Here is a 127360-nt window from a genome sequence, read left to right on the forward strand (position 1 = left end):
TGCTATCTACTGCTGATGACAGTATTGATGACATACCTGTATGTTATCTACTGCTGATGACAGTGTTGCTGACATACATGTATGTTATTTACTGCTGATGACAGTGTTGATGACATACCTGTATGCTATCTACTGCTGATGACAGTATTGATGACATACCTGTATGTTATCTACTGGCACTGCTGATGACAGTATTGATGACATACATGTATGTTTTTTACTGCTGATGACAGTATTGATGACAAACCTGTATGTTATCTACTGCTGATGACAGTATTGATGACATACCTGTATGTTATCTACTGCTGATGACAGTATTGATGACATACCTTTATGTTATCTACTGCTGATGACAGTATTGATGACATACCTGTATGTTATCTACTGCTGATGACAGTGTTGATGACATACCTGTATGTTATCTACTGCTGATGACAGTATTGGTGACATACCTGTTTGTTATCTACTGCTGTTGACAGTGTTGATGACATACCTGTATGTTATCTACTGGTGATGACAGTATTGATGACATACCTGTATGTTATCTACTGCTGATGACAGTGTTGATGACATACATGTATGCTATCTACTGCTGATGACAGTATTGATGACATACCTGTATGTTATCTACTGCTGATGACAGTGTTGCTGACATACATGTATGTTACTTACTGCTGATGACAGTGTTGATGACATACCTGTATGCTATCTACTGCTGATGACAGTATTGATGACATACCCGTATGTTATCTACTGCTGATGACAGTATTGATGACATACATGTATGTTATCTACTGCTGATGACAGTATTGGTGGCATACCTGTATGCTATCTACTGTTAATGACAGTATTGATGACATACCTGTATGTTATGTACTGCTGATGACAGTGTTGCTGACATACATGTATGTTATTTACTGCTGATGACAGTGTTGATGACATACCTGTATGCTATCTACTGATGATGACAGTATTGATGACATACCTGTATGTTATCTACTGGCACTGCTGATGACAGTATTGATGACATACATGTATGTTATCTACTGCTGATGACAGTATTGGTGGCATACCTGTATGCTATCTACTCCTGATGACAGTATTGATGACATACATGTATGTTATCTACTGCTGATGACAGTATTGATAACATACCTGTATGCTATCTACTCCTGATGACAGTATTGATGACATAGCTGTGTGTTATCTACTGCTGATGACAGTATTGATGACATACCTGTATGTTACCTACTGCTGATGACAGTATTGATGACATACATGTATGTTATCTACTGCTGATGACAGTATTGGTGGCATACCTGTATGCTATCTACTGTTAATGACAGTATTGATGACATATCTATATGTTATCTACTACTGATGACAGTATTGATAACATACCTGTATGCTATCTACTGCTGATGACAGTATTGATGACATAGCTGTGTGTTATCTACTGCTGATGACAGTGTTGATGACATACCTGTATGTTATCTACTGCTGATGACAGTATTGATGACATACCTGTATGTTATCTGCTGCTGATGATCGACAGTGTTGCTGACATACCTGTATGGTATCTACTGCTGATGACAGAATTGATGACATACCTAACCTGTATGTTTTTACTGCTGATGACAGTATTGATGACATACCTGTATGTTATCTACTGCTGATGACAGTGTTGATGACATACCTGTATGTTATCTACTGCTGATGACAGTATTGATGACATACCTGTATGTTATCTACTGCTGATGACAGTGTTGATGACATGCCTGTATGCTATCTACTGCTGATGACAGAATTGATGACATACCTAACCTGTATGTTTTTTACTGCTGATGACAGTATTGATGACATACCTGTATGTTATCTACTGCTGATGACAGTATTGATGACATACCTGTATGTTATCTACTGCTGATGACAGTGTTGATGACATACCTGTATGTTATCTACTGCTGATGACAGTATTAATGACATACCTGTATGTTATCTACTGCTGATGACAGTGTTGATGACATACATGTATGTTATTTACTGCTGATGACAGTGTTGATGACATACCTGTATGCTATCTACTGCTGATGACAGTATTGATGACATACCTGTATGTTATCTACTGCTGATGACAGTGTTGCTGACATACATGTATGTTATTTACTGCTGATGACAGTGTTGATGACATACCTGTATGCTATCTACTGCTGATGACAGTATTGATGACATACATGTATGTTATCTACTGGCACTGCTGATGACAGTATTGATGACATACATGTATGTTTTTACTGCTGATGACAGTATTGATGACATACCTGTATGTTATCTACTGCTGATGACAGTATTGATGACATACCTGTATGTTATCTACTGCTAATGACAGAATTGATGACATACCTGTATGCTATCTACTGTTAATGACAGTATTGATGACATACCTGTATGCTATCTACTGTTGATGACAGTATTGATGACATACCTGTATGTTATCTACTGCTGATGACAGTGTTGATGACATACCTGTATGTTATCTACTGCTGATGACAGAATTGATGACATACTTGTATGTTATCTACTGCTGATGACAGAATTGATGACATACCTGTATGCTATCTACTTTTAATGACAGTATTGATGACATACCTGTATGTTATCTACTGCTGATGACAGTGTTGATGACATACCTGTATGCTATCTACTGCTGATGACAGTATTGATGACATACCTGTATGTTATCTACTGCTGATGACAGAATTGATGACATACTTGTATGTTATCTACTGCTGATGACAGTATTGATGACATACCTGTATGTTATCTACTGCTGATGACAGAATTGATGACATACCTGTATGTTATCTACTGCTGATGACAGTATTGATGACATACCTGTATGTTATCTACTGCTGATGACAGTATTGATGACATACCTATATGCTATCTACTGCTGATGACAGTGTTGCTGACATACCTGTATGTTATCTACTGCTGATGACAGTGTTGATGACATACCTGTATGTTATCTACTGCTGATGACAGCGTTGATGACACCTGGGTTTTTTTTATCTACTGCTGATGATAGTGTTGGTGACATACCAGTATGTTATCTACTGGTGATGACAGTATTGATGACATACCTGTATGTTATCTACTGGTGATGACAGTATTGATGACATACCTGTATGTTATCTACTGCTGATGACAGTGTTGATGACATACCTGTATGTTATCTACTGCTGATGACAGTATTGATGACATACCTGTATGTTATCTATTGCTGATGACAGTATTGATGACATACCTGTATGTTATCTACTGCTGATGACAGTATTGATGACATACCTGTATGTTATCTACTGCTGATGACAGTATTGATGACATACCTGTATGTTATCTACTGCTGATGACAGTATTGATAGCATACCTGTATGCTATCTACTGCTGATGATAGTATTGATGACATAGCTGTGTGTTATCTACTGCTGATGACAGTGTTGCTGACATACATGTATGTTACTTACTGCTGATGACAGTGTTGATGACATACCTGTATGCTATCTACTGCTGATGACAGTATTGATGACATACCTGTATGTTATCTACTGCTGATGACAGTATTGATGACATACATGTATGTTATCTACTGCTGATGACAGTATTGGTGGCATACCTGTATGCTATCTACTGTTAATGACAGTATTGATGACATACCTGTATGTTATGTACTGCTGATGACAGTGTTGCTGACATACATGTATGTTATTTACTGCTGATGACAGTGTTGATGACATACCTGTATGCTATCTACTGATGATGACAGTATTGATGACATACCTGTATGTTATCTACTGGCACTGCTGATGACAGTATTGATGACATACCTGTATGTTATCTACTGCTGATGACAGTGTTGATGACATGCCTGTATGCTATCTACTGCTGATGACAGAATTGATGACATACCTAACCTGTATGTTTTTACTGCTGATGACAGTATTGATGACATACCTGTATGTTATCTACTGCTGATGACAGTATTGATGACATACCTGTATGTTATCTACTGCTGATGACAGTGTTAATGACATACCTGTATGTTATCTACTGCTGATGACAGTATTAATGACATACCTGTATGTTATCTACTGCTGATGACAGTGTTGATGACATACATGTATGTTATTTACTGCTGATGACAGTGTTGATGACATACCTGTATGCTATCTACTGCTGATGACAGTATTGATGACATACCTGTATGTTATCTACTGCTGATGACAGTGTTGCTGACATACATGTATGTTATTTACTGCTGATGACAGTGTTGATGACATACCTGTATGCTATCTACTGCTGATGACAGTATTGATGACATACATGTATGTTATCTACTGGCACTGCTGATGACAGTATTGATGACATACATGTATGTTTTTTACTGCTGATGACAGTATTGATGACATACCTGTATGTTATCTACTGCTGATGACAGTATTAATGACATACCTGTATGTTATCTACTGCTGATGACAGTATTGATGACATACCTTTATGTTATCTACTGCTGATGACAGTATTGATGACATACCTGTATGTTATCTACTGCTGATGACAGTGTTGATGACATACCTGTATGTTATCTACTGCTGATGACAGTATTGGTGACATACCTGTATGTTATCTACTGCTGTTGACAGTGTTGATGACATACCTGTATGTTATCTACTGGTGATGACAGTATTGATGACATACCTGTATGTTATCTACTGCTGATGACAGTGTTGATGACATACATGTATGTTATCTACTGCTGATGACAGTGTTGCTGACATACATGTATGTTATTTACTGCTGATGACAGTGTTGATGACATACCTGTATGCTATCTACTGCTGATGACAGTATTGATGACATACCTGTATGTTATCTACTGGCACTGCTGATGACAGTATTGATGACATACATGTATGTTATTTACTGCTGATGACAGTGTTGATGACATACATGTATGCTATCTACTGCTGATGACAGTGTTGCTGACATACCTGTATGCTATCTACTGCTGATGACAGTGTTGCTGACATACCTGTATGCTATCTACTGCTGATGACAGTATTGATGACATACCTGTATGTTATCTACTGGCACTGCTGATGACAGTATTGATGACATACATGTATGTTATCTACTGCTGATGACAGTATTGGTGGCATACCTGTATGCTATCTACTGCTGATGACAGTATTGGTGGCATACCTGTATGCTATCTACTGTTAATGACAGTATTGATGACATACCTGTATGTTATCTACTGCTGATGACAGTATTGATGACATACCTGTATGTTATCTACTGCTGATGACAGTGTTGATGACATGCCTGTATGCTATCTACTGCTGATGACAGAATTGATGACATACCTAACCTGTATGTTTTTACTGCTGATGACAGTATTGATGACATACCTGTATGTTATCTACTGCTGATGACAGTATTGATGACATACCTGTATGTTATCTACTGCTGATGACAGTGTTGATGACATACCTGTATGTTATCTACTGCTGATGACAGTATTAATGACATACCTGTATGTTATCTACTGCTGATGACAGTGTTGATGACATACATGTATGTTATTTACTGCTGATGACAGTGTTGATGACATACCTGTATGCTATCTACTGCTGATGACAGTATTGATGACATACCTGTATGTTATCTACTGCTGATGACAGTGTTGCTGACATACATGTATGTTATTTACTGCTGATGACAGTGTTGATGACATACCTGTATGCTATCTACTGCTGATGACAGTATTGATGACATACCTGTATGTTATCTACTGGCACTGCTGATGACAGTATTGATGACATACATGTATGTTTTTTACTGCTGATGACAGTATTGATGACATACCTGTATGTTATCTACTGCTGATGACAGTATTGATGACATACCTGTATGTTATCTACTGCTGATGACAGTATTGATGACATACCTTTATGTTATCTACTGCTGATGACAGTATTGATGACATACATGTATGTTATCTACTGGCACTGCTGATGACAGTATTGATGACATACATGTATGTTTTTTACTGCTGATGACAGTATTGATGACATACCTGTATGTTATCTACTGCTGATGACAGTATTAATGACATACCTGTATGTTATCTACTGCTGATGACAGTATTGATGACATACCTTTATGTTATCTACTGCTGATGACAGTATTGATGACATACCTGTATGTTATCTACTGCTGATGACAGTGTTGATGACATACCTGTATGTTATCTACTGCTGATGACAGTATTGGTGACATACCTGTATGTTATCTACTGCTGTTGACAGTGTTGATGACATACCTGTATGTTATCTACTGGTGATGACAGTATTGATGACATACCTGTATGTTATCTACTGCTGATGACAGTGTTGATGACATACATGTATGTTATCTACTGCTGATGACAGTGTTGCTGACATACATGTATGTTATTTACTGCTGATGACAGTGTTGATGACATACCTGTATGCTATCTACTGCTGATGACAGTATTGATGACATACCTGTATGTTATCTACTGGCACTGCTGATGACAGTATTGATGACATACATGTATGTTATTTACTGCTGATGACAGTGTTGATGACATACATGTATGCTATCTACTGCTGATGACAGTGTTGCTGACATACCTGTATGCTATCTACTGCTGATGACAGTGTTGCTGACATACCTGTATGCTATCTACTGCTGATGACAGTATTGATGACATACCTGTATGTTATCTACTGGCACTGCTGATGACAGTATTGATGACATACATGTATGTTATCTACTGCTGATGACAGTATTGGTGGCATACCTGTATGCTATCTACTGCTGATGACAGTATTGGTGGCATACCTGTATGCTATCTACTGTTAATGACAGTATTGATGACATACCTGTATGTTATCTACTGCTGATGACAGTATTGATGACATACCTGTATGTTATCTACTGCTGATGACAGTGTTGATGACATGCCTGTATGCTATCTACTGCTGATGACAGAATTGATGACATACCTAACCTGTATGTTTTTACTGCTGATGACAGTATTGATGACATACCTGTATGTTATCTACTGCTGATGACAGTATTGATGACATACCTGTATGTTATCTACTGCTGATGACAGTGTTGATGACATACCTGTATGTTATCTACTGCTGATGACAGTATTAATGACATACCTGTATGTTATCTACTGCTGATGACAGTGTTGATGACATACATGTATGTTATTTACTGCTGATGACAGTGTTGATGACATACCTGTATGCTATCTACTGCTGATGACAGTATTGATGACATACCTGTATGTTATCTACTGCTGATGACAGTGTTGCTGACATACATGTATGTTATTTACTGCTGATGACAGTGTTGATGACATACCTGTATGCTATCTACTGCTGATGACAGTATTGATGACATACCTGTATGTTATCTACTGGCACTGCTGATGACAGTATTGATGACATACATGTATGTTTTTACTGCTGATGACAGTATTGATGACATACCTGTATGTTATCTACTGCTGATGACAGTATTGATGACATACCTGTATGTTATCTACTGCTGATGACAGTATTGATGACATACCTTTATGTTATCTACTGCTGATGACAGTATTGATGACATACCTGTATGTTATCTACTGCTGATGACAGTGTTGATGACATACCTGTATGTTATCTACTGCTGATGACAGTATTGGTGACATACCTGTTTGTTATCTACTGCTGTTGACAGTGTTGATGACATACCTGTATGTTATCTACTGGTGATGACAGTATTGATGACATACCTGTATGTTATCTACTGCTGATGACAGTGTTGATGACATACATGTATGCTATCTACTGCTGATGACAGTATTGATGACATACCTGTATGTTATCTACTGCTGATGACAGTGTTGCTGACATACATGTATGTTACTTACTGCTGATGACAGTGTTGATGACATACCTGTATGCTATCTACTGCTGATGACAGTATTGATGACATACCCGTATGTTATCTACTGCTGATAACAGTATTGATGACATACATGTATGTTATCTACTGCTGATGACAGTATTGGTGGCATACCTGTATGCTATCTACTGTTAATGACAGTATTGATGACATACCTGTATGTTATGTACTGCTGATGACAGTGTTGCTGACATACATGTATGTTATTTACTGCTGATGACAGTGTTGATGACATACCTGTATGCTATCTACTGATGATGACAGTATTGATGACATACCTGTATGTTATCTACTGGCACTGCTGATGACAGTATTGATGACATACATGTATGTTATCTACTGCTGATGACAGTATTGGTGGCATACCTGTATGCTATCTACTCCTGATGACAGTATTGATGACATACATGTATGTTATCTACTGCTGATGACAGTATTGATAACATACCTGTATGCTATCTACTCCTGATGACAGTATTGATGACATAGCTGTGTGTTATCTACTGCTGATGACAGTATTGATGACATACCTGTATGTTACCTACTGCTGATGACAGTATTGATGACATACATGTATGTTATCTACTGCTGATGACAGTATTGGTGGCATACCTGTATGCTATCTACTGTTAATGACAGTATTGATGACATATCTATATGTTATCTACTACTGATGACAGTATTGATAACATACCTGTATGCTATCTACTGCTGATGACAGTATTGATGACATAGCTGTGTGTTATCTACTGCTGATGACAGTGTTGATGACATACCTGTATGTTATCTACTGCTGATGACAGTATTGATGACATACCTGTATGTTATCTGCTGCTGATGATCGACAGTGTTGCTGACATACCTGTATGGTATCTACTGCTGATGACAGAATTGATGACATACCTAACCTGTATGTTTTTACTGCTGATGACAGTATTGATGACATACCTGTATGTTATCTACTGCTGATGACAGTGTTGATGACATACCTGTATGTTATCTACTGCTGATGACAGTATTGATGACATACCTGTATGTTATCTACTGCTGATGACAGTGTTGATGACATGCCTGTATGCTATCTACTGCTGATGACAGAATTGATGACATACCTAACCTGTATGTTTTTACTGCTGATGACAGTATTGATGACATACCTGTATGTTATCTACTGCTGATGACAGTATTGATGACATACCTGTATGTTATCTACTGCTGATGACAGTGTTGATGACATACCTGTATGTTATCTACTGCTGATGACAGTATTAATGACATACCTGTATGTTATCTACTGCTGATGACAGTGTTGATGACATACATGTATGTTATTTACTGCTGATGACAGTGTTGATGACATACCTGTATGCTATCTACTGCTGATGACAGTATTGATGACATACCTGTATGTTATCTACTGCTGATGACAGTGTTGCTGACATACATGTATGTTATTTACTGCTGATGACAGTGTTGATGACATACCTGTATGCTATCTACTGCTGATGACAGTATTGATGACATACATGTATGTTATCTACTGGCACTGCTGATGACAGTATTGATGACATACATGAATGATTTTTACTGCTGATGACAGTATTGATGACATACCTGTATGTTATCTACTGCTGATGACAGTATTGATGACATACCTGTATGTTATCTACTGCTAATGACAGAATTGATGACATACCTGTATGCTATCTACTGTTAATGACAGTATTGATGACATACCTGTATGCTATCTACTGTTGATGACAGTATTGATGACATACCTGTATGTTATCTACTGCTGATGACAGTGTTGATGACATACCTGTATGTTATCTACTGCTGATGACAGAATTGATGACATACTTGTATGTTATCTACTGCTGATGACAGAATTGATGACATACCTGTATGCTATCTACTGGTCTAATGACAGTATTGATGACATACCTGTATGTTATCTACTGCTGATGACAGTGTTGATGACATACCTGTATGCTATCTACTGCTGATGACAGTATTGATGACATACCTGTATGTTATCTACTGCTGATGACAGAATTGATGACATACTTGTATGTTATCTACTGCTGATGACAGTATTGATGACATACCTGTATGTTATCTACTGCTGATGACAGAATTGATGACATACCTGTATGTTATCTACTGCTGATGACAGTATTGATGACATACCTGTATGTTATCTACTGCTGATGACAGTATTGATGACATACCTATATGCTATCTACTGCTGATGACAGTGTTGCTGACATACCTGTATGTTATCTACTGCTGATGACAGTGTTGATGACATACCTGTATGTTATCTACTGCTGATGACAGCGTTGATGACACCTGGGTTTTTTTTTATCTACTGCTGATGATAGTGTTGGTGACATACCAGTATGTTATCTACTGGTGATGACAGTATTGATGACATACCTGTATGTTATCTACTGGTGATGACAGTATTGATGACATACCTGTATGTTATCTACTGCTGATGACAGTGTTGATGACATACCTGTATGTTATCTACTGCTGATGACAGTATTGATGACATACCTGTATGTTATCTATTGCTGATGACAGTATTGATGACATACCTGTATGTTATCTACTGCTGATGACAGTATTGATGACATACCTGTATGTTATCTACTGCTGATGACAGTATTGATGACATACCTGTATGTTATCTACTGCTGATGACAGTATTGATAGCATACCTGTATGCTATCTACTGCTGATGATAGTATTGATGACATAGCTGTGTGTTATCTACTGCTGATGACAGTGTTGCTGACATACATGTATGTTATTTACTGCTGATGACAGTGTTGATGACATACATGTATGTTATCTACTGCTGATGACAGTGTTGCTGACATACCTGTATGCTATCTACTGCTGATGACAGTGTTGCTGACATACATGTCTGCTATCTACTGCTGATGACAGTATTGATGACATACCTATATGTTATCTACTGCTGATGACAGTGTTGCTGACATACATGTATGTTATTTACTGCTGATGACAGTGTTGATGACATACCTGTATGCTATCTACTGATGATGACAGTATTGATGACATACCTGTATGTTATCTACTGGCACTGCTGATGACAGTATTGATGACATACATGTATGTTATCTACTGCTGATGACAGTATTGGTGGCATACCTGTATGCTATCTAATGTTAATGACAGTATTGATGACATACCTGTATGTTATCTACTGCTGATGACAGTATTGATGACATACCTGTATGTTATCTACTGCTGATGACAGTGTTGATGACATGCCTGTATGCTATCTACTGCTGATGACAGAATTGATGACATACCTAACCTGTATGTTTTTACTGCTGATGACAGTATTGATGACATACCTGTATGTTATCTACTGCTGATGACAGTATTGATGACATACCTGTATGTTATCTACTGCTGATGACAGAATTGATGACATACCTGTATGCTATCTACTGTTAATGACAGTATTGATGATATACCTGTATGCTATCTACTGTTAATGACAGTGTTGATGACATACCTGTATGTTATCTACTGCTGATGACAGTATTGATGACATACCTGTATGTTATCTACTGGTGATGACAGTGTTGATGACATACCTGTATGTTATCTACTGTTAATGACAGTGTTGATGACATACCTGTATGTTATCTACTGCTGATGACAGTATTGATGACATACCTGTATGTTATCTACTGCTGATGACAGTATTGATGACATACCTGTATGTTATCTACTGCTGATGACAGTATTGATGACATACCTTTATGTTATCTACTGCTGATGACAGTATTGATGACATACCTGTATGTTATCTACTGCTGATGACAGTGTTGATGACATACCTGTATGTTATCTACTGCTGATGACAGTATTGGTGACATACCTGTATGTTATCTACTGCTGTTGACAGTGTTGATGACATACCTGTATGTTATGTACTGGTGATGACAGTATTGATGACATACCTGTATGTTATCTACTGCTGATGACAGTGTTGCTGACATACATGTATGTTATTTACTGCTGATGACAGTGTTGATGACATACCTGTATGCTATCTACTGCTGATGACAGTATTGATGACATACCTGTATGTTATCTACTGCTGATGACAGTATTGATGACATACATGTATGTTATTTACTGCTGATGACAGTGTTGATGACATACCTGTATGCTATCTACTGCTGATGACAGTATTGATGACATACCTGTATGTTATCTACTGCTGATGACAGTATTGATGACATACATGTATGTTATCTACTGCTGATGACAGTATTGGTGGCATACCTGTATGCTATCTACTGTTAATGACAGTATTGATGACATACCTGTATGTTATGTACTGCTGATGACAGTGTTGCTGACATACATGTATGTTATTTACTGCTGATGACAGTGTTGATGACATACCTGTATGCTATCTACTGATGATGACAGTATTGATGACATACCTGTATGTTATCTACTGGCACTGCTGATGACAGTATTGATGACATACCTGTATGTTATCTACTGCTGATGACAGTGTTGATGACATGCCTGTATGCTATCTACTGCTGATGACAGAATTGATGACATACCTAACCTGTATGTTTTTACTGCTGATGACAGTATTGATGACATACCTGTATGTTATCTACTGCTGATGACAGTATTGATGACATACCTGTATGTTATCTACTGCTGATGACAGTGTTAATGACATACCTGTATGTTATCTACTGCTGATGACAGTATTAATGACATACCTGTATGTTATTTACTGCTGATGACAGTGTTGATGACATACCTGTATGCTATCTACTGCTGATGACAGTATTGATGACATACATGTATGTTATCTACTGGCACTGCTGATGACAGTATTGATGACATACATGTATGTTTTTACTGCTGATGACAGTATTGATGACATACCTGTATGTTATCTACTGCTGATGACAGTATTGATGACATACCTGTATGTTATCTACTGCTGATGACAGTATTGATGACATACCTTTATGTTATCTACTGCTGATGACAGTATTGATGACATACCTGTATGTTATCTACTGCTGATGACAGTGTTGATGACATACCTGTATGTTATCTACTGCTGATGACAGTATTGGTGACATACCTGTATGTTATCTACTGCTGTTGACAGTGTTGATGACATACCTGTATGTTATCTACTGGTGATGACAGTATTGATGACATACCTGTATGTTATCTACTGCTGATGACAGTGTTGATGACATACATGTATGTTATCTACTGCTGATGACAGTGTTGCTGACATACATGTATGTTATTTACTGCTGATGACAGTGTTGATGACATACCTGTATGCTATTTACTGCTGATGACAGTATTGATGACATACCTGTATGTTATCTACTGGCACTGCTGATGACAGTATTGATGACATACATGTATGTTATTTACTGCTGATGACAGTGTTGATGACATACATGTATGTTATCTACTGCTGATGACAGTATTGATGACATACCTGTATGTTATCTACTGCTGATGACAGTGTTGATGACATGCCTGTATGCTATCTACTGCTGATGACAGAATTGATGACATACCTAACCTGTATGTTTTTTACTGCTGATGACAGTATTGATGACATACCTGTATGTTATCTACTGCTGATGACAGTATTGATGACATACCTGTATGTTATCTACTGCTGATGACAGTGTTGATGACATACCTGTATGTTATCTACTGCTGATGACAGTATTAATGACATACCTGTATGTTATCTACTGCTGATGACAGTGTTGATGACATACATGTATGTTATTTACTGCTGATGACAGTGTTGATGACATACCTGTATGCTATCTACTGCTGATGACAGTATTGATGACATACCTGTATGTTATCTACTGCTGATGACAGTGTTGCTGACATACATGTATGTTATTTACTGCTGATGACAGTGTTGATGACGTACCTGTATGCTATCTACTGCTGATGACAGTATTGATGACATACCTGTATGTTATCTACTGGCACTGCTGATGACAGTATTGATGACATACATGTATGTTTTTTACTGCTGATGACAGTATTGATGTCATACCTGTATGTTATCTACTGCTGATGACAGTATTGATGACATACCTGTATGTTATCTACTGCTGATGACAGTATTGATGACATACCTTTATGTTATCTACTGCTGATGACAGTATTGATGACATACCTGTATGTTATCTACTGCTGATGACAGTGTTGATGACATACCTGTATGTTATCTACTGCTGATGACAGTATTGGTGACATACCTGTATGTTATCTACTGCTGTTGACAGTGTTGATGACATACCTGTATGTTATCTACTGCTGATGACAGTGTTGATGACATACATGTATGCTATCTACTGCTGATGACAGTATTGATGACATACCTGTATGTTATCTACTGCTGATGACAGTGTTGCTGACATACATGTATGTTACTTACTGCTGATGACAGTATTGATGACATACCTGTATGTTATCTACTGCTGATGACAGTATTGATGACATACCTGTATGTTATCTACTGCTGATGACAGTATTGATGACATACCTTTATGTTATCTACTGCTGATGACAGTATTGATGACATACCTGTATGTTATCTACTGCTGATGACAGTGTTGATGACATACCTGTATGTTATCTACTGCTGATGACAGTATTGGTGACATACCTGTATGTTATCTACTGCTGTTGACAGTGTTGATGACATACCTGTATGTTATCTACTGGTGATGACAGTATTGATGACATACCTGTATGTTATCTACTGCTGATGACAGTGTTGCTGACATACATGTATGTTATTTACTGCTGATGACAGTGTTGATGACATACCTGTATGCTATCTACTGCTGATGACAGTATTGATGACATACCTGTATGTTATCTACTGCTGATGACAGTATTGATGACATACATGTATGTTATTTACTGCTGATGACAGTGTTGATGACATACCTGTATGCTATCTACTGCTGATGACAGTATTGATGACATACCTGTATGTTATCTACTGCTGATGACAGTATTGATGACATACATGTATGTTATCTACTGCTGATGACAGTATTGGTGGCATACCTGTATGCTATCTACTGTTAATGACAGTATTGATGACATACCTGTATGTTATCTACTGCTGATGACAGTATTGATGACATACCTGTATGTTATCTACTGCTGATGACAGTGTTGATGACATGCCTGTATGCTATCTACTGCTGATGACAGAATTGATGACATACCTAACCTGTATGTTTTTACTGCTGATGACAGTATTGATGACATACCTGTATGTTATCTACTGCTGATGACAGTATTGATGACATACCTGTATGTTATCTACTGCTGATGACAGAATTGATGACATACCTGTATGCTATCTACTGTTAATGACAGTATTGATGACATACCTGTATGCTATCTACTGTTAATGACAGTGTTGATGACATACCTGTATGTTATCTACTGCTGATGACAGTATTGATGACATACCTGTATGTTATCTACTGGTGATGACAGTGTTGATGACATACCTGTATGTTATCTACTGGTGATGACAGTGTTGATGACATACCTGTATGTTATCTACTGCTGATGACAGTGTTGATGACATACATGTATGTTATCTACTGCTGATAACAGTGTTGATGACATACATGTATGTTATCTACTGCTGATAACAGTGTTGATGACATGCCTGTATGCTATCTACTGCTGATGACAGAATTGATGACATACCTAACCTGTATGTTTTTACTGCTGATGACAGTATTGATGACATACCTGTATGTTATCTACTGCTGATGACAGTATTGATGACATACCTGTATGTTATCTACTGCTGATGACAGAATTGATGACATACCTGTATGCTATCTACTGTTAATGACAGTATTGATGACATACCTGTATGCTATCTACTGTTGATGACAGTATTGATGACATACCTGTATGTTATCTACTGCTGATGACAGTATTGATGACATACCTGTATGTTATCTACTGCTGATGACAGAATTGATGACATACTTGTATGTTATCTACTGCTGATGACAGAATTGATGACATACCTGTATGCTATCTACTGTTAATGACAGTATTGATGACATACCTGTATGTTATCTACTGCTGATGACAGTGTTGATGACATACCTGTATGCTATCTACTGCTGATGACAGTATTGATGACATACCTGTATGTTATCTACTGCTGATGACAGAATTGATGACATACTTGTATGTTATCTACTGCTGATGACAGTATTGATGACATACCTGTATGTTATCTACTGCTGATGACAGCATTGATGACATACCTGTATGTTATCTACTGCTGATGACAGTATTGATGACATACCTGTATGTTATCTACTGCTGATGACAGTATTGATGACATACCTGTATGTTATCTACTGCTGATGACAGTATTGATGACATACCTGTATGTTATCTACTGCTGATGACTGTATTGATGACATACCTGTATGTTATCTACTGCTGATGACAGAATTGATGACATACTTGTATGTTATCTACTGCTGATGACAGTATTGATGACATACCTGTATGTTATCTACTGCTGATGACATAATTGATGTTGATGACATACCTGTATGTTATCTACTGCTGATGACAGTATTGATGACATACCTGTATGTTATCTACTGCTGATGACAGTATTGATGACATACCTATATGTTATCTACTGCTGATGACAGTGTTGCTGACATACATGTATGTTATTTACTGCTGATGACAGTGTTGATGACATACCTGTATGCTATCTACTGATGATGACAGTATTGATGACATACCTGTATGTTATCTACTGGCACTGCTGATGACAGTATTGATGACATACATGTATGTTATCTACTGCTGATGACAGTATTGGTGGCATACCTGTATGCTATCTACTGTTAATGACAGTATTGATGACATACCTGTATGTTATCTACTGCTGATGACAGTATTGATGACATACCTGTATGTTATCTACTGCTGATGACAGTGTTGATGACATGCCTGTATGCTATCTACTGCTGATGACAGAATTGATGACATACCTAACCTGTATGTTTTTTACTGCTGATGACAGTATTGATGACATACCTGTATGTTATCTACTGCTGATGACAGTATTGATGACATACCTGTATGTTATCTACTGCTGATGACAGAATTGATGACATACCTGTATGCTATCTACTGTTAATGACAGTATTGATGACATACCTGTATGCTATCTACTGTTAATGACAGTGTTGATGACATACCTGTATGTTATCTACTGCTGATGACAGTATTGATGACATACCTGTATGTTATCTACTGGTGATGACAGTGTTGATGACATACCTGTATGTTATCTACTGTTAATGACAGTGTTGATGACATACCTGTATGTTATCTACTGCTGATGACAGTATTGATGACATACCTGTATGTTATCTACTGCTGATGACAGTATTGATGACATACCTTTATGTTATCTACTGCTGATGACAGTATTGATGACATACCTGTATGTTATCTACTGCTGATGACAGTGTTGATGACATACCTGTATGTTATCTACTGCTGATGACAGTATTGGTGACATACCTGTATGTTATCTACTGCTGTTGACAGTGTTGATGACATACCTGTATGTTATCTACTGGTGATGACAGTATTGATGACATACCTGTATGTTATCTACTGCTGATGACAGTGTTGATGACATACATGTATGCTATCTACTGCTGATGACAGTATTGATGACATACCTGTATGTTATCTACTGCTGATGACAGTGTTGCTGACATACATGTATGTTACTTACTGCTGATGACAGTATTGATGACATACCTGTATGTTATCTACTGCTGATGACAGTATTGATGACATACCTGTATGTTATCTACTGCTGATGACAGTATTGATGACATACCTTTATGTTATCTACTGCTGATGACAGTATTGATGACATACCTGTATGTTATCTACTGCTGATGACAGTGTTGATGACATACCTGTATGTTATCTACTGCTGATGACAGTATTGGTGACATACCTGTATGTTATCTACTGCTGTTGACAGTGTTGATGACATACCTGTATGTTATCTACTGGTGATGACAGTATTGATGACATACCTGTATGTTATCTACTGCTGATGACAGTGTTGCTGACATACATGTATGTTATTTACTGCTGATGACAGTGTTGATGACATACCTGTATGCTATCTACTGCTGATGACAGTATTGATGACATACCTGTATGTTATCTACTGCTGATGACAGTATTGATGACATACATGTATGTTATTTACTGCTGATGACAGTGTTGATGACATACCTGTATGCTATCTACTGCTGATGACAGTATTGATGACATACCTGTATGTTATCTACTGCTGATGACAGTATTGATGACATACATGTATGTTATCTACTGCTGATGACAGTATTGGTGGCATACCTGTATGCTATCTACTGTTAATGACAGTATTGATGACATACCTGTATGTTATCTACTGCTGATGACAGTATTGATGACATACCTGTATGTTATCTACTGCTGATGACAGTGTTGATGACATGCCTGTATGCTATCTACTGCTGATGACAGAATTGATGACATACCTAACCTGTATGTTTTTACTGCTGATGACAGTATTGATGACATACCTGTATGTTATCTACTGCTGATGACAGTATTGATGACATACCTGTATGTTATCTACTGCTGATGACAGAATTGATGACATACCTGTATGCTATCTACTGTTAATGACAGTATTGATGACATACCTGTATGCTATCTACTGTTAATGACAGTGTTGATGACATACCTGTATGTTATCTACTGCTGATGACAGTATTGATGACATACCTGTATGTTATCTACTGGTGATGACAGTGTTGATGACATACCTGTATGTTATCTACTGGTGATGACAGTGTTGATGACATACCTGTATGTTATCTACTGCTGATGACAGTGTTGATGACATACATGTATGTTATCTACTGCTGATAACAGTGTTGATGACATGCCTGTATGCTATCTACTGCTGATGACAGAATTGATGACATACCTAACCTGTATGTTTTTTACTGCTGATGACAGTATTGATGACATACCTGTATGTTATCTACTGCTGATGACAGTATTGATGACATACCTGTATGTTATCTACTGCTGATGACAGAATTGATGACATACCTGTATGCTATCTACTGTTAATGACAGTATTGATGACATACCTGTATGCTATCTACTGTTGATGACAGTATTGATGACATACCTGTATGTTATCTACTGCTGATGACAGTATTGATGACATACCTGTATGTTATCTACTGCTGATGACAGAATTGATGACATACTTGTATGTTATCTACTGCTGATGACAGAATTGATGACATACCTGTATGCTATCTACTGTTAATGACAGTATTGATGACATACCTGTATGTTATCTACTGCTGATGACAGTGTTGATGACATACCTGTATGCTATCTACTGCGGATGACAGTATTGATGACATACCTGTATGTTATCTACTGCTGATGACAGAATTGATGACATACTTGTATGTTATCTACTGTTGATGACAGTATTGATGACATACCTGTATGTTATCTACTGCTGATGACAGCATTGATGACATACCTGTATGTTATCTACTGCTGATGACAGTATTGATGACATACCTGTATGTTATCTGCTGCTGATGACAGTATTGATGACATACCTGTATGTTATCTGCTGCTGATGACAGTATTGATGACATACCTGTATGTTATCTACTGCTGATGACTGTATTGATGACATACCTGTATGTTATCTACTGCTGATGACAGAATTGATGACATACTTGTATGTTATCTACTGCTGATGACAGTATTGATGACATACCTGTATGTTATCTACTGCTGATGACATAATTGATGACATACCTGTATGTTATCTACTGCTGATGACAGTATTGATGACATACCTGTATGTTATCTACTGCTGATGACAGTATTGATGACATACCTATATGTTATCTACTGCTGATGACAGTGTTGCTGACATACATGTATGTTATTTACTGCTGATGACAGTGTTGATGACATACCTGTATGCTATCTACTGATGATGACAGTATTGATGACATACCTGTATGTTATCTACTGGCACTGCTGATGACAGTATTGATGACATACATGTATGTTATCTACTGCTGATGACAGTATTGGTGGCATACCTGTATGCTATCTACTGTTAATGACAGTATTGATGACATACCTGTATGTTATCTACTGCTGATGACAGTATTGATGACATACCTGTATGTTATCTACTGCTGATGACAGTGTTGATGACATGCCTGTATGCTATCTACTGCTGATGACAGAATTGATGACATACCTAACCTGTATGTTTTTACTGCTGATGACAGTATTGATGACATACCTGTATGTTATCTACTGCTGATGACAGTATTGATGACATACCTGTATGTTATCTACTGCTGATGACAGAATTGATGACATACCTGTATGCTATCTACTGTTAATGAGAGTATTGATGACATACCTGTATGCTATCTACTGTTAATGACAGTGTTGATGACATACCTGTATGTTATCTACTGCTGATGACAGTATTGATGACATACCTGTATGTTATCTACTGGTGATGACAGTGTTGATGACATACCTGTATGTTATCTACTGTTAATGACAGTGTTGATGACATACCTGTATGTTATCTACTGCTGATGACAGTATTGATGACATACCTGTATGTTATCTACTGCTGATGACAGTATTGATGACATACCTGTATGTTATCTACTGCTGATGACAGTATTGATGACATACCTGTATGTTATCTACTGCTGATGACAGTGTTGATGACATACCTGTATGTTATCTACTGCTGATGACAGTATTGGTGACATACCTGTATGTTATCTACTGCTGTTGACAGTGTTGATGACATACCTGTATGTTATCTACTGGTGATGACAGTATTGATGACATACCTGTATGTTATCTACTGCTGATGACAGTGTTGCTGACATACATGTATGTTATTTACTGCTGATGACAGTGTTGATGACATACCTGTATGCTATCTACTGCTGATGACAGTATTGATGACATACCTGTATGTTATCTACTGCTGATGACAGTATTGATGACATACATGTATGTTATTTACTGCTGATGACAGTGTTGATGACATACCTGTATGCTATTTACTGCTGATGACAGTATTGATGACATACCTGTATGTTATCTACTGCTGATGACAGTATTGATGACATACATGTATGTTATCTACTGCTGATGACAGTATTGGTGGCATACCTGTATGCTATCTACTGTTAATGACAGTATTGATGACATACCTGTATGTTATGTACTGCTGATGACAGTGTTGCTGACATACATGTATGTTATTTACTGCTGATGACAGTGTTGATGACATACCTGTATGCTATCTACTGATGATGACAGTATTGATGACATACCTGTATGTTATCTACTGGCACTGCTGATGACAGTATTGATGACATACCTGTATGTTATCTACTGCTGATGACAGTGTTGATGACATGCCTGTATGCTATCTACTGCTGATGACAGAATTGATGACATACCTAACCTGTATGTAGTCTTCTGCTGATGACAGTATTGATGACATACCTGTATGTTATCTACTGCTGATGACAGTATTGATGACATACCTGTATGTTATCTACTGCTGATGACAGTGTTAATGACATACCTGTATGTTATCTACTGCTGATGACAGTATTAATGACATACCTGTATGTTATCTACTGCTGATGACAGTGTTGATGACATACATGTATGTTATTTACTGCTGATGACAGTGTTGATGACATACCTGTATGCTATCTACTGCTGATGACAGTATTGATGACATACCTGTATGTTATCTACTGCTGATGACAGTGTTGCTGACATACATGTATGTTATTTACTGCTGATGACAGTGTTGATGACATACCTGTATGCTATCTACTGCTGATGACAGTATTGATGACATACATGTATGTTATCTACTGGCACTGGTGATGACAGTATTGATGACATACATGTATGTTTTTTACTGCTGATGACAGTATTGATGACATACCTGTATGTTATCTACTGCTGATGACAGTATTGATGACATACCTGTATGTTATCTACTGCTGATGACAGTATTGATGACATACCTTTATGTTATCTACTGCTGATGACAGTATTGATGACATACCTGTATGTTATCTACTGCTGATGACAGTGTTGATGACATACCTGTATGTTATCTACTGCTGATGACAGTATTGGTGACATACCTGTATGTTATCTACTGCTGTTGACAGTGTTGATGACATACCTGTATGTTATCTACTGGTGATGACAGTATTGATGACATACCTGTATGTTATCTACTGCTGATGACAGTGTTGATGACATACATGTATGTTATCTACTGCTGATGACAGTGTTACTGACATACATGTATGTTATTTACTGCTGATGACAGTGTTGATGACATACCTGTATGCTATTTACTGCTGATGACAGTATTGATTACATACCTGTATGTTATCTACTGGCACTGCTGATGACAGTATTGATGACATACATGTATGTTATTTACTGCTGATGACAGTGTTGATGACATACATGTATGTTATCTACTGCTGATGACAGTGTTGCTGACATACCTGTATGCTATCTACTGCTGATGACAGTATTGATGACATACCTGTATGTTATCTACTGGCACTGCTGATGACAGTATTGATGACATACATGTATGTTTTTACTGCTGATGACAGTATTGATGACATACCTGTATGTTATCTACTGCTGATGACAGTATTGATGACATACCTGTATGTTATCTACTGCTGATGACAGTATTGATGACATACCTTTATGTTATCTACTGCTGATGACAGTATTGATGACATACCTGTATGTTATCTACTGCTGATGACAGTGTTGATGACATACCTGTATGTTATCTACTGCTGATGACAGTATTGGTGACATACCTGTATGTTATCTACTGCTGTTGACAGTGTTGATGACATACCTGTATGTTATCTACTGGTGATGACAGTATTGATGACATACCTGTATGTTATCTACTGCTGATGACAGTGTTGATGACATACATGTATGCTATCTACTGCTGATGACAGTATTGATGACATACCTGTATGTTATCTACTGCTGATGACAGTGTTGCTGACATACATGTATGTTACTTACTGCTGATGACAGTATTGATGACATACCTGTATGTTATCTACTGCTGATGACAGTATTGATGACATACCTGTATGTTATCTACTGCTGATGACAGTATTGATGACATACCTTTATGTTATCTACTGCTGATGACAGTATTGATGACATACCTGTATGTTATCTACTGCTGATGACAGTGTTGATGACATACCTGTATGTTATCTACTGCTGATGACAGTATTGGTGACATACCTGTATGTTATCTACTGCTGTTGACAGTGTTGATGACATACCTGTATGTTATCTACTGGTGATGACAGTATTGATGACATACCTGTATGTTATCTACTGCTGATGACAGTGTTGCTGACATACATGTATGTTATTTACTGCTGATGACAGTGTTGATGACATACCTGTATGCTATCTACTGCTGATGACAGTATTGATGACATACCTGTATGTTATCTACTGCTGATGACAGTATTGATGACATACATGTATGTTATTTACTGCTGATGACAGTGTTGATGACATACCTGTATGCTATCTACTGCTGATGACAGTATTGATGACATACCTGTATGTTATCTACTGCTGATGACAGTATTGATGACATACATGTATGTTATCTACTGCTGATGACAGTATTGGTGGCATACCTGTATGCTATCTACTGTTAATGACAGTATTGATGACATACCTGTATGTTATCTACTGCTGATGACAGTATTGATGACATACCTGTATGTTATCTACTGCTGATGACAGTGTTGATGACATGCCTGTATGCTATCTACTGCTGATGACAGAATTGATGATATACCTAACCTGTATGTTTTTTTACTGCTGATGACAGTATTGATGACATACCTGTATGTTATCTACTGCTGATGACAGTATTGATGACATACCTGTATGTTATCTACTGCTGATGACAGAATTGATGACATACCTGTATGCTATCTACTGTTAATGACAGTATTGATGACATACCTGTATGCTATCTACTGTTAATGACAGTGTTGATGACATACCTGTATGTTATCTACTGCTGATGACAGTATTGATGACATACCTGTATGTTATCTACTGGTGATGACAGTGTTGATGACATACCTGTATGTTATCTACTGGTGATGACAGTGTTGATGACATACCTGTATGTTATCTACTGGTGATGACAGTGTTGATGACATACCTGTATGTTATCTACTGCTGATGACAGTGTTGATGACATACATGTATGTTATCTACTGCTGATAACAGTGTTGATGACATACATGTATGTTATCTACTGCTGATAACAGTGTTGATGACATGCCTGTATGCTATCTACTGCTGATGACAGAATTGATGACATACCTAACCTGTATGTTTTTACTGCTGATGACAGTATTGATGACATACCTGTATGTTATCTACTGCTGATGACAGTATTGATGACATACCTGTATGTTATCTACTGCTGATGACAGAATTGATGACATACCTGTATGCTATCTACTGTTAATGACAGTATTGATGACATACCTGTATGCTATCTACTGTTGATGACAGTATTGATGACATACCTGTATGTTATCTACTGCTGATGACAGTATTGATGACATACCTGTATGTTATCTACTGCTGATGACAGAATTGATGACATACCTGTATGTTATCTACTGCTGATGACAGAATTGATGACATACCTGTATGCTATCTACTGTTAATGACAGTATTGATGACATACCTGTATGTTATCTACTGCTGATGACAGTGTTGATGACATACCTGTATGCTATCTACTGCTGATGACAGTATTGATGACATACCTGTATGTTATCTACTGCTGATGACAGAATTGATGACATACCTGTATGTTATCTACTGCTGATGACAGTATTGATGACATACCTGTATGTTATCTACTGCTGATGACAGAATTGATGACATACCTGTATGTTATCTACTGCTGATGACAGTATTGATGACATACCTGTATGTTATCTACTGCTGATGACAGTATTGATGACATACCTGTATGTTATCTACTGCTGATGACTGTATTGATGACATACCTGTATGTTATCTACTGCTGATGACAGTATTGATGACATACCTGTATGTTATCTACTGCTGATGACAGTATTGATGACATACCTGTATGTTATCTACTGCTGATGACAGTATTGATGACATACCTGTATGTTATCTATGCTGATGACAGTTATTGATGCTGTATGTTATCTACTGATGACAGTATTGATGACATACCTGTATGTTATCTACTGCTGATGACAGTATTGATGACATACCTGTATGTTATCTACTGCTGATGACAGTATTGATGACATACCTGTATGTTATCTACTGCTGATGACAGTGTTGATGACATACATGTATGTTATTTACTGCTGATGACAGTGTTGATGACATACCTGTATGTTATCTACTGCTGATGACAGTATTGATGACATACCTGTATGTTATCTACTGCTGATGACAGTATTGATGACATACCTGTATGTTATCTACTGTTGATGACAGTATTGATGACATACATGTATGTTATCTACTGCTGATGACAGTATTGATGACATACCTGTATGCTATCTACTGCTGATGACAGTATTGATGACATACCTGTATGTTATCTACTGCTGATGACAGTATTGATGACAACCTAACCTGTATGTTATCTACTGCTGATGACAGTATTGATGACATACCTGTATGTTATCTACTGCTGATGACAGTATTGATGACATACCTGTATGTTATCTACTGCTGATGACAGAATTGATGACATACCTGTATGTTATCTACTGCTGATGACAGTATTGATGACATACCTGTATGTTATCTACTGCTGATGACAGTATTGATGACATACCTGTATGTTATCTACTGCTGATGACAGTATTGATGACATACCTGTATGTTATCTACTGGTGATGACAGTGTTGATGACATACCTGTATGTTATCTACTGTTGATGACAGTGTTGATGACATACCTGTATGTTATCTACTGCTGATGACAGTATTGATGACATACCTGTATGTTATCTACTGCTGATGACAGTATTGATGACATACCTGTATGTTATCTACTGCTGATGACAGTATTGATGACATACCTGTATGTTATCTACTGCTGATGATCGTATTGATGACATACCTGTATGTTATCTACTGCTGATGACAGTATTGATGACATATACCTGTATGTTATCTGTACTGCTGATGACAGTATTGATGACATACCTGTATGTTATCTACTGCTGATGACAGTGTTGATGACATACCTGTATGTTATCTACTGCTGATGACAGTATTGATGACATACCTGTATGTTATCAACTGCTGATGACAGTATTGATGACATACCTGTATGTTATCTACTGCTGATGACAGTGTTGATGACATACCTGTATGTTATCTACTGCTGATGACAGTATTGATGACATACCTGTATGTTATCTACTGCTGATGACAGTATTGATGACATACATGTATGTTATCTACTGCTGATGACAGTATTGGTGGCATACCTGTATGCTATCTACTGTTGATGACAGTATTGATGACATACCTGTATGTTATGTACTGCTGATGACAGTGTTGATGACATACATGTATGTTATTTACTGCTGATGACAGTATTGATGACATACCTGTATGCTATCTACTGATGATGACAGTATTGATGACATACCTGTATGTTATCTACTGCTGATGACAGTGTTACCTGTATGTTATCTACTGCTGATGACAGTGTTGATGCTATCTACTGCTGATACCTGTATGCTGTATTTACTGCTGATGACAGTATTGATGACATACCTGTATGTTATCTACTGCTGATGACAGTATTGATGACATACCTGTATGTTATCTACTGCTGATGACAGTATTGATGACATACCTGTATGTTATCTACTGCTGATGACAGTATTAATGACATACCTGTATGTTATCTACTGCTGATGACAGTGTTGATGACATACCTGTATGTTATTTACTGCTGATGACAGTGTTGATGACATACCTGTATGTTATCTACTGCTGATGACAGTATTGATGACATACCTGTATGTTATCTACTGCTGATGACAGTATTGATGACATACCTGTATGTTATCTACTGCTGATGACAGTGTTGATGACATACCTGTATGCTATCTACTGCTGATGACAGTATTGATGACATACCTGTATGTTATCTACTGCTGATGACAGTATTGATGACATACATGTATGTTTTTACTGCTGATGACAGTATTGATGACATACCTGTATGTTATCTACTGCTGATGACAGTATTGATGACATACCTGTATGTTATCTACTGCTGATGACAGTATTGATGACATACCTGTATGTTATCTACTGCTGATGACAGTATTGATGACATACCTGTATGTTATCTACTGCTGATGACAGTATTGATGACATACCTGTATGTTATCTACTGCTGATGACAGTATTGATGACATACCTGTATGTTATCTACTGCTGATGACAGTGTTGATGACATACCTGTATGTTATCTACTGCTGATGACAGTATTGATGACATACCTGTATGTTATCTACTGCTGATGACAGTGTTGATGACATACCTGTATGTTATCTACTGCTGATGACAGTGTTGATGACATACATGTATGTTATCTACTGCTGATGACAGTGTTGATGACATACATGTATGCTATCTACTGCTGATGACAGTATTGATGACATACCTGTATGTTATCTACTGCTGATGACAGTATTGATGACATACATGTATGTTATTTACTGCTGATGACAGTGTTGATGACATACATGTATGTTATCTACTGCTGATGACAGTGTTGCTGACATACCTGTATGCTATCTACTGCTGATGACAGTATTGATGACATACCTGTATGTTATCTACTACTGTTGATGACAGTATTGATGACATACATGTATGTTTCTACTGCTGATGACAGTATTGATGACATACCTGTATGTTATCTACTGCTGATGATGTATTGATGACATACCTGTATGTTATCTACTGCTGATGACAGTATTGATGACATACCTTTATGTTATCTACTGCTGATGACAGTATTGATGACATACCTGTATGTTATCTACTGCTGATGACAGTGTTGATGACATACCTGTATGTTATCTACTGCTGATGACAGTATTGATGACATACCTGTATGTTATCTACTGCTGTTGACAGTGTTGATGACATACCTGTATGTTATCTACTGGTGATGACAGTATTGATGACATACCTGTATGTTATCTACTGCTGATGACAGTGTTGATGACATACATGTATGCTATCTACTGCTGATGACAGTATTGATGACATACCTGTATGTTATCTACTGCTGATGACAGTGTTGATGACATACATGTATGTTACTACTGCTGATGACAGTATTGATGACATACCTGTATGTTATCTACTGCTGATGACAGTATTGATGACATACCTGTATGTTATCTACTGCTGATGACAGTATTGATGACATACCTCTATGTTATCTACTGCTGATGACAGTATTGATGACATACCTGTATGTTATCTACTGCTGATGACAGTGTTGATGACATACCTGTATGTTATCTACTGCTGATGACAGTATTGGTGACATACCTGTATGTTATCTACTGCTGATGACAGTGTTGATGACATACCTGTATGTTATCTACTGGTGATGACAGTATTGATGACATACCTGTATGTTATCTACTGCTGATGACAGTATTGATGACATACATGTATGTTATTTACTGCTGATGACAGTGTTGATGACATACCTGTATGTTATCTACTGCTGATGACAGTATTGATGACATACCTGTATGATTGATGACGTACATACTGTATGTTATTTACTGCTGATGACAGTGTTGATGACATACCTGTATGCTATCTACTGCTGATGACAGTATTGATGACATACCTGTATGTTATCTACTGCTGATGACAGTATTGATGACATACATGTATGTTATCTACTGCTGATGACAGTATTGATGGCATACCTGTATGCTATCTACTGTTAATGACAGTATTGATGACATACCTGTATGTTATCTACTGCTGATGACAGTATTGATGACATACCTGTATGTTATCTACTGCTGATGACAGTGTTGATGACATGCCTGTATGCTATCTACTGCTGATGACAGAATTGATGATATACCTAACCTGTATGTTATTTACTGCTGATGACAGTATTGATGACATACCTGTATGTTATCTACTGCTGATGACAGTATTGATGACATACCTGTATGTTATCTACTGCTGATGACAGAATTGATGACATACCTGTATGCTATCTACTGTTAATGACAGTATTGATGACATACCTGTATGCTATCTACTGTTAATGACAGTGTTGATGACATACCTGTATGTTATCTACTGCTGATGACAGTATTGATGACATACCTGTATGTTATCTACTGGTGATGACAGTGTTGATGACATACCTGTATGTTATCTACTGGTGATGACAGTGTTGATGACATACCTGTATGTTATCTACTGCTGATGACAGTGTTGATGACATACCTGTATGTTATCTACTGCTGATGACAGTGTTGATGACATACATGTATGTTATCTACTGCTGATAACAGTGTTGATGACATACATGTATGTTATCTACTGCTGATAACAGTGTTGATGACATGCCTGTATGCTATCTACTGCTGATGACAGAATTGATGACATACCTGTATGTTTTCTACTGCTGATGACAGTATTGATGACATACCTGTATGTTATCTACTGCTGATGACAGTATTGATGACATACCTGTATGTTATCTACTGCTGATGACAGAATTGATGACATACCTGTATGCTATCTACTGTTAATGACAGTATTGATGACATACCTGTATGTTATCTACTGTTGATGACAGTATTGATGACATACCTGTATGTTATCTACTGCTGATGACAGTATTGATGACATACCTGTATGTTATCTACTGCTGATGACAGAATTGATGACATACTTGTATGTTATCTACTGCTGACATACCTGTATGCTATCTACTGTTGATGACAGTATTGATGACATACCTGTATGTTATCTACTGCTGATGACAGTGTTGATGACATACCTGTATGCTATCTACTGCTGATGACAGTATTGATGACATACCTGTATGTTATCTACTGCTGATGATATTGATGACATACTTGTATGTTATCTACTGCTGATGACAGTATTGATGACATACCTGTATGTTATCTACTGCTGATGACAGAATTGATGACATACCTGTATGTTATCTACTGCTGATGACAGTATTGATGACATACCTGTATGTTATCTACTGCTGATGACAGTATTGATGACATACCTGTATGTTATCTACTGCTGATGACAGTATTGATGACATACCTGTATGTTATCTACTGCTGATGACAGAATTGATGACATACCTGTATGTTATCTACTGCTGATGACAGTATTGATGACATACCTGTATGTTATCTACTGCTGATGACAGTGTTGATGACATACCTGTATGTTATCTACTGCTGATGACAGTATTGATGACATACCTGTATGTTATCTACTGCTGATGACAGTATTGATGACATACCTATATGTTATCTACTGCTGATGACAGTGTTGCTGACATACATGTATGTTATTTACTGCTGATGACAGTGTTGATGACATACCTGTATGCTATCTACTGTTGATGACAGTATTGATGACATACCTGTATGTTATCTACTACTGCTGATGACAGTATTGATGACATACATGTATGTTATCTACTGCTGATGACAGTATTGATGACATACCTGTATGCTATCTACTGTTGATGACAGTATTGATGACATACCCTGTATGTTATCTACTGCTGATGACAGACATATTGATGACATATTGATGACATACCTAACCTGTATGTTATCTACTGTTGATGACAGTATTGATGACATACCTGTATGTTACCTACTGCTGATGACAGTATTGATGACATACCTGTATGTTATCTACTGCTGATGACAGTATTGATGACATACCTGTATGCTATCTACTGTTGATGACAGTATTGATGACATACCTGTATGCTATCTACTGTTAATGACAGTATTGATGACATACCTGTATGTTATCTACTGCTGATGACAGTATTGATGACATACCTGTATGTTATCTACTGCTGATGACAGTATTGATGACATACCTGTATGACATGACAGTGTTGATGACATACCTGTATGTTATCTACTGCTGATGACAGTATTGATGACATACCTGTATGTTATCTACTGCTGATGACAGTATTGATGACATACCTGTATGTTATCTACTGCTGATGACAGTATTGATGACATACCTTTATGTTATCTACTGCTGATGACAGTGTTGATGACATACCTGTATGTTATCTACTGCTGATGACAGTATTGGTGACATACCTGTATGTTATCTACTGCTGTTGACAGTGTTGATGACATACCTGTATGTTATCTACTGGTGATGACAGTATTGATGACATACCTGTATGTTATCTACTGCTGATGACAGTGTTGCTGACATACATGTATGTTATTTACTGCTGATGACAGTGTTGATGACATACCTGTATGCTATCTACTGCTGATGACAGTATTGATGACATACCTGTATGTTATCTACTGCTGATGACAGTATTGATGACATACATGTATGTTATTTACTGCTGATGACAGTGTTGATGACATGCCTGTATGCTATCTACTGCTGATGACAGTATTGATGACATACCTGTATGTTATCTACTGCTGATGACAGTATTGATGACATACATGTATGTTATCTACTGCTGATGACAGTATTGGTGCATACCTGTATGCTATCTACTGTTAATGACAGTATTGATGACATACCTGTATGTTATGTACTGCTGATGACAGTGTTGCTGACATACATGTATGTTATTTACTGCTGATGACAGTGTTGATGACATACCTGTATGCTATCTACTGATGATGACAGTATTGATGACATACCTGTATGTTATCTACTGGCATTGATGACAGTATTGATGACATACCTGTATGTTATCTACTGCTGATGACAGTGTTGATGACATGCCTGTATGCTATCTACTGCTGATGACAGAATTGATGACATACCTAACCTGTATGTTTTTACTGCTGATGACAGTATTGATGACATACCTGTATGTTATCTACTGCTGATGACAGTATTGATGACATACCTGTATGTTATCTACTGCTGATGACAGTGTTAATGACATACCTGTATGTTATCTACTGCTGATGACAGTATTAATGACATACCTGTATGTTATCTACTGCTGATGACAGTGTTGATGACATACATGTATGTTATTTACTGCTGATGACAGTGTTGATGACATACCTGTATGCTATCTACTGCTGATGACAGTATTGATGACATACCTGTATGTTATCTACTGCTGATGACAGTGTTGCTGACATACATGTATGTTATTTACTGCTGATGACAGTGTTGATGACATACCTGTATGCTATCTACTGCTGATGACAGTATTGATGACATACATGTATGTTATCTACTGGCACTGCTGATGACAGTATTGATGACATACATGTATGTTTTTACTGCTGATGACAGTATTGATGACATACCTGTATGTTATCTACTGCTGATGACAGTATTGATGACATACCTGTATGTTATCTACTGCTGATGACAGTATTGATGACATACCTTTATGTTATCTACTGCTGATGACAGTATTGATGACATACCTGTATGTTATCTACTGCTGATGACAGTGTTGATGACATACCTGTATGTTATCTACTGCTGATGACAGTATTGGTGACATACCTGTATGTTATCTACTGCTGTTGACAGTGTTGATGACATACCTGTATGTTATCTACTGGTGATGACAGTATTGATGACATACCTGTATGTTATCTACTGCTGATGACAGTGTTGATGACATACATGTATGTTATCTACTGCTGATGACAGTGTTGCTGACATACATGTATGTTATTTACTGCTGATGACAGTGTTGATGACATACCTGTATGCTATTTACTGCTGATGACAGTATTGATGACATACCTGTATGTTATCTACTGGCACTGCTGATGACAGTATTGATGACATACATGTATGTTATTTACTGCTGATGACAGTGTTGATGACATACATGTATGTTATCTACTGCTGATGACAGTGTTGCTGACATACCTGTATGCTATCTACTGCTGATGACAGTGTTGCTGACATACCTGTATGCTATCTACTGTTGATGACAGTATTGATGACATACCTGTATGTTATCTACTGGCACTGCTGATGACAGTATTGATGACATACATGTATGTTATCTACTGCTGATGACAGTATTGGTGGCATACCTGTATGCTATCTACTGCTGATGACAGTATTGGTGGCATACCTGTATGCTATCTACTGTTAATGACAGTATTGATGACATACCTGTATGTTATCTACTGCTGATGACAGTATTGATGACATACCTGTATGTTATCTACTGCTGATGACAGTGTTGATGACATGCCTGTATGCTATCTACTGCTGATGACAGAATTGATGACATACCTAACCTGTATGTTTTTACTGCTGATGACAGTATTGATGACATACCTGTATGTTATCTACTGCTGATGACAGTATTGATGACATACCTGTATGTTATCTACTGCTGATGACAGTGTTGATGACATACCTGTATGTTATCTACTGCTGATGACAGTATTAATGACATACCTGTATGTTATCTACTGCTGATGACAGTGTTGATGACATACATGTATGTTATTTACTGCTGATGACAGTGTTGATGACATACCTGTATGCTATCTACTGCTGATGACAGTATTGATGACATACCTGTATGTTATCTACTGCTGATGACAGTGTTGCTGACATACATGTATGTTATTTACTGCTGATGACAGTGTTGATGACGTACCTGTATGCTATCTACTGCTGATGACAGTATTGATGACATACCTGTATGTTATCTACTGGCACTGCTGATGACAGTATTGATGACATACATGTATGGTACTGCTGATGACAGTATTGATGACATACCTGTATGTTATCTACTGCTGATGACAGTATTGATGACATACCTGTATGTTATCTACTGCTGATGACAGTATTGATGACATACCTTTATGTTATCTACTGCTGATGACAGTATTGATGACATACCTGTATGTTATCTACTGCTGATGACAGTGTTGATGACATACCTGTATGTTATCTACTGCTGATGACAGTATTGGTGACATACCTGTATGTTATCTACTGCTGTTGACAGTGTTGATGACATACCTGTATGTTATCTACTGGTGATGACAGTATTGATGACATACCTGTATGTTATCTACTGCTGATGACAGTGTTGATGACATACATGTATGCTATCTACTGCTGATGACAGTATTGATGACATACCTGTATGTTATCTACTGCTGATGACAGTGTTGCTGACATACATGTATGTTACTTACTGCTGATGACAGTGTTGATGACATACCTGTATGCTATCTACTGCTGATGACTGTCATCAGCTATCTACTGGCACTGCTGATGACAGTATTGATGACATACATGTATGTTATCTACTGCTGATGACAGTATTGGTGGCATACCTGTATGCTATCTACTGTTAATGACAGTATTGATGACATACCTGTATGTTATGTACTGCTGATGACAGTGTTGCTGACATACATGTATGTTATTTACTGCTGATGACAGTGTTGATGACATACCTGTATGCTATCTACTGATGATGACAGTATTGATGACATACCTGTATGTTATCTACTGGCACTGCTGATGACAGTATTGATGACCTGTATGATCTACTGCTGATGATGTTGACATATGTGTTATCTGCTGATGACAGTATTGATGACATACCTGTATGTTATCTACTGCTGATGACAGTATTGATGACATACCTGTATACCTGATGACAGTATTGATGACATGTATATTATCTACTGCTGATGACAGTATTGATGACATACCTGTATGTTATCTACTGCTGATGACAGTATTGATGACATACCTGTATGTTATCTACTGCTGATGACAGTATTGATGACATACCTATATGTTATCTACTGCTGATGACAGTATTGATGACATACCTGTATGTTATCTACTGCTGATGACAGTATTGATGACATACCTGTATGTTATCTACTGCTGATGACAGTGTTGATGACATACCTGTATGTTATCTACTGCTGATGACGGTGTTGATGACATACCTGTATGTTATCTACTGCTGATGCCAGTGTTTGATGACATACCTGTATGTTATCTACTGCTGATGACAGTATTGATGACATACCTGTATGTTATCTACTGCTGATGACAGTATTGATGACATACCTGTATGTTACCTACTGCTGATGACAGTATTGATGACATACCCTGTATGTTATCTACTGCTGATGACAGTATTGATGACATACCTGTATGTTATCTACTGCTGATGACAGTATTGATGACATACCTGTATGTTATCTACTGCTGATGACAGTGTTGATGACATACCTGTATGTTATCTACTGCTGATGACAGTATTGATGACATACCTGTATGTTATCTACTGCTGATGACAGTATTGATGACATACCTGTATGCTATCTACTGCTGATGACAGTATTGATGACATACCTGTATGTTATCTACTGGCACTGCTGATGACAGTATTGATGACATACCTGTATGTTATCTACTGCTGATGACAGTGTTGATGACATACCTGTATGTTATCTACTGCTGATGACAGTATTGATGACATTATGTATGTTATCTACTGCTGCTGACAGGCTTGGTGTCATGCATGTATGTTATCTACTGTTGATGACAGTATTGATGACATACCTGTATGTTATCTACTGTGACATACCTGTATGTTATCTACTGCTAATGACAGTATTGATGACATACCTGTATGTTATCTACTGCTGATGACAGTATTGATGACATACCTGTATGTTATCTACTGCTGATGACAGTATTGATGACATACCTGTATGTTATCTACTGCTGATGACAGAATTGATGACATACCTGTATGTTATCTACTGCTGATGACAGTATTGATGACATACCTGTATGTTATCTACTGCTGATGACAGTATTGATGACATACCTGTATGTTATCTACTGCTGATGACAGTATTGATGACATACCTGTATGCTACATCTACCTGTATGACATACCTATCTACTGTTGATGACAGAATTGATGACATACCTGTATGTTATCTACTGCTGATGACAGTATTGATGACATACCTGTATGTTATCTACTGCTGATGACAGAATTGATGACATACCTGTATGTTATCTACTGCTGATGACAGTATTGATGACATACCTGTATGTTATCTACTGCTGATGACAGTATTGATGACATACCTGTATGTTATCTACTGCTGATGACAGTGTTGATGACATACCTGTCTTCTATCTACTGGTGCTGACAGTGTTGATGTCATACCTGTATGTTATCTACTGCTGATGACAGTGTTGATGACATACCTGTATGTTATCTACTGCTGATGACAGTATTGATGACATACCTGTATGTTATCTACTGGTGATGACAGTTGATTGATGACATACCTGTATGTTTATCTACTGTATGTTATCTGATGACAGTATTGATGACATACCTGTATGTTATCTACTGCTGATGACAGTATTGATGACATACCTGTATGTTATCTACTGCTGATGACAGTATTGATGACATACCTGTATGTTATCTACTGATGATGACAGTATTGATGACATACCTGTATGTTATCTACTGCTGATGACAGTATTGATGACATACCTGTATGTTATCTACTGCTGATGACAGTATTGATGACATACCTGTATGTTATCTACTGCTGATGACAGTATTGATGACATACCTGTATGTTATCTACTGCTGATGACAGTGTTGATGACATACCTGTATGTTATCTACTGCTGATGACAGTGTTGCTGACATACATGTATGTTATCTACTGCTGATGACAGTGTTGATGACATACCGATATGTTATCTACTGCTGATGACAGTGTTGATGACATACCTGTATGTTATCTGTTATCTACTGCTGATGACAGTGTTGATGACATACATGTATGTTATTTACTGCTGATGACAGTGTTGATGACATACCTGTATGCTATCTACTGATGATGACAGTATTGATGACATACCTGTATGTATCTATCTACTGCTGATGACAGTATTGATGACATACCTGTATGTTATCTATTGATGATGACAGTATTGATGGCATACCTGTATGTTATCTACTGACAGTATTGATGACATACCTGTATGTTATCTACTGCTGATGACAGTATTGATGACATACCTGTATGTTATCTACTGCTGATGACAGTGTTGATGACATGCCTGTATGCTACTGCTGATCTACTGCTGATGACAGAATTGATGACATACCTAACCTGTATGTTTTTTACTGCTGATGACAGTATTGATGACATACCTGTATGTTATCTACTGCTGATGACAGTATTGATGACATACCTGTATGTTATCTACTGCTGATGACAGAATTGATGACATACCTGTATGCTATCTACTGTTAATGACAGTATTGATGACATACCTGTATGCTATCTACTGTTAATGACAGTGTTGATGACATACCTGTATGTTATCTACTGCTGATGACAGTATTGATGACATACCTGTATGTTATCTACTGGTGATGACAGTGTTGATGACATACCTGTATGTTATCTACTGGTGATGACAGTGTTGATGACATACCTGTATGTTATCTACTGGTGATGACAGTGTTGATGACATACCTGTATGTTATCTACTGCTGATGACAGTGTTGATGACATACATGTATGTTATCTACTGCTGATAACAGTGTTGATGACATACATGTATGTTATCTACTGCTGATAACAGTGTTGATGACATGCCTGTATGCTATCTACTGCTGATGACAGAATTGATGACATACCTAACCTGTATGTTTTTACTGCTGATGACAGTATTGATGACATACCTGTATGTTATCTACTGCTGATGACAGTATTGATGACATACCTGTATGTTATCTACTGCTGATGACAGAATTGATGACATACCTGTATGCTATCTACTGTTAATGACAGTATTGATGACATACCTGTATGCTATCTACTGTTGATGACAGTATTGATGACATACCTGTATGTTATCTACTGCTGATGACAGTATTGATGACATACCTGTATGTTATCTACTGCTGATGACAGAATTGATGACATACTTGTATGTTATCTACTGCTGATGACAGAATTGATGACATACCTGTATGCTATCTACTGTTAATGACAGTATTGATGACATACCTGTATGTTATCTACTGCTGATGACAGTGTTGATGACATACCTGTATGCTATCTACTGCTGATGACAGTATTGATGACATACCTGTATGTTATCTACTGCTGATGACAGAATTGATGACATACTTGTATGTTATCTACTGCTGATGACAGTATTGATGACATACCTGTATGTTATCTACTGCTGATGACAGAATTGATGACATACCTGTATGTTATCTACTGCTGATGACAGTATTGATGACATACCTGTATGTTATCTACTGCTGATGACAGTATTGATGACATACCTGTATGTTATCTACTGCTGATGACAGTATTGATGACATACCTGTATGTTATCTACTGCTGATGACTGTATTGATGACATACCTGTATGTTATCTACTGCTGATGACAGAATTGATGACATACTTGTATGTTATCTACTGCTGATGACAGTATTGATGACATACCTGTATGTTATCTACTGCTGATGACATAATTGATGACATACCTGTATGTTATCTACTGCTGATGACAGTATTGATGACATACCTGTATGTTATCTACTGCTGATGACAGTATTGATGACATACCTATATGCTATCTACTGCTGATGACAGTGTTGCTGACATACCTGTATCTTATCTACTGCTGATGACAGTGTTGATGACATACCTGTATGTTATCTACTGCTGATGACAGCGTTGATGACACCTGGGTTTTTTTTATCTACTGCTGATGATAGTGTTGGTGACATACCAGCTAATGACAGTAATTATAGCATACCCATATGTGACCATCCTCCACAACTGAGCCCGGATGTCGCCAGTGCCACTATTTAGCTATGCTCCATTGAACGATAAACAATAGGAAACAAAGGATTTATTGACTGTTTTATTGACTTTTCACTACTTAAATGTCAAGTACTATAGACATGATATACATCATTTTAAAGCTAATTTCAAGCAGAATATTTTGGTTGAATATCTCAAAAATGATGATTGGCGACTTCAGGGCTCAGTTGTGCTGGATGGTCACATATGCTATCTACCCCACCACAAAACGTTTTAGACATCATTCGCAAAAGGTTAGAAAAGGTTGCCAGAACTAGAAAACGTTTAAATGTCGGGTTATTATGAAGGACATATAAAGGGTATAAAACGTTTTCATAACTTTCAAAAACATTTATTGATAACCTACTGCAAATATTCTAACATAATGTTATTTAAGTGTTGACAAAATATTCGGCAAAAATGTTTGCAAAAAATATTTTACAATAACATTTTGAAAAAATTAAGAACATATTGTTGTAGTGTGTTTTCATATAAAACGTTTTAAAACGTTTCCATGACCTATATAACCCGACATATAATGTTATTAAAACGTTTTTATGTAAACCAAAACCCAATATATAACATGTTTAAAACGTTTTAAAAACATTTTTGTGTTTGCTGGGTATTGCTGATGACGGTACGATCCCGGAGTCTCCATTATTTAATCAAGCGAAATCATGCATTCATTTCAAACGACAATTTTGGTTTTCTACATGGCTTGCTTTCAATAGCAGGTAGCCTTACCCAGCAAACACAAACACGGGTTATATAAAGGTCATGAAAACGTTATTAATTTTTTTTTGTATGAAACTCACTACAACAACTCTTAAAATGTTGTCAACATGTTATTTTATAATATTTGTTGCAAACAGTTTTTGCCAAATATTTCGTCAACACTTAAATAACATTATGTTAATGTAGAATATTTTGCATTAAGTTTTCAAAATTTGTTTTTGAATGTTATGAAAACGTTTTTAAAACCCCTTACATATAACCCGAAATTTAAACGCCAATGTTCTGGCAACCTATCCTTTTGCGAATAATGTCAAAAACTTTTTGTGTTTGCGTAACCTCATTCTCAAAGGCAACGGACCATATCATTGTTAACAAAAAGGCAAACTATTTCTAATGACAATAATATAATAATAGGTCACCTGTCTCCTCGGAATCGTGAGGGCATAGAGGTCTTTTATCTATAGGGCCATGTACAATCTGAAATCACCATAATTCGGTGCGTGTGGGCAGATGACAACAATAATAGTAATTATTATACACGCATCATATGCCATACTGTCTGTATTGAGTGTAACGGTATTCCAGTTCAGGCAACTATAATTATATATAAAAAGGTAAGACAGAATTCGGTACGATGAGAATCGAATTATTTCAATGTAGGCCTATATATTAAAGGAGTATTTCGTGATCCTATAGCATCCTCTTTTTATGACATTTTTCAGTAGATATCCACGAAAAAAGCTTATTTCCAAAATTTCAGTTGATTTCGATTTTGCGTTTGCGAGTTATGCATTATATGTGTATTACACTGCTCCATAGACACTGTGTTGTAATTTCGTTCTGGTATACCAGAACGAAATTCAAATTTCACGATATCTTTGCTGAACGAAAAATTCTGCAAGAAATATTTTGTACATTATACATTATGTAGCCAGAGGTTTCCAGTGATATAAAAATCTCAACTTTTTTGGAGAAAAGTGGGGGGGGGGATGATGCTGTGGATCACGAAATGCCCTTTTAACACAGAATGGCTTTAATATGTCTATCATGCTTGCGTCCAAATAGGCCTACATCGGACAGAGACATAATTTGACCGGAATCGTTGGGAAGGCTGAACTAACTAAAATGTCTTAATCATAGTATCGGCTTAGTTGTAGCCAGCTATGGGAGATACTTTGAGGTCTGCACTAATTTATAACAGTGAAGTTGAAATATCTTTCTGCTTGAATGATAAGAATATAAAACAAATCAAAAACAATAGGTTTGTTGTGGTGCACTGCATGGTGTACGTGCATTTATTAAAACCAGTGAAGTTTTACCAAGCTCAGCAGTGCCACGAATGATACTGATAGGCCTATAGGCCTACAGTTGCTATTTATTTGGTGTTTTTATTATGGGTGTGTGTAGGGTTCCGGTAGTTTAGGGGTATTTTAGTGGGATGGGGTTGGGTAGGAGTGTTTAGGCCGGGGTGTGTGGTACGGGGTGGGGTGTTTAAAATGTGCTTAATTAAAATCAATTTGTTTAGATTTGCTTTACTCGAGACCTCTAGCTTCTCGAGCAAAGATTTGCTACAAGATTTGTCAACAATTTATGACTGATTTTTTTTGCAGGTTATAGGTAAGAAGGCAAAAATGGAAACGACTATAATGAAGACATTTATTGTAACGCTACTGGTTGCTATTTGTGGTCAGCTTTATCTCCTCCGTGGTTTAATTGAAATTGATAAGTTATCTTGTCAAGATAAAAGATGGCAATTTGCTCCTTGCAAGATCTCTAGAACACCTCTACTTCTTATACCTTCCCGTGAAGAAGATGTAAGTAAAAGCAACAATAGTGGTCATTTGAATTGTTAAATCTATCAGTTTACTGCTTAAACATCTTAGGTGCAGTGGCGTACCACGGGCGTAGCTCAGTGTCCCCTGCCTCTGCGGAACAGTGGCGTAGCCAGTACTTTTTCAGAGGGTGGGCAAAGTTGGGAGCAAGGCAACTTTCAAGGGGAATACTTTGACGAAAATGGTCAAAAATGGGCTAAAAAGTACAAAAAAAAGCCCAAAAATCTTAAATATCAGGTGGCCAGCATTCCATAGGGGCCGCAAGACTTCTCACAAGGGGGGGGAGCATGTACCCCTTTACACCCCTTATACGCCACTGCTGCGGAATCTTGCACCCCCTCTCGCCGTGATATTCTAGATTTTTCGGCCTCTTTTGACCTTCCCATCTGAAAGTCACAATGCTCCCCTCCCTCCTAAACGTGCATTTAATTACAGATCTAGCGACGCACCCCTCCCCCAAATTTGGAAAAGTATACAAAAATCCCAAAATGTCAAAAATCAGGTTTTTTTGGACAAAAAAGGTCCAAATTTTGTCCACTTTCACAAAATTGCCCACCCCCCTGGAAAAAAGTCCACTTTTTCAAAATCAGCACCCCCTCCCCCAAATGAAATCCTGCGTACGGGCCTGGCGTTTGCACAGTATTTTTTGTGGGACATGAGAGCACATCAGACATATCGAATTACATCCTGAAAACGAGGAATGTTCTTCTGATATCAGATAATTTTGATTTTTTGAAACCTTAGAGGAAAACCCGTCCATCATTTGAAAATTTTGACCTTTCGTATTGAAGATACACATTTTCCCCCTAAACCTAAATATTTTAGGTCTTTCGTGACCTCTAATGGTCACCATGGGTCAAGTCCAAATGGTTCCATATCTTTAAATAAACTTGGGACAGGACTACTTCGTCACAAAGTGCTTCTGCAGATTAGCAGCTGCATTACCTAATTCTATTAACGATCTTATCAATCGGAAATCTTTCTTCACATCTTTAGGGGAACAAGAGTTTCAACGCACCTCTGATAAAACGCGTTTTCGACAGATTTGGTTATGATGCAACAGCAGAGGTCATCGATGAACATACTTCAGTAGATATTGTTTGGTCGTATTATTATCCATTTAGTAATACCACAATAAGTTGGGAATTTAGCAAGACTTTGACAAAACTTGTCGACAACAATCCTAATCTTAAGGTGAGTTCCTAATTGAATACCTGAGTGGAAGAAGGGCCCAACTCCATCAAAACTGTTTTTGAGATATTAAGAAAAAACTTAATGGAAAAGTTTTATAGACAGAACGTTTTCATCTTCAGGGGACCTTTAATACATGAACATACAATAGTACATACATTCGAAATTATATATGATGTTTCCATGGCAACGGTACAGGTCTTAATACGAGATGGAGTTGGGCCCTTCCACTAATATACTGCAAATGCCAATTCTGTGTTATAAATAGCTACGGAAATTAGGAAATCACCATTAATTGCACAAGTAGAACTCGTGAAATATGTTAGCAAGAAAATTTATTGTAGTGAAAAGCAGATTTCATGGATGAACAAAATTCCTCTTTAACCCTATATTTGTGGAAGATGGGCCTTTCTGCCATGAAAACCATGATTAAGTGTAGACTATTTAGAGAGTGGATTTTGGCTCATCTTTCACACACAAGGAAGATCAGTCTGCTGGCAATAAAATGCTGGGTCTAACTCATTTTTGTAAAAAAATTGGAGTTGGGCCCTTCTTCCACTCAGGTATTCAATTGTAATGCATCAACCAATAACTCTGCAAATTATACAGTGTAGCAAACAAGAACTTTTGCATTTCTCTGACGGGTTTTTTTTACCCAAATTCTTTTGGGCAACATGACAAAAACAAATATTTTATCAATTTTCAAAAGCTAGATATAAATATAATTTTGACCAACTTTGACAAAATGTTCAAAATTGCCCAAAACGTCAAAAAATACAAAAATTGCACATGCAAAGTTTCACAATGTTGCGTAAAGTTGCAAAACTATGTTTAAAATGTCGCAAAGCTGTACAAAATATATGAGAGATTGCACAAATTTAGTTGTATACATTTAGCATCGTTGACCAAGTTTGACCAAGGTTGGACATTTCCTAAGTGACAAGTGGCTTCAAATATCCTGATTTTATTGTTTAATGACTCTCCAATTATCTTCAATCACAAATCATCGTATGTTGCATTTTGATGCACAACACAATCTTGTCCCTAAAAGTACGACTGCTACAACCTGCACAATCTATGAAGTAAAAGTTATTTTTCGACTGATCTGACAGACATTATTTCTACTATGTAGATAAACCATTTTCCCGGAATCGCCAGTCTTGCATCCAAGTCGTATTTCAATACTCACGGTGGGAGCCGTTATTTACCAAAGACGTTTGAACTGCCACAACAAAAGCAACAATTCCTTCAACACGTAAGTTATGATCTTATGATAAAGGCAAAATACAAACTACCTAGTAACCTTGTCTCTATTGTATGGGTCTTTAAATTATAATGAACATTCACAAATCATTATGCGTTTATACTGACATATTCAAAATCCAGCCACATGAAATTAAACATTGGATTCTGTGCTTCATTCGATGTTTTAGAGACATGCGGCAAGAATATCCTTTCTGATACAAAGAGAAAAAACAAAGCAGTGGCGATGGCGTAGCGTGGGTCATCCGATTGGGGGGGGCACTGACCATGATGGGGGGGGCATCGGGTCTGATTGGGGCCACAAGCCGTTTTTTGCCAATTTTCCTATGGGATTTTCTAAGCTTTGCAACCGTGCCCCTATGATGCTACGTCACTGAAACAAAGGGCACCGGATATGGTCTTGAGGGACTCCCTGTATAGGCACGGTCTATAGTAAACTTGCAAATTGCTGTTTGGTAAGGTAAAGATGGCTACATTTGTAGCTTACATGCCTGCAATATTCAAACGTTTTCTCTTTTGCAATGCTTCGTAATACTTAAGATAAATAAGCCGCGTAATGTTATGAAATTCAAGTTGAATTGGCCTATATAATGTTTGTATTCACAAAGCCCATTAAAATATCAATGTTACACACAATCGAAGTCGATATTTTATAATTTTTTTATGTTGTTCTCAATCAGATTCAGAAAAAGAAGAATAAACAAATTATATGGATACAGAAAAATAAAGGCCACAGAGGCAACCAGGTAAAAGAAACTAAAGGTATGTTTTATTTTCTTTTTGTTTGTTTGTTTCCAAACATTTGAATAAATTTACGCATATCAACATCATAAAGTGAAATTATATCATAAAACATTCGGAATTAAGAATAAGAATAAGGAAAAGGAATGTGCGTTTTTCCCGTGTACTTTCAAGAAAAAACGGCCTTGCGATATTGCAGCTGATGGTGATATTAAAATGATGATGATGATGATGATGATGATGATGATGATGATGACGACGACGACGACGACGACGACGACGACGACGATGATGACGACGATCATGATGATGATAGATGATGATGTTGTTGTTGTTGTTGCTGCTGTTTATAATATGATGATGATGATGGTAATGATGATGATGATGATGACAGTGATGACGTTGACGATGACGATAATGGTAACGATGACAATATTAATGATGACGACGATGACGATGGAAATAATAATGATGACGATGAAAATGATAACAATTAGCAAGTATTCTAATTTATATTGTTTTTGATGATGATTTACACAGATCTGGATCTAAATAAACCTGTTCTGATTCAGCAGTTTGTACACAATCAATTCCTTCTTCACGGCCACGTAATTAACATAGGCATTCACGTCATCATTACGTCAGCTGTTCCATTAAGGGCCTATATATTAGATAGTGCGTGGTTAATGAGAATATGTAGTGAACCTTACGACCCAAATGATTTTAGTGATATAAAAACCTACGTGACAGACGGAGAACACATGGATAGTAGTGTATTTAAAGTAAGTTGTCAATAACAATTACCGTAAAGCTTCGCCTAATGGCGCATGGGCTCCTTTGCATGGGGTCAATTTCATGTGCAAATAGTGAGCTGACTGAGCTCCCTCCTTTGGCATCCCAACCAGAATTAAGGTTTCGTGTCCTTATTTGCTGGTGGGAATTTTACGGAAGGGTACTTTTAGGTTGTGCCTAAAATTCCGCTTATGTCAAGGGAACCCATAGCGCCACTAGGCGAATCTTTACGGTAGAATAACCCAACTTATTCGATTGTTTAATTATGATAATGCAGAAAATACACAAGATCATCAAAGCTCATCAAGAAAGTTAGCTTCAACTAGGAAAGGGTCAAACAATTGCAACAGAATTTACTGCTTTATTGTTTCATGAATGTACCATAGAATTCCGCGTACGAATTAATGCCACGCATATGTTGCCACAGTGTTGCTATCAAAACATAAACAAACACAATTGGGTGTTTCAAAACCATCAAGTCTTCAGTACGAAGGGGTACCTGAAACGGATCTTTTCAAAGCTAGAGGACACACCGATTGGACGGCTCTTTTCAACGGCTCTTTTCATAGCCACTGAATATCCATGGAGAGGAACATCTATCTCTCTAAATGGAAAAGAGTGAAAAACTCACTCCCCAAAAGAGTGATTCACTTATAAAATCACTCAAAAAAGAGTGAAATGTGTTTTTTTTAAAACTTAAAACCACTCACAAAAGAGTGAAAACCACTCTAAAAGAGCAAATTTCAACTCTTTCAAAGAGTTAAATGAAGGACAACTCTAAAAGACGTGTGGTTTTAAAGTTAAAAAACACATTTCACTCTTTTTTTGAGTGGTTTTATAAGTGAATCACTCTTTTGGGGAGTGAGTTTTTCACTCTTACATTTAGAGAGTGCTATAAACGCCTCTTTTCAGAGCCACCATATATTAGAAGTTCCTTCAATACAAAGATAAGGGGTAATCTAACTCATATGACAAGATGAAACACATAATGGTATTCAATAGGGATAGTTTAATGTAGAACTCGTCCAACGATGGAGTACTATATCATCGGCTTGTTTGTTTACTTATGCTGGTCCGTAAATGAAACATGCGATTAGCTCCATGGAAAAGTCATGGTTCAGATCTATGCAAAATGCATAAGTCGGGCTTGCTTAGCCTATAAAAAGCATGCTGGCCCATATATATATTAAAAGGAAAAAATAACACTTGAACATGTTGAAGAAAGAAGTTTGATTCAAATAATTATGATATATGATTTTACCAGTTTCCTCCAATGAAGCGATACTTTGACGACTGGAATTACTCGAGAAAGCAATCATTGCAAGCTCACGTAACGACTGGATTAGGTGAGTCTTTCTCTTTGGCGGTAAGATTGGTTAAATTGCAGTAAAACAATAATTTTAGAGACACTTTTGGTTCCCTAAATGATTAAGCATGAATCATTATTCCATTTTCTCTCTAAATGTACACCGAGTGGAAAAATAAAATGGAGAACAACTCCTTAAAACGGATTGAAAACAGTAGTCCTAGTCTGTATACTATCAAAAGAGTGATATTGTCTAAAGAAAATGGACTTTCTTTCATTTTAGAGTGTTTTCCACTCAAAAACGGGTTTTGTATTTTACACTATTTTGGCCTATGATCGGGTGAATTTTGGTGGAAAAGGGGCTCCTTTTGGCCCTTATCTTTTCCTTTGCCCTCCAGATTTTCTCTTTAATTTTTTGTCAGAGGGCACTTTTATCTTTCATTTTTTGTCAAGGGGGCACTCTGCCCCCCTGCTGGCTACGCTACTGTAGCATGCGATAGAGGTGTTTGCACTCAGATACTGAGATAAATAAAGCTGACATCACGCAAGAGGAAATATAGTAATTATGAATTACTAAGTATACACTGCATAATTGTAGCGAAATGGCTAAAACTGGACAAATATGACTCCCATCGAGCCGAGGCTGTACTGAAGGTAATATGCAACGCTACATCGCGTTACAAAGGAGACCAAAATGGACACACTTTACATATTTCGTTTTGCTAATTAAGCTCATTAATATTATTTTCCTCGTGCTCCCACAATTAACTACGTAAACAACTATATCACTGCGTTTTTATTTGATTTTATTACAATGAACATGTTGGAGGACTCAATGCAGATAAAATTGACAAGCAGTTAAAAGACGCCATTCAAGATTCACTAATCAGCAATCAGAAAAAGCTGTTGCTGTTTCTTCACGACAAGAAAAGAACTATAAAGGGCAAAGGGTAAGGCACACACCACCCAAACCCTTACACACATCCCACACACCCGTCCATACTGTAAATCTAAGTGTTTAGGGTTTCTGTAACACTTTTTAAACACTGCTAGGCGTTTAATTTTCCATTTACATAGTAAAGGTATAGGACACCTAAACACCAAAGTAAACACATAAAGACAAAGAGTAAACACATAGTATTTTGATTCTAATATTCAAAGTGTTTACTTTCATCGGAAAGTAAATGCTTTTTGTAAACATTTGGTGTGTTTACTTTCTAAACGATTTTGAAAGTAAACAAGTTGAATGTTTAGAATCTAAATACTCTCATGTGTTTACTCTTTGTCTTGATGTGTTTACTTTGGTATTTAGGTGTCCTATTATACCTACGCACATATTATATTACGCATAATTTGGTTACAAAAAGTTACAAAATTGCTGTTTTGTTTTGTTTTCACCTTTTTAAATAAAAACACCTGGTCCACTGTGCTTGCCTGATAATGTATTACCGACTATGCCATGGTCTAGAATCTAGATTCTCTCTAGTCCTTCTTGTGTATAATTATGTGTATAAGTAAAGAGCGATAACTTGAACGGATGTTCTTTAACTATCTTTTTCTCGCCAGAGGTTATTTTGAAGTTATGAGATGGGACTTTCTACTGGACGAAGAATTGAATATTCATTTAGTTGAGGTGAGACGCTGAAACATTCGACAAAAAATTGATACGCTAAAACATTCGTTAACAATGTTAAAGGTAGACCTACTCATCACCGATCCAGGTGGTGGCCGCATTGCATTATCTAAATTCAGTAAATTTTCATCGTCAACCGTGTAATTGAATGGGGTTATTTTGAAATTTTAAAACGCTTTAAAATTTTAAAACAAATAGGCCTATGTTAATAAATAATATAAATACAAGCTAAAACCGTTGGGGTTCGATAATGAACCCCACAAAACTAACCAAGTATATTAAAAATGCCATACGGCCGGGCGGTTTCACAAGTTGCCGGCTCGATCATGTCATCCACCACCTGCACCGATCGGCGATCCCAGAGAGAACGTAAAAATATGCAGGAATAGCTTACATAAGAGTGAAAAACTCGCTCTCCAAAAGACTGAGTGAAAATGTGTTACTCCAAAAAGGGTGAAACCCACTCTTTTAAGGAAACATAATCATGATAATATGAGGGACATTACTCATTTTCATGTAATGTCTCTTATATGGCTCATTGAAAGAGTGCACTTTCTTTTGGAGTGATTTTCACTCTTCTTACTCTTTTGGAGTTTTTCACTCTTTAACATTGGTATTTGGTCGGCCTACAATTTGTTTCATGTGAAAAATTAGCAAAGGACCAAAAATATAGTGCACGAATTCGGTTTTTTTTTATTGCAAACAAATTTGTTAATTTAATTTTTGCATGATGACAGTAATGAATTTCAAACGCGGACGTGAATTTTAAATGCGGTACCGGGTGGGTAACGTAACACTTTGAATATCAAGTGTGAAGGGCTCACTTCAGTGGTCTAGTGTGAGTCATCCAACGGGGGCTGATTGAGGGGGGGTTCACGTGTTTGTTGTTGTTGGTTTTTAATTTTACCATTCTGTTAGTTTTAAATATGGTTCTGTATGAAGGCCTACGGTACCTATCGACTAAAGTTTCGAATTGAAAGAAATTAGAATATGTTTTTACTTGTTATGTTTTAAGGCAAATATGTCTCCAGATCTGATGCAAGAAGGGGTGAGACAGATACGAACCAAAAATGAACATTTAATATTCAGTGCAATGAATACGATGGGATACAACCTCGGCGGGGGACACAAACACGGGTAAGACAGTGGTACAGGCTGAGTCAAAAGAAGTAAACTCATGTTTGAGGGGCTGTAACTCGAGATCTGTAAGGAATCTGCTAGAAATGAAAATACCACTGGAAAGAGCAAATGCTACACGTCTAAATACAAAAAAGAATTGTTGTAATTGCTCACAGCAAACTCAGGTTATACTCATTTGAATATAACCACCCATTTTTGTAGCTGCACACGGTTTCACTTCCCAAGTAGGGCCTACCTATTATATGTATTGGTAAGGGGCGATATTCAAATGCAAATAAAGTTCTGTGGCAGGTGTGGTTTCGATCAATAATTCCTACATGTTAAAGGGCTCTTTTCAATATGAATTTTACCTCATTGCACTACCTTATAATAAAACGGGCCAAATGACAACATGGCACCACAATTTACGGCACGGGAGCGCACGTTTCTGTCGACGAAGTATCATGAAACTAAGAGTCCCACTGAAGTTCAGCGTCTTTTTCGTGTCCAATTTCCTATAGCTAACCGGGTTTCATGTAAGGCAGTATATAAGAATGTGAACAAGCTCAATGTGCATGGGACACTAAGGAACAGACTGCCGGAAGCTTCAGACAGACCACGAACTGCTAGATCACAAGTGAACATTGCTAGAGTTATAGACATGCGTTACAGCAAGACCAAAGATCAGCTCAATCCTTTACCCAACATTCCGAATCAAGCTTCTGCCGGATCGTTCGTAAAGACTTGAATTGGTATCCCTACAAACTATATAGTACCGTCATGGACTTTGTTGAATATTAATTAAAAGCAAGAGTTGTCTTTTCAACAATAAATCCTGTTAGCACTTTGCTGATTCGTCGAAATTGAAATGAATGAAAATCAATCAGCCTTGTGCAGCTACAAAAATGGGTGGTTGTATTCAAATGAGTATAACTTTAGTTTGCTGTGAGCAATTGCAACAATTCTTTTATTTATTTAGACGTGTAAAATTCACTCTTTCCAGTGGTATTTTCAATTTTAGCAGATTCATTGTAGATCTTGAGTTACAGCCCCTCAAACATGAGTTTACTTCTTTTTGACTCAGCCTGTATGGCATAATAAATCAATAAAGGTGAAAATATTGAACTAAATATCTAAATAAATAAGATTCCTGTATGGGACATAAAACTGCATAATTAGGATGATAATAATTAGATGTATATTATTGGAAGTTAATTCATAAAAAACAAAAACAAATATAGAAACATTTGTTTCTGATTAATTTGTTTCAAGTGAAAGAAGTCTGAACAAAACTATGCATAAAAAGCCCATGTTGGAAAGTGCAACTTTTTTTTTTAAGATGGTAAAACGTAGCAACAAAAACCCGCTCACTTGATGCATAACTAACCAGTCTATGTTTCAAACTTTGAAACAAGAGAATTGATCAAGTCGTTTTGGGGACTTACTTCTTTGGAACCGTTTATTATTATAGTCCTTGCTGACTGAAAATGTCAAGGTCATTTTTTCATCCGTTTTGGTCTTTGGTTGGAAAAGTAGCGTATGGTGTGATTAATTTGTTTGTTTTTAATGTAGGATCAGAGATTCTGACATCTTTCTCGACATCCATATCTGTCATACAGACACATGCCAGGACTGCAGCAAACAGGTAACAATAATTGTTTTATACTTGAAGGCAGCAATGAAAAGAGGTCAAAAAAATCAAATGTATGACGAAAAGAAAACCCAGCGTTGTGTCCATTTTCCTAGGCTAAGTTTTAACAGAGAAGATCTTATCTTATCTGGTTTAAACAATCGCGCTATATCACTGGATAATATACTTCCATGTCCAATGTCTCAATTTGTCGTTCACTAGCATTATTTATATTGACAGAAACATTAACCTCAAGCTAACGATTTATGAAATCTATTTTTCTGCAGCAATGCCGACTATGTTCAAAATGTTTGTCTGAAGATGATACAAAAATGCTGAAGGTGTCATTTGCTGAAAATATAAATCGCCAAGGACTCCGTCGAGTATATCCTCCACAGATGGTATGAATTCAGTCTGTTCCTCAGTCTCTTTGGAGCTCATTGGCAGCACCACAGGGAAGGGATGGGGGGGGGGGGGGAGTTCTTCCCCAAAAGGCTTTCCAGCCCGGTGGACACTGCCCCCAGTCAGAACTTAAAGACCACCAAAAATCTCACTGTTATTGTGCAAAAATGCCTAAATTTAGGCAAGTTTTCCGATTGCACCACCCAGATCCATGCTGCCTCTTTTCCCCCAGCAAAAAATCTTCCTGGTGCCGCCACTGGTTCCTATGTGTGTGTCTCTCCTGTGTGTATATCACTATCTTCCTAGATTACTTCATCCCTCATCGTGTCTCTCCTTCCCCTATCGTTTCTTTTTTTCTCTCTCTCCCTCTCTCGATCGCTCTCTGCGTCTTTCTCTCAGACTGATTTTTTTTAAACAGTTGTATATATCTTTTTATACCTCATGCAGACGCAAAAGGATGCTAGATCATACGATGAGACCAAAGACCGTCAGCTTTCAGTATCTGACCAAATCAACATGGCGTGGTTTAGACAAAAATGTATTGAGGATTCAGCCTGGTGTACTTGACAAATGCTTTCACGATGTCATCGCATTTTCCATCTTCATGATCTTGGATTATTAACGATGTTCGACCTTCACAGTAAGAAGTATCGAATCTCTCAGCTAGACTCCAGTATTCAATCTCAGTGCCATTTCGCTGAAGTTGATTGTTCAAGACGGCATGTATCAAATGTAAAGTATAAGAACCCAGTGACCCTCAAGTGAAGAGTTATTAGATAAGGATGAAAGCTGCCTCATATCTTGTCCTGAAAATGGAAGCCTCCACTTGCATCCAATCAAGTACCATCCCCTCTTCTCCTTGCGGAGTACCTGTACCTTCAGTACCATCCCTGTAAATACCACCCACTCTGGCCTGTCCTTCAGTATACATATCCTCCCATCAAGTACCATACTCTTAAGAACCTTGTATCACCTCTCCAAGGATATTTTCTTTATCTATATACCATTCAAGTAAGCACCCTAATCTTATAGTACCCTTTCCTTTAGTACCCTCCGGGCCTCCCCATCAAGTATCTAATCAGAAGTACTGTTCCCTTCTGTTGTACAATCTCCCTTCTGCACCATCCCTATAAGCACCCCCTCTGAGTACACTCTCCTTACACCAGCATCACTGTCTTGATAGCGTCTTCACCTCCGAAAATGGTTTCTGTCGGGTGAAGTTTATGAGAGGTATCATGAACAAGTCTACACTTCCTACCTCAGTCTTACTAACACACACACACACCGGTAGACATATAGCTTAATCAAGAAGACAAAAAAATACAATGTAATTTCATTCAATGTTACCGAGATGTCTTGGTAAAGTTTTATTGGGAAAATAATACTGAGATTATACAGAATACTGAAATATTTTCAGTCTGATACTGCCTGTGTTTTTGTGTTCATTTCAACAAATAAAATAAACAACCATGTGTATAAAAGTAGTAAAATGTAGTGAAGGACTAGAATGTGAAGTAGGTTACAGGGACGGGGTGGGATTGGGGTATGACACATGGATCCGGATAGTCAGGGGGTCTAAATTTTAACCTGGCCCAGGGTCATGAAACGGTAAATCCAGCCCTGATCATAAACCCTTGCAAAAATGAATACTGTGATAATCTACAACCTATAGTGGAACCTTTGTATGGTCTTGATTACCAGTTTCACTGTTTAAAATGACATTGTCCTGGGTCCAGATCAGGTTTGAGCATATCAAACACCAGACCTATTTAGTCAGGAATACTACAAATATTGCTTTAGTTCAGATACATTTTGCAAAGTTATATATCAAATATGAATACAATATTAAAAATTAACATACTGGATAATTATAGACTTCTGGATACAAAAGCATGTCCATTGCCAGGATTTTTTTTTCTTTCTGGGGGTGCAGGACTTCCAAAAGGTGCCCCCTTTTCAAAACAGCTCAGTTTGCCTGACAGATGTGGACTTTTATCCCTCAAGAGTGGACTTCATTCAGGATCTGGTGTGAGCATTCTCACATAAGAAAGTGGATACTGTGATATTTTCTCAAAAAATTTTTTGGGCATATATTAGCACATGTCAACAACAAGAGTGGACCCTTTGGGGCAACCCACACCCTCTAGCTTATGAGCCTGTACACAAAAGTAACATTATTGAATGACATTTGAAACATATTAATAGAAAAATCATATAAGTGCTCATCCCATTGTTAACTGAGTGGTTCAAATTAATCTCACAATGGTAAGTCAATCTGGTTAACAAGTACTTTGTTTGCAATGTAATAAACAAAACATGTAATAACATCAAAATATCCTTGACTATTGTTAAATTTGTTTTAACTAATTAATAATTTTAAACTATATACTGAATAACATGAAAATATGCATTTATTCATTCTTTAATTTAAGTTTGAACAGTCTGAAGTTATTTACGACCTATCAAATAACCATTACACCTGTTTCAGTCCAAGTTTCTCTATTACGAAATATAACAAGAAAATACTTTTTCTATCATATTAAAAATCTTACTCAAATAGCAATAAATAAGTTGGAAAATATTACTTTAGTTTCTTTTTATATAATTTTAAACAGTAACAAATGTTTTGTATTTTTGATTTAAAACTTTTGATCCAAACACAAAGAAATAATTCCTACCTCGCAAATACTGTTCAATTATGAATAGCTTTTCTGCAAATCTTAAAATTACTGATTATTTCAATGACTGATGTAGATTACTTCAAGTTTTTTAAACTTTCAAAATTGTCCTGGTCAACTTGGTTCATGCCTTTTTGCTGTTCAGCATCAAAGCAATTATTTTCTTGAAGCTATCTCAGGTACACTTTTGACTATTTATAGGAGAACGGAAGTGGTATCAAGCTTAATCCAAGATATACAAGTTTATGTCGGTTAGGACTGTTGCGGTTAGGGAACAACAAAAAATCATTAAAGCTATTTTAAGCATAATTTTGACTCATTTCGGAGACTTGACATGTATCGACTCAAAGTTTTCATTTCATGTACTGGAAACATGGTAAACATAACTATTACTACGAAAAATATTATTAGAACATAAAATATGATACTTGTACGATATAAATGATCAAGTTATGTATAAAATAAGATGACAAAATCTACTCTACTACAACAATCAAAATACAAACTATACTAATCATCAAACTATACCATGGCAGGCTACAATGTGTTTGCTAGTACAATCATCAAGAGAACTTTAATCGCATTGTTTTTGGTTTATGCTGTCAACGTCAAAGACAGAATAATGGATAAAGAACTGAAGTTGGTATAAAAAGGTGAGTTGTATTAGGAAGAGTGATGCATTCTGAAAGCTCTCAGGTGAGCACAAATAAGCTTTGAGTAATTACTGAACTTTCTTCATCAAGGTGAGTTGTAATTAAAATATCAGCCTAGACTTTTGCCTACTTTCATTTGGCAGTAGACACACATACTGTAATTTCAATAAAAAGGATTAGTACCCAAACTACCCATCAGTTACCTATTTATTGAAAAGCCTGCTTTTTCAAAATGCAAAAGTGAATGAATCGTAATTTATAGTTTTTATGACAATTGATAACATTACGGTAATCTATAAATTAGGCAGGTGTTATAGTGCATTTAATGCTGCTGCAATCTTGTCCAAGTTGATACTGATGGGAGCCAATAACCAATGTTTTAATACAGACTATTGATTTTGGTAGTTCAGGTTATTGTGAAAATTATATCTTGTGATGCATATACATATTTGTGGAGGAGACTATCAAACACCCTGGTCTTTTTATTTTTAAACTTGACAGAATGACATCTGTTATACACTGTGTTCACCTTGCCTTTGGTCACAAATCATTTCTTGTGACAAATGCCTGTAGTTTCACTACTTTGCTAGTTAGATATATAACTACTGTAATTAACAAGATAATATACAACTTAAAATATAACCATTATATCGGTAAAATAACATAGACTTACAGCAAGCAGCCTTCGAATCTTGTAATACTGAGATACAAAGAAAACAGAACAAAAGTACAATCTTACCGTTTTTCTTATAAAATGATTCAAATCAAGCAATGTGGAAATCAGCTGCACAATATCACATCAAGACTCTAAACAGTACACTACACTAGTTCTACATAAAACAATAGATTACATGCAGGGGTTTTGCCAGGTTCCAAACAATTCGGTTCCCATCCTCAGACCCAATAGCCATTTCGACCTGGTATTTAGATGCCAGTGAGTGCACCACCACATAGCAAAATTACAAAATAAAAATGGTGACAGTTCATCACGATGCGACCGTAATAACAAAAATTTAAACTTAAAACAAAAACCTACAAACATCTCGTCTGGAATTTTTATCAGATAGTTTATGGATGGCATAGACATTTTTCATAATGTCCAAATGTGTGATTGCCTGTCCAAAGTACAGGTAGACTGGGCACTGGCTAAGCCCTTGCTAACATGCTACAACAGAGAGGTAAGGGCTGATATTGACAAATCAACAGCAAATATAATCTTTCATAGGATTTTTTTCAATATATTTAAACTTCTTTGCATAGAATCTTTCTTTACAATCTTTGCATTATTTATGATAACTTGTATTTACACACTAATTATATCACAAACAAGTTTTAGACTTTTCTATTAGTCCCTAAGCAAAAATCATTACTTCCACAGTTTTACAGAGTGTAATAATATGTTATATCAAGTGTGGACAACCAATGGGCAGTGAGTGACCACCTGCTGGCGAATTTTTCTCTATCCCACAATTATAACTCCCTGCAGATAGATGCTTATGTCTGCACATCGTCATCATCCCTATATCTTTGTGTTAAAAATTGCTGTGATAGTACTGCGAATCCTCTCGTTTTTTAACAGCTACGCATCGCGATTTTGTTCGAGATAGGCCGAGCGACTCAGGCTAAGCATACCATGACTATCATATGAGATACCACAGCGTTTCTATATTCTACACATTATTACGATTTGTGCATGCTCTAGTACCCCATATGATGTTTCTATTACAAGAAAAAATTTGTTTTCAGGTAAAACCAGGGTTTTGTTTCCAGTACACTCACTCGAAAAGCAGTACACTAATTAGCGGGGCCTTGCAGCTTGCTGTGGATATCTTTTACTGCATTTTTAATGTAAAAAATTTGAAATCCAATGTAAAAATTGAGATATATTTAATTGTGAGAATGACAATTATACTTTATAGGTATAAAGGAACGCGTTTAGCCCATTTAGTTAAGTTCCAGGTGCACGTCCTATAACACAATGCATATGGAAACTTTCTTTATCTGTGTCAATAATAGAATATTGATTTCAACAGAGTATTGAGCTGTATGGAAAAAAATATTTATAATACAGGGTGTTGACACTGAGGTCTGTACTTATAGCATGCACAGTCTGTGCAATTTCATAAATATTTGTTCTAGTTGTGGTGAAAGGGTTGCACACCTCTGTTCTACATTTATGTTCTACATACATGTAAGTGATTTATCTACCAGCCTCAATTGCTAATCACAAGCAACCTATTTTTGAACTACTATATAGGCTAGTCTAAATAATAGCTTGTAGTTATGTTAGTAATTTTAAGACAACTTAATAAACAAAACATAATTTTTTGTAACATAAGATTAATACCGAGTACAAAATAAATATTAGTCATAACATTTTCTAAATCTATCACAGTACATATACTTTATATGGTTAAGATGTTATCTTTTCCTGTAAACTTTTGACAAGAGTGTATTTTAAGCATACATCACATTTACTGTGTTGAAACACACTTGTCTGATTGGCTGCTGAAGCGATATGCTGCTGCAAAGTGGAAATTTATAAATGATCTCTGCGCTGTATGCGTTGTTAGCTCCAACTGTGCAACATCATGTTAATACACGCTTATCAAAGGTTAACAGTAACTTGGTATAATGATACCAAAATGTTTGGTTGGTGTACAGTCAAAAACAATTGTCAATTTTTCTATTGATTTTCACAACACATAAAATGTGCCACGATGCAGCAAATTGAGCTTTTATCTGTTACACAAGATGTATTTGATCATATTCTACTAAGGTTCAAATTCTTGATACTGAGAACTACTGCCTTCCTTATGGCATTTCTGATTGGTCAATTATGTGATATATCATCTGAATAACCAATTAAGATAAAGCTTAATCTCCATCAGTCCTACTGGATATCTTACCATATCTCTGATTGGTTCAATACATGACACAGCCCTCTTTGTAACCAATCAAAATAGTCCTTAGAGGCTCATAATTCGGCCAGTAGCTCCCACCATGAGGTTAATATTTTCAATCATGTTGCACACATCAGTAAAATACAGTTCTAAATTTATTTTTTTGCAACAAATTCATTTTGTTGGATCACATCGCATGAACAATATTATGTGCATACTTTATAGTATAGTATGAAGTGTATAGAGTAAATTATCTCAAATTTGGTCGTATTCAATGCTGCATTAAGCTTGTTTTTAAGTTTAAAAGATATTTAAAATGTACCTTTATCATAAAAGTTACAACAACAACAGGATAAGGTAAGGTAAGTAAAGGAGACGATTCTGTATAAACAGTGATCGGAGTGCCCATCTCTCTTTCATTGGCGATTGGGCCAGACTCTTCCATGTAATGTTGCTATAGGGGAATCGCTACACCTCCTCTACAGCGAATCTGTTACCCTCCCAGCATTTAAGAATGCCGGTACCCATTTAAACACCTGGGTGGAGAGGAGTAATCGAGATAAAGTGCCTTTAATCCAAGGCACAACACGATGGCGTCGCCGGGGCTCGAACCCACAACCTTCCGATTATGAGTCAATGCCCGTTCCGCTAGGCCACCGTGCTCCCAAACAAAAGTACATGAAATACTTGTGATAGTTGATTCAACTGACACTGACCAAACAATTTTGGTCTCAGCTATTCTACAATAAATCTTTGGTATATAATATAAAAATAAAAAAGAAGATTATTTACATTTGTACAGAGGACGGAAAAATCACGTCACACACACTCACAGATGTACAGACACCTGTCTTGTTCACCATATCATCGTTTATAACATAAAATAAGCTGCTGCATGCAACAACTTAAGTTCTTTCTCAAAACAAACCAGCTAAAAAAGTGTTCTCTATCTGAGAGTTATATGAAAAGCAAACACGCCTGATCTGCTTTGCTTTATTTTCTGACATAAATATCTGTCTCATTTCCATCTTAATTTACCTAAATAACTCTATGCCATTCTGCACTGCACAGAGAACATGCTTACAAGGAGCCATTCTGAATCCTATCAGTTTGTTTCTATTGAGCATCCAGTAATTTTCTGGTGAATCTTAAAATTTATATTTTATTAATTAAAATATGGTTTCTGGAAAATGCAGGATGCTAATCAGACCTTCATTTTTGAGGAGCTCGATTGCACCAGAGCTCCTACAGCTCTCTTAACAACGTTTCAGGAGTATGATTTGCTGAGCTCCTCACTAATTGAATCACTATGTTTTTAATACAGATATTAAAAGATTGAGCTCCTTGTTGAGCACCTTAGTAAACTCAGGAGAGTGCTTAACATAACTCCTGCAATTTTCAAAAATGAAGGCCTGGCTGATGACCTCCCATGACATAATATGAGTTTGATGGCTGAATGTCACATGCACAAATAAATGGGCAATTGATAGATATTCGATTTCCTATTTTTTTCAGGCATGTATATTGGAACCATGTGTTTCTATTGACATTAGCTTGAAAAAAATCTCTGGCACTTCAGAATGATATATATTCTAGTGAAAGGTTTCACCATTCTTTGCCAGCGAACATCTTAGGCGCAAGGCAGACAACATTAGGTTTTTTTGAGCAAAATTAATTACTCCCTTAGCAATATATTCTGAATTAGGTCCTAATAGGAAAAAAATTATGTCAAAATCTCCATAGCAAATGACTAAAAGAAAATAACCCAATTTCAGACTGTTTGCACAAAATGACACTTACAAAATAAATTGAAAATTACCCCCATTTTGAAGGGAAAAAAATACCCATAGCACTGAATTTTAGTCAACTTTTAGTGTAAACATTGTAAACAAAAAATAAGATAACCCTAAAGTATATCATTTGGCAAGATATAGAACTGCAGCACATGCAAAATGGCACTTCTGAATGAATTTCAGTCAGTATTTACAACAACAAAAAACACGCTAAATTAAGTCCTGAATAATACTCATTTCTATTATTCTTTTTCCTTAATAAATTTCATACCATTTATACCACAATGATATGTCCCTTCTTTCGTTTAAAAACTTTACAAATATGGAATGTTTATATATGTACTACCTTAAAATTTAACTGAAGATTAACTTTCCTTATCATGTTAAATAGTTACAATGTAGTTACAAAAATACTGGACCAAATAAACTTTTCATACTAGTACTAGTACATTGTCAAGACAATGCACAGTTGTTTTCTTTTTTTTCATTACTTTCTCTTAAAATGTTCCATAATTCACAACAACTGTCTTGAATACTGATGCAAATGTTGAATATGTGTATGCTAACTTTTCTGTGAAAACATATTTAACCAAAAGTAAGCCTTATACTGAAATTAACCATGGAAGTGCAAAATAATAATTTAAAAAACCCTAAATATTCTGCTACACAGTATCATCATTTTGGTCATACAGGGTGTATCAAAATGATTGGTACCTATCATCTTTGTCATCTAATGAAACGCTTGCTTCTAAATTCAGCATTTGGATCCTCTTGTAATGACTAATGTTTATAGTTGGATTACTTATTGTTTCATAAATCTTGAAATAAGGTGGATATTTTACTACATTTTGATGTAGCAGTCTTGGCCTTATCCACTGGATATCGATGGGTACCAATCATTTTGATATACAAGGTGTACCTGGCATGTCATGCATCACGCATATCGCAGAAGTGATTAAACAATCACACTGATTGGCCGATCAACAATCATAACAAGACAGTTGACCCATTGGTCATGGAGCATGTAAAAGAGGCGGATGAACATCAACTCGTACCAAAAATTCTGAACAATTAGAAAATTTACCTTTAGTTTAATCAAATTATTTTCTACAAACTTAATGAATACCAGAATACTATCGTAAATCGTAAACAGTGAAGTGTGTTACGTGAGTAGCAACCATGAACTGAACAAATTGGTACATGTAACATTACATGTTAAAGTCACTGTAATACGTAAGGGATGGTTATGCTAGAATAATAACAAAATATAATTCAATATTCTCAACATCCGACTCATTTCCCTTGATCGTGTCACATATTTGAAAATGATGTGTTTGTTGATTGTTCAATACACACAGCACCTGCTTTGTCGTTGTTACACTCCTTATTTCATCTTTTGGCAAATGTTACTCCTCTCATCTCACTCACTATTTCTAGCCAAATACCCATGTTACTGTTATATCTGCGAGGCTGTAATGTCCATTAGCACCTTGATGTCATTCACTCTTGCATTCCTGCGCTCGTCTGCTGATACCTTCTTCCCAAATGCACCCGACATCAGACCGCGTTTCTTCTCTTGGAGCTCTAACATTCGTTCCTCTACAGAGTCTTCAATGACAAACTATAGGACAAAAAATTACAACAAATTGATAAATCTGATTGCCGATTAAATGTCAAAGCGTTGGTCAACGCAGAGAAGTACTCATGAAGGTAACACAAAGCTCCACGCATATGGCGCTCATTAAGGTGCTCGTGTCAATCAGAGCAAAAGAGTGCCATACTTCTCTGGAGATAGGAGTTTTATCTCTGTTGGGTATTTCTAAACATATGGAGCTTTGACTTATAATTGTCTTTTCCAAGGCTTTTCAATGACTGATTCAAAATGTTCCAAATGGACAAATACAAAAACTGCAATAGAGGTTATCCACTTTACTCATGTGTGACTTCTAACAAAAGGCGCTGGTTCCCGTAGTATTCCTCATTCAATCCAATTCAATGCATGACCTCAGAGTTACCTGCATGACTTTGGCGGGCTATTTTGAAACAGTCACGGTTGCACATGCAGGTACTTCTTTTGAAAGTCCTAAACAAGGTATAGCAGTCGCTGAAAGGATACGCAGCTTATAGAACACGGATAACCTCTATTGAAATTGTGCATTCCACTTCAGTGAACAATAGATCTTTTTCTCTTTCTCTCCTTTCGCACCAAATTTTGTACAAATATTCAATTCTCATTTTCTCTTTGAAAAGATTTCCACAACTTTTGACCTCTATCTGGACTTTCCATTGGCAATATCAAAATACAAAGCCAAAGTGGGAAATCTGTATCCTGTCGATCCTTTTATCTGAGGCTTACCACATTTCATCCAAACGAATGGGTGGAGAACGTTGAAATCCTGGATATACTCTTTTATTTTTCTTTATATACAAATTAGAGTTATACCTAGTTTTCAAGGACAGAGTCTTACCTTGGTGACAATCACTTCTCTTGTCTGCCCAAGGCGATGACAACGATCAAAACACTGATCTTCTGCTGCTGGATTCCATGCCTGTTTTGAAAAATATCAAAAAAATTAATTGTTAGTTCATTCACTATTATTAGCATTATTCTTTACATTAATGTGATTTACCATTTTCAAGGAACACATCTTTTGTCAAAGTTCTATCCTAGTGTAAACATGGGTCTTATTTTCCTCAAAATAATACAAATTATGAATTTATAGAACTGAATTTTTGCTCTATTGGCATACCTTTCAGAATGTGCGTAAATACAGCATTCAAGTTTATCTGGTTTTAACAAAGAATCATGGTCCTTGTAAATTCATAATTTGTGGTTGCTACCAAATGCAAACCCATACAAATTCCTTTACTATATTGTACAATTTTAACTATTCTCAGATCATAAATGTAAACAATTTACTCACCGGATCCATGAGATACACTCTTGAAGCTGAAGTAAGGTTGATGCCTAATCCTCCTGCTTTGAGTGACAACAGCATGATGGTAGGAGTGTTTGGTTTAGTGGACATTAATGCCTCCATGGCCTTGGTTCTTTTCTGTAAGGACATGGTACCATCAAGCCGCACAAACTTAAACCCACTGTCTCTGAAATATTCAAATGGTAACAAACAACCACTCATTGACTTGATCAAGTACTTTTTTGACATTGTGATGTACCCTGTAAAATTGTGTATCATGAAATAGGGGAAGTTACCTGTATAATCATGCAATAGTTTGTTTATTATGACTTTTCTGGAAATCCCCTATAATGGAAATGACATCATCATTTATGAAGACTATTTATGCCAAGGGGAAAATCCCTGAGATAGTAAAGTGAACTGAAATAGTGGGAAAAACCCACATGGAAGTAATGTAATGTTAAAGGTGAATGTCTATGATTAGAACTTTGGGAAAATCCCAGATGGGGGATAAAACACAATGTTAATAATAATTCTAGGCAGACCTGTATCGATATGATTGTAATGTGAATGGATGTAGCAATAGCTCTCAAAAAGAGATAATTTAATGTTAACCAGTTATTCTGGATACTCAGAGAGTATTTCAAAGTGTGGCTATGGAGAACTCCTACAGTGCTACAAGTTCAGCCTTGGCTGAAATATGGTTATTTCAAAGCTACGAAAATGGCCCAAAGTAAGACATAGAGGGTCTTCTGCGGATTGTGAAGGACTTTAAGAAAAATGTTACAATTATTATCATCTGGATACAGATCTGACAGGCTGCAATAGCCTTTATTATTGTCACAGTTGATAGTGTTGATCTGGGCTATGCTTACAGTCCAATTCCTTCAAAGAAAGGAAATTGCAAACCAGAAATATTTTATGTAGTCAAAGTACTACTATTTGCCGGTGTTGTCGGAGAAGATCTAGAATACATCAAAGAACGTACTTCTTCCAAGAAAGGAAAATATATTCTTCTGTCGACTTGCTGAAGTCTGGTATTTTGATTCAACGGAACTGTCAAAATAAGTGGGGACAACTGCACAGGGTTCGGTTTTTGCCGGCAAAAACCTGTTTTTGCCGGCAAAGTGGCAAAAACCTGGCAAAAACTGTTTTTGCCAGTTTTTGCCTGGTTTAAACCGGAAAAAAATGGCAAAAACTGGCAAAAACTCACATATAGTCACTCAAATATTAAAAAGTGACACAGAAAGCTCATAAACAGTAACACACAACTTTTAATGAATCATTCAACATATTTTTTGTCTCACCAAGTCCTTAAAATGAACAAGTTTTGAATTTGATACATGCCACAGTTCGATTAAATGCACTTGAGCAATGAAAATGCATGCCTTTAATATCTTACTATATTGCTTCTAATTACAAAATCTGGTCTTGTTACACTTGGGAACTTATTTTTGTAAGTTAATGAGATGAAAAAACTGAACTATGAATCACTTTTTTAGTTTTTGCCATTTTTGCCGGCAAAAACTGGCAAAACTGTTTTTGCCAAGTGGTTAAAACCGCGGTTTTTTCCTCCTGCGCCAAAAATCTGCGAACCCTGCAACTGCATCGCAGTCCTGCTTCCTGAAGATATTGTGTGAAAGGTGGAAATAGCACCAAGTTTGGAGAAAGCAGCGCAAGGAGTTAAATTTGGAGAACTGCGCAAGGAGTTTAGCATAGGAGAACGGCGCAAGGAGTTTAGTATAGGAGAATTGCGCAAGGAGTTATAAACGTGTTTGGAGAACACCATTTTTGTATAAGGATTTTATACGCAAGGATTTATCAATGCAAGTGCACAAAGGTCTTCGCTGATTTTCGCAGGACAAGTAAATAGGGATATATTACATCAGTCATCCAGAACATTACAAGAACTTTATGATCGCCAAGAAGAAGAATGCTGGCTAAGTACAAAATAGGCCTGGCATTTTCGGGTAATTTTGTACCGGGTACCGCCGCAATTTTCGGGCGGGTAACCGGGTACCCGAAATTGCAAAAAAAAATGATTTTAAAATGTATTGAATGCATTTTGAAATCATTAATAGACTATGACATGAATACAAATTATCAATTTTCATATTAAAAATAACAAAATATCTTGAATTTTTTTTTTTTTTTTAATTTTTTTTTTAGGTCAACCATGAATGATCCTAGCATTTAGGTCTAGGTCCAGGGACACTACAAAACCGAAAAAAAATAAAAAACTTTTTTTTTTTTTTTGAATTTCGGGTACCCGGGGAGGGTATTTCCTACCCGGGTAATGTAATCTCGGGCGGGTACCCGTTTACCCAACCGAAAATGCCAGCCTTAGTACAAAATAGATAAAGAGTGATTATATTTGATTAGTGTATATGTGCATTTGTTGTCATTATATGGTCATTTTCACGGTAAAGGGTGTAACTTTGGATTTTTAACATTTTGATCCGTAGTTTTCTAATAAAGCCACAGAATTCCATGATTTTTGGCCACATAAGTCATCTAGTTAGCAGCTACCTTGGGTAGCATAATCATCTTCGGGAGTTACTGCGTTCAGTTTTAGCAGGCTTAAATGTACCTAATATTGCCATTTTGAAAAACTGTAAAAAATAGTAACATTTTGTAAAACCCTGTGTTTTCTTCAGTTAGTTCATGGATAATTTTTCTTATCCTGAAAGTACGGTCATATGTTCAGTAAACACTGCCACATTAGATTTAATTGTGAACAGCCCTGTATTTTTGAGAACCGGACTTCGATATTTGTCGTTTCGGAGGCTTCATTTTCCGTTAACAATTGTTAACAAACTTAATGGGTATAGCTTTGGTTCATAATTCTTGGTTATTTCTTCACTTCTTCTTGATTCATAACAGTTGATATCTTAACTTGAAATGGGTAACAAAAATTAGTTGATTTGCAAGCTTTTAAAATTTTTATAAAATCTTGACTTCAAAGAGCCGATTTTCCGTTAACTTTTTTGAATTCTCCGAAACAAACTGTTCAGCAAGCTTGGGCAAATATAAATAAGAGAGCTCATCCAATCTATTTATCAAAATGTAGCAAAGTAGATCCTCAAGTCACTTGTTTTTAAATCATGGAGATATATATCACCGTTTGAAAATGGGACCCAATACAAACTTTCCGTTAACAATTGAAGCCTCCGAAACAAATGAAGCCTCCGAAACAACAGTAAGCTTAATTATCATCTATGCATATCTAAATTGATATGTTCCATATTGATATCTGCATTGTAATTGTTGCATGATATGTGCAGAATGTCATAAATTAAAAAAAAATTGATATTATGGTTAATGCTTGAAAAATATACTGATATCCAAGAAAGCCCGTTTCGGAGGCTTCACATGCAAATAACACCATACTTAACAAATGGGTGAAAAAAATTACCATGTTATAAATCTACAATATCTGCCGCATAGAATCATTGATTCAATACACACAAGAAAATAACAGCTTAGATGATCCCAACAGTGTTGTTTTCAAAAAAATTACTTGTGCAATGTTTAACCATTGTTAACATGAAGCCTCCGAAACAAAAAAATGACTTGCTGTGATAATTTAATTTTTGTCACAACTGAAATTCAATACTTAGAAGCAAAGCATGAAAATTGGTAATTGTGATATTTTTTACCTATTTTTCATGTCAACTTTAGTAGTTAGCCAAATATTTTACTTTTATTTTCTCCTGTGTTGTTAACTGAAGCTTTCGAAACACAAATTTCTTTATTTTTTTTTTCTAAAAAATAACTCCAATTTCTGTGAAATTTGGCTGGGAGGTTCCTTTCATCAAGTAGTATTTGTACATGAAGTTAGACATTTAAATTATTTTAGGAACCCAATTAAAACTTAAAAAATATGTTTAAGGTTGGGAAATTTCCATTACAAATGACCCTTGATGTTAAAAATTTTCAAAATTGCAATTACAAACATAGCAAAACATGGTATAAAATTTAACTTATATCTGTTGACTTACTTTGGAATGGGATTTCACATGTATTCCAGCTTTCATGTCATAATTTTCTGAGCTTATGTAAAATACATTTTTCTTAGATTTTAACCAAAATGTTATGGAAATGTCAAATTTTTATCAGAAATCAAAAGGTTTAAGCCTTGAAACACTATTTTACTGGAATTTAAGTTGCTTCTATGCATGATTACAGTAAACAGAAACATATTTAAGTGGTTTGAAATTTTGACCCTAAAAATCAAAAGTTACACCCTTTACTGTGAAAATGACCATATTGTACCAAACAAAACTTGCTTTCAATTAAAGACTTAGATTTTGTTAGCTTAAACAAACAGTGTATTAATTTTGTGTTGTGCATTCGTGTGAGTTCGGGTAAAAGGTGATTTTGGCCTTGAGTCAAGTACGACTCGTAACAACATAAAATCAAGATGAAAGGTGATGACAAATGAAACCATAAAATTGACAAAAACTATTTCATTAAAAACAACATTTCTTTCTTTTTTCCATAATATTTGGCATCTTTATAGCACATCACAGATGCTGTGCCTCACTATAACATTGCAGTAGTAAGGGCTCATATTGAAATACCCTACCACGTTTTCACACAGAAAGAAGGCAGGATTCCTCTCGCTAAGTGCGCGCCTCAGGACACATTTGTTTGATGTATATAGAATTAGCTTCATTATTAACTAAAGGTAAACTATAGATGGCACTATTTATCCTAAATCATATTTCTTTATTTGCAAGGGGTAGGTGATTAATACTGCCATTAAAACAGCTGGAATAGGTGAAAGCAACAAGGAAATTTTATAAACATATTTTATCAAACAATAAAAGGAATTATTTGTATTAAAAGCTTGAAAGAGCAATTTCCAGTAACTAAATAGCGCCACCAATGTTGTCATTAAGAGATACATTTTATATCTGAAAAAGCTATAAAAATGCTATAAAAGTGAATAATTTTGTAAAAGAGGGGAAAATAAAGTTGAGAATGACTCACAAGCATCTGTAAACATTAGGATGATATCACATTTAGCTGTTTAAGCCTAAAATTTGGTTGTACATGATGTTTTGTTTGAAAAACTAATAAATGATCCCATCAAACAACCGTGAGGAAAGCTCGGTCATAAAACGGATGGATTATATATGCATCAGTGATACACCCTGCCCAGGATTTTAACAAAAGGCTAGCACAGGAAAGCTGCAGGATGGCGCACACCTTTCTGTGTAAGGGAATTTCAATATGAGCCCTAATAAGTCTATTACATGATCACAACAAAGACCCCATGTTCTGAGTAATACAGGAGCTGTGCTCATATATATCAGGTTAACCAGTTATATGAAAATGTCACAGGATAACACTCCATGTGTTCTGTTTAGTATATCAGACCTGCCAACCTACGGATGTCAGAAAGAGGGACATTGAGACCAAAACCTTGTACATGTACATAAACCAGGTACTGACAAATTCAATGACTTGCGGTGTGCAATACTTTTAGAATACAGAGAAGGTTTTGCAGGTCTGAATTTATCACAATAGACTAAAGAGAATGCTACAGCAAAATTTTGAAGTGAAATTTGCATCATTTCTGCTGTTCTTACATTTTAAATTGCCATCACTGAAATTTTCAGAAAGCAGGACTGTCCGTCTTTTTCACTTTGGTAAACCCCAAATGAGGGACAGTCCCTCAAAATGAGGGACAGTTTGCAGGTCTGGTATATTTTTACTGGAACCTGGTGCAAATTTACTTCCTTACTGACTCACATTTGGTCTTAAATGGATATTCATATTTGTTTCTTCTTAGGCCAATGAAAGTCAATTCCTTGTTTCCCGTTACACAATTTTTCATGACTGTGTAGGTGACCATTTCATTGTTCATTATTCATTATTTCATACCATTTCATTATTGCATCTGTTACAGGTGTAAACCAATAACTACCCATGTATACATGTGATAAATCACAGTTTGTAGTTTACAGATGTAGTTTACAACCACATGAAGGTGATTGTACAACTATTATCAACAGTTTCACAATGTTTTTACGGGATGAGATCAGAGCAGATCAAAAAGTGCGGGACAGAGAAGTGAGTAGGTATTCATTATTAATTCATTATTAACCATATGCCATGTGCCTACTGCAAAGAAAATCCCTGAAAATCAACAGAAAGGGATTTATGATATATTTAAAACCGCAATTTTTTATTGGTATGTTAAAGTTTGTTAGAAATCAATGTTTTATTCAAAATAATGAAATATTTGGCCAGCAATTGGTTTTGAGCGGAGTAAGGTAACGGGAAACAAGGAATCAACTTTCATTAGCCTTAAAGGGCATTTCTACCCACCATCAAAACCCACTCTGTGCATGCTTTTATAAACCGCGAAAGCTGGTTCAAGCACCAGGCTTTGTTGTTTGAGAACAACCCTTGTTATAATGTTTAACTTACCTGAGTGGCTTTTCCAGCAGATTGAGAAGTGTTGTAAACTGAGATACCACCAGGCTCTTGATGCTCTTATCTTCATTCCTGACCTTGATGAGTTGTTCCATTAATGCATCAACCTAGCATATTCAAATTAACAATGCATAAAACCTTAGAGAGAGATAACATGATCCGACATTTGTAGATCATAAGTGTTGCTTCTTTTAAAGAATTGTTTCAAGGCTGAATGAAGGTTAATTTGCTTGCCTGACAGATAATGTCCATCCTTTGACAAAGAAAAACTCCTTCACTTCCTGCCCTGATCAAAATGTTTTTCTATAATGTGCATCATATCAACAGTCATGAAACTAGCATTTTGGTATAATCATCTTATCAGTTGCATTTAAAAAGTTCAAAGACATTCCACCAAATTTATCCCAATATTCATTAGGGTCTAATCTAAGCATAGACATTTCTAAAACAAATATCCACATAAGTTCAAGTTACGTTTACAAAAAAAGAGTATAAACAGTGGAGTTTGGCCATACCTTAGTACTTGAGTGCCATTCTCCATCAGTGACTTGTTTCCTGTTAGCTTCCTGTGCTGCAGCAGGGACATGAACCAACTGCTCTCTGATCACTGGACCTCGACAAAGAGGACAATTAGTCCTTCCTTCCTGTTTAGGTAATCAACAAAAATCTCTTGATTAGGCTTAAATAAGTTTGTATTGTCCTTTTTCGATCGACCATAAAATCTGAAAAAATAGGGTTGCGTTTTCATTTTGTTTAAAAATTTTATATTTGAATTTCCTTATATATTTTGTAAAAGTTTGCAAACTGTTTTGACTGTTTGTAATTTGTACCACACAGCTCTGATATATTCAAAACCCAAGGCTGGCAAACTCTGTAACTCATTCTTTACCATTGTATTTTGTGGTGATCTTGCATTTTCATTGTATGCAGCAAAATTAGGAAAGGACCAACCTTTTAAAACAAAGTTAATGGCAATACAAACTTTGTTTTAGTCCTTTTTTCAGTTACATAGTTAATGATTAAAATCTCTCTCACTGTAATGTGTGCTGAGGCTTGTGGATCAACATGTAGCACACTATTAATCACTGTGCTTTTTTTTTCAGGGTCTGTGACTATGTTGATAAGCAATGTAGCTTGTGACTCCATCAGTGTCTTCATTTGCTTTGCAACAGGTCTCTTTCATTGATATGCAAGGTAGACAATGATTATTTTTCAAGGTAAATATAGTACACATCTCTACAGTCAGTCTACTCTGAAGTACAAAGTACCGACGCGGACGCACACATTGTGCCGACTTTGAAGGCACGCAAACCTGCAGCAGAGACGCAGCACTACGCACTGTTAACGCGCGTGTTGTCACTTTGTACTTCAGAGTGGACAAACTTTACAGGACTAGCATTTGGTAGTTTGAGACCGTAACAGAACAAAGTAAACTATTTACATGTCTGCTTGTACAGAGTCTAATAAGTGAAACAATATTGATAACTTACCCCTTCTGTTTTGATGACATCATTTATGCATCGCTCACAGAACACATGAGCACAGGGTGTGATTACAGGACTGTTTAGAGAGTCTAGACACACACAGCATTCCTGCAAGAAAAATACAAATTTGCATAGAAAAAATTCTCTAAAACATACTTAATGATTTGAAATCGACAGTAGTTTAGTTCTGGCATTACAACAAATATGAGCCACAGATGGGGAAAAAGAAGGGAAAGGGAGGATAGGAGGAATGCATGGTTCCCAGCATTTCACAAAATAAAAATTCCTCTGATATTTCTCCAACAAATCTCCAAAATTCTTCAAATCTCCAGAAATTTTCCACTTTACTTTGGTTGTATCAGGGTACGAACTGTTTCCAACGACTACCAAGAGACAGAGAAGGGAGAGTTCTTTCCAAAAGTATGAAATGTGAACTCAGTTTATGTATGCATGTAGCCTTAGTTTTTCCTGTTTGGAAAATGGATTGTCAATTTCTGTGAGGGCTGAAAACCCTGAGAGGGAAAGAAGAAGAGAAGAAATTGAAGAAGAAATACAATATTTAAATGTCAAAAATCTATCACAAATTTAACACCTTAAATTCAGGAGTTGAAATATGATACTGATTAGGAAGCGCCTAAACATCGAGCAATCTGTTGTCAACAGGGTAGCGCAAAAATGACTCTGCTACTTTGGTAATATCCAAAGAATGACACCATCACGCTATCCCAAACTACTGATGATCGATGCTCACATCCAAGGGGACAGACCCAGAGGTAGACCACCAAAAGCGATGGCTAGATTGCATTAGGGCTGACTGCACCAAACTAAACCTGAAGTTGTGGAAGCTGGACATCAATCCATAAACAGACAAAATGGAGGACGATTGTGAAACAGTTGCCACAACTCAACCCAATGTTGAAGTGAACGGCATAGGTCAAGGTACACAATTATAAATAGTGTTTTCTTTGGCCTGGTTAGGTCAAATTGTGTCACATATGTAACCACTTCTTACACATCAACTCATCATTCTTAGCTGCAAGTCCCTCAGTTACTGTTAAAAGGAATGATTTGGGCCACAGTGATCAGCAACAATCTGTAAAGTTTGCACAGGCCTTGTGGATTTGGCATAGCACAATATGATCCAATCACTGAGGTTTTTCTTTAACACCTACCTCATCTGTTCCTTGGCTTAGTACAGCAAGGAGAGTAGCCACTAATTTCTTCTTCAATTCTTCACCGCAACCAGCACCACCTCCATCATCTTCAGCTGTAAGAAAGTAAGGAATTATGCATTTTATTAGATGACCATTACAAAATAAATATATGTGTCCCAAAACTTAAACAATTTCAGTCTACACTATTGCCAACAACACTCCAAGAACCCTAGCCTTGAATTCACACTATTCCCAGAGTATTTGCCATTATGATGAGCGCCATCCACTTTCTGCTGCCATACTGTTGGTAAGAGGGACAAACGGAGCAAATATATCATCCACTGGTCTTCAGGCAGGTGCCAACTAATTCAGTACTTTTTGACCTGCTTGGCCCTGCTGCCACTCTCATTTCATTGGAGCACATACAGCTAGAATAATGAGTCTGTATTTCCCCTTGACATAATAACTACCTGGTAAAAAAGCAGTAATCCTGCATTACTGAAAGCCTAGAATATTTTCCTTGTCCCTCTTCTATAAACAGGTGTATTGTGTATTCCAGATACACCAACCTACAGCAATTCCACATTGACAACACTAATACAAACAGTGTACTATTAATACCAAGTCATACACACCCTATTACAGACATGACCTTAAGGTCCCACACAGGGGGTGTAGATTTCAAATAGAACCATCCATTCAATTAGCCCCATTTTAAATTCACACTCCCTGTGTGAAATATTACGATCATATGGTCTTCCATTGGGGTGTATGGATTTCAAGTGGAATAGCCCAATCAACCATAGAATTAAAACATGGCTTACACCACAGCACAAATAATAAAATTAATATTAAATCTGTTCATCTGGACTTTTTTTGGAACTTTTTGATAGCGACAGGCTGACTGATCAGATGATGAACCATTAACCTGTGACACACTTGATGGTATGACGTCAAAGGAGAGTCGCCGGGGTAGTTTTCTGATTGCTGTGTTGTAGGTTGTGGCACAGGTTGTGGCGCAGTCCCCCCTGTTGAACAAAGGTTCCTACCGCCGGACATGTATGGCCTGCTTGACCCCTCTTTCAAACCACTTATGTTTTCTATCGAGCACTAAGTACTCTCCAATTACGTCATACCATCAAGTGTGTCACAGGTCAATGGTTCATCATCTGATCAGTCAGCTTGATGATGCATCTTGAATGAGACGCGATACTGTCACTATCAAAATAGTAAGTCCAGATGAACAGATTTAACATTCATTTTATTATGTTAATCTACCTGGATGACTGAAAATATTCACAAATTTACCTGCACAAATGACTTACCCTTAGCAGCCATAGCAGCTGCAGCAGCAGCTACTAGTGAAGGATGACAACAGAGTTGTCTAAGACGAAGCAAGATGGCTAATACATCACCGTAGTTAGCAAGCAGAGTACCGCTGCGGAAATACCTGAATAAATGGGGAAATGATATACAATGATCAAAATGAGATACAATGATCACTGTCTACCACGACATAAGGGGCCCCAATATAAAACATCTTTTTTCAGCTAATTTGTCTAGTTGCTTGTTTTAACATTTGGTCCATTGTGAAAGCTCTCTAACTGTACCTGACATTAACAGGCAAATACCAAAGTTGAATAATTGAAATTTTTTGCATCATCAAGATTTGAGACAATTCATCCACTAAAATAATATAAAACATCTTTTTTCAGCTACTTTGTCTAGTTGCTTGTTTTAACATTTGGTATACCGTAAAAACTTGATAGTTAGCATATGTGTACATCCATATCAAAACGATGCACTTGTCGGCTGCTACATGTGCCTCATTTCACATAATAGCTAGGAGTAAAAACCAGACTCATCTCAAGTGGAGATCACTTCAAATCATCCCCAAGTGACAAGGTTATGGAATGTTCTCTGTATCAATAATAAGCTATGTGACTTGGGGATGATATAAATTGACCCCCACTTGAAATGAGTCTGGTATTTATTCCCAGTTATTATGTGAAATGAGACACATGTAGCAGCCGACAAGTGCATCCTTTTGATGGATGTACACATATGTGCTTACTATCGAGCACTTTTAAAACATGCAAACATGAAGAGACCCATCCACAAAAGTGTAAAGGGCTTTGAGCAAATCATTGATACACATAGTCAACCTGCAAATTTGTGTCTCAACCCCATTAGCTCAGTTGGTAAAGCTCTGGACTACGGTACAATTTCATATTTTCAAAAGCGCTTGATAGTAAGCACATTATGCTAACTATCAAAATTTTACGGTATTCCAAATAGCTTACTTACTTGCCAATAGTCAATCGTCCCTCCTTTGCCATACTTTCATACAGTTGTCTCTCCTCTCCCTTCAACTCCAATTTGGTTAAAACAACCGTCTTCTCTGGCAAGTCTACCATTCGTCTGCCTTTGACTTTCTGTGTCTTGGTCCGGCGTAGTGCTATCGCATCCATCAAGCTGGCAAGACGGCTGTGCACAAAGATCAAAAGGAAATTAAACTTGACTTCTGGGCTCATTTGGAATCAACAACTAACTTACCAGGCATGACACGGAGGTTCAATCAAAAAAGAGGAAAAACACCAAAAAGGAGGAAAATGAATCTCCTATGATACTTTTGTACAGAGAAGAAAAGCCTCAAAAAGGTGGATTTTCTCTAATCGGAGAAAGAATCTCATCCTTGCTTACATAGTTCCACTATTTGACAGGCATTAATGACACACTGCATACAAGTAAGATGCTATAACTTTTACAATATTTGATGTGATCTGTGAAAACCCTTTAGATGATGACATTTTTAGACAAAAAACATGGAATTTTAGAAGTGTTTTCATTTTGTACATGTTATTTCAACATTAAAAGTTATCGTTAAAGAATTGAAAAAAGTAGTTAAGAGGTTTAGCTTTTATTGGGCCATCTTAATTAAATTCTGTGTCTCAAAGCTTGTCAGAAATTGAAAACCTAATGCGGAATGCGGTGTTTTTTCCTGTATTTTTTTTTTAATTTTAATTTTTTTATGTGTCAGTACAGGATTTCGGACAAGCATTTTGTGTAAAAAATATCCAATGTTGCAAATGTTGGAATAGCAAACAAAAACGTCACTGCTACAAACTATTCTTCTTCTCTTTTATTATATTTGTGTCAAAAGTTTGCGAAAAAATTGACAAGTTGAAATCAAATACGAATGTTGAGTTTTATTTTCACCTTTTTGTTAAAAAAAAAATAAAGAGATAAAAAGCGCTTTGTTCATACTTATGCTAAGGCGCTATATAAATTCCGTTTATTGTTTATTGTAAAAAAAAATGAATTTCTTGATTTTCAAAGAGAAATCGCGCACCATTTTACTAACGCGCACGGCAGCTTTGAGACACAGGATTTAATTAAGATGGCCTTATCTTAAAAAAAAACTAGGATAATGCGACATGTGAAAGGTTTTCACAGATCACATCATATGTCAAGCCTACTTACTCCAGAGCAGTCTTATCACCATTGCCAATTGGCCTTGCTATAGTTCTCATCCACCACTGCTTATCTGTAGCAAATGGTTCCAGCTTAATGAAAGCCATCAATGCCCACAAATCCTTCACACTGTTCTGAATAGGTGTACCTAGAAGACAGACAATGTGATTAATAAGATTTTCGGTAATACATACATATATATACAGCATATAGGCCTACAGGTGTGCTCTCTGTGCCAGGAAAGACAGCTTAACGTCCCATCCAAAGGTTGGATGATTTATTTATCCAATGCACCATTTTGGAAATCCCAAAAGCCTTTGGGGCAGACCCAAAATGTCGTCATATGATATCATGCCGATGTGCACACATGGGGTAAACAAAGTTTATAATCTTCCCTGTTTTGTCTAGTAGCTCGAAAATCCAATAGTCACCAATATATTTCTTTTGTTTGTTTACTTGCGTGTTTGTTCGTCTTTCAGGAAAACATTACTTTGAAAATTTGAGTCGCTTCGTAAGGTAGGCAGAACCATATGAATAGAGCCCATTTTGTAGAGAAATTTATTCCTATTGTGTTACCTGAAATTGTAAATTAATCTAGTCATGCTGCCATATTGAATTTGCCAATATATTGAGTCCGTCCAAGCACATTGTTCTTGGTATTTTCCAAGTACATTGTTCTTCTTGGTGTTTGTATGGGGTACAATGGTGAGAGATTCAATGTCCATGTAAATATTCTTTCTAAGATCAAATGTGCTAGAGGAGTTGAAGAAACTCACCTACTGAACATACTTGAAACTAAAAGAAAAATAAAGCTATCTTCTACTGAATACACATTTACACAGCTCATAAGTTATCATGACTTATTCTAGCAATTAACAAATGTGCACATACATTGGGCTATTCCAATTGAAATCCATACACCCCTTAAGAAAGACACAACCTTAATCTCCCACACAAGGGATATAGATTTCAGATGGAGTCGCCCATTCAGGTAGCCCATTTGAAATTCACACTCCCTGTGTAGGATATTAAGGTCATATCTTCAATAGGGGGTATATGGATTTAAATTGGAATAACCCATTAGGACACATTGCACACTGATTAAGTAAAGGCTTGCTATAACATGTCAAGTATAGAACTCCATAACTTTGGTTCACTTTAGTAAATTTTCAATTTTGCAACTCACCAGTAAGAGCCCATTTCCTTACAGTAGTTATAGCTAACACTGCTTTAGTTTGAAGAGCAGCTGGATTGCGATGGTGTGAGCTTCATCTAGGACAACGCGGAGCCACTTTACTTTATGAAGTGCACTATTCTCCTGTAAAATAAACAGTTCATTTGTCAATGTTTTATACAATAACAAACACAATACATACAGGGTGCACTATTATATTTTACTTTGTGGGCTTGGAAGTTTGGGTTGGATGATTTTGTTAAGGGGGGTTGATCTTTTGTGCGTAATTATAGAGGGCCAGGGGATTCACTCTATCATTAAAAAAATTATTTGAAGAAGTCAAAGAGCCCTAGGAATAACAAGAGCACCAATGGCGCTGTGGCTCTCACGCTTTTTTGTGGGAAAGCAATTGTTCTTGGAGTCGAATGCTAACAGGTTGGTAGGTCGGTCAATTTTTTAAACCTTCAGTTTGAAAAATTCCCACAAATATTCAATACGGTCCTTGAAACTCGCTATGTGGTCAATCTTCCTCCTCCGCATTATTATTTTTTGTCGCATTACTATTAGTTGCAAAATCTGAAAATAATTCATTATTGTGCAAATTACTACTGAACCAGCAAGAATAATTTGTTCTGCAAAATTTTAAAATCCCCTTTTTTTAGTATTTGAAGCTTTCAACAACTATAGAAAGCCTTGGCAACTATTAGAATTCATCTAAATTGACCTCAGACGACCCGAAATGACCTCCCAAAAATTTTGCTCTAAATGGTGACCTCAGATGACCCGAAATGACCTTTTAAAATTTGACTTCAAATGTTGACTGTACCCACCAAGTTTCATGCCCATACGACAGTTTTAGTAATTTGACCTCAGGTGACCCCTGGCTGACTCGAAATGAGCTTCCAAAATTTGGTTCTAAATGTTGACTGTACCCACCAAGTTTCATGCCCATACGACAGTTTTTGCTAATTTGACTTCAGATGACCCCTGGATGACCTCTGGTGACCGTTGACCCACTATCCAATACAAACTTGTTCTGTGCGACCCTACAAAATTAGGCTCCAAATGTTGGCCGTGCCCACCAATGCCCATACGACATTTTTAGCAATTTTACCTCAGATGACCCCTGGGTGACACCGGTTGACCCTGAAATGACCTTCCAAAAATTTGACTCCAAATGTTGACTGTACCCACCAAGTTTCATGCCCATATGACAGTTTTTGCTAATTTGACCTCAGATGACCCTGGATGACCTCAGGTGACCTTGACCCACTAACCAATACAAACTTGTTCTGCCTGGGGTCAAGATGCACCCACCAAGTTCGAGGAACATGCGACCCCACAAAATTTGGCTCCAAATGTTGACTGTATCCAGTTTCATGTTCATACAACAGTTTTTAGTAATATGACCTCAGATGACCCCTGGGTGACCCCAAAATGACCTTCCCAAAATGTTGATTCCAAATGTTGACTGTACCCACCAAGTTTCATGTCCATACGACAGTTTTAGTAATTTGACCTCAGGTGACCCCGGATGACCTCAAAATGACCTTCCCAAAATTTGACTCCAAATGTTGACTGTACCCACCTAGTTTCATGCCCTTACGGCAATTTTTAGTATCTTCCCAAAATTTGACTTTAAATGTTGACTGTACCCACCAAGTTTCATGCCCATACGAAGTTTTTAGTAATTTGACCTCAGATGACCCCTGGGTGACCCGGATGACCTTCCCGAAATTTGACTCCAAATGTTGACTGTACCCACGGTTTCATGCCCCTACAACAGTTTTTGCAAATTTGACCTCAGATGACCCCTGGATGACCTCAGGTGACCTTGACCCACTAACCAATACAAACTTATGCTGGGGTCAAGATGCACCTAGTACCAGGGATCTATACGATGATTTTGTTTTTGGGTGGATCATCACCAAGATAGGCATTTTACACATAAAATACACATAACCCACACACAACGCAATTGAATAACAGACCGGTACTGCACAGTGCCGCTGGTTACCAGTTGTTCTCATTTATGTAATCAGCAATTGGAGCCTACAAAATGTGGTGCATTTATAGTGTACGGTACTATTATGTGATATCGGGAATTGACACAAATTTTACGGTAACAAAATCAGTCATACCCAGAAAGGATTGAGAAAATATTGTATGTGTGACTTGTTGTACTAAAGATGCATCCACCCACCAAGTTTGAGGAACATGCTTCCCCTACTATGCTAGTGCTCTGACGATAACACTCCGATCGCCATGCAATCTAAGTTTTGTAGGCCAGTGGGACAACGGAATCACTACGTGAACGAGCTACTACTGCACTAGTCTCTGAGAGAAGAGGCAGACACAGACAAACAAACAGATTCTAGTGAATTAAATAGTGATGATCAGTTGTAGCAGCTACAAATTTCGAACGTTTGTCAGGGGTCAAAACCCTCCATTTATATTTCCCCACACTTTTAGACAGACACCCTTTTATCAAAAATTGAACCCCCACCCTTATGCAGTGTTTGTGACCAAAGCTTACAGCATTACTTTATCAAATTCGGAAGACTGAACATCGGCGCTATCGCCGCTCTCTACACCCACTTCCGGGTCCATTTTATCACTATCTGCGCCATCAATCCATTTCAGAATCCAAATTGATGCAGAATTTATCCTCATCTATCAAACACTCATGATTTTCTTATTCATCTGAAACATTTGCGACATAATATTGGCAAAACTGCAATCATCTTTCGAACAGATACGACTTTAGATTGTTTACAGCATTACTTTATCAAATTCGGAAGACTGAACATCGGCGTTTCATACAGTCACTTCGGGTCCATTTTATCATTATCTGCGCCATCAATCCATTTCAGAATCCGAATTGATGCAGAATTTATCCTCATCTATCAAACACTCATGATTTTCTTATTCATCTGAAACATTTGCGACATATTAAATTAAATGTTGGCAAAACTGCATCACTGCAACTGCATCGAAAAGATACGACTTCAGATTGTTTATCATAAAGTAACACATGGGCAAATGGGCAAAAGGCTGAGATACCTGTGAGATCCTGAATACATGAATCGTCAGTCTATACTCTCTACACGGCCGCTGTGGTTCGGATCGCTCCACTTCTAGTGTGAGCGAAGCGGGCCAAAGCGGCTGATGTAGAGACTGAAAATTATATTCATTCATAAAACTCACGGGCGTCGATTCTACTACAGGTGACGTCGTATGAATTGAAAACATCAGCAAATTAATTTTTGACATTTTCTTTCCAGATTTATGAAGAAAATATGAATGTTTTTCAACAGATCATCAAATTACTTTATTATATTTTTTTTTCAATTGGTAGCGTTACCCCTACGCTTTATAATTATATATTGCTCACACGCTTTTTAGAAACCCACCCTATATTCCGCAAAATTGTAATTTTTACAGATTTTCAGAATTCCCAACCCACGCTGTAGAAAGCGTGCCAGACAAACAATGATAATGAATAGCCAGATGTGACCTTCGCTGTCGAGACGTTGTTTTCAGGGTTGTCAAACCCGCGATTAGGTAACCCAATTAGGCGACTTTTGAAGATTTTCCCCGGGACAATTTCCTGCCCCATAGAATACAAAGGGTAAAGAAAAAAATTGGGCGACTTTTCGATTATTTGACCTGCGATTCGGGCTGAATTTTTTTGGCAACCCTGGTTATTTAGCGTTCATTTAATTAAATTACTACGCCGCTGGTCTCTAAATATTTTGAAGTGTTGTCCCATGGTAACAAAACTCCCGAGAACTCAATAAACAATCTGGACAAAGGAATCATCCAATCACGTTTCTATCCATGTGAGATCACCGCAAAAATTCATGATAAAAGGTCACTTTCCCAAAGAAAAATAGTGCAATCCGTCAATTCCCCGCCATGATCTCACAACTTAAATTACTCAGACCAAAATAATCTCTAGCGCATACAGGGAACCAAGCAAAACGATAGAAATGACTTGTTTCTCATGACGACTTTTGACTTTTCTCACTTCAAAATAAGTACTTTCCCCACCCCAAATTCACTTCTAAAGGAGTGCAATCGATTGCTAAATAACTAAGCAAACCTTGGAATGTAATTTCAAAGCCAAATATCATTAACAAAAGAAACCTTAGCATAAAAAGCAAGAACGCAAGTGGCCAAAATTTGTAGCAAAAATACAGTCCTCACTGACTACAATGACTAAGGCTCACTAGCTCCGCTAAGAGCCAAAAAATGTAGTGTAATTCACACCAGATACAATTTCTTTATACGACAAAAATTAATTTTTGTAATCGATCAAAAAACAAACGTTTTATATCAATTTTAAATTTAGCCTGAATCCGTAAATATGGTACCTCTCGCCCTTTTTTAGGTCAAGGCTATTTTTACCATTATGCAGCGAACCATTGTTGAAGCTATTTCACATACATGTACAAAACATTCTAGAGAAAGAATGAGGACTTATATTGTTGAAATATCTTTTGTTGATTTCGAATGATAATGTTATGAAGTCGTAAATTTTAAGGTCACATTCCTAAAACCAAAACAAAACATTGCGACGCAGATAATTCCCGACTTACGCAATTTCATCATCACATCAGTGTCTTTATTATTTGTTTGAAACCTTTCCCAAACGTTCGTGCTATTTATGCATAAAACGGCTAATCTATCTTTACAAAACGCGTCTTTTTTAGTAAACAAAAGGCTAAAGATGGCATTATGAGATTTATCTTTTATCATCACACTCCTCCGCTCAACTGCCACGGTGGCGAGCGGTAAAGCGCTAGACGCGTAATCGAAGGAAGTTTAGAATCGCTGGTTCGAGTCCCGACGAAGCCTGTGGAAACTTTTTTCTTCTTCAAAATTATGATCGCATTCCGAAATGAGTCACTTGTCGGTAAATCATGTATCGTATCCTTAATGCCGCCAATTTTAAGTACATGTTTATACAGAGTTGGGAAATTTGAAATGCACTGGGTAAAATTATCAAGACAGACAGGAATCAAATATACTTTGATCAGCTCATAATCGGCGGGCCTTATAACACCGTGGATTAATATCAATATATTTTATTTCGAGAATTGTCTTGTGGCATCTCACCAGAAGTAACACGGATTATTAATTCAAGTCCTATACTTTGTCTACTATATTTAAACACGCACAATATAGACCAGATAGGTCAACTATATCACTCTAAACATGGGTCTACTTTTTGGCGTAGTGGTAAAAGCCTAACAATTCCCGCCGATTACGAGCTGATCAAACTATAGTCCCCATAATCAATAAAAGAATTATGAATACATTGTTATCTTACATCACATCTTCATGGTATCCCATGTTAGTTACTCACCTTTTTAGCTTTGTAGTCAGCTGCTAGAGTATTGTATGTAGTAAGGACTACATCTTGTGCTGATAGAACCTGAGGGTCCTTGGTGCGCTCATTCCCATAATAGCTGTATATATTCAGCTTCACATAAGCACTCACATGCTCTTCAAATTGATCCTGCATATACAAGGCAAAGATTTTTTAATTAAAAGTTGAATTGTGTTAGACACTGTTCGTCTTTTGTAGGTTAATAATTGTGCATGCTTTTGTTGTTGATTGTTTGAAGAAATATATATTATATTATCCTGCAGAGACAAGTCATCTAAGATAGTATGATATTATATTATGCCACACAGTACCATTCAAAAACCTGAAGCTGGTCAAAAAGCGAGTATATTTGGCCTGAAAAGCCCCCAAACAGATTGAAAATAAATTTAAAAAAAATAGCAAATGGACCAAAAAAACAACACCAATTATGCAAATGAATTTATCTTCTAAAAAATACAAACTAGTCTTAGGAAATTTGGATCAAATTAATATAATTATATTTTGTATTGCTATCAAACCTGAGAGTTTAGAATGCAACTCGTAAAATTCTAGTGTGGATTCTTGGAATTAAATTTAAAATCTCACTGACTAGCTTACAAAGTGTTACAGAGCATATATCAAAACATTTAAAAAGCTTGGTTGTAATATAACTTCTCACCACACAACACAAATGATAGCCAGTGAAAAACTTTCAAAAAAATCCCACTGAGCATCCAGGATTCAAACCTGGGACCTTTATTTACCAGTCCAGTGCTCTACCAACTGAGCTAATGAGCCAGCGAGGCAAAAAGAACAAAATATTTGTGCAGGTATTCAGAATGATCCTGATCCTCTAACATTGTCTCATCCAAGAAACATAGAAAGAGGGTTTCTTGATTTGGAAATCACTTCCGAAATCATAGATTTAAGCGAAAAGTGGCTTAAATCTTTGCTATCCTTTTGTTTACAATGTTGCATGCTTCCTATTTAATGCTTTATGCTTTACAGTACTTGCTATTGCCTGTAATTTATTCAATCTACTGTTATCATATAACTCCCCACATAAAACTCACCATCCAATTACTCATTACACTGAGCGGGCAGACTATTAGAGTTGGTCTTGGTCCAGAGGCATTGGTTGCATTGATACCAGGGACAGCAGTTACGCTTGGATTAGGTGGAGCTGCTTTGGCTGTTTTGGCTGCCTTAGGTGCTTTGGCTTTCTTGCTTTTACCTTTAGATGTTGCAGGTGGGATATCAACAGGTGTACTATCTTCAGGCATAGCCAGTGTAGGTAAAGCTGTACAGAACATAGTTATGTGATAAATACTTCAAAGGAACATCAGATGATACAGAGTTTGGGATTATTTTGATACAATGAATGATGTTAATCCCTAATCAAGAAATAGGAACATATTCAGAAATAAACAAAACCTTTGATAAAATGAAAAATTCATACTTTAAACAGAGAATGATCACATCTGCTTGATACAGAGATGCATATGTGTTATATTGACTACATTCCTGAAATGGATCCCTGTATAAACTTTTCCCATACAGACCCATTTCCTGAAATCAACAAAACTACATAAAACTTTGATTATATTGACAAACAAACTGTCAGCTACTATACCCCAAGAAGTATATTTAACATCTATGAATGTGGTTTGATAGGCTGCGGCAGCTTGCTATGCAGCCTGCTTTTTGACAAGTCATAAAAGGTGTGGCTCCTTCCCCAAGCAAGATCAAAGTGGTCCAATTCGGTGTCTAAAACATTGTGTAGGAAACATCTGAGGAAGTTGGATAAGTGAGGTTATCAGTTCTAATCAAGACGTGCAGTGGCAAAAATCATGCAGCCATTAATGTATTTATGAATAATATGTAGTCCTGCTTTTTGACAAGTCATAAAAGGTGTGGCCCCTCCTCAAGCAAGATCGAAGTAATCCAACTCAGTGGCTACAACATGGCTGAGGGCCTACTTGGAAAGCAGGGCTGGTCACTGAAGTTGTTACCCTCAATAAAGAAAGAATAAACTAACTAACAAAAGTCTTGCGTGTGATGAGCACTAACTAGTAAATTATTGCTGCAAACACCCCCCCCCACACACACACACCCCTACAATGTATAATAAAAAAAATATATGAATGCATATCTTTACCTGGAGCAGCAGTCTCCTTTGCATTTGCTGACTTCTTTCCTTTTCCACCTTTGTTAGATTTCTTTCCTTTACTTTTCTTCTTTTTCTCCATCTCTTCCTCCTGTGGTTTATATGGTTCTTCCTCCTCTTTACTTTTCCTTTGTTTGCTTGATTTTGCTGACAAATGTAAAAAGAAAGTATTTGCATCACAACGATGACTTTCCATTTGTTAGCTGATTAGCAAATATTACCCTTATTAGGGATGTAAATGGATTATTCTTTCATTTCTTGAAAATGAGTGTTTGAGTCGTAGAAAATGTAAGCCGAAGGCGATGGCCTGAGCGGAAGGCAAAGCGTTCTGCAGGGGTCCAAGGGGAACAGCCCCCAGCAAGGGATCAAGGATGCAGCGCATGAATCACTAGACCTACTACCTGTCTCCATTTCCTTTGTGGCTTTGAACATTGATGGTAGGGTTTTGCTTGACTCCCTTACCTTCCCGACTTTCTTAGTGCTGGTTTGTATTTGCATGACTAAGCAGTACTCCCTCCCCCCACTGCTCCCATATTTTGAAACTTTTGAGCATATAATTCACTTGCAAGGTCGATCCAACTTGTGAATATCTTTATCCTCCAGCCAAGATCATACAAATTATTTTGAAGCCGGCATCGATTTCCTTTACATTTGTGGTCCTATCCACTTCCATTTTATTGGCAATTTCATCCCAATACACCTTTGATCATGCTAATGCAAACTGCAAAGATTACTTATGAGTAATTTAATTTTTAGGCATATAAACCCAAGCTCAGCAATTGATTTTAATTGGGAGTATATACACATTACCACAAGGTTTACCTTTCTTTTTAGGAATGACATTTGCTTCCATCAAGAGCTCTTCCATTTCTGAATCATCACTGTAGTCATATCTTACTGGTTTCTTTGCAGCTCTATTTATCATCAAGAAAAAATAATACCAACAATTATTACTATATAATTTCAAAAATAAGGAGCAGTTTCATTGAACATAAAAAATGTTTGCTCTCCAATTCGTAGAAACAATTAACAACACAATGACTTTGGATATACAAACATTTTATCATCATAAGTGACTCAGTGCGATACATGCCCATATAGTTTACCCTCAAGTTCTAACCAAAAACACTCAAATCCTGACATTGTATTCACAGCAGGTAATATATGTGACACGATCTGCTCCATGGGGGCCAAAGGAGGCATTTTTGAGAATTGAGTTACTATAATTATTACATTGTAGTAACATTAGGCTATCATATACTGAAAACACCAAAGGTCTAGCAAACTTGGTTCTAAAGTTATCTCAGTTTCAAATGTGCCGCCTTTGGCCCCCATGGACCAGATCGTGTTCATAGCAGGTAATAAACTTGCCTTCTTGGTCTACGAGAACTTGATTCTGCGACCGGCTCAACTTGCACTGGCTTTGCTTCCACCTTCATGTCTTCTTCCTTGGTCAAGTCCACAACACCACCAGCAGCAGGGACTTTTTTCTCTTTTTTACCATCTACTTCTTCACTCAGAGTCAAATCAACAACCTGACTGTCTGTGCTTGTTGTTATCTCTATAACAGGAGCAGGTACATCTGTGACAATCTTTGCAGGCGGTATGTCAATCTTGATGACAGGTGCATAGTCTGGGTCATCTTTTTGCATAAATGCTGCTGCACCACTCAGCTTCTTCTCACTCTCTTCATCTTCATCTTTGGTATCCTCCTCCTCCATGTCTTCTTCTTCCGTATCAAATTCTTCATCCTACAATAAAAAACAAAATATGGTTATTCCATCATGTAATATTACACAAAATTAGGAGCTTAAGGTTAGGAATAATTATAGGGTTAGGGTTAGGATTAGGCTTAAGTTATGGCTAGGATTAGCTTAATTACATGAAGGATTGACCAAAATACACATTTTGGTTTTCACCAAGGGTTCAGTCAAGAAACTGTCTCTTTCCTGTTTGAGTGCAAGTGTTTGCAAGGTCTAAAATCAGGAATAACTTCTTGATCAACTTGCTTATTGGCTAGAGAAGACCAAAATGTAGTTGCTTATAACTCGACTGCTCAGTGCTAGAAGTGGGAAAGTCCAATAGCTGCCATGTGTAGATGAGTACAATATACTGTAAATTGCCATATGTTCACAGGGCAGCTATTGCACTTACCCACTTCTGGCACTGTGCTTAACAGTTTTACTTACAAGGCTCACATTTACAGCTTGACACCTGGGCAACTAGCAGTCATGTTATTATAACTTACCACACACATTTACACCTGTCAAATGCCAACAGTCCTGGCATAAAATTTTCATTTATCATCAGGCACGGCTAATGAAAGTCCAGATCTTCTGTCATGCTACTGCACTTAACACATCTGGCAGTGATGAATTATTCTTGGTGGGGTGCTTATTTTTTACATTGTTTATCACAATAAAATCTCAAACTTCTTTTGGTGGTTAAAGTTAATACTTAGTAGCATGAATGAATGTTTAAATAAATAAATAAATTATGGTATGCTTTGTGCCCAACGTGCAAATACAATCAAGATTGGCCTTGTAACAGACTACAGGGTTAGAATTTCGTCTCACAGTGCAGTAATCAATTCTAGATTCTGCATGCAAATGAATATACGTATCTACTGTTTGAATCAACTTTGATGCCCATAAATCTTTTTTTACAAAAATCTGCACAAAAATCGATTTGTGAATTCAGACCAGCAATTATATCCCTGGATGACCATTCACCACATCCAAAATCCTACCTCATCTTCGTCTATATCTCTAACAAGTTCCGTGCCTGGTTCTGCCAATGGTCTTCCACCATGAAAATTTGTTAGGATCAGTGAGATGACCTCCAAGGTTTTTCCCAACCCCATCTCATCGGCTAAAATTCCACCATGGACACTGGGCGGTTTTGTTTGGCTGATGAAATTTGTCACCGTATTCAGGTACTTGTTGCCGCCGATTTCCTTCCAAAAATGAGGCAGTTCCATGTTGTTCTCACGGACACACATCCAATGCAGGGCTTGCTTCTGGTGAGGGTATAGTTTTGTCTTGATAGCCTGGAAGTAAATATGATATGACTTATATTTTACAGGTATTTTACTATGAAATTCCCATGCTGGACTACTAGTTTGGTAATCTGGAAATTAAAATTACTTTCATTTGAAACATTTATTTCCTTTCCCCCCCTTTTTTCTCAATTCCCCCAATCATTCATCAATTTTTATTTTAAACTAAATCAAGAAACTTGTACTCTGGGATCAGTATAGGAATATTTATAACAAATTCTGGCTGTGTTTGGTACTTCTGTTCTGCACTTCTCGGTAGCTCAATAAATACAACAGTGCACACAATATTTCTAGACAGTATGCAATGCATACATGTTATAGAAAGATAACACTCAAAATAATTAGCTCTTCATTAATACAAAAAACAGAGTACTTACTTATTTAAAGTTAAAAACCAATTATACATACCTTAGCTGGTTCTAGCTCAATGTTCTTGGCTTCTTGCTTCAAGTTTTCAAACAATGAATCTAACTTGTTCTGCATCTGCAACCCAAATCAACATTGATATTTATTAATATAGATCTAAACCATCGCAATTATTGGGCTATTCCAGCTGGAATCCATAACCCCCTATGGAAGACATGTACGTAATCTTCCACACAGGGGGTGAAGATTTGAAATGGAGTCGCCCATTTAGATAACCCAATTTGCAATTCACACTCCATGTGTGGAAAATTAAGATCATCTTTTCCATACGGGGTGTGTGGATTTCAACTGGAATAGTCTACTTTTTGTTCCAGTTTTTATTTTGTAGGCCATTTTTTTAAAGGAAGCAAGCAAAGTAACCCTAATTAATGCATATTTATATTAATGCAAATGAAGCTCACAGTAATTTATGCATAGAATTAATGTAGGCCTATAATATGGCAAAAACTTACACCAAATGTCTCTCATCATGATACAATGATTTTAGCTGCAGGATATGTTAAATGTGCTCTTTATTACTGAGGCAATTTTTACACTGGTCCATACAATAAAATTCACAATGCTACATCCAAAAGAGCAGCTTTTTTTGCGAGGAAAAAATTGCTCTCATAATTAAACTTTTTGGGGCTACTTTCACGATTTCAGTAGTACATACCCATTTATTTTGAGCCACAAGCCTCAAAATAGTGTCCTTTCGGGGCTACTGTTAAAAATCGCCCCCGCAATTTTATTTTTGAGTGCTATTTTGGCATTTTCGGGACAAACTGCCCTTTGCCCTCACTTGAGCCCTGGTTCTGATAAATATTTGCAAGAAGTGTTCACAATGTCATTTTGTAATGAAAAGAAAATATGAAGTGAAACAAAATGCTTATCTTTACAAAAGATTTCTAACACCTGTTCACAACACACTTTGTAAATTGTATCGATACAGCACCACACATTTTGAAAATTATATTAAAATTTCAATGTGCCACACTTTGCACATCCAATAAAGTTACTAAATTCTTACATATCTTTAAATTAAAGTCATACCAGATGAACTAACCTCAGCATGGGTAAGGGTCACTGATTTGCCCTTTGCAGCTTGAGGGCGGTATACAGGAGGTGCTGAACTGCCACCAGGTCCCATTTCTTCCACCAGATTTGACTTGAGGACATATCCATAGCGACTCAGTCTGTCCGACACTGGTTTCAATTTATCAGGATTCCCCCAGATTGATATCTCTACCGGCATACGATACATATTGCCCTTCCCCGTGGGCACCATTCTAGGAAATTCGAATGAAAAAAGGGGAAAAAAAATATGAGAATGTGCTGTTCTTGTTACATTTTCCAAATGTCAAGATCAGGGTTATAGCTAGCACAACATGAGTGCCGACTAATTACTATCCAATTATAGCACTTTTTAGCTTAACTTGAGGGATCAGGGAATAGGCTAGAGGGGTATAGTACGGTACCCTCATTTTTTTTGTTTTTTTTTTACTCTTTTTATGATGAATAAATCATTTGTGGGGAAATTTTTTAATTTGTTACCCTCGACCGGCGCCGACCAGCGTGGCTATAACCCTGGTCAAGATTAATCTTTGAAATTCAGATTCTACAAAAGTTGCAAAAAAACATCGGGTACAATCAAATCAATCAGTATATAATATGCATCGCTCTTTGCAAGAATCAATCTATTTAATTCTTGCACAGGCTGGTAACAAGCGCGCGGTGGGGTGGGGTGACACTTCCTCCAAATTGACAATAAGGTCTACTCTTCAGGGTAAAAAATGGCTAAGATTTTAAAAGAAGGTCCAATAAGAAAGAAATTTAACAAAGGCACTACTTTCTCATGTTGTACTGTTCAAAATAGCACCAAACAGTCCATTCTTACAGCCCTGGTGAAGTCTACCTTTTGCATGCAAGAGATTGGGAAGGTCCATATTTTGGAAATTCCGCACTCACTAAAATGTGGACCTGACACGCTATTTCATTTAGAGAGGTGCCTGTGCTAGCAGTATTTGTAATGTTCAAATAATGCAAAAAATAAAGTCCACATTCATAGGGAAAGTTATGGGTTCAATACGTAAAATCTAACGGCTCATTGTAATGGATTTATTTCCCCCATGTACATGATTTTCACTGTGAAGGAAGTAGCAAAAATGTTTGTTTTGACCAATTATGGAAACATAAATGGCCCATTTCACGGTTAGGCGCCACTTTTAGTGAAAAAAACTCGATATTTTCAAAATGGATTAAATTTAATTTAATAGGGGTTTTCCTTTCCAAATAAGACCAGATTTTCATAAAAATATCATTTCCCAGCTTAAATCTCGCTACTTCTTGAAGAAAATTATGATTTATTATCTCATGTTATGTAATTTTTTAACAAATTTGATCAATATTGAGTAGTGTATATTATACTTTGACTGTCCAATACATATATCATAGATATTTAAAATAAACGAGTATGTCATAGGTTCCCTTCTGACCAAATTTGGGCAAATTTTGTTGTGTAATGACAAATTTATGGCCACTTTAATATAATTTTTGAGGTAAAAAAGGGAAATTGACATGAAAAAGTTTACTCAACAATTTTAATAATCAATGAATGACTCTGATATTGCACAGCTTTGAAGGTCATAATATGGGTAATGTTCACAAATAATATCAGCCAGTTTGAAAACACAGGTCAAATTCAAGATTCTGATGTTTGTGCAATTTAGGATGTGACTGATGTCAATGTGAACGGAAACCACACACTGTAAAGCAGAGTATGTTTCAGAAAATAATGATTCAAAGAGTTTTCACACACTCAGTGAATTAAATGGGATATATTGAAACATATCAACCTGTGTTAGTGTTCATTTTAAAACATTGTTTACAATTTATAGAAGTGGATGTGACATTTTCAATTGTGAACGGAATGTTTCATTATGATAAACAGTTTGCTTGTCAAAAATATAAGCTTTGGGCACTTTTAACACACATATTTTGTAGTCCTGGCCCTGTCCTACAGACCCGTATACAATTTTCAAAGAGGAAAGTTTGAAAGTTGATTCGAGTAGGGTATGCATAGGTCTTCCAAATTCTACTAGGTGGAAAATTCCAAACCCGGCAAACTCTGTATATGGCCATTTTTCAAAATGGCCGCCAAAATGTACTTATGAACCAGGTAAAATGACTATAACTCTGAAACTACTTGACCTAGAGGGGTGATTGAGGTGTCTATCCCCACTAAATCAAAGCTGTCTGATTGAATGAAGGGGGTTTCATGGATGTCTGAGGTCCAGGACACCTGGAATCCAAGATGGCCGCCCGTAGCAACCATAATCATCATATTAGCCAGATGATATGACAATAATTCGTAATCTGCCTGACCTACAAGGGTCATTGAGGTGTCTATCCCCACTAAATCAAGGCTGGCTGAGTGAATGAAGGGGGTTTCATGGATGTGTGAGGTCCAGGACACCTGAAATCCAAGATGGCCGCCCATAGCAACCATAAATCATCATATTAGCCAGGTGAAATGACAATAATTCGGAATCTGCCTGACCTACAAGGGTCATTGAGGTGTATAGCCCCACTAAATCAAGGCTGGCTGAGTGAATGAAGGGGTTTCATGGATGTCTGAGGTCTAGGACACATGAAATCCAAGATGGCCGCCCGGAGCAACCATAATCATCATATTAGCCAGATGAAATGACAATAATTCGGAATCTGCTTGACCTACAAGGGTCATTGAGGTCTCTATCCCTACTAAATCAAGACTGTCTAATTGAATGAAGAGGGTGTCGCGGTTGTCTGATGTCTAGGACACCCACAATCTAAGATGGCCGCCCATAGTAACCATATAATATTCACATTAACCAGGTGAAATGACAAGATCTCGGTAACTATTTAATCTAGAAGAGCAATTAAGGTGTGTAACTTCGCTAAATCAAGTCACACCAAATCCAGATGGCAGTCATAGCAACCACTATAAACCAAATGAAATGTCATCAATTAGAACCAATGTACCTATGAAAATCAAGGCTAGTTTCCATGGTTATCTGAGGTCTTGGACACCTAAAATACAAGATGGCTACCCATAGCAACCAAATGCATATTTCCACAGTTATAACTCTTGCAAATGATTTGACTCGTGGTAGAGGTACATGAAATGTTGTCCACTTAACCAATGTTACGTTAGTTGTTAATTTTGTTTGTTAATGTTACAGGTGAGTAGAGATTGACAGACATGGCAGAGGAAAAGGAAGAAAGTACATCTGAGATCGATCAATGGACTTAATCTCCTTATTCCCAAGCCTGCTCATGCTCCTCCGGACCATGAAAAATGTATCAATTTTCAAAAGAAGAGCAAGAAATCACAGTCACTTCAGAGTGGTGAAACTGGTAGGAAACGTGTACGAGCAGTGACGAAAGGAGCTGAACTCAAAAATGATGATGTTCACAAAAAGCTTAAGGTTCTTGGACCTGATTATACATTCAAGTACCATAACATGATTGCATGTTATAAAAGGTATATACAAATACACGAAACGTCCACATACCACCAGAGGAACCTCAGGTAGATGAGGGTCCTTAAGCCCACCTCATGCCAGTCACGCGCACCACCGTCGTTCCCCGTGCAGGGCCTAGTAGCCAAACCAAAATTATTTATGTAACTGTGCGATATGTTGCTCTGATAGGGTACGAATAAAAGAAACAAGAAAAGAAAAGACACATTTTTCAGGGTCTGGAGGAGCATGAGCAGGCTTGGGAATAAGGAGATTAAGTCCATCGATCTCAGATGTACTTTCTTCCTTTTCCTCTGTCATGTCTGTCAATCTCTACTCACCTACAAATGTATAACATTAACAAACAAAATTAACAACTAACGTAACATTGGTTAAGTGGGCAACATTTCATGTACCCTATACCCCGAGTCAAATCATTTGCAAATGTTATAACTGTGCAAAATATGCATTTGGTTGCTATGGGTAGCCATCTTGTATTTTAGGTGTCCAAGACCTCAGATAACCATGGAAACTAGCCTTGATTTTCATAGGTGCATTGGTTCTAATATATGACATTTCATTTGGTTTATAGTGGTTGCTATGACTGCCATCTGGATTTGGTGTGACTTGATTCAGTGAAGTGACACACCTTAATTGTTCTTCTAGATTAGTCCCAAACAGAAATGTTTGGTAGACTCATAACCGGTGCGAATTCTTACCTTTCCGATGTTGATTAAGATACTTCTTGCATCGATCCCGAGATGCGGAAAACCAATAGTCATTTTGTCCCACATAAATGAATAAATAACAAAACCCCGATCCCCGGTGGACTCACCCAAAAGGTGACGCCACACCATATGATCGCCCCTTATCCGACTTGGGATCCCCTACTCGGACCAAACTTGTAGGGGTGGCGGGTCCGGGATAATCAACATCGGAAAGGTAAGATCGCGACCGGTTATGAGTCTACCAAACATTTCTGTTTGGGACTAGACTCAGTACACCGGTCGATCTTACCGCTTCCGATGTTGATTAAGATACTTCTTGCATCAACATCTGAAAGATCGATCTAGCAAGTAACCGACGGATGGAGGTACAAGATTGGTCAGCATCTGATCAGGGATCGGGAGCGGGTAACGATGGTTTTCGCGAGGTCAGAAAATATTTTCCCCCAACGGTCGGGAAACAAAAAAGACCACGCGATCACAGACATAAACCTCCTTACTTAATAAGTTTGGTGGTTAAGAATAGCGACACTGGTTCTTACCATGCTGAGTATTCTGTATAGTCTGAAAACCTGGTACCCGTACACCACCGTATTATGATCGCCGAACAATGTCCCGGTAAACCTCCGCCCGCCTCTGATTACTAACGTAAACGGAAGTATCGTAGAGAAGGGCGAAGGTGGCTTCCGGGACACCGCCTGCTAGATCTCCTCAAGGGACAACCGAACGGTATACCCAAGATGATGAGATAGCTCGTGTCGAGTGGGTCGTGGGACGCTTGAAACCTTCGCGATCCCCGGACCCCACCAACACCTGGACCAGCCATTGCGACAGCGGCTGGACCGAAAAGGCTCTGTAAGGGTGATGAATGCGGTCGTGAGTCCTCGCAAGGCTTGTGTTCGGAAGAAATAGTGCTGCAGCGCCTTATCGGACACCCCAGCCTATCTTTGGCTTCAGCGAACCTTGCCCAACCCTGGGGATTGGAGAGGGACGAATGTCGGTATGCACCGCGCCCGTTAAGTAGTCACGAGAACAGAGCGCCGAAACAGTGTCGCTCCAGTGTTTGTGAACACGGAAGCTAACCTCGAGACCGTGTGCAACTCAGCACCGCCGCCTCGAAGCCAACGCTAAACCGGAAAGCCATCTTGAGAGTTACGATTTAAGCCGCTTTTGGACGGAAGGTCAAAAGGGTGACCCTTAAAGTAATCTAAGACTGTGTTGGGATCCCTTAGGAGGATCACTTTCCTTTTGGTAGACACTCGTTGAACATACCGTCGAGGCGTAGACTAATAAGGTAACCATCGGCTATGATAGTCTAACCCGCCTCGAAACCTCGGTGAATGGAGAGGACAGCTGACTTATAGCTGGCCCCAGTGGCCAGCTGACGTCTTGCTTGGAACTTTTCTGTCAGCAACTCCGAACTAGCAGCACAGAGGTTTCTAGCGGGAGAGCTATTTGTCTCATTGCACCAAGCGTAGTATGGAGCCAGACTCTGGCTATACGCACGGAGGGTAGACTTCCGCCTAGCCCCGGCGATGAGAAAAACAGCTTCTGATGAAAAGTATCCCTCCGCTGCGTGTTCCTGGTAAGGGCCATGCAGCTAACTGCAGGTGCTCTAGTGATAGACTGGTACCTCCGCTCCGGGCATCCGGAGTAGATCTGGTACTGGGAGTGCCAGCGGCCTTGCCGCTAGCAGAATGACAATGCAGTCTTCCCACCCGATCTTGGCCACCACCCTCATGAGTAGTGAGATCGGAGGGACTGCATAAGCTGTCATCCCTCCCCAGTCTATGGACAGAGACTCTTGAGCAGTACACCGGCAGTGGATGATGCGATGAGATGCGAACAGATCTTTCGAGGGGTGGTACATCCCTTGAAGATCGCCTGAGCGACCTGCGGAGCAAGGGACCATTCTGCTGGTCCCGACACCCTTCCTCGTGACAGATTGTGCGCGAGGATGCTGGTGACGCCCGCGATGTGTATCGCTCTCATCGTAATCTGCCTGAACTTGCACCACCCTATCAGGTGTCGTGCATGCAGGCTCAATCGTGGTGGCCCGGAGTCCCCTTGTCTGTTGGGGTAGGCTACCACGGTTGTGTTATCCGTCAGGACAACGGTATGTGATTCCACGATCACCTCCTCGTAAGCGAGGGAGGTTGATGTGAAACTCTGTCTCTATGGCCCCCATAGGCCCGAGACGGAGTCTCCGTGGATGTGGACCCCCAGCCCCGTTTTGACGCTATGGTCGCTCACTACGTGACATACCGGGGTGCAGGAAACCTGACACCCTGGGTCAAATTGGGCTGATGGGTCCACCACCAGAGTTCCTCTCGCGCGATCTCCGACAACGGAACGCGAGGGATATTGGTGACGACTGGGCCTGCAAGCAGGCTAGAAGGTGTAGTTGGGTAAGCCTAACGTAGAAACGGCAGTACAGTACGAGGTCTACCATACTGGCCATTAGGCCTACCACCTTCATCCATGCCACAGCGGGTTTTGCCCGAGACTCGGCCAAGAGTCAGGCACACCGCACCATGTTCGTCACCCGCTCGGGTGAGAGCACCGCGAACCCCTCCCTGAGGGTGATCTGGGCCCCTACAAATAGTGGTGTTCTGCGTCGGGACCACGCTGGACTTTTTGAGCTGATCAAAAATCCAGGGTCCCGCACCCACGGACTATCAACCCCATGAGACCCGTGTAGTCTTCAGTGGAGTGCGTCCGTGATATGAGCCAAACGTCCAGGTAGCAACTGATGTTGACACCCCTGTGCTTCAGGTACGCTGCCACCGCTCTGACCAAGAGTGTTAAACACCCTGGGAGAGATGGACAGTCCGGATGGCCGGTATCAAAACTGGTAATTTTGATCCTGTACCTAGAAGCGCAGATGCCTCCGATCTTGAGAGGCGATTGGCATATGCAGATAGGCGTCCGAGAGATCTAGCGATGTTGTTCCCATGCCCCTGATGGGGCAGGCTAGCACCGAGGCGAGAGTCCCCATTCTGAACCTCTTGGGCCTGAAGAACGTGTTCAACAGCCTGCGGTTCGGATGGGGCTCCTGTCGTCCTGTCTTCCTTGGAGCCAATGGCTCCAAGATCACCCGTGAGAACGGGGGTAGACCGGGACAATCGCCCGCTTCGTGAGAAGCTGTGTGATCCCTGTCAGTAGTGCCCGACGCTGGGGGCCGTCTGACGGCACTACTGTGGACCTCTGAAATGTGCAGACGAATGTGGGGAGACTGGGTTGCCAGTCTGTAACCCCCACTCACCACTGACCATACCCAGGCGCTCAAAGAGATGGTTTCCCACCTCTGGGTGAAAGCCATAAGCGGTCGCCCACTGGGAGATCCCCTGTGGAAAAACCGCTGAGCCCCCAGGAATGCTCTGCCTAGCTTCCCTTGGAAGAGCGTTGCTCTTCTTCGGGCTTGCCAGCTGTTCCTGTGCTACCCTTGCGCCTCCCAGAAATGGGTGCTGCAGAGGTAGTGGGCTCGGGTACTGTTGGTGGTGCACGGCCTGCTGAAGTCGGAGCTCCTACCCATGGTAAGGGCAGTTTCCGACCTCTTCAGAGTGCTCCGTTGGTAGCTTCTTTGCACGGTCCTCCACCGTAGCGCAGAAGCATCCAAAGAGAAAAAGGACCCTGCCTTTCCATCGCGTTGAGCGATTGGAGTGGCAGGCCCCTCCCCGGCGCTGAGTGGACACCCTATGGGCTAGGCCCATGGAGCTCTCGTTGAGGCTAGCTGTTAGCACCGCTAATAGGCTCACCTTGCGGAAGAGCTCAGATGTTGTCTGAGCGTGATACGCTTGACGACATCTGGGTCCCTCTCGGATCCCCTCAGGTAGGTCCCGTGGTCCTCCCGCGTTACACGCAGAGGAAGGCGTGCAAGCACGCGGGCGCCATAGCTCTACTGAGCTCGACAGCCCCACGATATCTACCCGTGAGGTTTGCCGGGAATGAGAGTGCAGGCGCCCCTGTGAGGAAGCAGCAGCTGAGCATCCTACTGAAAGGATCCCTGGTCCTCCTCCATGGACTCCCCCTTAGGGGGTGTCCGGAGGAAGATCAGTGCTGTTGCTCCCCTCGCGGGGCAGCGGGGGAAGGAGATTGTAGTGATGTCACTACCGGACTCAGCTTCCGACTCCTTTCCCTCGCCCACAGTATCCGTATCATGCTCCGATGATGACGGTAACTGAGGACGGGCATCTGAAAACGGGTAAGAAGGCATAACCACTGTGTGGCTCGCCGACTACCTGCCAGCAGAAGAGGGAGTACTCCCGCAAGACCCTGAGGTATCCGCCATGGCACCACTGGGTCCGCGATGCTCTCGCAGCCGCCGTCCTAGCGCTTAGCAGCACGGGCCTACCCTGATCAAGATCTGGGTTAGCCCCATGCCGGCTGGCCTGGTCAACAGCTGATGTTGGTACTGCGTGGCCATCGCTAGGCGACACTTGCCACGGTGCTAGGCCGTGGAAGAAACACCCTGCGGCGGGTACCACGGGCATACCCAGCCGGCAGCTGACCCTGAAAGGATCCGCCACCAGGGTAACCCCATGGTACTGCAGTACCAGCACCGCCTCCCCCTTGTTGCCACAGAGACTGTGGCGACTAAAGCGAGTGCTGCGGTACCGGTGCGGTATCAGCGTGGGTACCCGTGAGGGTTCCCAACTGTGGACCGCTGTACCCTCGCCACACTGCGTTCCCTGTTTGGGGGATCAAGCTGTGTGCTGGCGTGGTACCGGCGCTGGTACTAGCATGGGTACCCGTGAGGGTTCCCGGTTGTGTACCGCTGTAGGCGCGTGGTTCCAGCGTAGGTGCCCGTGAGGGCTCCGGCTGTGTACCACTGTACCCATGCCTCACTGCGTTCCCGCAAGGATCAAGCCGTGCATGTATGGGTACCCGCTATACCGGCTGTCCCTTGGCTAGAGGGAGCTTGCCTAGTACCACGGGTAGCTGAGCGCAGATACCCCGATCAATCACCTCGCCACCTGAATAGGCAGCGTCAATCAATGGAGCTATGCCCTGTTGATTTGACAGTGATCGATCAAGAGAGGGTAATTGACCCATTGACGGTAATGGATCACCCACGCTCCGCTGGCTCTCGAGGACATAAGTGGGTTGTTGATCAGCTAGGCTGTTCAAGCTACTTACTGTACCCTCTAGAGCTTCGCCCAAGGTCGCTGTGTGTGGCGGACCACTCCCGGCAGCTATGGGCGGGTGCATAGCGGCTACCACTGAAGTCAAGCCGTAGCTCGTCTTTGTAGCTGCCACCGAATGCACCTGGGTCGCTGTCCCGTGAGAGACTGCGAGCCCAACCCCTGAATAATCGCCAGCCAGTCCCTGTGGACAGCCAGCAGCTATTCTAGGGCCCAGGGTATCACTCGGCGGTCCCGCCATGAAACGCTGCCGTGTGACAACCCCAGTTGGTTCTGCTAAGACTACACCCACAGCGTTAGCCGCGGTATCGTCTCTGCTGAACCCATGCATGCTAGGGTTCAACCCAGGCAAGCCCGGGTACCCTTGCATGCTGCCCGTCGCTGGCTACTACTGTGGCTGTTTGAGCCCGTAGATATGCCTGCAACAGACGGGTGTCCTCCTGCTAAAAACCCGTGAGGATTTTCGCTAGAGGACTGGTATCCTCCTGCTACAAAACCCGCTAGGGTTTTCGCTGGTGGTTACCGCTCTGCTGCCTGCTACTTTGCTCCGACGTAGTCAGTGCTTTCGCTGGCTGCTGAGCCTTTGGACGCGCTTAGCAGTCCCGAAGGAACCGCCTGCTTGTCCGGGACCGGAGCCCCTTAAGCAGACCTGCCATGACCCATAGGGGCTGTCACAGCAGAATCTACCGATCGACTGGTATCCTCCTGCTGCAAAACCCGCTAGGGTTTTCGCTGGTGGTTACCGCTCTGCTGCCTGCTACTTTGCTCCGACGTATAGTCAGTGCTTTCGCTGGCTGCTGAGCCTTTGGGACGCTTAGCAGTCCCGAAGGAACCGCCTGCTTGTCCGGGGACCGGAGCCCCTTAAGCAGACCTGCCATGACCCATAGGGGCTGTCACAGCAGAATCCACCGTGTCGACCTTACCAGTGCCCTTGGTAGATTTCTTCTTCGTCTTATGGCGATGGACGGAGCCTATCCCAATCGTCAAGCTGGAACTCGGAGAGTCCTAAGCAAAAGAAAGACATCTAGAAGATCGTGAGCACTCCCTGTGGGTGAAACAGAGCGGGTGTGGGTCCCGCTCCGTCACCAGGGAAGGGCAAGCCCGACAGGGCCGAGGCGAAGCGAGGAGAAAGGGAGGGGGCACTACCCCCCAACACGCGACTCAAGCCCAGTAAGCAAACCTGAGCACGGAGGCTGGTCGCTAACGTTAGTGGTAAAGTAAGGACTGGCTAACTTTATTACTAAAATGTCAGACGGGTCCCTACCAATCCCCACCGTATGAATATCTGATTAACTCGTCTTTATTGGACGGTAATGAAGACATAACGATAGAGTAATCACCCTAACATAGCAACAATAACCTACCGTACATGAAATACAATGTGTATGTACAAACATCTATTGTAACTTACAGGCTGCAATGGTTGTTTTACGTGGGAAACAAAATGAATGGCGTCAACGAGCGGCCATTTTGAATTGCTCGTGTGTCCCGTATACAAACGGAGGCACGATATGTAGCTAAGTTTTGGATCGTTTTTTGTCACTTTTTCGCCAGAAAATGCCGTCAAAACTATCCTCAGCCGAACAATACCGGTTTGGTTTTACCTAAGGTGTGAAACTACAACCGTATATCTCGCCTTTTGGTCGAGAAATTGATACACAGTGCTATGAACAATCGATAGGCACGTCTGTGTCAGTCGGAGACCAAGGAGGATAAGGACGATCATATGGTGTGACGTCACCTTTTGGGTGAGTCCACCGGGGATCGGGGTTTTTGTTATTTATTCATTTATGTGGGACAAAATGACTATTGGTTTTCCGCATCTCGGGATCGATGCAAGAAGTATCTTAATCAACATCGGAAACGGTAAGATCGACCGGTGTACTGAGTCTAAATAGTTACTGAGATATTGTCATTTCACCTGGTTAATGTGAATATTATATGGTTACTATGGGCGGCCATCTTAGATTGTGGGTGTCCTAGACATCAGACAACCGCGACACCCTCTTCATTCAATTAGACAGTCTTGATTTAGTAGGGATAGAGACCTCAATGACCCTTGTAGGTCAAGCAGATTCAATTATTGTCTTTTCATCTGGCTAATATGATGATTATGGTTGCTACGGGCGGCCATCTTGGATTTCAGGTGTCCTAGACCTCAGACATACATGAAACCCCCTTCATTCACTCAGCCAGCCTTGATTTAGTGGGGATATACACCTCAATGACCCTTGTAGGTCAAGCAGATTCCGAATTGTTGTCATTTTACCTGGCTAATTTGATGATTTATGGTTGTTGAAGGCGGCCATCTTGGATTTCAGGTGTCCTGGACCTCAGATATCCATGAAACCCCCTTCATTCACTCAGCCAGCCTTGATTTAGTGGGGATAGACAACTCAATGACCCTTGTAGGTCAAGCAGATTCCGAATTATTGTCATTTCACCTGGCTAATATGATGATTTATGGTCGCTTTGGCGGCCATCTTGATTTCAGGTGTCCTGGACCTCATACATCCATGAAACCCCCTTCATTCACTAAGCCAGCCTTGATTTAGTGGGGATAGACACCTCAACGACCCTTGTAGGTCAGATTCCGAATTATTGTCATTTCACCTGGCTAATATGATGAGTATGGTTGCTACGGGCGGCCATCTTGGATTCCAGGTGTCCTGGACCTCAGACATACATGAAACCCCCTTCATTCAATCAGACAGCTTTGATTTAGTGGGGATAGACACCTCAATCACCTCCCTAGGTCAAGTAGTTTCAGAGTTATTGTCATTTTACCTGGTTCATAAGTACATTTTGGCGGCCATTTTGAAAAATGGCTATATACAGAGTTTGCCCGGGTTTGGAATTTTCCACCTAGTAGAATTTGGTAGACCTATGCATACCCTACTCGAATCAACTTTCAAACTTTCCTCTTTGAAAAATGTATACGGGTCTGTAGGACAGGGCCTGGACTATTGTGAGATTCTATTGAATTGAGCAATGCTAAAACGTTTTTCCTGACCCTTTATATTTTTGACAAGCAAAATGTTTATAATTTACTGAAATGTTCCGTTCACAATTGAAAATGTCACATCCGCTTCTGTAAATTGTATACAAAACTGTCCTCTAAAGACAAAGACAAAGCTTTGAAATAATCATATATGACATGTACAAAATAATAAACCTATTTTAGAAAGTCAAATATCATGTTGTTAAAGTATTTTGGCCTAAAAACTACTAATTTTGAGGATGTGACATGTGAACGGAAATTGAAGCTTTTTGAATCTCCTGTCACAATTAAAGAAGGCATACTGAATTAAAGATTTGTTGTGCCTTTTGATCCCCCACAAACCTTTAATGAAATAACTTCAAACTGGCATCCTAGTCCCATTCCTGTCTTAGTTCTTTGAAGAAACTATTTTGGATGTGACAGGTACCATGGATGTGACACATGTGAACGGAAACTTTGAAATGACATCTGCAAGCTAAGTTGATGAAGGAGTTTTCATTAAATGGTGTCATTAGATAGCTCATAGCAGGAGATTTTTAAAAATCAAGGAGAAAAAATTCTGCCACATTTTGTTAATAAATTATACTATTTGGAAAATTAATCGGATTTGACAAAATTGTGAACGGAATTTGTTGGCAAAAATTCAAAATATCGCTGTATCTACATATTAAGAGCAACAAGTGTAATTTGTTCAACAAATAGTAACAAGACTCTGAACTTTACTAAAACACACTAGTTTGCCATTCATGTAAAGTATTAGTCGATCTATTCCACTTTGAATAAGGTACATAGATGTGAACGGAAAATGTCACATCCAAATTCAGAAATTTAAATGGTTCTCATGCTAGTTTAACTGACAACTAATACTTTGTTCATGTATGGCTGTATAGTGCAACTTGTTCACTACATAAAAACAACAAAAGCAGCTGGTAGGCTCAACATAGTAAAAAGTGGCAGCATTGGAAAATAAATGTCTGTTTCCAGGTTGCTAGTGAAATGTGTTTTTTTGACCACTTCTGACCCCTGTGCGCCCTGAAAGATAAAACTAGAAAGGCCGATTAAGCTAATGGAGGTAGGCCATACAGAGACAATGAAAAATCACCAACAGTAAATTCTGTAACCCCATTATTTTTTACACACCAGGCCAGATATGTTGAAAATCAAAAAGTGGCGCCTAACCGTGAAATGGGCCAAATGTGACCAAATGGTGGCTTCCTTCACTCATTTCCTATTATGATCAATGTATTACTCTGCAGAGTTTGAGGCTAGTATGTATAGTATACTAGTCTCAGACAGATATAAAGTGTACATTATATGTGACCTGTTACCACGAAATCGGCGTAAAGTCGCCACAACTTTATACTCATTTTGTTGAGTTGGTATTTTCAAGATATTTGGTCTGACTATTTGATGTTCTTTGTTTGCCACCACCTGTACAAACCAGTAGCATTATCCTTCGTGAATGGCCCATTGTGCATACAGACATACTTAGTGGCTTTAACAAGTGAGTGAACACCAACAGTAGCCAGGGCGTTTTGAGTGACTAACACCTTGCGACTTTACTCTGATTTCGTGGTAGCAGGTCACATATAAGGGTTGTTTTACAATCAGGGTACATTTGGGCTGAGCACCATATTGTGCCCTGTTTCAAATATTAGATTAACTTATAATTAAAAGTTGCCATGCCTAATTATTGGCCCCTATTAATTCCACCTACAGCCACAAAGAAACTGTTTGAAATGCTTAGCAAATGATGAAAATATACATTTCTGTATGATTTTGGGACAAAATAGTCGTCTCATTTGACCTTTGTGAACTTAGCAAATGATATATCACTGCCAGCAATACCATAAAAACATATTTTGACAGTTCAGAAGTAATGTTTGAAACATGATTGTTTAAAATTGAGAACCATGTAAGATTGCGACTGTTTCATTAATTGTACCATTTCTTCAAATTTATGTTGAAAATTCCGTCAAAAAATGTCCTCTCCGAATACAAGCTCGTAATCCATAGTTAAAATTGACCCAAGACTAAAATTTTATTTTCTTGAAAAACACTTATATATATCCTACAAACTCATAATAAACACTTAGTCCACTTACACTTAGTTTCCATGTATCACATGTTTGAAAGTTGGACGTCAGGTTTCCATCAAAATGTGTCCTCTCCGAAAAATTGGGTATACAGAAACGTGTGTATCAAAAACATGTTTCTGGCATAACTTGAAACTCTGAACACTTGACGCCTAAAATTTTTACAGATTTCCTATTTGACCCATCTACAACACAAAAACAAATAAATTGAGGAAAAACTAGACACTTCATTTTTCACCCCCAGTGAGACAATCTGTGTACCCTGATTGTAAAACAACCCATAAGCAAAATAACCAAAACTAGATAAATATGACCTGAAGGCTCTGATGCAAATCAATTACTGAAGGTAACAGGACCTTACCCTTCCAATCTGGCTAATTTGTTGTCTACTATAAATGCAAGTGGAGCTGCCAGCTCCCTCTTGATATGACCAACTTGTTCTCCCCAGATGTTCTCTACCTTGACAGCATTGGTATCATATGGATTGCGAGGCTCTCTCACCAAGGACACCATCTCTTTGTTATTCACCTACAGATATACATGTTTAAAAAGAGAAAAAATAAGTATCAACACCTGTCACCAGTTGTATGAACTTGTATCACAAGTAAACAAAATTTACAAACAAATGTATGTATCATTGGAAACCTGGATTGTTCAAATACATGTAGCTATAGTTTTATCAGCTCGTAATCGGCGGGCCTTATAATATGGCAGATTAATATTATCAATTAATTTTATTTCGAGAAATGTCTTATGACAACTCGTCAGAAGTATCACAAATTATTATTTAAGTCCTATACTTTGTCTATACTATCAAGTAAGCCTAACAATTCCTGCCGATTACGAGCCGATCAAACTACAGTATAGATTTTGCTGGCCCCTTGGCAGGCGACCCTTGGATAAAAAAAATGAGAGAAAGCAGATAGTACATGTCTTTAGAATTGGCTTGTAACCAGGTATAAATTCAACTTTTCAAATGGTCTTTGTTTCAAGTCATTTTGTACAATTTCCATCAAATTGTAATATTGTTATTCTTGACTCAAAATGGTGAAATAATATTTGTAATAACTGTCAGGCAATGTTTCTGTCCATTTTAAGCCAAAATAACAAAGTAATTTAAAGTTGGGAGTTCCATGGGGGACAAATTAAACAACATTACAAGTATCATCATGATGTATGCCAAAATTGCTGTTGACCTAACAAACACAACAAATGTGACTGCTTGTAAGTTGAGACATGGGTAATTTCAGGGTAAACATTGTAAATATATGCCAAAAAAAATCAGGTTTGATACATAAACCCATTTCATACTGGTAAATTATACATAATGGCTTTATAGAAATAGCACTTACCTCTCCCCTGTAGTATTGTAAACCAACCGCAGGCCCTCTCACAGTCCCCAATAGCACATGGCCTGCATCGTCATCATCCCCAGCATCTCCTGCTGTACCTTGTTGGCTGGAAGATGGTGTATCTACCCACGAGTCTCTCTCAGATTGACTATGTACATGTACATCATCAGGTAACCATGTGGGAGTTCCAAGGCTTTCACCACGGCTCCATCGATAATTGTTTTTTTGTTTGCTCTTCCATCGATAATTGTTACCCCCTCTCCACCTGTTCCACGACATTCTTGTAAGAAAAGTTGAAGCTCGGCTGGTATCTAATATAGCCTAGTTATATTCTTGGTTGCTCTCGAGGAAGCTTTACATAAATTTAGAACAGAAAAAAAATTTGATTAAAATAAGTGATTGTCCATTCATTCACAAACAAAAAACAAACATCAAATAAATAAAGCAAAATGATGTTGGCAACCATTTACATGCAAGGCTTATATTAAGCAGGCACCCAGGCTTTTTTTACCCCATGCAGGGGTTGTGAATTATAGGGGGGAAAGATCTGCTTATTGTTGTTGTAGTTGTGACTTGAATACCGTACTTAAGTTGTAGGCTCCGCTGCTTGCTTGAACGGTAGTTTCTTTTAGATTGTTCCAGTCAGTAATGGTTCGGGGAATTAGTTTTTGTGGCACTGGATGCGAGTTTGGTGATGAATAAAACTTTTTGTATTATTGTGGCGAGAAAGCCGGGTAACTGGCGTAATTAACGGTCACTGTTGGGGTTCAAATGTAAAATGAAAAATCTGTTGATCTCGCTACCGATAACTTCACATTCTAGGCTCAAGGGCTAGAGACCATTGCATTCAAAATCTAGTCTGATTCACTGAAGTATGACACTGTGTAAAGCAATGGAAGTTCAGAAGTAAACACAGCCGATCACAAAAGGCGATTGCATCAAAAATGTTGCTAAAATAACATTACAAGTTCAGCAAATAGGCAAATCTTGCTCAAAAGATACCGTTCAGTTGACTCAAACAGGCCTTGTCTTTTGAGGCGAGTGAGAGTGATCACTCGCCTAAAATGAAGCTGAGGAGGAGAGCTTTTTATCACTCGCCTACATCTGGTGTAATAATAATAAGTGATTAAAATCACTCACCTACAGCTCTCCTGGCAAGTTTTGAGGAGAGTGATTTGTCACTCCCCAGCAATTTTCAAAAGACAAGGCTTGCTCAAAGTATAAATTGGTTGACTCATCGAAATAACTTTCATCCAAATTTCGACATTTACAGAATAAATAACCTTCGGTGCAAAAAATGCATCGCTGTCCGACCGAAAAAGGATAGCAAAGCAGGACCACTCGCTGCCCTCGGTAAAAGCAAACATTGTTGTAGGCCTATCACTGACTCCCAATCAGCAGATACCTGCTCCAAAATCAGATCGTAAGATTGTTCGTCCTATTACTGACTCAGCTAAACGATCTTTTGGCCAATGGATCACTTCTGAGAGTTGGGAGGAAGTTTATACAACTGATGGTGCGGATGAGAAAGTGAATTGTTTGAAAAAATTGTGCGTGAAAAATATGAGTTACACTTTCCGGAAAAATCTGTTAGACACAGACAAATGGATAAACAGTGGTAACGGACAAGTTGAGATGCATGATGGATGAACGTTGTAAAGCCTACAAGGGTGGTGACCAGGAAAGATACAAGAGCAGAGGGTCGCGCTAACCTGTGTTACTGCGCGTACAGCGCATATTTTTAAGTTTGAGCGCATATATTCATTTTTGCATACCAGTTCAGGGGTTTTCATGCACGCAGAAAAATGAAAACATGAAAGAAAAATAAAAGCTTCAATCTCCAATATTTACGGTCTGTCCAGAAATTATGTACCGGTACCGTAACATAAAATGCAATGTAACATAAATGTTGAAGTGAAGTCGCCGTAGCATTGTAACATAATTTAAAAATAGAAATAAAATACACACCGCCGGCATAATTACACAGATTGCGATGTTGTCTAGAATCACTGCTGATAAGTTATTGCAGTACTGAATGATGACAGTACAAGAGACTTCCCATTTCGCAATGAAATACAACAATATGTGTAGCTAAGGAGAGATATTACGAAAACAATATTGAAGGCCTGAGAACTACAATGTAATAGCACAGGGAAATGGCACAGTCATGTTAAAAATCTGACTGGGTCCTAAACATCTTCTTCTATAAATATGGATCCAGTGGAGCTTGCTGACACAATCAACAAACATTTTGCCAGCGTTTGTAACCAAATGCCTATTCTAGATCTTGCAAATTTGCAGGCTTAAGCTTATTGCCCTAACTTACCTCCACCAGAAATACTTCTAAGTGAAGTTGGAATAAAAATTCCTTTAAAAAAGGAATAGGGCGCCCAATGGGAGCTTTGATGTGATGTGCTGAACCGTTTGGGTACAATTTTCTTCTAAAACAATAATGTAACATTAGCATAGTACGCAAAGATAGATTAGGAAATAGAAAGCATATCTATTACGGTGAGAGATGTGTAAAATCGCACTGCATGGGATGTAAGAGGATTGGTTTCAAATAAATAGGAATAAAGACCAGGTTATCATTTTGGTTACTATTGTTAGGAAATCATGTGGGGGGGGGGGGGGTGTTGTTGGCCCAGAATTATTTTATTCTGAATATGACCTGTTTGCATATTTATAGTAAGGATTGTTTTCCAAGTGGACATATGATATAGTGGTCGGTGGTAATACCGGACAATATTGCAAGCCTGGCTATTGATTTAACGGAAAGTCACCGCGGATATCAGGTTTTAAGAGCATTTGAACTTGTTAAACATGTTTAAGCGATACAAAGATCCTGGTGTATTGGGTGTTTTTATTTACCCATTAATTTTGTATAATTTCAAACAAAAAGGGAAGCCTAGATACGCACAGGCTTTTAAAGGTGAACCTCATTGAAAATAAAGTTATATATCAATGAAAAGCTTATGATGCCAGGAAGCAGAAAAGAATATTTTTATTTGCCTAACGCACCAGGATAGACATAATCTCCATGCAAAGATTGGATATTGGCACCCCCTAAATTACAAAACGAAATCGTTCAAATTGGGCGCTTTTCGATGATGCGTCAGCACGGGGACACACAGTTACTTCCGGGTTTGATTGTAAACACAATGTCCGTGTATTACTGTGGCATGCATCGGGCCAATGCACTAATTCAGTCATTGTCAACTTACTTTACATGAAAAATATCTTCAATAAAATAAGAATAACATGAAGGAAATATCATGATCAAATCAAGAATGAAGTTCCTGAATAAAGTGTGTGGATTTAAAAATGGGAAAAGTGCTGGCCGGGGTGATTTGGGATAGGCCAATCCATCCACGATATGCATAGGGAATATTACAGTAAAGCACGAAGAGCTTAAGATTCAGCGAAGAACCGGACTGAAAACAGATTGCAAAAATAACTGCTAGTGCTACCAGTTCAGATCGTCACACCAAGTTGAGATGAACTTATCACAATGAGAAAATGAAGGCATAGAATAAGGTACATGTACAGGATTTTTTAATTATTTCTTAGCTTTACAACCGGTCATAGCCGGTCATGTATGATAGGCGAACTCGTATATAGATATTAGATACATACGGGATGAGCTCAGCTCAGCGGACTGACTGAGTCTCACTACGCCGAGTGTTCAGTATCCGCGACTGTACTGTACTTGCAGACAAAATGACCGATTTGATATTCACATTCTGATATTTCCAACTTATTGCTACTTCATCAGCAAAATTTATTCCTGTAATGTTCCAAATATAAGGAGCGATTGATCAAATCTCCTGACAGCGCAAGTGCTACGAGGGACGAAGCCCCAAGCGAGTCGCTGTGTTTGTGCATATCCGTCCCTGCCATTTCTTCAGCATCCAGCAGCAATTTCACGATCGTGTTCGGTAATCCATAAAACATGAATGTTTCACTTTTTCAGTACCGTACACTGATTGTAATATCATTAAAGACTCGTGACACAAGTGACAATATTTTAATTTTATTCAGATTTCAGAATTCCATCAAATAACGGTCTACTAAGCCTAAATTGTATTTATTTTATAATAAAGTATCTGCCGAGTATCTGTTTCTTTCAATCGCGATTGTGTGGAAAGAATGTATTACCGCAATGCGCTAAATATGAAAACCTTTATATGGGCTGGATTTGATGAAATCGGTGGTTTCTTATTATTTTTTGATTACTTCAAGACGATATTTTTTTAAATCAGATATTTTAAAATGAATCAAGAATAGGGAATGTCACAAACAAGTATTTAATTTGTTATTCGATCATGTTTATTCAGTCCATGACATGAACGGTCCAGCAAGCATTTGCGCATGGGATTGATCCCAGCGAAATTCAAACTCAATTACCCAGTTATACCCAGAGTTATGACTGATTTTGTCAAAAAGTTACGGAAAATTTATGTGTTGACCATAATTCTATTATTTCTAATATATATAGAAGGAACCAGCAACTTGAAGATTCCTCTAATTTCAAGCTTTATTGTCAAAATCAGACTTGCCGGGCAGCTTGCAAAGTACAGGAAGCAAGTCTTGTTAACATGTTTCCGAGTAGGATCACGTGACTGCGAACCCTGAGCTTACGTCACGAGCATTCTCAAGGTCATAGACGATTGATTTGGGTGCTTTTTGGTTGTCTTTAAAAAGACCAAAAATTCAATCATTTTTTTAATTTTTCAGCTTTATTGGCCATCAAAAAAATCGGGAAAAATAATTTTTAGTATCCTGACATCATAAGCTTTCCATTGATATATAACTTTATTTTCAATGAGGTTCACCTTTAAGGATTTTTGTAAATTTTGTCAATTGCAACTACCGCGCTCGATTTTCCAGGGATATGAGATCATCCCTGTTTTAAAAAAAATAAGAAACCATGTTTATTGCTGGAATTCCAAGTTCCTTGATCGACATAGCAGCTTTTTGGATCAAGAAGTAGGACACCATGCTCTTTACCGAGGAAACCAGTCTTCTCTCTCTCTCTTTTATTGGACAAAATACGTGCCAGGGTGCCATACGAGTGCACGGTTATGCCGTCTCTGTTTATTCTAGTAAATCACGCTACTCTTCACCTGGATCATACTCTGTGTTTGTAATAGCGTCATCTCTTGAAAAGCATGTACAAGACTAAAAGGCAAAATTATTAATTTCGTATTTCAAGCGTTAATTCCTGCTGTATATAGATCTACTGCATTCAATGCATATTAGTAAACAGTAATAAAATCAAAATCAAAACCAAGTTAGTTGTGTTATTTATTCTAGTAGCACATACTTTTTAAACAAAACAGATGCAGAGTAAATCTAGAAAGACCGAAATTTGAAGCATTTTGCAAAGACGGCAAAGTCAAGCCAATAGGTATAGGGGCGCCGCCGTAACGGGCGCCCTAGTCTTAACAAAATCTAGGTATCCCAGGCAAACCTTAGTTAACACATTGCTAGTCAGCGAAATTCGTCGAGACCGGGACCCAAACACAATGCATATTTACATAGGTCGGTGAAGGAAACCTACATAAATATGTTTTCTATACTACACTTGACCCAAATATATGATTTTTATGGTGATAATCAAGTCGCACATGGAATTTTAGAGGGATTTTGATAGCAGTTCCATTAAAAAAAGCTGCTATCGCCATGAGACTAAGATCTAGAAACACCCCTAAATGCCGTTTTGGGGAATTTTGCTATCTGAATCTTTTTGATGAAAGTCAATCTTTGACAAGATGTAACTTTGTTACGGAAAGTGCTATGACAAAAATGTTTTCAGTTTTGGCTTTCCTTACTCAAGGGCTTTAATTTGATATGTAAAATGGTGCAGTTTGATGGCAAATTTGAATTCACCTAGCATACCTACAAATTCAAAACTCGTAAGGCCAATGGAACTTGATTATTAGTTTCCGATTGGATGTTTGAAAAAAAGGACGAGGTCGCTATTTCATTATTCATTATTCGGTTTCTTTTCATTATCCATTATGTCAACAAAATCAATGATTTCATGAACAGCTTTCTCCAAATTTGTAGGTACCCCACCAGTACCAAAGTATATTGTTGATGAAAGACTATCTCAAAACCAGTATTAATGCTTAGATCATCTTTACAGACATTTTGCAACAGATTGAGAAAAGATTTGAATTTGTTTTCATTAAAATGAAAAGAAATTTGCAATTTTTGTAATCACTAGAAATATGAGGTAATCCTTAAATTTCCATTATTTGCTACAGCCTACATCCTCTACCCCTACAACTAAGAAAAACTGTTGATTATGATCAGCAGGGGATGTCAGACATTTTGAGAGTTTCAAATTTTGATTATTTGCATTTCAATTTTCAGATAATTGACTTTTTAATGAAAATAATGAAAGTTTTTGTCAAATTGAAAAAGTGATGCGAGGCGGTCAATAGGAAACTAACAATCGAGTTCCATTAGCCTAAGGCAACACACTCAAACAACAAGATCGAGATCGAGCGTACCGCTCCATGAGCATGATGAGCGAGTGGTCCATCATGCAAAATTGCAAATTTATGCTTAACTCGAGTAAGGTCATGAAGTTGTAATAATCCTTCATATAAGAAGTACCTGGATAAGATAGGTCATACATAGTTCAGATTCGGAGGAAGTGATGTGTCAACATTATTACTCTTAGCTTCTACTAGCTAAGTCCACGTGTTCTCAGTGACACTGCCCTCTCCTTGGAAAATATGCCATTCAAAAGTAGGATACACAGACAGTAGAGTGGGAGTCGTCGGTTGCTATTCAAGTAGCGAGCCAGGGATGTGGGGGTCACTCTCACATCCCTGGAATATGGCATGATTCTATAGGCAGGAGAAGTAACACTGAGAACTCGTCTTATTAAACATTAAGGCACGGGCCAGGATGATTTGCACATCAATCCTGAATGCCCATCGTAATAAAAGAGAGGTATCTCGACAGTAGTAACTAAAAGAATGTTGTCTTAACGTCTTTCGATCAAGTCACACGTTTGTCTCTCCAGATCAAGATAACCGTACCCAGATGGATTGTAGGCCCATTCGCGTATCTTTTAAGTAAACATAATGAACGTACTTCCATTCAGCCACAGAACAATCGGACCGTACAAATTCCTACAAGTGATTGGAAGAAACCCTACAAAGTTGAAGGTTCTCAAGGTTCTCGAGTAATGTGTAGGTAACCTAGGCAAACCTTAGTTAACACATTTACTAGTCAGCTTAATTCGCCATGATCGGGCCCCAACACAATGCATATTTACATAGAAATTTGAATTTTTTTCGAGAATAGGTGGGTGAAGGAAACCTACATAAATATGTTTTCTATACTTCACTTGACCCAAATATATGATTTTTTATGGTGAAAATCAAGTCGCACATGGAATTTTAGAGGATTTTGATAGCAGTTCCATTAAAAAAGCTGCTATCGCCATGAGACTAAGATCTAGAAACACCCCGAAATGCCGTTTTGGGGAATTTTGCTAGCTGAATCTTTTTGATGAAAGTCAATCTTTGACAAGATGTAACTTTGCTACGGAAAGTGCTATGAAAAAAAAGGTTTTCAGTTTTGGCTTAGTTTACTCAAGGGCTTTAATTTGATATATAAAATGATGCAATTTGATGGCAAATTTGAATTCACCTAGCATACAGGTAATGTGAACCTGCGACATGAGTTCAGTGCGGCTGCCTCCATCCTAGACCTGCCTGCATGTCTTCGGTCCTAGCCTTCAACATACTGACATTTACTGGGCCCGATAATGTCATAATGTTAAATAAAGATTACCGAGTTTAATACAGTTACTGGAACTACCTCCATCCTGTCTGGACACATCACTGTGATCACACTTCATGTTGAGGTAGGAATAGGGCCATGATCAGTGATGATCAATGATGATGTGCATGTGTGTCGGGCTACTATGCTACACTAATTTTTTACTATACTAAAATGCAGCAAACCTTTTACGAGCGCGACTACCGTGATGTTGCAAATTCGGCGCTAACAACGCGTACGGCGCACAGTTCATTCATAAATTTCCACTCAGCAACAAGATATCACCTTAGCAGCCAATCAGAGACAAGTGTGTACAACGCAGTACATACGCGATGTATCCTTACAATACGCGCTCGTAAAAGGTTTTCTGCATTTTAGTATACATTCAAATGATTCATGAATCGTGCAATACATTTAGTAGGTATGCTAGGTGAATTTAAATTTGCCATCAAACTGCATCATTTTATATATCAAATTAAAGCCCTTGAGTAAACAAAGCCAAAACTGAAAACCATTTTTTCATAGCACTTTCCGTAGCAAAGTTACATCTTGTCAAAGATTGACTTTCATCAAAAAGTTTCAGCTAGCAAAATTCCCCAAAACGGCATTTCGGGGGTGTTTCTAGATCTTAGTCTCATTATGATAGCAGCTTTTTTTAATGGAAATGCTATCCAAATCCCTCTCAAATTCCATGTGCGGGTGACTTATCACCATAAAAATCATATATTTGGGTCAAGTGAAGTATAGAAAACATATTTATGTAGGTTTCTTTCTTCGGGCACTTGTTTTAAATTTCTATGTAAAAATGCATTGACATTGTCGGCGAATTTGACTGACTAGCAAATGTGTTAACTAAGGTTTGCCTGGGTTACCTACATTTCAGAGGATGATTTAAGCACTTCCCAGAAGTCTTGCGGTTAGCACAGCTGTGTGAGTGAACATGACACCACTGCCCGCCCACTGCATACACAAGTGCATGGTTAAATTTGAATTTGGACAGATATATTTACAATAAATACACCTTCAAAAAGTTGGTCGATTTCACATTTTATGTTATCTACAGTAGGTGTGAATTATCCTTCATGCATACATCACTTTATATCTGAAATCGACCAAGTAATGACGACACAAGGGCAATTCTAAAACAACCTCTTTTGCACAGAGTTCAATGGGATTTGAAAAGTAAAGTGGCAGTTGAAACTCTAGTGATAACACTTTTACAGTGCATGATGGGGCTTCCTTAAATCATCCTCTGCCTACATTTAGGCCTATTTTTTATAGTTGAAGTTCATGAGTTTATAATATTAGTACAATATAAAATATAAAATGTTAATATGTTTGTACCTTAGCTCAGTGTCAGCTTAGCTCTACTCGAGTTCAAGTTGTTCCTGTGAATATTAACAACTTCTGCTGCCTAAAACAATGACAGGCTTGACAGCTTGCTGCCCATGTGTTGATGAAAGTCGTCTGCCAAATTCTGCTCCAAAATACCGCGCGCCCTTTAATTTGACTGAAGCCAGTCGAACAGATTTGGGCGCATTTTGGGCGGGCCATTCAGATTGCAGGGGAACTATTTTTTGGGACCGGGGGGCCAGGGGGGAGTGGCCCCTTCACTTTTTGACTGGGGTCTCCCCCCCCCCCCCCCACCACACTTTTAACCCATAATGTGCTGTGTGTACCATACCTGGATGAACATAAATAATCAAATCTCTAGGGTAAATTGGGGTAAATGGAACGCTGTGAATACCGGCACCGTCTGGCAATTTCCTCAATCAAGAATAAAATTAGGCAACATCATACCGAGTGTTCCATTTACCCCAACGCCATACATTCTGCTTTTGTTTCATACCCCAAATTTGGGTTTACTCGGTATTTGAGTGGAAGACAGTCTCAAATGTTGTCACTGACCATGAAGTGGTGCTACGGTTCAGTGAACATTACTACGGGTAACACGGTTGACTGATAGGGGCCTATAGGCCTATAGGCCTATAACATGTTAATATATTTTTACTGATTGGTTTGAATATTAGATACTACACAGTAGGCCTAACTATTAAAATTCATGGTAGATTTGGCTCCCTATTGATTTTTTAGGCTGAAAACTATTTTTTTCTGTTATAAATGTTGGTATTTTATACAGCGCCTTTCACATGTGAACATGTATCAAAGCGCTTTACATTTATTCCGCCGTCGTTATATGTCAGCTGCTTACAATGCCCAAGGCATGCTCATACCTTTGGGCGGCGCTCAATGGACAGTATTCATAACAGCTCCCCATTTCACACCTGGGTGGAGAGGAGTAATCGAGATAAAGTGTCTTACTCAAGGGCACAACACGATGGCGTCGCCGGGGCTCGAACCCGCAACCTCATTATGAGTCGTAGCCCGTTCCGCTCGGCCACCGTGCTCCCTGCTTATCTACCATAAGAAAGTGTATTTTTACGTGGTATTTACCATATTTATAAAAAAAAACCACGAAAACAAAATTATTGTTGTTCACAAAATAGGCCTATAGGGCCTATGTTAAATAAAATATTCTGATGTCTTTTCAATGTAAATATAGGCCTAGGCCTAGCTATGAATAGGCTCCTTGCAAGTAATGCCCCTTGTTCCAATTACCCACCCCCGTGTTTTACCCCCAATTTGTAGGGGTAACTAACACCATGATATGTATTTGGACCGAGTACAAGAAACAAAGCATAAAATGGGAGTTTATCTGTTGAAACAAGTTGTAAAAACATATTATCTATTTATTGAAACAAACAAAAATCATATGGATAGGCCTACCCTCCCGACCACAGAAAGTGATTTACCGTATTGCTTAAGCGTTCCATTTACCCCAATTTACCCTACATGCTTAAAAGCTTTAAAGAAAGTGTAAAAATGATGCACGAAATGGCTTCAATTGGACCTTCATTTTCACTATACAATAATAGTGAAAACTTATCCACAAATGGCTTGGGCCTTCATTTAGGCCTTAACCCATTTTCGGATTTTTCAAACTAAAATTTCAAACCAAATGGCTTCAATTCATTATTGGGCCTTCAGTTTGCAAAAGTTTCTCACTTCTGAGGAGGGCATATCCGGACCCCCTCAGACGCCCCCCTGCACTGCTTATAGCCTTCAAGGTTAAAATAGATAAACAGGCAGATGATAATCTCTGCTTTATACCTAAGTGCCGTTTTAAATTTTGGTCAGCTTCGTCATTTTTACATTTCTTTTAGCTATGCAGTCGGCCTAATGCCGATTTTTCTCTGAGTGCGCAACCCCGTTCAATGCAGTTTTGCCGTTTCGCGCGTACTGAATCATCATCTACAACGCGTGCTAGGCCAAGTTGTTGATGGTTTTGATTTTTTTTTTTTTTTTTTTTTTTTTTTAATATTATTATTATCACTTTTTTTTTTTTTTGCTTGCTATCTTCTGAAGATAGCAATTTTGGTCAGCTTCGTCATTTTAACGTTTCTTTATAGCTTTGCATTCGGCTATGCCGATTTTTATACTAAATGAAAATGTGGCGAGACATGCCGCAATTTGCTCGATTCTGGTGCCGGTGTCTATAGATTTACATGGGTAATATTAAAATAGAAATATCTCAAGAACCGAATACCGTATGACGCTGAAACAAACTTTGAAATAAAGCTTTTACATTTCTCTATCTGTTTTATGTCATTTTGGTGTTTGTCGGATTCGTGTGATTTTGCTATCAACTGCAGATAGATCAAATTTAAATGCCCGTTGGTTGTCGTTTTTGTCTGCTGAACGAGATAAAGGGTAGGCTACTGACATACCACAAAAAAGCTTTCCATAGACTTTGCGTGTTGAATAGGGGCCGCGTTTTGGCCATAAGTCGAGTTACGTCCAACTTTGAAATATATATTTGATATCATCTTAACTAGAACAAAATTCTGCATAACATTTCTGAAAATGACTACACATTTTAGGTCCGACTAATTTTTGAGAAAATTAGTGCTATGATAAAAAGGCCACATTTTCCCGTGTTTACATCCGACTGCTAACCGCGTTCTGACCTCGTTTGTTCACTATGCGCCCATAATCGTAAATATCACTCAAATTTTCACATTTTCTTTTCAAATTTGTAGAGATCACATTCACAAGTTCTTGTAAAACACTATTTTCAACACTACAATTGTTAACATTGTACCGATTTTCTAGAATATTTAGGCAAAGTTTGGGACTACAGGCGTGATAAACTTTTACCGGAAACCGCTTCACAGGCGGATTTAGTGGTATACGAACCCTAAAGCGATATTTTATAGAATCATGTTACTGGTGTGCTATCTTCTGAAGATCAAATTAAAATTTCAAATGTTGCTACATTTGGTTTTGGTTTATAATTTTAATTGCATGTGGGTTTTTGTTCTACCTACTGAATACTAGTATAGGCCTATAACTGAAATAAATGCAAGCCTATGTTTTCATTGTCCCCTGCGCGAGATATATATTTTCGAATCGAATTAGGCCTACTGGTGCTATATCTACTGAGAATCAAATTAAAATTTCAAATGTTGCGACATTTTGTTTTGGTTTAATTTGGGACTATATAGGCGTTAATTTGGGACTATATGAGATTCTATATGCTAGGCCTATCTTCAGTAGATATAGCGAAAAAAATCCTAAAACGCGCACGGTTTCTCTGCGCGAATAAAAATAAATCGGCATTCGGCCTATATGCCGCGCTATTAAATAAGAGGGGGAGAGGTAAAAACAGAGAAACAGGCAGATGCGGAAAGTGATGAGTCTGTAATATCGCTTTAAACTTTCTGATCGGGAATTTAAAAAATCGGCATTTGGCCTATATGCCGCGCTATTAAAAAAAAAGGCGGGGGGGTGAAGAGGTAAAATAGAGAAACAGGCAGATGATAATCTCTGCTTTATAAGTGCCGTTTTAAATTGTGGTCAGCTTCGTCATTTTTACATTTCTTTATAGCTCTGCAGTTGGCCTAATGCTGATTTTTCTCTGAGCGCGCAACCCTGTCTGTTCAATGCAGTTTTACCGTTTCGCGCCGTACTGAATCATCATCTACAACGCGTGCTAGGCAATGTTTTTTTTTTAATATTATTATTATTTTTATTTTTTTTTTGCTTGCTATATTCTGAAGATAGTAATTTTGGTCAGCTTCGTCATTTTAACATTTCTTCATAGCTTTGCATTCGGCCTAGTGCCGATTTTTATACTAAAAGAAAATGTGGCGAGACATGCCGTAATTTGCTCGATTCTGGTGCCGGTGTCTATAGAGCTCCTCCATTGATTTACATGATTAAAATAGAAATAGGCCTATCTCAAAAACCGAATACCGTATGACGCTGAAACAAACTTTGAAATAAAGCTTTTCATTTCTCTATCTGTTTTATGTCATTTTGGTGTTTGTCGGATTCGTGTGATTTTGCTATCAACTGCAGATAGATCAAATTTAAATGCCCGTTGGTTGTCGTTTTTGTCTGCTGAACGAGATAAAGGGTAGGCTACTGTACCACAAAAAAGCTTTCCATAGACTTTACGTGTTGAATAGGGGCCGCGTTTTGGCCATAAGTCGAGTTACGTCCAACTTTGAAATATATAAAATTCTGCATAACATTTCTGAAAATGACTACACATTTTAGGTCCGACTAATTTTGAGAAAATTAGTGCTATGATAAAAGGCCACATTTTCCCGTGTTTACATCCGACTGCTAACCGCGTTCTGACCTCGTTTGTTCATGCGCACATAATCGTAAATATCACTCAAATTTTCACATTTTCTTTTCAAATTTGTAGAGATCACATTCACAAGTTCTTGTAAAACACTATTTTCAACACTACAATTGTTAATATTGTACCGATTTTCTAGAATATTTAGGCAAAGTTTGGGACTACAGGCGTGATAAACTTTTACCGGCCGCTTCACAGGCGGATTTAGTGGTATACGAACCCTAAAGCGATATTTTATAGAATCATGTTACTGGTGTGCTATCTTCTGAAGATCAAATTAAAATTTCAAATGTTGCTACATTTGGTTTTGGTTTATAATTTTAATTGCATGTGGTTTTTGTTCTACCTACTGAATACTAGTATAGGCCTATAACTGAAATAAATGCAAGCCTATGTTTTCATTGTCCCCTGCGAGAGATATATATTTTCGAATCGAATTAGGCCTACTGGTGCTATATCTACTAAGAATCAAATTAAAATTTCAAATGTTGCGACATTTTGTTTTGGTTTAATTTGGGACTATATAGGCGTTAATTTGGGACTATATGAGATTCTATATGCTAGGCCTATCTTCAGTAGATCAGAGAAGATGAGAAGAAACTCATCTTCTCTGAGTAGATATAGCGAAAAAATCCTAAAACGCGCACGGTTTCTCTGCGCGAATAAAATAAATCGGCATTCGGCCTATATGCCGCGCTATTAAATAAAAGGGGGAGAGGTAAAAACAGAGAAACAGGCAGATGCGGAAAGCGATGAGTCTGTAATATCGCTTTAAACTTTCTGATCAGGACTGATGTATTGGAAAGAAAAAACTCGCCGCTACATGATGAAGTAAAAATTTAGAGAAAATAATGTAAAACATTACTTCTAGAGTAGAAAGATGCAATGACTAGGGATGAGATTCTATATGCTATCTTCAGTAGATATGGCGTAAAAATCCTAAAACGCGCCCGATTACTCTGCCCGAATTAAAAAATCGGCATTTAGCCTATATGCCGCGCTATTAAAAAAAAAAGGCGGGGGGGTGAAGAGGTAAAATAGAGAAACAGGCAGATGATAATCTCTGCTTTATAAGTGCCGTTTTAAATTGTGGTCAGCTTCGTCATTTTACATTTCTTTATAGCTCTGCAGTTGGCCTAATGCTGATTTTTCTCTGAGCGCGCAACCTTGTCTGTTCAATGCAGTTTTACCGTTTCTCGCCGTACTGAATCATCATCTACAACGCGTGCTAGGCAATGTTTTTTTGTTTTTTTTAATATTATTATTATTATTATTATTTTTTTGCTTGCTATCTTCTGAAGATAGTAATTTTGGTCAGCTTCGTCATTTTAACATTTCTTTATAGCTTTGCATTCGGCCTAGTGCCGATTTTTATACTAAAAGAAAATGTGGCGAGACATGCCGTAATTTGCTCGATTCTGGTGCCGGTGTCTATAGAGCTCCTCCATTGATTTACATGATTAAAATAGAAATAGGCCTATCTCAAAAACCGAATACCGTATGACGCTGAAACAAACTTTGAAATAAAGCTTTTACATTTCTCTATCTGTTTTATGTCATTTTGGTGTTTGTCGGATTCGTGTGATTTTGCTATCAACTGCAGATAGATCAAATTTAAATGCCCGTTGGTTGTCGCTTTTGTCTGCTGAACGAGATAAAGGGTAGGCTACATACCACAAAACAGCTTTCCATAGACTTTACGTGTTGAATAGGGGCCGCGTTTTGGCCATAAGTCGAGTTACGTCCAACTTTGAAATATATATTTGATATCATCTTAACTAGAACAAAATTCTGCATAACATTTCTGAAAATGACTACACATTTTAGGTCCGACTAATTTTTGAGAAAATTAGTGCTATGATAAAAGGCCACATTTTCCCGTGTTTACATCCGACTGCTAACCGCGTTCTGACCTCGTTTGTTCATGCGCCCATAATCGTAAATATCACTCAAATTTTCACATTTTCTTTTCAAATTTGTAGAGATCACATTCACAAGTTCTTGTAAAACACTATTTTCAACACTACAATTGTTAACATTGTACCGATTTTCTAGAATATTTAGGCAAAGTTTGGGACTACAGGCGTGATAAACTTTTACCGGAAACCGCTTCACAGGCGGATTTAGTGGTATACGAACCCTAAAGCGATATTTTATAGAATCATGTTACTGGTGTGCTATCTTCTGAAGATCAAATTAAAATTTCAAATGTTGCTACATTTGGTTTTGGTTTATAATTTTAATTGCATGTGGTTTTTGTTCTACCTACTGAATACTAGTATAGGCCTATAACTGAAATAAATGCAAGCCTATGTTTTCATTGTCCCCTGCGCGAGATATATATTTTCGAATCGAATTAGGCCTACTGGTGCTATATCTACTGAGAATCAAATTAACATTTCAAATGTTGCGACATTTTGTTTTGGTTTAATTTGGGACTATATAGGCGTTAATTTGGGACTATATGAGATTCTATATGCTAGGCCTATCTTCAGTAGATATAGCGAAAAAAATCCTAAAACGCGCACGGTTTCTCTGCGCGAATTAAAATAAATCGGCATTCGGCCTATATGCCGCGCTATTAAAGAAAAGGGGGAGAGGTAAAAACAGAGAAACAGGCAGATGCGGAAAGTGATGAGTCTGTAATATCGCTTTAAACTTTCTGATCGGGAATTTAAAAAATCGGCATTTGGCCTATATGCCGCGCTATAAAAAAAAAAAAGGCGGGGGGGGGGGTGAAGAGGTAAAAATAGAGAAACAGGCAGATGATAATCTCTGCTTTATAAGTGCCGTTTTAAATTGTGGTCAGCTTCGTCATTTTACATTTCTTTATAGCTCTGCAGTTGGCCTAATGCTGATTTTTTCTCTGAGCGCGCAACCCTGTCTGTTCAATGCAGTTTTACCGTTTCGCGCCGTACTGAATCATCATCTACAACGCGTGCTAGGCAATGTTTTTTTTTTAATATTATTATTATTTTTATTTTTTTTTCCTTGCTATATTCTGAAGATAGTAATTTTGGTCAGCTTCGTCATTTTAACATTTCTTTATAGCTTTGCATTCGGCCTAGTGCCGATTTTTATACTAAAAGAAAATGTGGCGAGACATGCCGTAATTTGCTCGATTCTGGTGTCGGTGTCTATAGAGCTCCTCCATTGATTTACATGATTAAAATAGAAATAGGCCTATCTCAAAAACCGAATACCGTATGACGCTGAAACAAACTTTGAAAGAAAGCTTTTACATTTCTCTATCTGTTTTATGTCATTTTGGTGTTTGTCGGATTCGTGTGATTTTGCTATCAACTGCAGATAGATCAAATTTAAATGCCCGTTGGTTGTCGTTTTTGTCTGCTGAACGAGATAAAGGGTAGGCTACTGTACCACAAAAAAGCTTTCCATAGACTTTACGTGTTGAATAGGGGCCGCGTTTTGGCCATAAGTCGAGTTACGTCCAACTTTGAAATATATATTTGATATCATCTTAACTAGAACAAAATTCTGCATAACATTTCTGAAAATGACTACACATTTTAGGTCCGACTAATTTTTGAGAAAATTAGTGCTATGATAAAAAGGCCACATTTTCCCGTGTTTACATCCGACTGCTAACCGCGTTCTGACCTCGTTTGTTCATGCGCCCATAATCGTAAATATCACTCAAATTTTCACATTTTCTTTTCAAATTTGTAGAGATCACATTCACAAGTTCTTGTAAAACACTATTTTCAACACTACAATTGTTAATATTGTACCGATTTTCTAGAATATTTAGGCAAAGTTTGGGACTACAAGCGTGATAAACTTTTACCGGAAACCGCTTCACAGGCGGATTTAGTGGTATACGAACCCTAAAGCGATATTTTATAGAATCATGTTACTGGTGTGCTATCTTCTGAAGATCAAATTAAAATTTCAAATGTTGCTACATTTGGTTTTGGTTTATAATTTTAATTGCATGTGGTTTTTTGTTCTACCTACTGAATACTAGTATAGGCCTATAACTGAAATAAATGCAAGCCTATGTTTTCATTGTCCCCTGCGAGAGATATATATTTTCGAATCGAATTAGGCCTACTGGTGCTATATCTACTAAGAATCAAATTAAAATTTCAAATGTTGCGACATTTTGTTTTGGTTTAATTTGGGACTATATAGGCGTTAATTTGGGACTATAAGAAATTCTATATGCTAGGCCTATCTTCAGTAGATATAACAAAAAAAATCCTAAAACGCGCACGGTTTCGCTGCGCGAATAAAAATAAATCGGCATTCGGCCTATATGCCGCGCTATTAAATAAAAGGGGAGAGGTAAAACAGAGAAACAGGTAGATGCGGAAAGCGATGAGTCTGTAATATCGCTTTAAACTTTCTGATCGGGACTGATGTATTGGAAAGAAAAAACTCGCCGCTACATGATGAAGTAAAAATTTAGAGAAAATAATGTAAAACATTACTTCTAGAGTAGAAAGATGCAATGACTAGGGATGAGATTCTATATGCTATCTTCAGTAGATATAGCGTAAAAATCCTAAAACGCGCCCGATTACTCTGCCCGAATTAAAAAAAATCGGCATTTGGCCTATATGCCGCGCTATTTAAAAAAAAGGCGGGGGGGGGGGGTGAAAAGGTAAAAATAGAGAAACAGGCAGATGATAATCTCTGCTTTATAAGTGCCGTTTTAAATTGTGGTCAGCTTCGTCATTTTACATTTCTTTATAGCTCTGCAGTTGGCCTAATGCTGATTTTTCTCTGAGCGCGCAACCTTGTCTGTTCAATGCAGTTTTACCGTTTCGCGCCGTACTGAATCATCATCTACAACGCGTCAGTGCTAGGCAATGTTTTTTTTTTTTAATATTATTATTATTATTTTTTTTTTGCTTGCTATCTTCTGAAGATAGTAATTTTGGTCAACTTCGTCATTTTAACATTTCTTTATAGCTTTGCATTCGGCCTAGTGCCGATTTTTATACTAAAAGAAAATGTGGCGAGACATGCCGTAATTTGCTCGATTCTGGTGCCGGTGTCTATAGAGCTCCTCCATTGATTTACATGATTAAAATAGAAATAGGCCTATCTCAAAAACCGAATACCGTATGACGCTGAAACAAACTTTGAAATAAAGCTTTTACATTTCTCTATCTGTTTTATGTCATTTTGGTGTTTGTCGGATTCGTGTGATTTTGCTATCAACTGCAGATAGATCAAATTTAAATGCCCGTTGGTTGTCGTTTTTGTCTGCTGAACGAGATAAAGGGTAGGCTACTGTACCACAAAAAGCTTTCCATAGACTTTACGTGTTGAATAGGGGCCGCGTTTTGGCCATAAGTCGAGTTACGTCCAACTTTGAAATATATATTTGATATCATCTTAACTAGAACAAAATTCTGCATAACATTTCTGAAAATGACTACACATTTTAGGTCCGACTAATTTTGAGAAAATTAGTGCTATGATAAAAGGCCACATTTTCCCGTGTTTACATCCGACTGCTAACCGCGTTCTGACCTCGTTTGTTCATGCGCCCATAATCGTAAATATCACTCAAATTTTCACATTTTCTTTTCAAATTTGTAGAGATCACATTCACAAGTTCTTGTAAAACACTATTTTCAACACTACTATTGTTAATATTGTACCGATTTTCTAGAATATTTAGGCAAAGTTTGGGACTACAGTCGTGATAAACTTTTACCGGAAACCGCTTCACAGGCGGATTTAGTGGTATACGAACCCTAAAGCGATATTTTATAGAATCATGTTACTGGTGTGCTATCTTCTGAAGATCAAATTAAAATTTCAAATGTTGCTACATTTGGTTTTGGTTTATAATTTTAATTGCATGTGGTTTTTTGTTCTACCTACTGAATACTAGTATAGGCCTATAACTGAAATAAATGCAAGCCTATGTTTTCATTGTCCCCTGCGCGAGATATATATTTTCGAATCGAATTAGGCCTACTGGTGCTATATCTACTGAGAATCAAATTAAAATTTCAAATGTTGCGACATTTTGTTTTGGTTTAATTTGGGACTATATAGGCGTTAATTTGGGACTATATGAGATTCTATATGCTAGGCCTATCTTCAGTAGATATAGCGAAAGAAATCCTAAAACGCGCACGGTTTCTCTGCGCGAATAAAAATAAATCGGCATTCGGCCTATATGCCGCGCTATTAAATAAGAGGGGGGAGAGGTAAAAACAGAGAAACAGGCAGATGCGGAAAGTGATGAGTCTGTAATATCGCTTTAAACTTTCTGATCGGGAATTTAAAAAATCGGCATTTGGCCTATATGCCGCGCTATTAAAAAAAAAGGCGGGGGGGTGAAGAGGTAAAAATAGAGAAACAGGCAGATGATAATCTCTGCTTTATAAGTGCCGTTTTAAATTGTGGTCAGCTTCGTCATTTTTACATTTCTTTATAGCTCTGCAGTTGGCCTAATGCTGATTTTTCTCTGAGCGCGCAACCCTGTCTGTTCAATGCAGTTTTACCGTTTCGCGCCGTACTGAATCATCATCTACAACGCGTGCTAGGCAATGTTTTTTTTTAAATTATTATTATTTTATTTTTTTTTTGCTTGCTATATTCTGAAGATAGTAATTTTGGTCAGCTTCGTCATTTTAACATTTCTTTATAGCTTTGCATTCGGCCTAGTGCCGATTTTTATACTAAAAGAAAATGTGGCGAGACATGCCGTAATTTGCTCGATTCTGGTGTCGGTGTCTATAGAGCTCCTCCATTGATTTACATGATTAAAATAGAAATAGGCCTATCTCAAAAACCGAATACCGTATGACGCTGAAACAAACTTTGAAAGAAAGCTTTTACATTTCTCTATCTGTTTTATGTCATTTTGGTGTTTGTCGGATTCGTGTGATTTTGCTATCAACTGCAGATAGATCAAATTTAAATGCCCGTTGGTTGTCGTTTTTGTCTGCTGAACGAGATAAAGGGTAGGCTACTGTACCACAAAAAAGCTTTCCATAGACTTTACGTGTTGAATAGGGGCCGCGTTTTGGCCATAAGTCGAGTTACGTCCAACTTTGAAATATATATTTGATATCATCTTAACTAGAACAAAATTCTGCATAACATTTCTGAAAATGACTACACATTTTAGGTCCGACTAATTTTGAGAAAATTAGTGCTATGATAAAAGGCCACATTTTCCCGTGTTTACATCCGACTGCTAACCGCGTTCTGACCTCGTTTGTTCATGCGCCCATAATCGTAAATATCACTCAAATTTTCACATTTTCTTTTCAAATTTGTAGAGATCACATTCACAAGTTCTTGTAAAACACTATTTTCAACACTACAATTGTTAATATTGTACCGATTTTCTAGAATATTTAGGCAAAGTTTGGGACTACAGGCGTGATAAACTTTTACCGGAAACCGCTTCACAGGCGGATTTAGTGGTATACGAACCCTAAAGCGATATTTTATAGAATCATGTTACTGGTGTGCTATCTTCTGAAGATCAAATTAAAATTTCAAATGTTGCTACATTTGGTTTTGGTTTATAATTTTAATTGCATGTGGTTTTTGTTCTACCTACTGAATACTAGTATAGGCCTATAACTGAAATAAATGCAAGCCTATGTTTTCATTGTCCCCTGCGAGAGATATATATTTTCGAATCGAATTAGGCCTACTGGTGCTATATCTACTAAGAATCAAATTAAAATTTCAAATGTTGCGACATTTTGTTTTGGTTTAATTTGGGACTATATAGGCGTTAATTTGGGACTATATGAGATTCTATATGCTAGGCCTATCTTCAGTAGATCAGAGAAGATGAGAAGAAACTCATCTTCTCTGAGTAGATATAGCGAAAAAAATCCTAAAACGCGCACGGTTTCTCTGCGCGAATAAAAATAAATCGGCATTCGGCCTATATGCCGCGCTATTAAATAAAAGGGGGAGAGGTAAAAACAGAGAAACAGGCAGATGCGGAAAGCGATGAGTCTGTAATATCGCTTTAAACTTTCTGATCAGGACTGATGTATTGGAAAGAAAAAACTCGCCGCTACATGATGAAGTAAAATTTAGAGAAAATAATGTAAAACATTACTTCTAGAGTAGAAAGATGCAATGACTAGGGATGAGATTCTATATGCTATCTTCAGTAGATATAGCGTAAAAATCCTAAAACGCGCCCGATTACTCTGCCCGAATTAAAAAAATCGGCATTTAGCCTATATGCCGCGCTATTAAAAAAAAAAAAAAAAAAAAAGGCGGGGGGGTGAAGAGGTAAAAATAGAGAAACAGGCAGATGATAATCTCTGCTTTATAAGTGCCGTTTTAAATTGTGGTCAGCTTCGTCATTTTTACATTTCTTTATAGCTCTGCAGTTGGCCTAATGCTGATTTTTCTCTGAGCGCGCAACCTTGTCTGTTCAATGCAGTTTTACCGTTTCTCGCCGTACTGAATCATCATCTACAACGCGTGCTAGGCAATGTTTTTTGTTTTTTTAATATTATTATTATTATTATTATTTTTTTTTTGCTTGCTATCTTCTGAAGATAGTAATTTTGGTCAGCTTCGTCATTTTAACATTTCTTTATAGCTTTGCATTCGGCCTAGTGCCGATTTTTATACTAAAAGAAAATGTGGCGAGACATGCCGTAATTTGCTCGATTCTGGTGCCGGTGTCTATAGAGCTCCTCCATTGATTTACATGATTAAAATAGAAATAGGCCTATCTCAAAAACCGAATACCGTATGACGCTGAAACAAACTTTGAAATAAAGCTTTTACATTTCTCTATCTGTTTTATGTCATTTTGGTGTTTGTCGGATTCGTGTGATTTTGCTATCAACTGCAGATAGATCAAATTTAAATGCCCGTTGGTTGTCGCTTTTGTCTGCTGAACGAGATAAAGGGTAGGCTACATACCACAAAAAAGCTTTCCATAGACTTTACGTGTTGAATAGGGGCCGCGTTTTGGCCATAAGTCGAGTTACGTCCAACTTTGAAATATATATTTGATATCATCTTAACTAGAACAAAATTCTGCATAACATTTCTGAAAATGACTACACATTTTAGGTCCGACTAATTTTTGAGAAA

The 127360-nt window shown here is 37.9% G+C and overlaps 3 protein-coding genes across 4 annotated transcripts; 2 read left to right on the plus strand and 1 right to left on the minus strand.

Moving 5' to 3' along the window:
• The first annotated feature begins 44185 nt into the window (after nt 1–44185).
• On the plus strand, nt 44186–47567 carry LOC140150344 (probable tubulin polyglutamylase ttll-15). Its single transcript, XM_072172352.1, has 5 exons — nt 44186–44230; nt 44514–44636; nt 45325–45406; nt 45926–46167; nt 47442–47567. Exons 1-5 carry the CDS (start codon nt 44186–44188, stop codon nt 47565–47567), a joined length of 618 nt encoding a protein of 205 aa, XP_072028453.1.
• Nucleotides 47568–48273: 706 nt separating this feature from the next.
• Nucleotides 48274–53008, plus strand: LOC140151298 (probable tubulin polyglutamylase ttll-15). 2 transcript variants are annotated; one of them, XM_072173580.1, is made up of 6 exons: nt 48281–48433; nt 49050–49116; nt 50132–50253; nt 51808–51880; nt 52153–52266; nt 52715–53008. In XM_072173580.1, exons 2-6 carry the CDS (start codon nt 49066–49068, stop codon nt 52832–52834), a joined length of 480 nt encoding a protein of 159 aa, XP_072029681.1. In that variant the 5' UTR covers nt 48281–48433; nt 49050–49065; the 3' UTR covers nt 52835–53008. The 2 variants fall into 2 exon arrangements, with proteins under 2 accessions (XP_072029682.1, XP_072029681.1); XM_072173581.1 differs by lacking the exon at nt 52153–52266 and having other exon boundaries at nt 48274–48433.
• An 8190-nt stretch (nt 53009–61198) lies between these two features.
• Nucleotides 61199–114064, minus strand: LOC140151299 (helicase-like transcription factor). The gene is given in 23 exon segments (XM_072173582.1): nt 61199–61915; nt 62763–62843; nt 63219–63399; nt 69654–69766; nt 70175–70303; nt 71150–71251; nt 72316–72410; nt 73623–73747; nt 74605–74784; nt 75781–75919; nt 76958–77029; nt 77032–77089; nt 82317–82469; nt 83393–83619; nt 84478–84633; nt 85309–85400; nt 85858–86237; nt 87236–87535; nt 87953–88027; nt 89016–89238; nt 103779–103945; nt 104770–105121; nt 113920–114064. Coding segments are annotated over 22 exon segments (3492 nt in total). The 5' UTR covers nt 105049–105121; nt 113920–114064; the 3' UTR covers nt 61199–61750.
• Between the last annotated feature and the right edge of the window lie 13296 nt (nt 114065–127360).

The sequence above is a fragment of the Amphiura filiformis genome, chromosome 4, assembly GCF_039555335.1.
Source record: "Amphiura filiformis chromosome 4, Afil_fr2py, whole genome shotgun sequence".
NCBI classification, from domain to species: Eukaryota; Metazoa; Echinodermata; class Ophiuroidea; order Amphilepidida; family Amphiuridae; genus Amphiura; species Amphiura filiformis.

Bases quoted from the DNA above. Each gene is read 5' to 3' on its own strand.
- LOC140150344 (XM_072172352.1), top strand. From the start codon at position 44,186: ATGTTGCGTAAAGTTGCAAAACTATGTTTAAAATGTCGCAAAGCT. The intron at 44,231-44,513 runs GTACAAAATATA...TCTACTATGTAG, and splicing joins GTTTAAAATGTCGCAAAGCT to ATAAACCATTTTCCCGGAAT. The intron at 46,168-47,441 runs GTAAGTTGTCAA...TGATTTTACCAG, and splicing joins TGGATAGTAGTGTATTTAAA to TTTCCTCCAATGAAGCGATA.
- LOC140151298 (XM_072173580.1), top strand. From the start codon at position 49,066: ATGAGATGGGACTTTCTACTGGACGAAGAATTGAATATTCATTTAGTT. The intron at 50,254-51,807 runs GTAAGACAGTGG...TTTTTAATGTAG, and splicing joins GGCGGGGGACACAAACACGG to GATCAGAGATTCTGACATCT. The intron at 51,881-52,152 runs GTAACAATAATT...ATTTTTCTGCAG, and splicing joins GCCAGGACTGCAGCAAACAG to CAATGCCGACTATGTTCAAA.